This window comes from Diabrotica virgifera, chromosome 5, assembly GCF_917563875.1.
Source record: "Diabrotica virgifera virgifera chromosome 5, PGI_DIABVI_V3a".
NCBI classification, from domain to species: domain Eukaryota; kingdom Metazoa; phylum Arthropoda; class Insecta; order Coleoptera; family Chrysomelidae; genus Diabrotica; species Diabrotica virgifera.
This window is the reverse complement of record NC_065447.1, coordinates 112379295-112503810: the sequence shown is the minus strand read 5'-3', so window position 1 is coordinate 112503810 and position 124516 is coordinate 112379295. Positions and strand designations below refer to the sequence as shown.

At 32.4% G+C, this 124516-nt stretch overlaps 2 protein-coding genes and 1 long non-coding RNA gene across 3 annotated transcripts in view; 1 reads left to right on the top strand and 2 right to left on the bottom strand.

The window, feature by feature from the left end:
• Positions 1–12516: 12516 nt before the first annotated feature.
• Positions 12517–68704, top strand: LOC126884309 (zinc finger protein 883-like). Its single transcript, XM_050650246.1, has 6 exons — positions 12517–12972; positions 17467–17752; positions 40788–40996; positions 51259–51612; positions 53550–53766; positions 68106–68704. The coding sequence occupies exons 1-6, from the start codon at positions 12675–12677 to the stop codon at positions 68569–68571; spliced, it is 1830 nt and encodes a 609-aa protein (XP_050506203.1). The 5' UTR covers positions 12517–12674; the 3' UTR covers positions 68572–68704.
• Positions 68705–96713: 28009 nt separating this feature from the next.
• The window catches only part of LOC126884305 (zinc finger protein 664-like), a 109462-nt gene continuing 81659 nt past the window's right edge, over positions 96714–124516 (bottom strand). Inside the window, exon 3 of the mRNA XM_050650241.1 lies at positions 96714–98080. Coding sequence (XP_050506198.1) covers positions 96927–98080 — 1154 coding nt within the window. The 3' untranslated portion in view covers positions 96714–96926. The remainder of the gene's footprint in view (positions 98081–124516) is intronic.
• On the bottom strand, positions 103850–106092 carry LOC126884306 (uncharacterized). Its single transcript, XR_007697951.1, has 2 exons — positions 105759–106092; positions 103850–105629 (listed from the first exon to the last, which is right to left on the bottom strand). It is a non-coding gene; the product is annotated as an uncharacterized LOC126884306 (long non-coding RNA).

Below are 124516 nucleotides of genomic sequence, written 5' to 3'. Positions count from 1 at the left end.
ATGCACACCATAAAAAGGTGACCATACACAGGACGCATACTCAAGATGGGGACGGACAAGAAAGCAATAAAGCGTTTTTAAGGCAGTAATCCCAGTAAAATCCTGTGTGCTTCTTCTGATAAAGCCAAGCATCTGAAATGCCTTGTTGACTACATTATTTAAGTGATCAGAAAGTTGTAGAGTAGCATCCAAAGTAACACCAAGGTCCTTGATGAAAGGTACAAACAGTATCTAGGCAATGCTGTCCAATCTTGTATTCAAAATGGATTGGGGATCTAGATAGAGAAAACGTAATGGCTTTGCATTTAGATGGATTCAGACTCATCCCATTTCTTGTACACCAGTCCAACAAATTGATTAACTCATATTGAAGTTTATCACAGTCATTGGGAGATTTAATCAGACAGCTCAATTTTAAGTCATCGGCAAACAGCAAAAAAGGGAAGAAGAAAAACATTCGTGAATATCGTTTATAAAAATGTTAAACAGAAGAGGCCCAAGATGTGATCCTTGAGGAACTCCTGAAGGAACAAGAATTTATTTGGAAAGAAAATTACCAATTTTTACTATCTGTCTACGATTAGACAAATAGCTGCCAAACCAAGAAATCAATGGTTAATCAACACCAATCATTCTGAGCTTATGAACCAACATACCAACAATAGGACGATAATTATTGACAAGAGATTTATCCCCGTCTTTAAATATAGGCTTAAGAAAACTTTGTTTCCAGTAATCTGGAAAAACACCAGTTTGAAGGGAACAATTAAATATGCTTTTCATCATAAGCATCTTTCAGTGCGTCAGTTTTTCGATTTCATTCTAACGCATTAAATTGTATGTGACAGAAAAAAACGCACGTCGGTGATTGCATTTCATGGGTGACATTTACAACATTTATTCTTGTTGTGAATAGATGGTGTTATAATCGAAAAAAAATTATTTATGAACAATCATATAATATATCTACGAATATAATCTGTACAATTTATAAGACTATACAAATCAAAGAAAATACCATTTTATAAATGCAATAAACACAATTGATTTGATTTTATGCCAAATTGCAAATAAAATGTGACAACTGTCAGATTTAACTAAAATGTCATGTCACTAAAATGTATATTATCACGGACTTACCTTTTTTTCTATCATTTGTGACGCACTGAAAAATGCTCATGAAAAGAAGCATATGTAATACAATGACCTGGAAAGGTTAAAACTGCATTCCTTTAAGAACAAAGGAGGTATACTGTCTCATATATACTGTATCTCATTTTTAAACAAAACTGAACATTATTATGTAATAAAAAAAATGTGCAAGTTCCCTATTAAAACTGGCTATGTTTTGAAGATTGTAGATCAATATCTAGCCATAAGCTTTAACACTCTGAGCAACAATGTCCAAATACAGTAGACTCTCTCTATAACAAACACGGATATTACAAGGTTTCGCTTATAATGAGGTACACTAGATGTCCTATGAAATTCCTATTGAACTATAATACCTCTATAACGAGGCGTATTTGGTTATAACAAGGAAAAATAAAATCGAAATACAACTGCCTGTATACAGGAATACCCAACATCATAGGAAATACATGGGTAATTCTTATATAAGAGGTATCGAGTCCATAGAGGATACGGCCAGGTCGAAAAGTTGTTGTTTTGACATTAAACACTTATATTACGATTTTTGTCCTATTTAACTATCTTTCCACGTAAGGGCAAGTCACTTTATGCATATTTTATTACTTTTTACAAACCCAGGGTAAATATATTGGGCAGGGTAGAGACATCAAGATCAGGGTAGATACTTATTTGGCCAGGGGAGAGAATTTGTGGCAGTAAAAGTAACAAAACTAGTAATATCAACTTTAATTAAACATGGTATTTAACATGGAATCAGACTATCATTTTTACCAATCACATTCAACATTAATCAGATTTATTTCAGCCAAATTCTTTGTATTTGATTCCTTTATTTTTATAAGTTAAGCATTCTCGGGAAAGACACTGTTCGTTATACCTATTGCAACAAATTATATGAAGCAGATTTCGATGCTTTGATACAGAGATAATCTTAGCTTGAAATAGAGCTGTGAGCATCCGATCCATATTGGCGTGTTTAACATACAAACAAGTGTCACATTTGTCGCAATTTGATTATACTATCCAAAATGGCTTAGGCGACAGAAGATGATATTTTGATGTTGCAGGTCTTCATGAAAGATATGTGGAGATTTCTTAGAGTATTCACAATACCTCTCTTTTGTTTGCGATCTCCTTCCTTCATCACATAATCTCTTTTGCTGGCACATAACCTCGTATTCAACTCATTATGGAGAAAATTTATAATTTTTGTCTTAATTATTTCATAACTTGCTTTGGCTTTCCTTTTATTTTCCAGTAATTGTATGTATCCAACTTTTCTTAAATTTTCATATTTTAAATTTCATATTTTTTCATTCTGTAGTATCGCGTATTTTCTCACCAGTTTTCTGCTTATCATTCTTTAATTCTATTTTCTTTATTATTTGGAAGAGAGGAATAATTTTCTTTTAATTGTTGATTGAGCACCTCTGCAAACAATAAATTTTCTTTACTATTTCTCTGAAACTTAGAGAATTCAACACCTGTTCTACTTTGCTGTTAGGTGTCAGTTTTTCAGGATTTCGTAATCTTTGTAACCATTTTTTGTAACATACCAATTTAGTTTTAAGTTTATTAATTTATGGTCTGATCTTTTTTCTTATGAATTAAATATCTTTGTCTTCTGGCTTGGTCTGATTTAAGTTTGGGAGCTACAACCCTTCTATGAGAATTAAAACTTTGATCATTATTAACATCTGCCATCAATGGTGTTGCCGAAAGATTAGATATTTTGAAGCACAAGTCGCTGCCTTCGCTCTCTTGCTTTCTTTTTCCATATCTTGTGTGCCTTACGTTGCTCTGTAGGAGTCATTTGATCGAAAGTCTTTATAAGTCCTTTCTCCTTCTTATTTAAATATTTTTGCTTTTCTTTTTGCTTTTGCAATTCATATTTTTCTGGATAATTTTTAATCCTTTGATATCATAGTTTCTCTGCTTTACGTTTCTTCTGTAATCTTTCTTCACGTGTTAACTTTTTCCTTGGTGTCATGATCTGTAACAATATTAGACAATAATATAATAACAATATGAACTGAGAACCACCTTTATTTTTTAGTCTTTAACTATTTACCAGAATTGTTTACATTATGTATTTAAAACAGTAACATTGATGAAAATAAGCTATCTGAGTTAGTTTGCATTCACAGTATCTCCCCTGGTCAACAAGTCTCTCCCCTGGCAGTTATTTTGCCAGGGGAAATATGGCAGGGGAGAGACGTTTTCATGATAATTTTTTATGTTCTAATTGACATAAGAAATGTTTCGGTACATTATGTATCACATTTTAACTCTTACATTAGTATTAAATTAGAGCAGTAAATGCAAATAAATTAGATGAATATTATAACTTTTGTGACTTACCAGTGGAGAGACACAATCACCTCGCGAAGCCACCACACTGCTGGAACTTGTTGCAATAACTAACAAATGGCGGCTCTCTCATGACTCTTGTGTTTTGCATTGTTAACTTCGCATCGATAGATGACCCTGAGAACTATTTCGAATATATCTGTTTTATATTATGTGTTTGGTAGCTCAATGAAATTTGCCAGGGTAGATACACAAAACAAAGTGGGACAGACTTTAAAATTAAAAATTATTGGAAATAAATAAATATTGTTGAATTTTTTATTAATAATAATTAAATATATTTAATAAAGTTCTTGTTTAACATATTATAGTTTAGCAACTGATACAAAGAAGTTATGTATCGTCTTCAAATTAAACTGAAACCAGCAAGAGGACAGGCCAGGGTAGAGACATTTTTACACTTTATAAGGCATTTCAGAAAAATATACTTTAATTGGGCATTTAATCATAATGTTATTTAATAAAGTACATTATGGTGATGTGTTTCATAGCAAAAAATAACAACTTATAGTACAAGATTTCTATTTTAAACTGATTGCCACTGAAGTTACCTCTTATATAAGAATTACCCACATAGGAAATTTACAATTTACGATTGCCAAATTTCGTTGTTGAGAATTTGAGATCGACCATCGACACCTAATAAACTAAGTAAGAGGCATCAAAACGTTTCGGTGGTGGTGGTATGCACAATATTATTGTTGTCTGATATAACGAGATCTGCTTATAACGAGGTAATTAGTCCTCCATTTCAGTTATCGTTATAGAGGGAGTCTACTGTAATAACAAAACCACACAATGGTGGTCTATTAGAACCAAAAATAACTCTATATTGTTATTTTCTTTTGATTAATATTTTTGAAATCCTTTTTTTTGTATGTATAGGGTATTTTCATCCCCCTGATGGAAGGTGACATTTTGTTTGTTTATGCCTATCTTGTAATAAATTAAAATAGATAAAAAAAGGTAATATATTTTTCATAATAATTTTGACAGCTTACCACACTTACAAAAAATCAAATTATTCTTCAATTTTACAAAAACTGATCAAAATATCTTTTTACTGGGTCTACCCCTAATCTGTTAATAAATTGTCTTCAACATTTAGTATATACAGTATTAGGATTATTATATTTGGTATATGAAAAAACGGACATATATACGAACGATGGTGGTCTGTCAGGACAAAGTAATGATTTTGAAAAAACTAATATTTTTTTTCTAAAATATAATGTAAAATGTAGGTGTTCATTTTTATGAAAGGTACTGAGAATCCAGACAATGTAGATTATTTTTAAAAAAACTAACCTTTAGTGACCTAGCCTTGGTCTGACACACCACCATCGTTGAATGGATTGTTAAGTTTTATTTCAATATTTCGAAAAAATAATTAAGAAAAATTAAAAGACCCCTATGCCCTATGAAACTGTAATTTATATGAATATACAGTCGAACCTGCTTATTAGAATACCAGTTATAGGAATATCCTGCTTTAAGGAATAGAAGTTTGAGTTCTGAAATATTTCTACTAGCCCCTAGTGATCAGTTATTATAATATCCGTTATAGAAATACTTTTACTTGTCACGAAGGCTTTTCCATAAGCCGGTTCGACTGTATTATGCATAGGTACTTAAGAAATATAAATTTTTTTCAAATATTGGTCCATTTACTTAAGTATACTAAATAGGAAATGTACTTACGAGTATATAAGCTTGGAAAAACATTTATAAATATCAGTGCTATACTGATAAACAGGAGCAAAATCAACCATTGTCTAGTAAATTTGCAGAAAAAGGCATGTTGGCGTTTTAGTCGAATTTTTGAATTCTAAAAACACATTAATGCAACACAGAATATCTTTTAGTGTTACAACTCTTTGTTCATATAAAAATAAAGTTCAAGCTTATCCTTTGTGCCTTGTGTTGAAAGTAAATTAACGCCGAGTAAATTGAATTATTTGTTACACCATTATGTTAGGGTATTCTATTTAAATATTTTCTGTTGTAGATGAGTTGTTATTCCGTCACAACAATTATTGTATGAATGAATGTATAATTTAAAAGACACTACAGACTCTTCGTACTTCACACACTGCCTACTGACTTGGACTTGACTTATTCTAAATTCTAAATCTAAATGTGATTCTAAATGACAAGAAGGATATGATTAATTTAGACTAAAATAAAAAGTAAACTTCAAGTTAGAACAGCTGAGTTTGACAGTTGACAGCAGGGTTTTGACAGAAGACATTTTGCTTAAAATCTTTAAAAAGTTAAGCTGGATTTATAGTTTGACGTAGCGCAGACGCAACGTTGTACTTTGTACGCACGTAAGAAGTTATACTTCTATTATATAATTTATAACGAAATAAATATACTTAACAGGTTATTTATATTTTATTTAAATATTAAACTAACTTTCTTACCTACCACTTTCAAAAAATGTTATTAAAACAATACTAAAAATTACAAAAACAATATGAATCGTCCGGGATTTGAACACGGGACCTCTCGATCTCTGGTCCAATGCTCTACCAACCAAGCTATCAAGCCCCTTGTAAGTGACGTTTCGGATATAATTACACATCACGGTGACAAATACGTCAAGTGAAGTATAAAAATGTTATAATTGATATTTTATTATCTTACTCTCGAGGAAGACAAATCCAAAGACACAAAAATTATAATAAGTAATACATTTACTTAAAACACTAATATATTCTTTTAATGACTTATTTGCGCTGATACATATATAACTTGAAAGATAAGCAACGAACTACATACTGTCAGTGTGCGCATGCGCCCAGTATTAAAAAATTTCACTCTCGATCGTAAAGAAGTATAACTTCAACAAACAACCAACAACCGATTACATACTTTTGTTAATAATTCCAAAATTGTTAATAAGTTCTAAATTTTAATATTATTTTGAATTCCTGCAATTTATAAAGAGTATCTATATAAATGATAGTTTTTGCATAAAATAGGGTTGTTGTTATTATTTTTATTATTATTAAGGAATAAAACAAACGTCTTCACTCAACAATATATTAAATTAAGATTTGGCAGTGACAGGGTTGCCAGATGATATTTTTTTAATTCCCTAGAATTTTTACCAAAATTTCCCTAGATTTCCCTAACAACTTGACAATCATTTTTACCCTAGAATGGACAGCCTAAGTCTTGACGTCACAAAATTGGGAGGAGCTTATATTTGGCTCCAAACAATTCTGTTTATAATGTTAAACACTCATAAGGAATTTTTAATTTATTGTTTACGTGGTTTGTGTGACAAAATAAGACTTTTCATTTAGGTATTTAGTTAAAGAAACGTGCCAAAAAAGAGATTTTTATTCGTTTTTGCCCAGGTGAGTTAATTTAATGCAATGATTAAAATGTAAACAGTTTTGAGGTTATGTTTATTTTCAATCACTAAGGAATAAAAACCACCTGAGCAAAAACGAATAAAAATCTCTTAATTAACACGTTTCTTTAACGAAATACCTAAATGAAGTCTTATTTTGCCACACAAAGCACATAAATGAAAAATTCCTTATGACCATTTAAGGTTACAAACAAAATTGTTTGGAGCCAATATAAGCTCCTCCCAATTTTGTGACATTTGTGACGTCAGACTTAGGCTGTCCATTCCATATATATTTTCAATAGGTCTATTCGCGGAGCACATCCTAAACTTATCCAGAAAGTGAGCGCATGCGCATTACAAAATTGGGCGTTGGATAAGGTCGAATTTTTCCCTATGAACAGCTAATGCGCATGCGTTCTCCCTCTTGGTAAGTTCAGGATGTGCTCCGCGAGTAGATCTAGTATTTTTGTGTATATGTTAGGTTGTTACGAGCAATGCCAGAAATTTGACAATCCTAGCATTGTACGGAAAATATTGTAGACTTCTAGCATTGTACATACTCCCAAAGTGTACAATGCCCAAAATGGTAAAAATTAAAAATAATCGAATAATCGATTACATATTAGGGAGTTTTTGTTGCTACGTAACGTACGCATCTCCGTATACGTAAAGCCACTAACGTGTCGTAGAGGATGAACGTTAAAATAGGTAGTTTTTGTGACTGCCTTAACGTAACGTAAAGCAAATCGTAAAGTAATTTTTAAATTCCGTTGACATTAAAAAAATAAAACAATGTTCACACAATATACAATTAATATACAAATGTAAAAAAAGATAAATGAATGATGAAATTGTATGGTTTTTATTGCTTCTATTTAAATATAAAAACATTATTTTTCCTTAGGTTAAAATTTTTTTATTTTTGTTTATACCTACTTTTTAGTTGTAAATTATTGTACCTACATCAGAATTCCAGTATAATGTAAATAGTTTGTTCATATTTATTTGAAAATTTTACAGAAATTAGGTCATTTATTTATCAAGTTATTAATTGTGGTGATCACAGTATTTCTTAAATTAATACAAGATTTGTTTGTTTTGCTTTATTAATAGACAACTTGAAAACAATAAAATTTTAAATCTATTATGAAGTTCCAATTTCCAATTACAAACACAGAATAATTTTACTCAATTAGACTAAACCAATAACCAATATAACCTTAAATATTTATAAACGGGTAGTACGCTGATGAAATGTTCATTTGGTAGCCATTGGTAGGTAATCGCCAATCGGGCAAGATCCTCGTGTGCATTCGGTGACTTTCGTCTCGATAGGGATGCGTTCTCACGTACGTATCAGAGCGCTACTTTAGGTAATACGCATCGAGATACGGGAGTTCAACCATTAATGCGCAAGCGTATATGTCAAAAAGATGGGTTACGTTTACGTATTTGTGTGCACAAAAACTCCCTATTATTGACAAGCGACACACGACACACCAAATCAAAAATCGAACATTTATGGTTATCTAATATTTTTATATTTTCTATTTATGTATAGAGTCGTTCTTTTTCGACTCAGACTCAACAATGTGATAGAATGCTGTGTCCAACTAAAATATAAATAATAATAGTCCAACTATAGAAATTGATTCTAGCAGGTTTCTGTTTACTCTGATTGGAGTACGAAGAGAACCATTCTCGTTGGAACTTTACCGCGCTGAGTAGATGGGACGTGAATTATAAATTGTAAAATTCCCTCATCAATTCCTTAAGGCCGCGTCCCACCATCAAATAATTTGATCAAACTGGTTTGAGCAAACTATAATTGACAGTTATTTGATCAAACTTGACAGTCAAACTTGACTAGTGACACAAACTATACATACTAACTGTCACTTTGTGTCACTAACTGTCAAGTTTGATCAAATAACTGTCAATTATTTGATGGTGAGACGGGGCCTTGAAAGTGACAAGAAAGTGACAGTTAGTGACGTCACATCCTGAGTGTTCATTGTGGATAATAATGAAAAAATTTAATTTTAAATAAAGTACAAACAAGTTAGACAACTCAATACAAAAAATTTGATCAAACTAGACTGATAGTGAGAGCACAAATTTTTAGAATTTCAAAAAAACTGCAATTGTGACGTCACTTTGACGTACTTCCTCAAGTACGTCAAGTTTGCTCAAACTGTTTGATCAAATTATTTGATGGTGAGACGCGGCCTTTAGTCTCAGCATCCGTTATGGCTTGCAAATTCTAGAAGCCTCGGAGGTGTTACCAGAGAAGGTTCCCATTGTTTTCAATCTGATAGGATGTAGAGTAACATCGTTTGGTGTTGTTTTATATGCTATTAGATTGAAAACTTAGTTTTTGCTAGAAGTTGCCGCTAGGGCATCCCTGCCATTTCGTTCGTTGCAATCCGTAACTGCACGCCGGATTTTGTCCTGGTTGGGTCAGAGAGAGCAGCATATGTGCCTCCTGATGAGAGACTAATAAGTTTCGAAACCGGTAGAGGTGTTTGCTGCACTCTCTGATTGGACTAGAATAATAATGCGGCTGTAGTTTTGTGTTGCAACGAAATTGAAAATGGTTATTCATTTTTGATTTACATGTTTACTCTGATTGGAGTACGAAGGATACCATTATCGTTGGAACTTTACCGCGCTGAGCAGATGGGACGTGAATTATAAATTGTAAAATTCTCTCATCTTCCTTAGTCTCAGCATCCGTTATGGCTTGCAAATTGTAGAAGCCTCGGAGGTGTTACCAGAGAATAAGGTTCCCATTGTTTTCAATCTGGTAGGATGTAGAGTAATATCGTTTGGTGTTGTTTTATGTGCTATTAGATTAAAAACTTATTTTTTTAAACACTGTTTAGTTTCTACTCATGCGCAAAAATTATTTATAAATTGATATATTTTCTTACGTCTCCAGTTCCAGGTTCCAGCACGATACTATAAATAAAGAGATAGTATTTTCCCGTAGCGCAAATATGTCCGAGTTCGCGCATTGATAACGTAACTGGAGACCGGAAGTTGAATTTGAATTCTTGTTAAAGTTAAATGGGATTTGTATGCGTTATGTGATGAAATTATTCGATTAGCAAAATAACATTAAACTTCAATGTATTCGAAAAAAATTTAGTGTCGAGATTCCAGTCAAAATAACTGTCAAAGATAAAATATAGAATACACTTAGCTTACAACCGCGAACAATTCAAACTAATCGGACATTACGAATGATTCCGAACCATTACGATCTTGCGGGTCTCCACTTACGTCACGACTTCCGGATGTGCAATATATTATTATCTTGTTATCATAGGTTCCAGTCAAAGATCTTATACACATAGATTTGGCCAACTCGAAAAAATAGCATAACGCGGAGCAGTTCGGGTCGGTAGTCTATCTATCTCCCTCTACCGGCGCTTAGCTTTCTCTCTCTAGCATATGATGGCCGCCGCCTCTGTGTTTCTGTCGTTCCGTTACTTCCACCTCTTGGTAGATACGCTCACACTCGCACGACAGACAAAGATAGCTAGACCACCGTACTTGGTATCGACGTTACACCCCGATGCATTGAGTAGCATATTCCTAGCCAGATCTATTCTTGACATATCTCTGGTTCCAGTACTCCAGTCCGTTTCTTACGTCTATTAGTACGTTCTTTAACGGTAAAATATTGCAAAACCTCTAAATTTTAAAGAACCGCTTGGATTGACATGAAATTTGGCATACACATAGCTAACAAGTCAAAGAAAAAAAGTGATATTGTGCCGATATGTGCTTTTGCCCCGGGGGTGTTTTCACCCCCTCTTGGGGGGTGAAAAGTATTCGTCCAAAATAAGTCCGGAAATTGATAAAATGACTAATTTTAAGTAACTTTTGTTCTATAGAGTTTTTCACTAAGTCAATACTTTTCCAGTTATTTGCCAGTTAATATGTTCATTTTTTCAACAAAATAACCACGCTCTTAGACGGTTTTTTGCAAATAACTCAAATAGTAAGTATTTTGTCGAAAAAACGTTCGTAGCAAAAATATAGCCTGTAAAAAAATTTAAAAAATTATTTAAATATATGTCTCGTTTCTATACCTAGCAGAAGCAGAGTTATAGCTAATTAAAAATAGGTTCATATTCGTAAAATTCCAAATGGAATATTTTAACATGAAATAACTAAAAATGAAGCAAATTTCTGGGAAAACTCATTACAACTTATTTAAAGTGTTTAAAAAAAGCTTCATTTTTGTTTTCTAAAAAAAAAATTCTAGAATCAAAAGTAAACAAGTTACGCTCAAAATAAAGTTAGTCCCTTTTTTTTTGGTAAAAAATCGGGAAAATCACCCCCTAATTAATATCTTAAATGAACTTAATCGTTAGACTTCACAAGTTTCTTGACTCGTGTATGTATTGTTTATATGATCTGTAAGTTTCATCGGTTCAAAGTCCTTATTTTTGAAAGGGCTCTAGTTAAAAGTGGTTGAACGAGTCACTGATCACAATTGTATGCAAATTTAGAAACACCAAATCTTAATCAATTTTTGTCTAACAGAAAAACAAAAAAATACATGATATTCAGAAAAGCAATGCTGACTTTTTTTGTTTTTCGAGATTTTTGGTATCTCTAACAATTTTTAAGTTATTTTGAAAAAAAGCATATTTTTCAAAAATAAAATTTTTAAAAATTTTACTTTAAAACCAAATTTTTTCCAAAATAAGCACTTTGAATCGATGAAACGTACAGATCATATAAACACAACATAGGTAAAATAACTTGTGGAGCGCTAACGATTCATTTCATTTAAGTTGCTAATTAGGGGGTGGTCTTCCCGATTTTTTTGCCAAAACAAAAAGGGACTAACTTTTATGTTGAGCGTAACTTGCTATAATTTAATGCTAGAAACTTTTTATAAGAACAGAAATAAAGCTTTTTTGAACACTTTAAAAAAGTTATACATAACGGGTTTTCCCCAAAAAGTGCTTAATTTTTTGGATATTTCACTTCGAAGTATTCTATTTGAAATTTGGTGAATATGAATATATTTTTCATTGGCTATAACTCTGGTTTTACGAGGTCCAGAGACCTAACGCGTACACCATTTTTTTACTTTTTTACAGGCTATATTTTTGCTAGGAACATTTTTTTTTGACAAAATACTTACTTTTCGAGTTATTTGCGAAAAACCGTCTAAAAATGTAGTTATTTTGTTGAAAAATTAACATATTCACTCGCAAATAACTCGAAAAGTGTTGACTTGGCGAAAAAGCTCTATAGAACAAAGTTACTTAAAATTAGTCAGTTTATCCATTTCCGGACTTATTTTGGACTTATATTGTTTTACCCCCAAGAGGGGGTGAGAGTCACCCCCAGTGCCAAAGCACACATCGGCACAATATCACTTTTTTTCTTTGACATGTAAGCTATGCGTATGCCAAATTTCGTGTCAATCCAAGCAGTTCTTTAAAATTTATAGCAAAAACCGTGAAATAATGGACTATATGTTGCGTCTACGTTACGCGCTACGTCAAACTTTACAAACAAATCCAACTTTACAAAAGTGGAGTGGTTCTGACAGTGCTGTGACAGTTGTATAAAAACCACAGAATTAAAATAATTGTCAAAAAAAGTTGATGTATGGTTGATGTTATTTAGCTGTTATTATAATATATTTTTCATTTTTATTTGTTATTGTTAATATTGAATTGGTCAAAATGAGGAACACGAGTTATAAAATTATTTAAACTTTGAACTAAATAAAACATTGAAAATTAATTGTAAAATGGCTTTTAACATTTTAGCTGAACTCAAAGAAGAACCTCTAATAGAAGAAATCAACAAAACTGTAATATCCCATATTGCTATTAAAAATGAGGAAACTGATTATTTGTCTGACAATCCTGATTTTATAGAATTGGGAGGTGAAACTGAAAGTATTAATATAAAAAAGAATTGTTCAAAAACTAACCAAATTTCTGATCCTTTACAAAATCATGCCTCTAGTCAAGAAGGAGGATACAATGGATGTGAAAGTTCCTCTGCCAATATTGAGAATATTTCTCGTGAGATTACCAATCTAGGTGTGTTATATACATATTCCTTTAATTTTAAGAGAGAACTTTGGGTTGCAATGTAATATCGTAAACCTTTCAACTGAAATCCTGTGTGTTTTTATCATGATTCATGATACGGTTATATAGATGCTTAGAGTAAGTTGCTCATAAGCAGTAGTTAGCAAGTATGTACTTTTACTTGGTCTGCAGCCATTGAATATATTACATTATTACATATGACGCTATGCTATGAGATACAAAGTGGTGTAACCCACAATTTTACCAAAACGCTTGCATTACATTAAAGTTATCCCTTATTTAAGTATTTTCAGATGCAAAGCAGTTCAAGCAACCAATGCTTGAGCCACTCTGCATCACAATGCCTTTATAACCCCTGACTATGCTTTTTTCCACTACATAATATGTGACAGACAGACTGTATATTATATTGTCTGTCTTGCAGTATGTCTGTCTTTCTTCTCTTCCAGTAAAATTTATATTAGGTCCTGATAATATACCCAATATTTTATTAAAGCAGTGTGCTTACTCATTATCAAGGCCTCTGTTGGAAATCTTTTAATGTGTCATTGGCACAAGGGGTCTTTCCTACTATGTGAAAAGAAAGTTTTATCGTGCCAATTTTCAAGTGTGGGGGGAGGAAGGATATTATGAACTATAGAGGGTTTGTTTGCAATCTTCTATTGCTAAGATTTTTGACTAAAGATAATTGTAAAAGACCAGCATGGGTTTCAGCAAGGGAAATCGACTCTTACAAATCTGCTTATATCATCATCATCATTCAACCCTAATCTATCCACTGCTGGATATAGGTCTCCCTCAGTCTGTCCATGCATTTCTGTTTTGTGCTGTTTGCATCCAGTTTTTGTCGATCCGTTTTATGTCATCGGACCATCTGGTTGGCGGACAACCTCTACTTCAATATGCTTCTTGTCTTGGTGTCCAGTGTATTATTTGCTGTGTCCATCTGTTATCTGACATTCTAGGCATGTGTCCAGCCCAGTTCCACTCATAATTCTTTCTATGGCATCCGTCACCCCTGTTCTCCGTCTGATCTTCCTGTTCGTAATTCGATCCCGATGAGAAATGCCTAACATTGAGCGTTCCATGGCTCTTTGGGTAACACAAATTTTATTTCTTACTTTCTTGGTTATTGTTAATGTTTCTGCACCATAGGTAAGTACTGGCAACACACACTGATCAAAGACTTTTCTTTTGAGACACATAGGCAGTTCTGACTTAAGGCCATAGCTGAGCTTGCCGAATGCCACCCAAGTGAGTCCTATGCTGCGGCTTAGTTCGCAAGTTTGATTATCTCTTCCTATGCGTACCTCTTGCCCTAAGTACTTATAAGAGGTGGTTTCTTCAATAGGCATGCCATTTACTGAAATCTTTTCGCTTAACACCAAGATTTGTCATGATTTGTGTTTTTGTATGGTTGATTTTTAATCCAACTTGTAAGGAGGCTAGGTCTAGTTTCTCCAGTTGCGTTACTGCATCATTGATGCTGTCAACAAAAAGAACAATATCGTCAGCAAATCTCAAATGACTAAGTATTTCTCCGTTGATATTAATTCCTTTTTTACTCAGATTTGCGTTCTTAAACATATGCTCTAATAATGTTGTAAACAAAGTGACAGTAAAAGTGTATTTCCTCCTAGTTTTATGCTTTCAGCCATTATTTTGTGTTCACCTGGGGATTTATTGCTCTTCATCTTTTGAAGCACATTTTTAATTTCGCCAATAGTTATGTTTGGCATTAACTCTGAGCCTTGATTCTCTAATTTTGGTAAAGGGCTTCTTTCATCGGATTCACTTGTTTCATAAAGTTGTCTGTAGAAGTCTTCTACTGTTTTCACTATTTCTTCCTTATCAGTCACAATGTCGTCTTGTTTATTTCTTAACTTATATATGTTCTTTTTTCCTGTGGACATGTTGTGTCTTAGAACTTTCAGACTTCTATTTTCCTCTACCACTCTTGCCACCTCTCTCATATTATGTTGCCTTATGTCTTTTCGGATTTCTTTGTTTATTATTTTACTGAGTTGAGTAAGTTCTGCGTAGTTTGTGTTATACCTCTCCCTCAGCCTCCTTCTTTCTTCTATAAGATGTTTAGTGTTGAGACTTAATTTTTCATGTTTTTTGTTCATTTTAGGACAACACAACTTCTCCGCTTCATCTACTTATATGTCGAAGTAAAATTCTTAAGGCCTTTGAGGATCGATGTCAGGTAGAGGCTATATATACTGACTTCTCTAAAGCATTTGATAGCGTGAACCACATCATATTATTAAATAAACTAGACACTTTAGGGTTTTCACCCTTGATGATCAAATGGTTCAGGGATTTTTTGAGTGGACGTATTCAAAAAGTTAAAATTGGAAACTATTACTCTGATGTTATTGAGGTTACTTCTGGTGTGCCACAGGGGGCTCACTGCTCCCTCTTGTTCTTTTGTTTGTTTATTAATGACTTAACAGACAAATTAAAATACACAGATGCGTTAATGTTTGCAGATGATATTAAACTCTTTAGGAGAGTTAATACAATGTTAGACATTGATTTGATTCAGGAGGATTTGAATGCTCTATGATTGTGGTGCTCGGAAAATCATTTACAGCTAAACACTCAGAAGTGCCATAAAATAACATTTCATAAAGTTAAAAAGCCAATTGACTCCTTATACTACATTGGTGGAAAGGAGTTATCTGAAGTCAGTAATATAGAGACTTAGGTATAATTTTTGAAAGTCATCTCCAATTCATTAATCATATTAATACAATATCAGTGAAAGCAGCTAAATTGTTGGGATTTATCACTCATAATTCAAAAGGGCTATCATGCCCAGCAGGTAAAGTGTTATATTGTGCATTGGTAAGATTTCTCTTAGAGTATTCTTCAGTTGTGTGGTCTCCTTATTATGAAGTACATATAAAGGTAATTGAGAACATTCAGTACAGATTTCTTCGTTTTTGCTCATATAGATTTAATATACCTAGGCATGCACATGATTATCAGGAAATTTTAAGTCAATTGAAGTTGTCTACTTTAGAATCTCGAAGATTAATGTATGTTGCATAAACTTTTACATTCTGTCAATCTGTGTGTACCTTCCAGGCCACTTAGAAATACAAATACATTCTACACTAACTTTCACAATACAAAATATGGTAAAAATGTGCCAATGGACAGCATATTGCACTACCTCAATACAAATCCAAGCATTGACATCTTTAACATATAGCAAACTGAAAGAAACAATTTGTGAAATCAGATAGTAGATTTATTATTTATTGTTATTCTCTTTTGTTTTGATAATTGAATGGTGGGCTACAACAATGTTGTAAGCGACAGAATTGAGATTATGCAGGAGATGAAAAAAACATATTGAGAAGCTATGTATGAACATACGGATACCAACATTGCGGTATGAAAAACTCGGGGAAGGCAAAATGTTTTTAGCCAGATTGAAAGATGCTCGCATTGGTCTTTGGATATACAATAATATTGTATTAAAACCTCACTTTGACCCAATATGTCGCTTACAACATTGTTGTAGCCCACCATTCAATTATCAAATTGCATATTATCTTTTTTATTTTATAATCATTATTATACTTTTTTAAGTTTGTATCTACTTGTGTGAGCTCGTTAAATGCATGTAATATTTACTGTAATGGGGAGTTTCCTGTCAAAACAAATAAATAAGTATGGTAGCTTTATGAAGTCTTTAAGCCGGCCACTCATGATACTGCAGTGTCGTTTGACAAAATCGTTGATATCAATTCTGCAGTACTGCAGCATACAAGTCAGTTTCTCTGTGGTAAAATTGTAACGTTTTGTTGGATGCACGGTCACACACGATCAAAATTTTTGTCAATTATTCGAATTCGACAAAATTGAACAATGCAGCAGTATCGTGAGTGGCCAACTTTACATTTACCATTATTTGTGCGAACTCTATTGAGACATGTCAATGTTTTCTTGGTAGTGTAGGGATGATTTCTGCGACTATTTTGTCTGCCAGGAAGTGACATCATCAAACTTTGAATTGGATAATTCTTGTGCTGTTGTTTTCTGTGGGCATTTCCACACCAAGCGGATTGCATTGCTACCAGCCAATCTCTTTTTAATGATTTTACAATCAATTTGTAATAAATCTTTGTCATTGTTTTTCCTGCTTTAAGGCCTTTCTTAGGCATTGGTTATATATTCACATAACATTGATCTTGTCCTCCCAATTAAAAATGTTCGATCAGCACTTTGGCTTTCTTGTCTTTTAAATCCACCTAGGAATGTTATATTCGAGAAAAATAAAATATTAGTTGTCATTCAAAATAATTAAGATATATCCGAAATATATTCTTATCTGATCTCTTTAAATATGTTCGATATTTCTTTCTATATTTTTCAAGTCTTGGTCAAAATACAATTTAATTTTGTAAACAAAATAAGATAAACAACCCATAAATATTTCAACATTATTTAAATCAATGTTTTTAGATGAGTTAGAAGAAGACGAGAATGGAAGAAATAAAAACTGTGAATTACCAAAAGACATTGTAGAAAGTCGCCTTACCCATTTCATGTTAGATGATTCAGAAGACAGCACCCAAGATACAACCCGTACATATTCTGATCAAGACTGGAGTGAACATGAAAATGGTGTATATAAATGTAAGATATGCAGTGAACAATTCACAGAAGCTGTGTACTTGCAACAACACTTTAAAGATAGAAGAATTGGAGACAAAAGTTACAAGTGTTGTGGTTGCACTAAAGTCTTTAGGTAACAGATATTTTAATATAAAAATTTGCCACTATCCGTTTTCGAATCATAATGATTATCGCGTTGAGCCTAGTAGGCCCATGGCTTGATTGACCATTCTTCTCCATCCGTTCTTGTCCATTGCCTTCATCCTCCAATTTGTGACATTGAGTTTTCTTAGATCCTCTTCTATGTCCGTTTTCCATCTTGTTCTGGGTCATCCTCTTCTCTGACGTCCTCCAATTGTACTTTACAGTAGAATTTTCGGTAATCTACCCTCTAGCATCATCTGTATGTGTCCTAGCCATCATATTTGTTAGGCTCTTATTACTCCAAGTATGCTGGGCTCCCCATATAACATATAACTCTCTCGTATCTTCATTTGTCCTTTTGATCCAAACGCCGTTCTCTATTTTCCTTAGTACTTTTCGTTCCCATATCTTCACCATTTGTTGTTGCTTTTTATTTAATATCCATGTCTTTGCTGCATAAATTACTATATGCCTAATCATCATCATCATTCTCTTTGCCTTATCATTATGTGGGGTCGGCTTCCCTAATTGCATTTCTCCACACAATTCTATCTTGGGTCATATCAATGTTAATCCCCTTTACCAACATGTCCTGCCTTATCGCCTCCCCCCAGGTCTTCTTTGGTCTTCCTCTCCTACTCCTTCCAGGAATCTGCACTTCAGCTATTCTTCGTATTGGGTGATTAACGTCTCGACATTGAACATGACCAAACCATCTTAACCTATGCTCTCTCATTTTGGCATCAATTGGTGCCACACCTAGACTTCCCCTAATATACTCATTTCTAATTTTATCCTTCTTTGTCACTCCACTCATCCATCTAAGCATTCTCATTTCCGCCACATGCATTCGTTGTTCCTCTTTCTTTTTCACTGCCCAACATTCAGTTCCGTACAGCATAGCCGGTCTTTCCCTTCAGCATCATTGGAATTTTTCTGTCACACAACACACCACTTGCTTCTTTCCACTTCATCCATCCAGCCCTAATTCTACTGCATGCATCTCCATCTATTTCTCCATTACTCTGTAATACCGATCCTAGGTACTTAAAACTATTGCTTTTCACAATCATTTCACCATCCAAAGATACCGTTTTATTTGTAGTAGCTCTATCTTTAAATGAACATTCCAAATATTCTGTTTTTGTCCTACTAAGTTTTAAACCTTTTTCCTCCAGAGCTTGTCTCCACTGTTCCAGTTTTTGTTCTAAGTCTCTTTCACTATTTCCTACTAACACGACATCATCAGCATACATTAAGCACCATGGAATGTTACCCTGTAGTTTCACGTTATCTGGTCCAAAACTAATGAGAATAAATACTGACTAAGCACAGATCCTTGATGCAATCCTACTTTCACATGAAATTTATCAGTCTCTCCCACACCTGTCCTAACACTAGTCGTTACTCCCTCATACATATCCCTCACAATCTTTACATATTCACCAGGGACTCCTTTCTTATTGAGTGCCCACCACAGAATCTCTTGAGGAACTCTATCATATGCTTTCTCAAGATCAATGAATACCATATGAGTGTTTATTTCTTTACTCCTGTATTTTTCCAATCAACTGCCTTATAATGAAAATTGCATCGGTTGTTGATCTACCCTGCATAAAGCCAAATTGATTCTCGGATAGTTCGGTCTCTTCACGTATCCGTCTATCAATTACTCTTTCCCATATTTTCATGGTGTGACTAAGCAGTTTTATAGCCCTGTAGTTTGTACATTGTTGTATCCCTTGTTTTTGTAAACAGGTACCAGTATACTGCTTCTCCATTTGTCTGGCATTTGTCCGACTTCCATAATTCTATTTAATAGACCTGCTAGCCACCTTGTTCCTGTCTCTCCCAATGCTCTCTATACTTCCCCAGGAATATCATCTGGTCCTACCGCTTTTCCTTTCTTTATTTTTTGAAGCACTTGAGCCACTTCCTCGTTGGTTATTTTGGTGACCATTGCTGCTACTGTCTCCGTTGACTCTACAGACTGTCTGTCAAATTCTTCATTTAATAAGCTGTCAAAGTACTTTCTCCATCTCTTTTTGACATCCCTTTCGTGAACTAGTATTTTATTATTTTCATCTCGGATACATCTAATCTGATTAAAATCTTTTGCTTTCTTTGCTCTCTGTTTGGCTATTTTATATATCTTTATTTCGCCTTCCCTGGTATCAAGTTGATCGTATAGGTTTGAATACGCTTCTGCTTTGGCTTTTGCTACTATATGCCTAATAATTGCTTTAATCTTAATTTGGCACCTCTTGATATGGATTTATTTCTTGATAACCTATTTAACGCAAAAATACACTTATTCCCTTTCATTAGTCTACTTTGGATATCTTCTTCTATGTTTGGTTTTCGTGTTATAATAATTGTTCTTAGATATTCAAACTTCTTAACTTTCTCAAAATTATATGTATTATTATTTGCTTGTACTGTTAAACACTTTCCTCTTACATATTCTCCGTCTATGCATTTCATGTACAGTAGAGCGTCGATAATGCGAACCCTGGTAATCCGAACGTTCGCTAACCCGAACGCAAAAAAATTATAAAATTAAAAAATATGATCGCGGACCGAATTTTTGGATTAATATGACAATATGGACAAAATATGACCGCGGATTTTTGTTTTGTTTATGCAGAAATACATACAATATATTTGTTTATTATGCAGGCGTTTTATTCCTTGTACTAAAACGTATGTACATACGTACATAATATGTACTAAGTTTATGAGCTTTGTATGTATTTTGAACATATGTTCGATAATTTATGTTTTTTGTGATATTTAATTCCTTTTCTATTTATATTGTCTTCCTGCAACACGTTTTTTCAGAAGGAGACTAAAGAGAGTAGATGAAAGTGGGTCATCTTGCCTTACTCCTTCATTTACTAGGAAACTGTCTAATATTTAATTATTTACTTTTAGACGAAGTAGGACGAAGTAGTTTTCAATCCTAATAGTAAATTATTAATATTGAAAGTATTAAAAATATTACTAAAAGATTTTTAAATTGAAAACTTATTGGTACACTTTCCTGGTGACACCTCCAAGACTTCTACAACTTGCAAGTCAAATGGATGCTGCAGTGAAGACGAGAGGGAAGGAATTCTACACTATGCAATTCACGTCCCCCGTCTGCAGCTGGTAAAGTTCCAACGGAAAAATGCACTTAGTTACTCTACGGAGTAATACGACTATAAAATAAAAATGTATACCATTTTTATTCAGTTGCAATGCGAAGGCAAAACAATCTTACTTTTCAATTAGAATACGGAGTGCAGTCCAGTCCCTTGAATCGCGATTTTCGGCTCTTATTGGAGCCTCATCGGAAAGAACGTAGGCACTGTTCTCCATATTTTAACTGATTCGCATCGAGAGCTTTTCCCACCCATTGCAACCGAAGTGAATAAAATTGGTATACATCTTTATTTTATTTACTTTTACTTTGGTTTCAGTTCTTCTTAGTATTAGTTGTATAATGCTAATAATTTTTCTGCTTATTCCTAGTTCTTTAAGTGATTTATAAATTTCCTTTCTTTTTACTTTATAAAATGCTTGTTTAAAGTCTATAAATAATATCACAGTCGGTTTCTGTATTGATAGCTTTCCTCTAGTGTCTCTATCAGTAAGAAAATCTGTTCTATTGTGCTTCTTCCTTGCCCAAAGCTCGCCTGGTATTCGCCATAATTATATCTTCCATTCTTTTTTTATATAAGTATTATTTATATGCATTGACATTATTTTGTATGCGACGTTTAGCAACGCTATGCCCCTGTAATTTTTGTATTCGCTCTTATCTCCTTTTTTGTAAATGAGATATTGCTTCCGACCATTCTTTTGGTAATTGTTCTTCATTCCATATTTTTTCGATTAATATCTGCATTTTTCCATTTATGCAATTTACTTCATATTTGAACATCTCAGATATTATTTGGTTGTTTCCTCGACTTCTGCTATTTTTTAGACTCTATGATATTTTTAACTTCTTTCCTAGTGAGAGACATCTCGTCGATATGATTTGGATTCGTCTATGTACTTGGACAATCTTCCTCGTTATCTAAATTTACTTCCAGATTTTCTTGTCCATTCAGCAAATGTTCGAAATATTCCTTCCATCTGTTTAAAATGTCTTTTTCATTAGAATTTTTCCATTTTGTTCTCTCATAAATAGAGGTTTAACGAAATATCCTTTCTTTTCATTTTTTTGTCCCACGATATAGATTTCATATATCTTTATTTTTGTAATTTTCCTTTATTTCTTCCAATAGTTTTTCATTGTATCTTCGCTTCTTTTCTCTTAATATTTTTTTAGTTCGTTTTCGTTTTTTCAGTGCACTCACTTGCAACATCTTCTGATCTTAATTTCATCATTTTTAGTCGTAATTTACCTCGCTCCTCTAATTATTTTCTACATTCATCATCAAACTATAATTTCCTATTTTTTAAATTTCTACTCGACTGTGTTTTACCATACCTGCCTCTTTAATTATTACCCACATTTGTTCTGGATTCTCTTCTTCTTTGGTTTTGTTCATGCCCTCGTTAATTGCTTGTCCATAATTTCTTTTTCATCTTCTTTCAGTAACCTTATAGTCCTATTCATTCTTCGATTTTCTGTGTTTAAGTTCTTTAGAAATGGTATGATCTGTTTCATTCTCGCTACTACCATAAAGTGGTGAGAGTCTGCGCCCGGCCCTCTGTATGTCCTGATGTTAGTAATACACTTTTCGTCATCTCAACTGTTCGCCTTCTCTTTTGTAGATGACTCTGCGATTCAAAAACATATTCCGATGTGCATCACTTTACTATTTGACAGACAGATAAGATGAAGTTATTTGTTTTTATGGTTATGTTTTTAGAAATAATAAACATGTTGATTTTCACCCCTTTATTACAAATAATTTCGTTTTTTGACTTCCGAGGTGATACCAAGAACTCAAAAATCGTTAAAAATAAAAAACTCGACAGCGTTACCTCGAGAAACTCATAAGCCAATAAAATCTTTTTGAATCCTTTGTTTCACATAACCCAGTGACGAGTTTTGCACCGCAAAATGCATTTTTTTGAGGTGTCTGTAAAAATTTGCTGTTTGGCGTATTTTTCAATATTTTGCCGTGAATTTTTTTTTTGATATTCTGCGAATTGTACTTAAGAGTAAACAGTAGCGATCAACAGGTAGCAGCAAAATATAACTTCGGGAGATAGTATCATAAACTTTGGCAACAGTGGTAATCTTTGACATTATCTAAGATTAATATTCTGGCAATATCATAGTCGCGCTAAATGGAAGTAATAGAAAACGATTTTATTATTAATAAATAGATATTTATAAAAATAAACCAAAATGGGTGAAAATTTTATGTTAAGATAGGTATTTAGAAAGGTATTTGCATGCAATATCTAATAATAAAACAATAATAAATAATCATTTTTTGTTGTGAAACGAAACAAATTTCGATTTTCGCATAATTTTGGCACGGTTTTTAATGGACTTTTTCTTGGAAGGTTTCACTTTATTTTTCGTTTGTTTTACTTTTTTCATTTTGTTAAACTATTGTTAATATTTTTAGAATAAAAAATCCTCCTAAAACTTTATATACTCGCATTAGAATTCTAAATATATTTACGTAAAATATACTTACCTACCTACATATAACTAAAACTCACAATTAACAACAATCTATTTTTTCAAAGAGGCCAACAACTTATACAACAACAATAAATATATAATAAATTAACTATCAATAAACACTACTTTCCTATGAAACAACAAAAACGAATTCTTAAATTAACACACTACTGCACTGAATCGATATCGATAAAGATGACAGAACAGATTAGAGAAATTCTGACGCAGGTTTCTCTATGTTGCCTAATTAGTTATTTAGTTATAATATGTTCGATTTCTTGTTAGAAATAAAAAATTTTAGTAGTTCCAAGATTACACAAAATCTAGGCATGGGATAAAAAAGTTTATTTGAAGAAAGTTTATCCTTTTTTTCTTCTTAATGGCGGTACAGGCTCCTTTTTTCAATATTTTATTTAGTTATAGAGTAATTTCCACGTACACATTTCTGAAATTGGGCTCTGTACCGCCATTTTTTATTATATTACGAATATGTGTGCCAAATATCTCGACAAAATATTCAAAATTAGAGCCGCAATCTTGGAACGCGTTTGTTGCTACCTGTTGATTGCCTCTTAATATGCTTATTTCACTTAAAGTAAGATTATTATTTGATCGGGCTAAAAACGCATTTTCTATCCTATAAATACTGGATTTTGAGAGAATATTCCATTATTCTGGAACTTTATCATGACGTTAGGGCCCCCGCATACATACAACTTTTTAGTCGAACAACTATTTAGTCGAATCGTGAGAGTATTGCAATTTGTTCTCGACTAAACTATTTAGTTGTATAGGGTGCGCATACAATCGATAGTTGCAATGGAGATTTAAGTGTGTTAACATGTCGGAGTTAATTCGTTGACGACTGATGATTCCTTGTGGAATTTTTGTTGATACTTGAGATGGGCGGCACGTTGGACAATTGATTGTGGAATATCCGGAAGGTTGTGTAATTAAGTAGCTAGTGTAGTAGCTGTAAAGTCCTTAACTCTTCAATTTTTTTTGTTTGAAATACTTGTAAAATTTGAATTTTTGCGTCAAGTGTTTTGTTGTCTGTAAAGACTGTAATGGAGGAACTATTGAAAGTGCAAAGTTTTTGTCCTCATCTACATCTTCCTTTAAGATATTCAACAAAGATTGTTGTAATGTTGCATTTGCCATTCTTTTTATATCAATAGTTTGCTTAGCCAATCGAGGTGTTTCTATTTCATTCAATTCCGTGTATTATTTGGATAACTTTTTATAATTCGATTAAGAAATGTATATAATAAACAGTATATCAAAAAGTTCGACTCCAGAAGTGGGTGCTTAATTTTTTATTAGGTAAACAAATGAACTGCAAAGTTAGTTGTAGATAAATATAAAAGTAAACTTTAAACAATCATAAACCTACCTGTACCACACAAAATGATTCACTTTTCCGTGTTTCTATGTAGATATGCTTCCAACTGAACGATAGTCAAACAACTGTGGCTACCTCTGTACCTTGCGAAAGGTTTTTTTTTAAACGGGATCATTATATCCTATAGACGAACAAGACTTACCACAACAAAAGTGAAACAAATCACATTGTCAAATATGAATCTGAAATAAGTAACTTTCTACTGTTCAATTAAAACAATTATTTATTAGAAATGTCTGTAACATATTTAAAAACAATATATGTTTGAGTGTATTTTTTTAATAATTATTATAATTTAAACCACAAAGTTTATATTTTTCGTTATTTAAAATAATTAGATAAAAATAATGAATGCTTCCGGTAAAAAAGATCGGTATAGATCGTCCCAAACCCTTTTTTCAGTGCGTCACAGGTTATCTAATTCTCTCTAACGCATTACAGTTGAAAGTGACAGAAAAAACCGTACCTCTTGATTATTATACATTGAACTTAAAAAATTATGTATTACTTGACGGTTATTTGCATATTAAAATGACTTATACTTGGTCGGTTGGCGATTACAATAGTCTAAATAGATAACCAATCAATGAGGCGAGTAAAGATAATTGGTTGACGGCCTTCTTCAGCGACTATCGGAACAAGGTATGTATGCACAAGCCTACGCCGATGACGTAGTTTTACTGATGGAGGGGTTCTTCCCGGGAACAGTGCACGAGGTCGCTCAGGTGGCTCTCGAGCTCGTTAAAGAATGGTGTCGGGAGCAGTCACTCAAGGTTAGTCCTCAGAAGACTGCTGTGGTTCCGTTTACTCGGAGAAGGGTCATCGGATCTACTAAAAATCTTAGCTTTTATGGCAAAACATTATCGATTTCCAGGTCAGTGAAGTACCTAGGAGTGATCCTGTAATCTAAACTGTCATGGAAGGAACATCTGGACACTAAGCTGAAGAAGGCCGCTGCAGCTTACTGGGCGTGCAGAAGAGCTTTCGGAGCCAAATGGGGTCTGCAGCCGAAAATTTTACATTGGATATACCAATCCATGATAAAGCCTATACTGACGTATGCGGCAATCGTGTGGTGGCCACGGGCATGACTGTCTTCAGTCAAGGTCCAATTGGCTCATCTACAGCGGTTGGCATCTCAGGGGCCATGAGGACCACTCCTACAGCAGCTCTTGAGGTTCTGCTGACTTACCTCCTCTACATCCCATTGTAGAGCACGAAGCCATGATGGCAGCCTATCGTCTCAACTGCTCTGGATACTGGTTGGGAACGAATGGGCGGATGAGCCATTGTGACATTTGGAGACAGGCTATCGAGTGTTTTCCTGTGCTTTCTATGGTACAGGACAGCATGTCCCCTCAATTTGTTGGTTCAATTTCCTGACCGGGAGGAATGGGTAGAACGAGATCTGTCGGAGTGGGCTCACCTGGTTCACAGATGAGTCTAGAACAGACGAGCGGGCAGGTGCTGGAGTGTACGGTGGTGGAGTCGGATTTGAGTCTAGCCAGCCTCTCGGCTCTCATGCATCAGTCTTTCAGGCCGAGATCTTTGCGATCCTGGCATGTGCTCAAGAGATTACAGATAGGGCTTGCTCAGGCAGGACCATCTCTATCGGCTCTGACAGCCAGGCAGCGCTAAGGGCTTTGGAAGCGCCCAAGATCAGCTCTAAGCTGGTTCTTGAGTGCAAGAGAGCTCTGGATGACGTTGCTATAAACAACAGGTTTAGGTTGGTATGGGTACCGGGACACACAGCTGTGGAAGGTAACGAACGGGCTGACGCCCTAGTAAGGCGGGGCTCATCCTCAACTCTGCCGGTGGGACCCGAACCTGTGATTGGAGTGCCCTTCAGTACCGGTCAGGGTAGTCTCAGGGAGCTTCTTCTGCGGAAGTTCCAGGACTCCTGGGCTAGCTGTGGAGGTATGAGACAAGCCAGGCTCCACATAGTGGGGCCATCCAAAGGTCTTACAGCCCAACTGCTTCTTCTGGATCGTAGATGTTCCCTGGTGGTCAGTATGCTCACCGGCCACTGTAGACTCCGACGGTACCTTCATCTGCTTGGACTGGCGGATGGCTCACGGTGCCGTCTATGTAATGAGGAGGAGGAAACCTCCTCACATGTCCTCTGGGAGTGCCCGGAATTGGCCTATCGGAGGTGGCAGATCCTGGGATCGGCATCTATGCAGCCGAGCCAGGTGAGGGAGTTGTCTTTTAAGAGACGTGTGGCTTTCTGTAAGGCCATAAGGTTTCTGGGGGACTAGCATGGGAGCTCGGTGCAACCTGGGACCCATAAACGCTGGAGGACCAGGTTATCATGAACCTGGTCCGTAAGATAGGGGTGCTACAATGGACCCGCCGTAGGAGGCCTAAGTGTCTAAAGGGCTCACAAGCGGGCCCTGCCCCGATGTACCATAAAGATAATTTGACACAATAATAATCGATCATATGGTAAAATGACAATTGTAATTTCTAGGTTAGTATTTTTCAGCGACGTAAATATAAATATTTTATGTCATTGGTATATTCGGACATTGTATAGTGATTGTTGAGAAAAGATTGAATAATTGTTGCATGGGGGGTATCAAGCTTATTGTATTTAGAAAGAGTTAGATCACATATTGCAGGAGGAAAGGTCCAGGGGAAAGGAGTAACTGTATTTGTCTGATTAAAAAATTTTGGGAATTGAATATTATGGAGAGAGAGATATCTACTGATTCTCTCGTAAAAGGGGGGTTCGTTCTTTTTTTTTATTTACATAAGTTTCTTTGAAACGTTCTGCAATAGTGTGGTGGAAAGTGGGATGCGATTTTATTGCATATATGGATGATGCGTATGTTAATGAAAAGTACATTCTTCGGAAATTTAAAGGTGGTTCTCCGGTTAAACATTGTAAACTATTAATGGGGCTACTACAGAATGCTCCTGAGGCTATTCTTAATGCTGTATTTTGTATGACTTCTAGTTGAGCAAGAAGTGTCTTCTTTGCAGATGAGTATACAATTGATCCATAATCGAGTTTGGATCGTACTAGAGATTTGTAAATAAGAATCAAACTTTTACAATCTGAGCCCCAATTACGATTGCACAGTGTACGCATTAAACTGAGACCAGATTGACAGGATTGTTTAATGTGCATAATGTGGTACTTCCAAGATAGTTTTTTATCAAAGATCATTCCTAGAAATTTTAAGTGTTCCACATAAGTTAAATTGTTTCCATATAACTGAAGATCTGGAGTTGTAGACTGCCGTTTTTTTTGAAAATAAAATACATTTAGTTTTGGTTGTAGAGATTTGCAATCCTACAGCTTTCGACCAGGTTTCAAGGTGATTTAATGCACATTGTAAATTTTTCTGTATAGAAAGAATATTTTTTCCTCTTGAATATATAACTAAATCGTCAGCGTATAATCTCGCTTTAACAAGTTTTGGAAAGTTTTCTAAGATTTTGTTTATTGCTACTAAGAATAGTGTTGAACGAATAACAGATCCTTGAGGTGTTCCATTTGTTTGGTCTTTAGTGCTGGATAGTGTACCATTTATCTTAACCTTAAATTGTCTCTTACTAAGAAAATTTGAAAGAAATATAGCATGTTACCTTTGACGCCCCAATGACTTAGTGTGTTAAGAATGTCGTATCTCCAAGCCATGTCAAACGCTTTTGTTATATCGAAAAAAATCGCAAGACATTCCTGTCCAATTGCAAACTATTCATTTATCTCGGATTCTAGGTCAATTAAATTATCTATAGTGGATCTGTTCCTGCGAAAGCCGCTTTGTTCATTGATTGTTAATTTATTATTTTCCAAAAACCACCTTAGTCTATTATTCACCATTTTTTCCAAGATTTTACACATTGTGTTGGTAAGCGAAATTGGCCTATAGGATTCGGAATCAGTTCGTGGTTTATTTGGTTTTAGTAATGGAACTATTATCGCCTGCGTCCATTTTGTGGGGAAACTCATTATTAGTCCAAATTCTGTTGTATAGGTTAAGAAGATATTGTTTTCCATTATCTGGTAGATTTTGTAAGAAACTAACAGGAATATCGTCTGGTCCTGGCGCCGATTTTTTGCTGGTACTTAAAGAGTGATTAAGCTCTTCCATGTTAAATGTTATATTAACCTTCCGATGACCAACCTTTTTTTGTTACACGGATGACCAAGGGGGGGAATGACCCCAGGTCAAAAATGACAATTAACAAAAAAATGAATTTTTGAAGTGAAAACTTATTTAGGGACGTTGTGCACTTTCTTTGGATAGGGGAAAAGCATTGAATTCGCGACCTTCATCGCGACCGTCATTGCGACCGTCATCGCTCATGCTATATATTATGTGTATGTATATATACATGGTGTAGACGTATTTAAATTTATAATAAATGTAAAACCTATTTTACGATGGGGAAAAAAGATTAATTTCGCGACCATCATAGCGACCGTCATCTCTTCGGCGAAATAAATTTTGTATATATATATTAATTTATTATGTGTATGTATATATAAATTGTATAGAAGTATTAAATTTAAAATAAATATAAAACCTATTTTACGATGGGGAAAAAAGATTAATTTCGAGACCATCATAGCGACCGTCATCTCTCCGGCGAAATAAATTTTGTAGGTACAATATATATTTTATGTGTATGTATATATAAATTGTGTAGAAGTATTAAAATTTAAAATAAATGTGAAATCTATTTTTGGATGGTGAAAAAGGATTTATTTCGCGACCGTCATAGCGACCGTCATCTCTTCGGCGAAATAAATTTTGTACGTGTATTTATTATCTGTATGTATACATAAATTGTGTAGAAGTATTTAAATTTAAAATAAATATAAAATCTATTTTAGAATGGGGAAGAAGGATTGATTTCGCGATTGTCATCGCGACATCGCTTCGACGAAATAAATTTTGTACGTATATTATCATAATATATGTATAATAATAGTAATATTATCTATTTTCTGATTGAACTCACGAAATGTAAATTGCTTGTTGGAGTGAAAACTTCTTTAGGGACGTTGTGCGATTTTTGGATAGGGGAAAAGCATTGAATTCGCGACCGTCATCACTTATGCTATATATATTATTTGTATGTATATGTAAATTGTATAGAAGTATTTAAATTTAAAATAAATGTAAAACCTATTTTTCGATAGAGAAAAAGGATTTATTTCGCGACCGTCATCGCGACCGTCATCTCTTCGGCGAAATAAATATTTTGTACGTATATGTATTGAAGTTAAAACTTCTTTAGAGACGTTGTGCACTTTTTGGATGGGGAAAAAGTATTAAATTAGCGACCGTCATCGTTTCGGCGAAATAAATTTTTGAAGTGAAAAGTTCTTTAGGGACGTTGTGCACTTTTTGGATGTTGAATGGGGAGAAAGTAATAAATAAGCGGCCTTCATCGCTTCGACGAAATAAACATTTGCAGTGAAAACTTCTTTAGGGGCGTTGTGCTCTTTTTGGATGGAAAAAGTATTAATTATCGACCGTCATCGCTTCGATGAAATAAATTTGTAAAGTGAAAACTTCTTGAGGGACGTTGTACACTTTTTGGATGGGGAAAAATATTAAAATAGAGACCGTCATCGCTTCGACGAAATAAATATTTGAAGTGAAACTTCTTTAGGGACGTTGTGCACTTTTTCGATGGAAAAAGTATTAAATTAGCGATCGTCGTCGTTTCGATGACATCAATTTTTGAATTGGAAACTTCTTGAGGGACGTTGTGCACTTTTTGGATGGAGAAAAATATTAAATTAGCCACCTTTATCGCTTCGACGAAATAAATGTTTGAAGTCAAAAATTTCTTTAGGGACGTTATGCACTTTTTGGATGGGGATAAATTACTAAATTAGGGACCTTCATCGCTTCGACGAAATAAATATTTGAAGTGAAACTTCTTTAGGGACGTTGTGCACATTTTGGATGGGGGAAAAGTATTGAATTAGGGACTGTCATCCATCGCTTCGACGAAATAAATATTTGAAGTGAAACTTCTTTAGGGGCGTTGTGCACTTTTTCGATGGAAAAAAGTATTAAATTAGCGACCGTCATCGCTTCGATGAAATCAATTTTAGAAGTGGAAAGTTCTTGAGGTGCACTTTTTGGATGGGGAAAATATTATATTAGCGAACCTTCATCGCTTCGACGAAATAAATTTTTGAAATGAAAACTTCTTGAGGGACGTTGTGCACTTTTTGGATAAGAAAAAATTATTAAATTAGCGACCGTTATCGCTTCGACGAAATAAATTTTTTAAGTAAAAACTTTTTTAGGGACGTTGTGCACTTTTTTATGGAGGAAAGTATTGAATTAGGGCCGTAATCGCTTCGACGAAATAAATATTTAAAATGAAACTTATTTAGGGACGTTGTGTACTTTTTCGGTGTAAAAAAGTAATAAATTAACAACTATCATCGCTTCGACGAAATAAATATTTGAAGTGAAAACTTCTTGAGGGACGTTGTGCACTTTTTGGATGAGGAAAATTATTAAATTAGCGACCGTTATCGCTTCGACGAAATAAATTTTTGAATTGAAATTTTCTTTATGGTCATCACTTCGCTGAAATAAATTTTGTACATATATAAATTATGTGTATGTATACATAAATAGCACAGGGCATACGCATCGCGTATATCGTATATGATATAGGTACAGCACTTCTTTTAGGATGGGGTAAAAGCATTGAGCTCGTAATTTATATACTATAAGAAGTTTTCACTTCTGTCGGCACTCCCACGAGTGCCTTCAATTTTTTTTTTTTTTTTTGGCATGGACTTTATGTCATTTAGCCAGTCACAACATGAGTATTAGTGTCATGTGTAGTGTGTATGTTGAGTAAGTGTCTTGTTACTTTGCAAAGTCGACGCCATTAGCGTAAAACTACTTGGAATTACACATAATAGACGGTATTTTACTAAACATCAACTTCAGAATATATTTTTTATTCGTAAAATATAGGGATTTTTTTATTTCAAAATATGAGGATATCTAGAATGATATTAAAGTCAAATAAAAAAATAATGAGTTAAAAATTGAAAATACTTTTGAATTTATTAAAGAAAATCATACGCTGGGGTCACAATTTCCCCCACTTGGTCATCCGAAGGTTAAGAGGATTATCTTCAATGCAATTAAAATCTATTAATTTATTGTCCGAAATCATCTTGGTATTGATAAATTCTTTAGAAAAGTTTTTATTGCTCGAGTTCATTTCAAATTGTTTTGCTAATAAATCTGCTATTTCGTTATTAGATGTTACTATCTGTTTGTTATTGCATAGAAATGGAATCTTTTTATAGGTATTACTTCCAGATATTTTTCTAACTTTTTCCCATACGGTGCTTATAGGCATAGTGGAATTAATAGAAGACATAAATTCTTGCCAAGATTTTTTTCTGTTCTTTTTAGTTATATATCTAGCTTGAGCCCGTAACTTCTTATATTCTATAGTATTTTCAAGTGTTTTGTGACGTTTCAATTTGTTAAAGGATTTTTTATATTTCTTTATTATGTCAGTACACTCTGCGTTCCACCATGGTAATGAATTTCTTTTATGTAGAGTTTGTGTTTTACCTATATGATTTTCACCGGCAAGATGGATTAATGATATAAACGAATTCAAAAGTTCATCTATATGATGATTTTCGGTGACTTCTTTTAAGCTATGGCAGTTCTGTTGAATATACTTTTTGAATAAATACCAATCGGCTTTCTTTAGATTCCATTTTGGAATTGGGGTTGTATTAGTATCTTCATAATTACTGTTAAAAGAGACTTTAATAGGATAATGATCACTTCCAAATAAAAACGGAATTACATCCCATGAAAACTTTGCTGTAAGTACAGGATCACATAATGACAGGTCGATAGCTGATGAAGTACCTGTATGAATATTATATCTTGTTGATTGTTCATCATTCAGTACGTTTAGGTTTTTTGAGGTAATTATGTTTTCTAAAATTTTGCCCTTGGAATTTATTCCAAGAGATCCCCATATTGGATTATGGCTGTTAAAATCACCAACGATTATTCTGGGAGTGGGAATCTGTGATAGGTAAGTCAGGTGGAATATAAATATTACAGATATTCATTTTTTGTGGAAAGGACACTGATACTCCTACTACTTCTAAATTACTATTGATTACTAATGCTTCTGGACAATTCGACGCAGATCTCAGGATCGAATTGTTTTGTAATGCCCCTTTGTCCGCTTCTTCTCGATCGACGATGGTAAATAAATGTTTGAGTGTGGAGAAAAAATATGGTTTTATTGACAGCTACGTAATTACACTATAGATGATGTTCAGGTAAATTTCTATGATAGACTGCCTTTAATGACAGCTACTGATAATAATTACACTCGGCGTAACTTCTAACAACGACTTACGCACTTGTTAACAAGGTAACTATTTCAATTAGACTGCAACCCAAAATAGTCCCCTTGGTAAATTTATAATCTCGTCAAAATATGCAATTCATCAATAAGTTGCATGACAACCGAACTACGGACCTTGCGTTTTGAAAGGTTGCAACTACAGTTTAAAGGAAGCTATTGCAAAACTTAAAGTTCAATTGGAAAATACATTATTTGGCAATTTACTAAGTTTGCAGGTTGAATGGACTCTAATTATTAAAATATTACTCGATGTTTCCCAATGTTTCAATTATACATGGTGAAACTATAAAAGTTTAGGAAGTTAAGAAAAAATGTGAGATTACAAATTAAGGGATTACTTTGAGATTGAACAGCTTCTGATTCATATTTTTTGTTAACATACGTAACAACTCCTCCACTAGCGATATCTGCGTTGTCTCGGTTTTTATGGAAACAAGAATAATTCTTCATGTCTCAACTATGATATCCTTTAAAGTTTGTTTCTTGTAAACATATTATTGATGGTGAGATTATTGAACATAAATGTTTAAGCATTTCTAAACGGGGATAAAACCCGTTAACATTCCACTGTAGTATCGGATCGAAGATTTTAGTTTATTTCTGGAGCTGAATTTGTCGAACAATCACTATCTTGATAAGTGGGATCGTCTAGCAGTTTTTGGATTTTTTTTAATAATTTAGTGCATTTGGTTTTCATGCTTTTCTCTGTAAAGTATGGCTTAATTATTGTTATCATGTTTACAAAGTTAGATATATCCGTTGTGTATGTTTGTAGTAAACTCAGGGGGTTAGTCGAGCTAGTACAATTTTCAAAAAAGTCAACAGTTTGTTCATATGTTAAGTTAAAATTATTTGACGTATCGTGAAATACTATTTTTGTTGGCATCATTATTTCCTGAATTGATTCAGTTGGCTTTTTTTGTTTCTTTTTGGTTTGTGTTGGTATTTTAAATTCTTTATCTAATTCTTCAGTGGGAGATGGAGTAGAATTAATTTCCGAAATTGTTCTCTTATTGGTCGTTGACTGATCCTTAGATGTACAATTAGTTTCCATAATTAATACGGGGGGCATTAAATTAGTATCTGTTTGTTGGTTAAGTGAAGGTTCGGCACTAGAATTACTGACTGGATGATTTGGTTCCATTTCTAGGGGTGATGGAATAGACTGGGGGGATTCTTGTGGTTGTTGTTGTATTGGTTGTTGTTGTATTGGTTGTTGTTGTATTGGTTGTTGTTGTTGTATTGGTTGTTGTTGTATTGGTTGTTGTATTGGTTGTTGTTGTATTGGTTGTTGCGGTTGGTGTTGGATATGAGAGGAATCATTTTGTTGATTATGATTTGGACAATTTGCTGCAATGTGACCTGTGGTCCTACAGATAAAACATGAAGGTTTATCTAAACTTAAATATATGCGATACGAAGTTTGATCATATGACAATAAGAAAGAAGAAGGAAGGTCTATATCTACAAGTGGTTGAATATAAGTTTGTCTTCTAAAACTGAGGACGTGTTGAAATTCTGGAAGTTGACTACCGATTCTAAGGAAGGTTAAAGGTGACATTAATTTAAGACCGAATTTGGCTAACTCATTCTCTATTAGAATATGTGGAATAGAAGGGCAAACACCCGATAGTAACAGTCTTTCGTTCGGAGTTATCAATTTTCGTGCTTTTAGATTGTCGCCTTTGATTGTTATTTGTGCTGGACCGGACATAAATTTTTCCACCAGGGATTCGCTGGAGAGATAAATACATATTCTGTTATTTGATAGCCTTGATGAAAATAAAATATTCCGTGGATGAACAACTTCACCAAGTGCTATCAAGTACTCTTCTATTTTAGTATCAGGTAGCGAATTAAATAAAATTTCTTGAAGCTTTGAAGGAAACTGAATTGAAGAAGCATTGTTAAGCACAGCTGAATATGAGGTTTTGTTTTGTTGAGGTTGTTGATGATCTTCAGTCATGATTGTTAACAAATTAGTTAGGTCGGATCTGGTATCATTTGGTAAACTCATTAGTAATTATGAATCAGTTTCAGAACCAGAACTAGTTCCGAGAACTGGCCTTTCGGCCTTCACTTAACCTTACAAACGGTATGCTTTGTAATGTTTTGAATAAATAAATAATAAAAACTCACTGGTTTATTCCGTAAGGTAACTGCACTATATACTATTACTTTTTGCTTATTTTCAAGTTTATTTGGATATACACTACTATGAAAAAGATGATTTTTTGGGACTGAAATGTAAACACAGTTTGTGTTACTATGTTCAGGACCGGACCTATAGTGAAATTTGATTTTATTTTTATTTATTTTTACATTAATAATTATTTATGATATAAGTGTTAAAAGTACACGTTTAAGGCACGCATGTGAAAGTTTGCAGAATGAGCGATAGCGAGTTCTGCAATTCACATGAGTGCCTTAAAAATGTACTTTTTAACACGCGTATCATACAATATTTTTTCTACAAACGTAATTACAGGACAATATCTACAAAAACTTTTACTTGAACTTGACTGACATTCCATTTTTATATTTTTTTGACATTACATCAAAATTGTCTGTGCGGTCAATACGAACTGCAGTGCCTTAAAAATATTTTAAAGCACTAGTGCCTTAAAGTAGCATTTTTAACGCTCGTATGGAGTGCTAAAAATTGCATTTTTAACACGGTTGTAGAAAAAATAATTTAAATAATATTATTCAGACAAATATTTGTATAAATATTGATATTTATATAAATATAAATATTCTGACAACTGTCAGATTTAACTAAAATGTGATGTAATGATTTGCGACATTCTTAAAATCCTATATGACGTCAAAATTAAATGACTGACTGAAAAAAGGGTTTGGGAACCACTATACTGACTATACTGATTTTCCGTGTCTCTACTCCCAACTGAACAATGGTCAAATAACTGTTTAGTCGAATGTATGCGAGGGTCCATCTAACGCCATAGGAATTGACCTGCTTGTCGATAGTTTTGCGACTTTTCAGTCAAAAGGCGATCGAGGATGTCTTTTGTTTTTTTAGTCGAGCAACTATCGAGTTGACAGTATGCGCACTTCAATATATTGCTAGAGACTTATGATACACAACTAAATAGTTGTTCTACTAAAAATTATATGTATGCGGTGGGTCTTACATTTCACAGTGTTTATCATTAGTCCATGTGGTGAGACCGCTCCCGTCTGAAAAAATTTCTGATTCGGTTTCTTTGCGGATTCCTATTCAAAAATGTTCCCTTTAAACAAATCTGAAGGGTGCCGGGCGGAATTTTTGGGCAGAAATTGTTTAAACAATTTTTTTAAACAAATACAAAAGATCACCTTTTTTTGACCCGAAAAATATTTTCTTAGGTTTTTTGGTAATTCTAAACAAGAAAGGTATCTTGTGATTTTTCTCAAAAATTAATAGTTTTCGAGTTATAGGCGATTTAAAATCTGAAAAATGGGAAAATAAACATTTTCAAGGCTTAAAAACTCATTTTTAAATTAGTATTTTTGAGGTTGCCAAGTACTTAAATTGTAGTTTAAACATTCATTTTCAAGATTTTGAAGAGTGCTCGGGTCTAACCTTAAATTAGACCATCGTTTTTAAATATTAAATATGCCTGTCTATCCGATTTTTTTCATATTCTTTGGGATATTCTAAATAAAATAGGTTTCTTGTCATTTTTCTCAAAAGTTAATCGTTCTAAAGTTATAAGCGATTTAAAATCCGAAAATTCGTATTTTCGCATTTTGCGGATTTTAAATCGCTTATAACTTTAAAACTATTAACTTTTGCGAGAAATGACAAGAAACCTATTTTATGAAGAATGTCCCAAAGAATCTGAAAAAATATTTTTCGTAGAAAATAAGAGATTGTTGAAATAGAACGCGCCGCACCGGCAAAAAAATCGGATAGACACGTATATTTAACAATTAAAAAACGACGATCTAAATTAAGATTAGATCCGACCACTCTTCAGAATCTTGAAAATGAATGTTTAAACTACAATTTAAGTACTTGGCAACCTCAAAAATACTAACCTAAATATGGGTTTTGTAAGTCTTGAAAATGCTTATTTTCGCATTTTTCAGATTTTAAATCGCCTGTAACTCGAAAACTGTCAATTTTTGAGAAAAATCACAAGATACCTTCTTGTTTAGAATGGCCCAAAAAATCTAAAAAAATATTTTTCGTGTCAAAAAAAGGTGATCTTTTGTATTTGTTTAAAAAAATTGTTTAAACAATTTCTGCCCAAAAATTCCGCCCGGCACCTCAGATTTGTTTAAAGGGGACATTTTTGAATAGGAATCTACAAAGAAACCGAATCAGAAATTTTTTCAGACGGGAGCGGTCTAAGCACATGGACTACATGTCACATCATGTTTTGCAGGTTTTTGATTAATTCAATAGGGAACTTGCATACATTTTTAAATATTAAAATAATATTATAAACATAAGGTAACATGATCTTAAAACGCTTGCATGCAAAAAAACAAATATGGTTCTTTTCATGAGGATTTTTCAGTGCGTCACAAATGATAGAAAAAAGGTAAGACCGTGATAATATACATTTATAACATTTATTCTAACATGACATTTTAGTTAAATCTGACAGTTGTCAAATTTTATTTGCAATTGGGCATAAAAACAAATCAATTGTCTTTATTGCATTTATAAAATGGTATTTTCTTTGATTTGTATAGTCTTATAACTTGTACAGATTATATTCGTAGATATATTATATAATTACTAAATAATTTTTTTTCTATTATAGCGCCATCTATCGACAACTAGAATAATCACCGAACTAGAATAATTACCAAAGTAATCACCGACGTGCCTTTTTTTCTGTCATATACAATTTAATGCGTTAGAAAGAAATCGAAAAACTGTGACGCACTGAAAAATGCTCACGAGAAAAAGCATATTTAAACCCATACGGTTATTACGACGCTTTGAAAATGCTATGAAATTCAAATTTCTTAGGAGGCGCTTGAACGTTCTTCTATTGGTCTGACGTCACGGACCACGGTCAACCAGGCTAGGAGTCGAAAACAACGCGATTAGAGTATTACGGAAATTGTATATTACATTTTAATCGTATTTAATTGGAAAATACCAGGTAGTATTTATATTCTTGTATAGTTCTACAATCAGTTTATTTAGTTTCAATATAAAATTTATAAATCTTTAGAAATTGCTACTTTCTAACCCGTTGTCCTAGGTGAACGACAAACGCGACAACGCGACACGACGCGACGCGACGCGAAAATATCAAGTAATGGTTGTATTTGTGTATGGCCTACGTTTTCGGGTTAATCAGTCTACGACAAGACGCGACGAAGTGCGAACTTGATTTGTTCGCGACGAGACACGACACAGTGTGACGCCCCATTGCTTTTTTCAATTCAAATTATGCTACGCAATAGTTTATTAAATAAATAAAAACTAATAATAACTATATAGTACCAGTGTTTTTTCATTAACATACCTTAAAGTCAATAACAGCCTCTCCTCAATAGAATTTGGTTTTTGAAAATTACTTATTGATAGTTATTGATAGCTCAGTTATTAATACTGAGTTTAACAGCTGCAATGATATAATTGAAAGTGAATAAGCCACAATACTCTTTAAACCAACGTGGATTATTTCATTAATTTCCGATATAAATGATTAAACTCTCCAAATTTGCTCGTTCTAAATGTATGACATTTGTTGGCTTTCTTTTTCGTTTATGGAATTTTTTAGCTAAGTATTTAAAATATCAATTTTCTAGTAATACTGCCGTATACTTCCCCACACTTAAGAATAGGAATGAATAATTGACATCGTCACGTTTGTCCTGGTTTGAGTGATGGAAAGCGACGCGATGCGACGCTACATAAGCCACACGTCGCGTGAATTACTGGTCGCATCGCATCGCAACGCATCGCATCGCGTCGCGTCGTTTTCCGTCGCTCATCTAGGACAACGGGTAAAGGGTTTAAACGCATAAGTACTATTACTCATGAGGGTTTTTCAAAACAAATCGATTAGGTTAATCTGGGGATTGTAAGGGTAAGTTTAATTTAATTAAACTAACTTGGAGATTAAAAATACAGATGTTAAATATTTACTGATTAATGGAACAGATTTTGCAAATATTCTCGAAGCATTTCTTTCGCTTATGGCGAAATCCTCTCCAAGAGACATAAATGTGTGTCCTGTTATCTTTTTAGAGTTAAAAATAGATGCATTGTTTGTGTTTTACAATGTTTTTCCATTAACTAAAACGTATAAAATGAAACGTGTACAATCTAGGTCTGTATTGAAACTTCATCGCTGTACAATTCAGAGACAAACTTTTAAATTGTTTTGCTTCCTCTTCTTTCGCATCTTCATCGCAAGATACAGAAACACTTTCATTGTACCAATAGTCATCACTACCACTATTTTCACTATTATCTTAAAATACAAAACTTCCTGGTTCACTTTTTGTATCTTGAAATATTGTTTCAAGTCTTTTATAGGTGAAGTTCCTGCATCCTTATTATGTATTTGCAATGGCGGCAACCCGACTGTAACACTCCTTTGAAATTTACACTGAATACCTTTATTGAGATACCGTTTTGAAGTAAAGCTGGTTGGTTTAATTCAGGTCCTGATTGAACTAAGGTTGTGAAATTAGGATCACACTGTCTCTTATCATCATTGTCCTCTAGAACAGACTTAGATGTAGAAGCGACATCTTCAAGAAGCTGTCGTTTAACCCTTTAGAGGGCTGCTTCCCTCACAGGCTGAAAAAAGCTCATTTCCTGACTGGTTGACAATCAAATATGTGCGGGACAATACCTGACTTAATAATTTTGTGACCACCAATAATCTTGAATTATATATAGTTATCCATGTCTTGTTCCAACTGCAACCAATAAACAAGTTTAAGCAGGCACATTTCATGAAACGACAACTAATATTTTTTCTTGAAATAGAAAATATCTTATTAGGTACCTAACTAGATAAATACTCACATCGAAATAATCCTCACAGACATAAAGACCTTTGCTACTTTGTGAAATATCCTATTTATCTCGCAAGCATGCCTTTAGCCATTTTAATCGACGTTTTGATTCTACTAGTAGAGTAAAAAATTGTTTGTTGGATGTTCTGACAGTTGTGCTTTGGCATTCCGGTACTATATAGTACTTATATTACGCTACGCAGATTTGTTTTCAACTTTGATAAAGTATATTATACACTAAATACAATAATATTGTTACAATAAAATACAATACAATAATAACACAGTTATTCAACAGGCACAACTAAGAATGGCAGAATGCATTAAATGCAATAGCTCATCGAACGGGCGAACTAGAACGCAGTGGTTGGTGACGTCAGACCCCAGCTCGCGCTTTTGAAGTTGTTTGAAACGGAAATTTTGCGCGCGGAACTTTGATCAGTTGTTGTACGTACACCATTCATTGTTAAGACGTAATATTTTGAATATAACATTTTTAAACATAAATTAACAATTTTATACAAAAATATTTTTATGTGCAAGTTCCTTATTATTACATATTACATTTTTTAGGGATACTACACAACTAAATGTCCATTCTAGAAAGCACACCGGCGAAAAACCATACGCCTGCACAGTTTGCGATAAAAAGTTTTCGGTAAACGGTAACCTAAGTAAGCACATGAGAATCCATACTGGTGAAAGAAGGTTTGAATGTTTTACTTGCCAGAGAAAGTTTACCCAATTTGCTCATCTAGAGGATCATATTAAAACTCATTCAGGTAATAAAATTGACTCAGACAGGTTATAATCTTTATTTGTACTTACTTATACAGGGTGGACCAAAGAAAAGAGTCCACCTCGATATTTGGCAGTAGTTATTAATTTTAATCAGCGACCTTAGAAACTACCGACCCATTAGCTTGCTGTCACAAGTATACAGTGTGTTTGTTAAAGAATGGGCCATAGCTTAACCTTAGATTCCTGAGGTTAAAATAGGACGATTTAAGCTAACTTACCTTAGTACGAAAGGTGATAATAACCGCAATACAGGGTGTCAAAGTTAAACTTTTATTTTATTTTTTCTTTAATATTTCCTGACAGACATGGGATAATAACACGAATGTTGTTCTGAAGCTATTTTCTTGTGGCATTTTTATAATAAATTACTTTTAATGGGAAATAAGCCACAATTTTACCAAAAAAATGATTTTATTAACGTTTCGAAGCCCAAATCGGGTTTCGTTGTCAAAATCAAAATACTACTAAAATAAACAAAAATGTTGTTGCTAAGTAAAAAAATTCTTCTAATAATTTATTTAATCTGACTCATTTATATTGGCAATTCAGACGTATATTATACATTTTAAAGTAGAAGACTTTAAAATGATACCGCCAATATTTATGAGTTGCGTTCCTGGGACGACTTTACTAAAAGATAGTTCATTCGATTACATGAAATCAATCCCAACTCAAGAATATCCGTCACAAAAAAAATCATAGCATGTGATCTGTCTTTAAAAAGACAACCAAATGCAACGATGACAGTAAAATTCTCGCGTTAGAGATTCCATAGTAAATCACGAGGGAAAACCCAGGAAAAAAACCTCGTGATACTATCCCGACATCGTAAGTATTTATTCTTACATTTAATTTACTTTCAAAAAACTAATACCAAATTCTGACTTTAATATGTTTAAATTATAAATAATATTAATAATACATAGATATGCAATAAGTAATACTAAAATATAAAATTTGTACTAACTCGATATGTTATTGACTTACTAATCGTGGTATTTTCTTTCTATTTACTTCCTCTTTCAGTATGGGTAACCATCTTACTGCATTCTACTGAGGAATTTGCGACACAATTGGTTTCATTTAGCATAATTAGAGCCGCTTCTTTGATTTTTCTCTTTTTACTATCTGATTCTTTCAGGGCTATACTTGAATCTCTCCACTGAACTCTATGTTCATTATCCCATGCATGTTGACATATTTGAGATCTATCAAATTCTCTATTTTTAATATAAGACTGATGTTCACTTATTCTAACGTTTAATGGTCTTGATATTTCACCTAAATAAAATTGTTCGCATTCACAAGGTATGTTATAAATACAATTCTTTGTTCTTTCTTGTTCACTGTTAAGTTTAGTTTTAGATAGAATAGATCTCAATGTGTTTGTTGCTTTGAATGTTGTTGAAATGTTGAATTTATTTCCTATTGTTTTAAGTTTCTCGGATAGTCCTTTTATATATGGTATTGATATTTTTTCGAAATTCGGTAAGCGAGGGTTTTTTGGGATGAGAAATCTAAATTCGCCACCAAAAATGATGTATTACCCAGAGGGCGCCACATGCGCCTTTCAGTGCTTACTAATACGTTCAATTTTTTTTATTACCCACTCTACATACTTTTTGAATCAAAGCTTTTATTCTCTTAATATTTTTACTTAAAAAAGGGATGCTACATTCATCTCGCTAAACTCGACCGTTTTCAAAATAAACGCATTTTAAATCTGCGATTTAACATAATTTTTTGCATAATATCGTTGTTGTTACACCCGAAAAATAACTTAAAACCATAAAATTTTACAAAAATGTATCGCAAATTTCTTCAAATCGAATTTGCGATGCAATGACATGAATATGAGAACTGGCACAATTATTTTGGTTTTAAGTCATTTTTCGGGTGTAACTACAATGATATTATGCAAAAAATTATGCTGTATCGCAGATTTAAAATGCTTTTATCTCGAAAACATTTGAGTTTAGCAAGATGAATGTAGTATACCTTTTTTAAGTAGAAATATTAAGAGAATAATAGTTTTGATTCAAAAAGTATGTAGAGTGGGGGATAAAAAAAATTGAACGTATTAAATGAGCGCTGAAAGACGCATGTGGCGCCATCTAGGTAATACATCATTTTTGGTGGCGAATTTAGATTTCTCATCCCAAAAAACCCCCGCTTACCAAATTTCGTGTTGTTATCCCATGTCTTTCAGGAAATATTTAAGAAAAAATAAAATAAAAGTTTAATTTTGACACCCTGTATTTCGGTTATTATCAACTTTCGTACTAAGGCAAGTTAGCGTAAATCGGCCTATTTCAAGCTCAGGAATCTGAGGTTAAGCTATGGCCCATTCTTTACCAATCACCCTGTATAAGCTATTCACAAGAGTTATTACCAACCAGACTAGGAAGTAAGTTGGATTTCTATCAGCCAAAAGAGCAAGCAGGTTTTAGAGCAGGATATGGCACGAATGATCATTTACAAGTAATTAAGAACTTAATAGAAATACTGTTGAATATAACAAGCCATTAGTCCTGACATTTGTTGACTACGAAGCACAAAACAGTAATGCATGGAAAAAACTGAGGGAGACCTATATCCAGCAGTGGATATCTATCCGGGTTGAATGATAATGATGATTAATTTAAAGGAATCTAGGGCCTCGATTTTTGACCCTTCGCTTCGTTATCAAACGTATTCGCTTCGTATCTGTTTAGTATACGTAGCGAATACGTTCGATAACGAAGCGAAGGGTCAAAAATGGAGGCCCAGGCCGTAGAAGAATGTCATGGTTACGAAATTTGAGAGAGTGGTTTGGCTGCACCACTAATGAACTTTTTAGGTCAGCTGTAAACAAAGTCAGGAAAGCCTTGATGATTTCCAATCTCCGATAGGAGTAGCACAAGAAGACGTTTAATTTTAAGAAAATGCCGGAACAGGTCGATTTTTATTTTTAAATTACAATTTTTTGATATATATACAGTCGGAAAAATGAAAGAGTACCCATGAACGATCACATAAATCACTTATTTTATATTTGCTGTCTTTTCTATAAATAGCAAACGTTTGTTATAGAAAAGGATAGCAAATACAAAATAAGTGATTGATGTGATCGTTCATGGGTATTCTTTCATTTTTCCGACTGTATATATCATACTAGTGACGTCATCCATCTGTGCCTGATTAGGTAATCGATGATTTTTTTAAATGGAAAAGGGGTCGTGTGGTAGCTCATTTGAAAGGGTGTTTAATTGTCTATTCAGTAATATAAACAATAATATTATTTATACAGGGTGGCCAAAAAAATAATTTTTGAATTAAATTGACGCAAAAAGAAGAATGTATGTAATTTATTTAACTCAAAATACATTATATTGCTGTCAGAAAATAGAAAGAAAATGTTTTTTTGGCAAATAAACATTGCTTTTCGCTTAATTTAAATGTTCAAACTGTCAAGAGGTAAGTGGGAGGCTGTTTGTCATTTAATTTAAGTGAAAAGAAATGTTTATTTGTGAAATAAACATTTTTTTATTTTCTAACAGCCCTACAATGTATTTTGAATTAAATAAATTACATAAATTCTTCTTTTTGCGTCAATTAATTTAATTCAAAAATTATTTTTTTGGTCACCCTATACATATAAATAATGATAATAATGTTTATATTACTGAATATAGAATTGAACACCCTTTCAAATGAGCTACCGCATGACCGCTATTCCCGTTTAAGAAATCATCGATTACTTCATCACGCTCTGATAGATGACGTCACTAGTATGAAATAAATGCCAAAAAATTGCAATATAAAAATAAAAATCGACCTGCTTCGGCATTTCCTTAAAATCTAATAACTACTGCCAAATATCGAGGTGGACTCTTTTCTTTGGCCGACCCTCTATATTTTATAATTTAATTTCTAACTGCCTTACTTATAAAACGCTCTTATTCTAATGTTATTCCGTATTTATATCTAGAATAGTCATCCTAAGTATAAGGTAGATATAATACGAAAATAATTTACAAAATCCACAAGGAAAAGAAAAAGTTTTCCTGTAGTTGGCTGTATACCATCAATCACAAAATTGGAAAGAAATCCTTTGTAAAAGGTATAAAATTTTTTTATTAAAAATCCCTTAAAAGGGCTACATCACAACAAAACGTTTTCGATTTTTATAAAAAATCATCATCAGTGTTCGATAAACTGGATGCTAGCTGAGCCACAAAAGAAAAATATTTGGGTAAAAACCCTTTACATAAAATATAGATGCCTTAAAAGTGCATACTTCAAGAAAAAGGCCTGTGATGGTCACATGGCAAACAGGATAATGCCCTAAGGTAAGGTATACAGGTTTCCCAACACGTGGGATCCAAATTGAGTTGATCACATTTCAATGACTTAATGGCAACTTGCCATTAAGTCATTGAAATGTGATCAACTCAATTTGGATCCCACGTGTTGGGAAACCTGTATACCTTACCTTAGGGCATTATCCTGTTTGCCATGTGACCATCACAGGCCTTTTTCTTGAAGTATGCACTTTTAAGGCATCTATATTTTATGTAAAGGGTTTTTACCCAGATATTTTTCTTTTGTGGCTCAGCTAGCATCCAGTTTATCGAACACTGATGATGATTTTTTATAAAAATCGAAAACGTTTTGTTGTGATGTAGCCCTTTTAAGGGATTTTTAATAAAAAAATTTTATACCTTTTATAAAGGATTTCTTTCCAATTTTGAAAATAATTTGTTACCAATAAACTCGGTGTAAGTTAGTTATAAGAATTCCCACTTTATTCCGAAATAATAGTTTGCCAACGTCGCAATCTTCTGCGCAAATATTTAAAACAACGATATATTGGGTGAAATATGCATAGACATAATAAGGATAGACAGGGCATACTGAGCAAAATAGCGTAAGGCGCGGGCAGTCGATCGGTGGTCTATCTTTCTTTTTACAAAGCGATCCCGCTCACGTGACAGACAAAGATAGCTAGACCACTCAAAGTGAATATTGTCCATTGATATTGGCGTTACACCTCGATGCACAGAGCGGCCCATACCTTGCCTGCTACCCTGTCTACCCTTTATGTCTATGTAAATATGTTAATTTCGATTTTTGTCTACAAAGTCTGGTCTGTCAGTTACTGGCAAATCAAATATATTTTAATATATCGTTATTTTTTGTTATCTTGTATGTTGAGTTTGAGTATTTTATAAAAAGGCTTCAAATAAAAGAGAACGTTGCATTAAATAGGAAAGTGAAGAAAAAGTAAACATATTGATTTATTTTAATTATAAATGCAATATAAATATGTTAATTTCAGCATCTGTTAAAGAATATTGTGGGAGATTTTCTACATATCATAGAAAATAAAGACCTCATTATCCTTGTAGAGTGGAGGATAAGCCTCCTCCTCGCTTGTCCACAACAAGTGAATCATTTTTTCTAAAAACCTTACACCATCTTTAGAAAACCGATATTTTATTCTGAATTCTTTATCAGTGTAGTTTGAAAAGAGATTTATTATTTATTTGGAAGTTTTCCTTTTTCGTGTATTTTTCATCATGTTAATTAAATTATCAACTTCCTCGATAACCGCAATACCTCTCAAACACATTTTTTTCTTATATAGTGCTAGTTAAAAGTTCCTTTCCCGTTTCGTATCTTTTGAACGGATATACTTATAATAGTGAAATTTGGAGGGAGGAACTAAATGGACGTAGGCTTCTTAACTAGTCATAACAGGTGACTTAATAGTGACAGATGACTTTACAGCGCCACTGTGACAGATAATTTTAAATGGGACCTAGTTCGCGATGAAAAACAAAGTAGCTGACTGGTGGAATAAATTTAAACTAGGTACTATAAGTGGTATAAACAAACCAGAAAATTGTTGATTGAAATGGAATTTGGTCACTATTAAGAAATTTTTAGTAAATTTCAGCATTATGAGTACATTATATGTACTCATATAATGTTTATATAATGTACTTTATATAATGTTTGTTTATACCATTTATATCGGTAATTTTCTTGCATTCGACCTGCCCTCTATATTCCGTTTCAATCGAGAATAGCAAGTGATACCTCGTTTGAAAGGTATTAAAAATACCTATTCAGTCATACTAATTTTGTTTGAGTTTAAGCTCATTTTGATGAATAAATGAAATAAATATAAAATTGTAGTTTCGCATTTAGTTAATAAAAATTTAAACTTCCGCTATGGTTACTTGTCAAAAAGGTTGACGTAAAAACTACTAGAGAACTAAAAAACTTCAACTTTTTTGACAAAACAACCATAGGCGGACATTTGAATTTTTATTATGCGAAACTACAATGTTATATTTATTTAATTGATTCACCAAAATCAAAATCAACTTAAACCTAAAAAAATTAGTATGACTGAATAGGTATATTGAATACCTTTCAAACAAGGTATCACTTGCCATAAGGTCCCATTTAAAATTATCGGTCACAGTGGCTCTGTAAAGTCATCTGTCACTATTACGTCACCTGTTATGACTAGTTGAGAAGCCTACGTCCGTTTATTTCCTCCCTCTAAATTTCACTATTATAAGTAAGTATAACCGTTCAAAAGATACGAGGGAGGAACTGACTTTTGACTAGCACTGTACAGTGCCGGCAAAAAAAATCTTTACATTGCCAAATAAATCACCAAATTTGAAGACAATTTGCATGCGTCCTGTCCGCGCTTGGTGGGGAGGGTAGGGGAGGGTGATAGCCCAGCAAACAGACCGACGTGTTAATTACGTGAATTTTGGGTACATTTGTCACCAATATACGTAAATTGCTTACGTGAATTTCACGTGAAAATTTGGTTGGAATGTCACATTGAAAACACGTCTTTAAATTACATGAATAACTCGTCTTCAATAGACGTGTTATTTACCTTAAATAGCAATAAAATGTTTCGGGAAATTCACGTTGCAAATACGTGTTGATTAACGTATCTTTTAGGGAATGTATATATTAGTATTCACGTGAAAGGTACGTCCTCGGTTCACGTAAATAATTCGACCTTAATTAACTTATGAATCGCGTAATTATTATCCTCATATGATATAAATAAAACAAGCATAATATAAAGTATTAACAATGTATTTATTTAGTAGAATTTAGATAATTTAAAACATTTGTCTTGTAAAATTATTATACAAGATAATGAACCAAAAATGGTACCGACCTAAAGACACATTAAAAAATTTGCCAACACAAAACACAACACAGGTCACTTTTTATTTCTAGGAGGACACTTCGACACTTTCTTGTTTTTTCTAATTGCATAATCGGCGGCACTTCAACCCTCGAGCAGTGAGGTAAACGTTAATACGAATGACATTATTATAAATAAACCCGCCTAAAATAAAACGAAGGAAATAAAGCTCTTCACGTTTCACGGTTTCACGTTCACTTTCACTTTTTGTTGTGAGAAATGTGAGAAGAGAAGCTGATATTAGAAGTTATGATCATCGATTTTAAAAATCGATTATTTTTAAATTACAGTTAAACTATTCTACTTACTTTAAATTAGTATTACGTATTTTCTTTTTGTTTTTAAATTTCTTCTACTATTAACTAATTGGTCTTACTAAAAATCTATTTCAATACCAGAATAATATAAAAAAATAATCCTATCGAAACGTATCTATTATTCGACAAATCGATTAATTTAGTTGTAGAACCAACTATGTTAATCACGTACCGTGGTCACGTGATAGTATTTAAAGGAGGAGAAAGGCTTGGTAGTACGTCATCACCGCGCGCGATTTGAAAATTAGCTCCTGTGATATTTTTAAAGAAAGAAATAGCAAAAATAGCGTCAAATCAAGGTTGGATTGAAATAGTTATGCTAAATGATTTTAAAAGCGAAATCATAAACTTTTTGTTTAAATATTGGTATTATTTAGATTACTTTTACGTGAAATACATCTAATTTTTCTACGTCCATAAAATACAGTGAGTACAATTCAAGCGATACGTATTTAACCAACACCGTTGTAAAATTTTGTTTTCCAAAATATTTCTCAAAATTTAACCAAAGGAAGTTATTTCTGTTTCGTGATTATTACGTGAATTAAACGTACCTTTGCGATGTAACCGACATTCACACCTATTATAAAAACATGTACTATATTCGTCATTATGATTTTATATTATTCTAATGTCAAACATGTATAAAGGATGCACTAATATATAGGTGAATAATTTGGCAATGAAATACGTTTTTTTTTCCCGTCATAAATCACCGAGTTACGTATTCGTTGAAATTTGCCGTAAATTTAACGTAATCATCACGTAACTGGGCTCAAACCTGTTTGCTGGGAGCGTACTTGCGACGGCAATTATCTTATTTAGGGTATTCTGCGCGTTTGCACTGTAAACAGTTAGCTTTGTGCGGGTAGTCAGTGTTAAACTTCTTCTCATTTACCGCGTAAAGTTTGAGATCGTCAAATTCTAAATTGAACTGACAAATATGGGTCGAAAGAAACTCACAAAAGACGAGAAGGTTTGTGCTTTAATATTACTGTAGAAAGGAGACTCTGTAATTACTGTAGCACCTGATATTGGTGCTTCTAGAGAGGCTATTTATCAACTAAAACGTTCGGCTGCAAGGTTTCAGTTGATAAATAGCCCCTCTTAAAGCACCAATATCACGTGCTACGGTGATTACAGAGTCTCCTTTCTCCAGTAATGTTAAAACACGAACCTTCTCCTCTTTTGTGAGTTTCTTTCGACCCATATTTGTCAGTTTAATTTAGAATTTGACGATCTCAAACTTTACACGATAAATAGTCCTGTCGCCAGGGGGGGTACAACGGCCTCGTTAATTCAGATGGACTTACCCAAATTTTTTTTATGTATTTTGACCCGTAGAACACGAATTTTTTGGGTAACAGTTGATCCGGATGTCGATAAGATTGTTATAGACCAAGAACTTGAGGAATCAAATAACAGCGATTTTTGGCAAAACAAAACAATATTTTGTATTTTTTGGGTCATTTTAAGCAAAAAATATTTCTACAAGTTTTTTAGTAGGATGCACAGTTTTCGAGATAAACGCGGTTGAACTTTCAAAAAATCGAAAAACTGCAATTTTTAAACCCGAATAACTTTTGATTAAAAAATAAAATAGCAATTCTGCTTAGCGCCTTTGAAAGTTCAAGTCAAATTATGTCGGTTTTGATTATTTGCATTGCTAAAAATTTATTGTGTTATTGCTAAACAAAGCTACAAACAACTAGTGCGTGAGTGATGTTTCTATGATTTCTCATTTAAAATCGAACGAGTAGGTAGAATAGGTACTAGTGCAATCAAGACTATTTCTACGTTACATGCGTTAAAACGCATGTAAAAGCACTGGAAACCCTACGTGTTTATAGCTTTGTTAAACAATAAAAAAATAAATTTTTACCAATGCAAATAATCAAAACCGATATAATTTGACTTAAACTTTCAAATGCGGTAAGCAGACTTGCTATTTTATTTTTTAATCAAAAGTTATTCGGGTTCAAAAATTGCAATTTTTCGATTTTTTTAAAGTTCAACCGCGTTTATCTCGAAAACTGTGCATCCTACGAAAAAACTTGTAGAAATATTTTTTACTTAAAATGGCCCAAAAAATACAAAATATTGTTTTGTTTTGCCAAAAATCGCTGTTATTTGATTCCTCAAGTTCTTGGTCTATAACAATCTTATCGACATCCGGATCAACTGTTACCCAAAAAATTCGTGTTCTACGGGTCAAAATACATAAAAAAAACTTGAGTAAGTCCATCTGAATTAACGAGGCCGTTGTACCCCCCCTGGCGACAGGACTAAAATGAGAAGAAGTTTAACACTGACTACCCGCACAAAGCCAACTGTTTACAGTGCAAACGCGCAGAATACCCTAAATTAGCCAAGGGGTCCGTATAAACTACAGATAATTGCCGTCGCAAGTACGATATCCCCCTCCCCTACCCTCCCCTCCAAGCGCAGACAGAACGCATGCAAATTGTCTTCAAATTTGGTGATTTATTTGGCAGTGTAAAGATTTTTTTGCCGGCACTGTATACGTACTCACAAAACACATAAAATAATAATATATTATTTATTGTCTCTGATGACTTCGGTAGTAATAAAATAGGTTATACCAGACTTAAACAAGAGATTTTGCCTATACCTGATTTATTCTCAGTATAACTTTTATACTTGGTTTATTAGTAACAGTGTAATTGTTTTATAGGCGACCGACCTTATGTATGCGACTTCTGTAATAGTGCCTTTAAAACGCCTGCTAGGCTAAGAAAACACAAAAAATCACACGAAGAGCAACACGTTTCAAAAAGATCTGTTCCATGCCCGGTGTGTTCAAAGGTAATGAAGAGTACGAAGCAATTATTAACGCATATGAATACCCATGACGAAGGACCTCACAATCCATTTCCTTGTGATAAATGCAAGAAGAGTTACAAAAATTTATTTTCTCTAAATCTTCATTTAAAAATTCACGGAAATATCAGGGATTATCAATGTATGCTTTGCGATAAGGCGTTTACTAACGCTAGTCATTTGCGGAGGCATTCCAATTCGCACACAGGCAAGTATAGGATTTGAAAATTAATTTTATTCCGTGTTGACGTTATTAATGCTTTATTCCGTGTTGACGTAAAATAATGAAAATGTAAGGTTATAGTCCATCTGCTGGTTCATTCTACAAGATAAAATAAAAATACTGACAGTTCAAAATATTGTCAATATAATAATTTCATTGTGACCGAAGGCAACCTTATACACATTATTGCACTGTGTGTGGCCTAAATTTGGCAAATACTTTGATAAAATTTATTATATTTTACAAAATTTTGGAATGTGTTTAATTCTTAGAACAATTTTAACAATTGTTTTCAATAAAGATTTCAATCCTCTTCAAATAGTTTCTGATGTCTTTTGATGTAGAATAATTAGGGAAGCAGGAATTCAACAGTTTAGAATTTTACATTGAGTTTCCTATGGCTCGTTTTCCAATTCACCACCCTGTATAATAGCATGACATCAGTAATTCAATTTCTAAATATTTTATATTCTTCAATATATTTATTTTTCTCCGATATATATGCGAGTTTGTGTGTTATGAATAGGATATTCATAACACACCAACTTTTTTATTTCTATTTATTTACATTGAATATTAATTTGTTTTGTTGTACACTGCGCCTTAGAGAAAACGGGCGGCCCACAAAATGGGTCATTTATGATGTCTCGAATTTCCTCAAAGTTCATAATACCCTGTGGAATATTCTAGCATTTATAAAATACTGAAATTAAAAATCCAACTATAGCCTCAGGGTTTCTTAACATTCTATTTTTTAATTCATTCGCTTATGTTGGATAATAAAAAAGTTGGGTATTTTAACAACTAGTCATGTGCCTCATCAGTACAGGGTGTTTCTAAATAAGTGCGACAAACTTTAAGGGGTAATTCTGCATGAAAAATAATGACCGTTTGCTTTATAAACATATGTCCGCAAATGCTTCGTATCCGAGATACGGGATGTTGAATTTTTTCTTACAAACTGACGATTATTTTATTGCTTTAAAACCGGTTGAGATATGCAAATGAAATTTGGTAGGTTTTAAGAGATATTTATTGCGCATTTTTTGACATGCAATTAAGAATTTTATATTCTCCATTGGCGCGCATGCGAGTCACATTACCCGTCATATTACCCGTATGCACGCCAATTGTGAATATAATATTGTTAATTATATATCAAAAATGTCCAATAGCTACTTCTTAAAACCTACCAAATTTCACTTGCGTATCTGAATCTGTTTTAGAGCAATAAATAAATCATCAGTTTGTAAGAAAAAATTCAACATCCCGTATCTCGGAAACGAAGCATCTACGGACATGCTTATAAAGCGAACGGTCATTTTTTTTCATGCAGAATTGCCCCTTAAAGTTGAGTTTGTCGCACTTATTTAGAAACACCCTATACTGATGAAGAACATGACTGGTTGTTAAAGTATCTAACTTTTTTATTATCCACCATAAGCGAATGAATAAAAAGACGGAATGTTAAGAAAACCTGAGGCTATAGTTAGGTTTTAATGTCAGCATTTTATAAATGCTAGAATATTCCACAGAGTGTTGCGAACTTTGAGAAAAAAACACAGTTTGATTGGTCCACCCGGTATACAATGAACGTTTACCTGTTTAGCAACAATATTATTACAGCGATATTGTTAAAGAATAAGGCTATAACATATTAAAAAATCACTTAAATCGGACGACAGGATTAGAAAATTCTAGGCATCAAAAATTTCGAATTTTGTGGGCCGCCCGTTTTCTCTGGGCAGTGTATAATCTACTTCTTCAATAATTATGTGATATATTTGATTTAAAATGAATTCAGGATTTTTTTATATCTTGGCAACAATGTCGACTTAGGTCTGTGACGTAGATAATGACGTGCAACGGTATTTATAATGGACGGACTGTATTTTGTTATGAAAGTTTAATTCTATTTACAGGATTACGTCCATTTGTTTGTAATATCTGTATGAGAGGTTTTCCCTGCTCGCAAAATCTTAAGAGACATATGATGACACACACCGGCGAAAAACCATTTTGTTGTGAACTGTGTAACAGGAGATTCTTGACATTTGAGAATCTTAACAGGCACAAGAGGACGCATACAGGGGAGAAACCTTTCTCATGTAATATTTGTGGAAGACTTTTTGCTCACAGGTAAGATATTCAATATTACTGATTTTTGTTAAATGTTGCCATAGTGTTTGGTTGTAATTTATTTATTTATTTAAAAAGCTCAACAGGCCTTGAATACCTAGAACTAAAATAAAATTAATATAATGCATACAATAATATACTACGTACCTATACAGGGTGATTCATTAAGAATGTCCAATCTCTGAGTTGTAGATTCTAGACCTCAAAATATTATGATTTAACACACAAAGGGGACAGTGCATGATTTAACCCTTCCCAAATTCTACGCCACTGGCGAAATAGCTATTTTAGCACAAATCTTTCGATTTTCCAATACTTTCTATGTAAATAATATACTCTTCATTCGTAACGTTAAGGTCATTAGTTTTCGAGATATTTGAAGTTGAAAATGAAACTTTACAGTTATTTTGATTAATGTATTGTGCCCCTTCATATTTAACTTCAAATATCTCGAAAACTAATGATTTTATCGATACGAATGAAGGGTATATTATTTGCATAGAAAGTATTGGAGAATCTAAAAGTTATGCTGAAATGGCAATTCCATCAGTGGCGTAGAATTTGGGAAGGTTCAACCATTCATTTTCCCCTGTACGCCTCTTATAATAGCCAGAAACGTTTATTTAACATAAATTAGTAAGGTGTGCAGTACCTACACTTTTTGGCAAGTATGATACGGCAATTTCAAATACTTTTAAAGTACTGGGTACAAATAATTTTTATATTTTTGTAATCAAACATCCCTATTACATAAATATTAACTATTTGTATCCAGTCTTGTAAAAGTATTTGACATATCCTTATCATACTTAGCAGATAGTGTAGATACTGTACAACCTACTAAAATATGTTAAATAAAGCTTTCAGGGTAGTACTAGAGGCGTACGACAGGGGAAAGTGAATGGTTGACCCTCCCCAGATTCTACGCCACTGGCGGAATTACTATTTTATTGCAATTTTTTGATTCTCTAATACTTTCTATGCAAATAATATACTCTTTATCCGTACCGACAAAATCATTAGTTTTCGAGATATTTAAAGTTAAAAATGATGGAGCACAATACATTAATCAAAATAGCTATGCTGTTTCATTTTCAACTTTAAATATCTCGAAAACTAATTACTTTAACGTTACGAATGAAGAGTATATTACTTACATAGAAAATATTGGAAAATCGAAATATTGTACTAAAATATTCATTCACTTTCCCCTGTCGTACGCCTCTGGTAGTAGCCAGAAAAGTTTATTTATCATAATTTAGTAGGATGTACAGTACCTATATTTTCTGCCAAGTATGACAATAGTTTTAAAGCCCTGGGTAAAAATAGTTATTAAATTTTTAAATAAAACACCCTGTAACTCAGTAACGAGCCACATTTTATTTAAATGATTTGGGTTAAATCTTAATATTTTGAGGTCTAGAATCTACATCTCAAAGATTGGACATTCTTAATGAATTACCCTGTATATTATAACACTTATATTAAGTGGTGTGGCTTCTTGTCCAATCATGCTCATTGCCTACTTAATTGACTTACAATTCTCCTTCATTCGTCGCTGTTTGTTACTCTTTCTTCCCAACCAATAATTCCCTCATTTATGAGATCTTCGTGTACGCTATCAAACCATCTTTGCCTGGGTCATTATTTTCTCCTTTTCGTGATTGGGCCGTTTTAGGATCATCTTTGCCTTCCTCTTCCTTTCCATTCTCATCACGTGTCGCATGCATCTCACTCTCTGTGCTTTTATGAAGCGATTAATGCTGGGTTCGTTATACAGTTCCTCTAGTTTCCTATTTGTTCGTCGCACCCAACCTTCCACCGTGTTTTGCCTCCATATATGGCTCTGAGCATTTTCTTTCCAATCTTTCCAATTTCTCCGTATTTGCTTTCTTCATTGTCCATACATCGCTAAACATACGTCACTGTAGGCCTTATTACCGGTTTATATATCCTTATAGTCCGTTTACTGACGGTCAAATATTGCAAAACTTATATTAAAGAACCGCTTAGATTGACATGAAATTTGGAATACACATAGGTAACATATTAAAGAAGAAAATTATATCGTGCCGATGTGTGCTTTTGCCCTGGGGATCAGTTTCACTACTTCTCGGGGGTAAAAAAATATACGTTCCAAAAAAAATTCCAAGCAACTTTTGTTCTACAGCATTTTTTATTAAGTTAATACTTTTTGAGTTATTTGCGAGTAAATATGTTCATTTTCAACAAAAAAAAACACGTTTTTAAACGTTTTTCTGCAAATAACTCAAAATAAGTACTTTATGGAAAAAACATTCTTAGCAAAAATATAACCCATAAAATAGTGAAAAACATTGTCTATATATGAGATTCCTAGACCCAGTAAAAGAAGAGTTATAACTAATGAAAAATAGGTTCATACTCGCAAGTGTTTAAAGAATGGTTATCTTTGTTTTTTTTAAGTTTATAGCATCAAAAGTAAGTAAGTTACGCTCAAAATAAACTTGGTTTTTTGGCCAAAAAAACTCCGGAAAATCACCCCCTAATTAACATCTTAAATCAGATTAATCGATACCGCTTGACAGGTTTCTTTATTATGTATTATTTATATGATATTGTAAGTTTAATCGGTTTAAAGGGCTTATTTTTTTAAAAATTTGATTTTAAAGTAAATTTTTTGTAATTTTTAATTTTGGAAAAAATGCTTTTTTAAATAACTTAAAATTTATTAGTAATACCAAAAATCACAAAGAGTAAAAAAATGTTGGTTTGGCTTCTCTGAATATTTTGGATTTTTTGTTTTTCTGTAAAGCAAAAATTGGTTAAGATGTGGCTGTTCAAAATTTGCATACACTCATGATTATTGACTAGTTCAAGCCCTTTCAACTAAGCCCCTTCAAAAATATGCACTTTGAACCGATGAAACTCACAGATCATATTAAAAATGCATCGATTAATTCGAAAGTGGCAACGATTAATTTCGTTTGGGATGCTAATTAAGGGGTGATTTTTTTACCAAAAAAAAAGGACCAACTTTATTTTGAACGTTTTTCGTTCAATGATCGTCCTTACTTTTAATGCTAGAAACTTTTTTAAAACACAAAAACAAAGCTTTTTTTAAAACACTTTAAAAAAGTTGTAATGAGTTTTCCCAAAAAGTTGTTTCATTTTTTGGTTATTTCACGTTGAAATATTCTATTTGGAATTTGGTGGGTATGAACCTATTTTGAAACTTTGGCGGATATGAAAACTCTTCTTTTGCTGGATCTAGAGATCTCATACTTAGAGATCTCAAAACCGTCTAAAAACGTGTTTTTTTTGTTGTTGAAAAATTAACATGTTTACTCGCAAATAACTCAAAAAGTATTAACTTAGTGAAAAAAGGCTATGGAATAAAAGTTGCTTAGAATTAGTTAGTTTATCCATTTCCGGACTTATTTTGAACGTATATTTTTTCATCCCCCAGAAGGGTGAAACACACCCCCATGGCAAATGCACACATTGACACAATATCACTTTTCTTCTTTGACATGTTACCTATATGTATGCCAAATTTCATGTCAATATATCCGGCCTTTTAAAATTTATTAGACAAGGCGGAAACGGCGGGTTCGTTGGGAAAAATATTCCCATGAGATATTTTTGCATAATCACATTCGTGAGACATCCCAGAATAAGGTTCAAGAAGTCGCCCACGAGAAAAGTGGGCCAATTTTTTTGAACAATTTTTTTTAATCAAATTGCAAAAATCAATATTTTTGGCCGGGACTAATTTTTTTTAGGTTTTTTGGACCATTCTGGACAAAAAAGGTCTCTTATAATTTTTCTCTAAAGTTGATCTTTTTCGAGTTATAAGCAAGTTAAAATTTGAAAAACGCGAAAATGGCCATTTTTAAGATTTAATAACTCGGTCAAAAATTATTATTTTGAAAGTCAGAAAGTGACTAAATCAAAGCTTAAAGTCGCCGTTACATGATCCTAAAGAAATATGTGTCATTAATTTACTACTAAGCTGTTATTTTTAATTAATAACAATGAGTGGTTAGATCGTATTGACGGTGCTGTAAATGTGAGTGCGAGTAAGATGCACAATTGGACTACTGGAATGGCTTCTCTCTCGCACTCAGCATTTACAGCCCCGCACACGTGCATGGCGCTTATTATTATTACTTAAAAATAACAGCTTAGTAATAAAATAATGACAAAAATTTCTTCAGGATCTTGTAGGGGGGCTTTAAACTTTGATTTAGTCATATATTCACTTTCATAATAATAACTTTTAACCGAGTTATTAAGCCTTGAAAATCGCCATTTTTCGTTTTTTTCAATTTTAAATTGCTTATAAGTCGAAAACGATCAACTTTTGAGAAAAATTATAAGCGACTTTTTTTGTCCAGAATGGTCCAAAAGATTAAAGAAAAAATTGTTCGGGCCAAAATATTGATTCTTGCAATTTGATTAAAAAAAAATTGTTAAAAAAAATTGGCCCACTTTTCACGTGGGCGACTTCTTGAACCTTATTCTGGGATGTCTCACGAATGTGATTATGCAAAAAAATCTCATGGGAATATTTTTCCCTTCGAACCCGCCGTTTTCGCCTTGTCTATATAGGTATTGCAATATTTTACCGTCAGTGAACTGACTAAATTATATCGTTATACAATATACTGGGTAATGGCTTAAGGCCGTTACAGAATAAATTCCGCAACGTAGCATTAATAGTCCATGTGGTGAGACCGCTCCCGTCTGAAAAAAAATTCTGATTCGGTTTATTTGTGGATTCCTATTCAAAAATGTCCCCTTTAAACAAATCAGAAGGGTGCCGGGCGGAATGTTTGGACAGAAATTGTTTAAATAATTTTTTAAACAAATACAAAAGATCATGTTTTTTGCTGTGGAACATATATTTTTAGATTTTTTGGGTCAATCTGAACAAGAAAGGTATCTTGTAATTTTTCTCAGAAATTGATAGTTTTGGAGTTATAGGCGATTTAAAATCTGAAAACACATTTTCGTGGCTTAAAAACTCATATTTAAATTAGTATTTTTGAGGTTGCCAGATACTTAGATTGAGGACTGAACATTCAGCTTCAAGATTCTGAAGAGTGATCGCGTCTAACTTTAATTTATACCGTTGTTTTTTAATTGTTAAATATGCGTGTTTATCCGATTTTTTTGCCGGTGCGGCGCGTTCCATTTCAAAAATCTCCTATCTTCTTCCGAAAAATATTTTTTCTATATTCTTTGGGACATTCTAAATAAAATAAGTTTCTTGACATTTTTCTCAAAAGTTAATAGTTTTAAAGTTATAAGCGATTTAAAATCCGAAAAATGGCAAAAAAACGCATTTTCGTATTTTAAATCGCTTATAACTTTAAAACTATTAACTTTTGAGAAAAATGTCAAGAAACTTATTTTATTTAGAATGTCCCAGAGAATCTAGAAATAATATTTTTCGGATGAAAATAGGAGATTTTTGAAACGGAGCGCGCCGCACCGGCAAAAATATCGGATAAACACGCATATTTAACAATTAAAAAACAACGGTATAAATTAAAGTTAGACGCGATCACTCTTCAGAATCTTGAAGCTGAATATTTAGTCTTCAATTCAAGTATCTGGCAACCTCAAAAATACTAATTTGAATATGAGTTTTTAAGCCTCGAAAATGCGGATTTTCGCATTTTTCAGATTTTTAATCGCCTATAAGTCGAAAACTATCAATTTCTGAGAAAATTTACAAGATACCTTTCTTGTTTAGAAAATCCCAAACCCAAAAATACCCAAAAAATCTAAAAATATATGTTCCACAGCAAAAAAACATGATCTTTTGTATTTGTTTAAAAAAATTGTTTAAACAATTTCTGCCCAAAAATTCCGCCCGGTACCCTTCAAATTTGTTTAAAGGGGACATTTTTGAATAGGAATCCACAAAGAAACCGAATCAGAAATTTTTCCAGATGGGAGCGGTCTCACCACATGGACTATAAATATCAATTTAAATCATTAGGACCATACCACATAATGCGGGTTCTCCAAAAATTTTTTAGTACAATAATATGACATACTTTTAATTACTTACTTTTTAGTAGTACTCATAATAAACCCCCTATTTTAATGGTAGCAATATTTCTAAATACTTTTTTTGGCATCCATTTTATTGCAATCTATTTTATACAAAATAATAAACAATACATGAGTGTTAAGAAAGTGACACACTCAGTATTCACCCAGTTTTTATTTAGCGTATGGCTTAAGTACATCACAGAATATATTTAGATTTATGTCTTTTTACATCACAAACAGATGTCCAGTTTTTTTATATATTCGATTGACCCTTCGGTTGCCATTACAAAATCTATAGGGTCGCCTGTGTATGCTCTGCGTGGGCAGTCCTGAACAATGTGACTGATCGTCTGTCTTGCAGCGCCGCAGACACAAGAAGGCGAGGGGAGTTTACCCCATCTGTAGAGGGAGTCGGCGCATCTTCCACAGTTTGTTCGAATTCGATTAAAGGCTGTCCAAATCTTGCGGGGATTCGCCGTAAGATTTGGGCAGTAGGTTTCAAATTCGCCAGGTTTTCCTATGATGTCCGGTAGACTATGGTAATGCGGATCTGTCCTACTTTCCCAATCTTCTCTCCATCGAGTATTTAAGTCAAAGTTTGCTGCAGCGCTTGAGCAGATTGTAGAGGGGGTAACCTGGATCGGAGACGGTTTCCAAGAATATCGGGGATGTCGTTGTGGACTAGAAGCTGGCGACTGTCCATTATTTTGTTATATTCTTTAACCAATGCATGTTCGCGGCGTAGGTTGGGTGGTGCTATATTACTAAAGGTAGGTAGCCACATGGTAGGGGTGGGCTTAATTGTGCCTGTTATCATGCGCATAGCACGGTTTAGTTGGGAGTCAACCAGGTGGGTATGCCTGCTATTTAGCCACACTGGTTGTTACTCTTCGCCGATGTTACCGGTTTTTATTGAAGGTATGCGAAGGTAAATAACTAGTTTTATTTTCTACCAAACAAAAAAAATAATAATAAGAAATCAAAAAAATCGGAGAATTCACAAACTATTTATTCTTATTAACCAAAACTAAAAAAATTCATATTAATCTTAATTGAAAATATAAAAAAAACCCAAAAGGAAAAGGTAAAAAGCTCAACTAAAGTTTATATTTGCCTCTAAGAATATTCTTTTCAGCGTACACCCATATTATAATTCTTAAAACTATGTAATATTATATTTAGGTACTATTTACAAGAAAAAAATACAAAACCGAGATATTTGTCAGACTGCTGTATGGTGTGGTGGCTTAGACAGGCAAAACAACGTTCTTTTAAGAGAAGTATTGGTTTGATCCTACCTTATGTTTTTTTCGTCGATGTTATACACGTGGATGATGTCGTACTGCATTTATATACTTGGATACTTCACAGATATACAGGTTATATAAATATCGACCCTGGACAAGGGTGTTTCAAAAAAACTCACAACATCAAAATGAATTGGAGAGAAAGAAAAATTGTTGGCCTGAAATGAATAGATACATCAGCATGCAAGCAGAGCAAAAGGTATAAATTAAAATTACTAAAGGTTTCCCTTTAGACAACGAATCAGGTGTTAAAAAAACAAAGCTTACCTTAAAGATAGCGTATGGCCAAAAAGAAAGGTCTTGGGGACCTAAATATCCAGATATTTTAAATCCTTGCTGAGCAAGACAATCGTCAACTTCATCAAATTGAATATTTCTTAATTAGTTATCTGGATTACTTCTGATTAAATATCCTCAAGGAGTTTCATAGGACAATACTAACTTGTCCTCATGAAGTGTAAATCAAAAGTGAGCAAGATATGACACTAGACAGGTAAAGACAAAGAGATGACCCTTACTAGACAGGTAGCAATGTATACCTAAAGCCTACTTCATGCCTGATTTTCTATATGATTTCGGACTTAAAAATGGCTTGATAGCAGCTAATGTTCAAGACAATATAGAAGCCTGATTTTTATAATTGTTTAGGCCAGTACTTGTGACAATAAAGCAAAAATTATGACAATCTTATTTATAAGAATCGTTTCTAGTTGCTTAGCGACTTTTAACCCGTAACAACCCCACCCTTACTTGCAAAAAAGTTTCGAAGAAACTTTTAAGTCCTAACGGTACAAAACAAAATAAAAATAAAACAAAAATAAAAAAAAACAAACCAAAAAAAATAAAACAAAAACTTGTAAAGATAACAAAATCTTACAATAAAATTTTCAACACATTGTAACTCTATACTTCCACATCAGGAGGTTTAGACTTAATGTCCTTAACCTCACTGTCCTGAGTAACCGGTTTCAAATCTTTTGCATTCCAGGTTCCTGCATGAGAGCCATTTTCATCAACAAGTTCATAACTCCATGGGGAGACCACTTTCTTAATACTAAATGGTCCTACAAACTTTTGGGCCAATTTTGCGCTGAAATATCTTGTAGCATCAGACTGAACGAAATTTCTTCTCCAAACCATGTCCCCTACTTTATATGTTTCTGTCCTTCTTCGCAGGTTATATGGAACTTTACTTTTTTCATACGCTGACTTAAGTTTCTTCCGAACATCAGAAAACAGTTTATCCAGAGATTCCTTCCTTGTTGCGATATTATACTGACCTTGTTCAGACTCATGTCTATTTCTATTGCAATTCAGATTGATTTCCCTACCAAAATTAATAAGGTTCGGTGAGACTCCGGTGACTTCATGAACCGAACATCGCAAAGCACATGTAATCTTTGGCAAAAGAAGATCCCAGTGTCTTTGATTTTGAGAGACATAGGCCGTCAACATAGTTTTTATTACTCTATGAACTCTTTCCACGGGATTAGCTTGTGGATGGTATAGTGCTGTAAACTTTAATTCAATACCATAGTTTGAGACAAGTTGTTGGAATGTATGGCCACGAAATTGTGCTCCATTATCCAACAAAATTCTCTCTGGTACACCATAGACTAGAAACACCTCATTTTCTAGCAACTTAACTATGTTGGCTGATGTCGCTGCTCTAATTGGGAAAGCTAAAATAAATTTGGAAAAGCAATCTAACACGGTGAAAATATACGAAAATCCTGAAGTGGTCCTAGGTAAAGGTCCAACTAAGTCTATACTGATGAGAGTCCATGGATGAGTGGCAGTCGGCTGCTGAGATAACAATTGACCTCTAGGACGTTGCTGTTCTGGTTTTATCCGTTGACATGTTGTACAGTTCTTTATATAGCGTCCTATATCTGATCGCATCTTTGGCCAATAATATTTTTGACTAAGTCTTCCAAATGTTTTTGAAACGCCAAGGTGTCCATACGTTGGAGGATCATGATGATCTCTTATAAGGTTTAGTCTTTGTTCCCTTGGAACAACCGTTACCCACTCTGATAAAGCTAGTTCAGGGTATCGCGGTTTTATATTCTTCAAAAGTTTTCCTCCCTCTATCCTCCAAAGTGGATAGTTTCTAGGAAATTTGTTGACCTTGGAAATCATACCCAAGTACCATCGGTCTAGACTGACCTGTGTAGAAGTAGAACAGTCTACATCCAAAGCATTTATGCAAGGAACTGCACGAGATAGTGCGTCAGGCACTAGATGATCTTTTCCTTTCCGGTGTATGACTTCAAAGTCATATGCCTGCAAACGCAGAGCCCAACGAGCAATTCTGCCTATGGGGTCTTTAATGGAAAACAACCACTTTAAACTAAAATGGTCTGTAATAACTACAAATTTAGTAGCTTCTAAGTATGGTCTTAGTTTCTCTACAGCAAATAGAACGGCGAGACATTCTTTCTCTGTAGTAGAATACTTCCTTTCGGTTTTTGTCAGTGATCGACTCAAGTAAGCTATAACGTGTTCTTCATCTCCATGTTTTTGAGAAAGAACAGCCCCCAATCCATAGTCACTTGCATCTGTCTCTACTATAAATGGTAAAGAAAAATGGTAAATAAAACGTGAGTTAAATAGTGTATTAATTTCTGGAATCCAGGACTTTGATTCATTAAATAAAGAACAATGTGATCAATTACAAAAGATTGTAGATAAAGCGTTTTTAGGAATGACATCTCAAGAGACAGGATGTATAAAGGGCGTGGAGCATGTGATACATACCAATTCACCACCCATTAAACAAAGGTACTACCCATTGTCACCAGCTCTACAAAAGGTAGTTAATACCGAACTGGACCAAATGTTAGAAAAAGGCATAGTAGAACCTTCAACCTCACCGTGGTCGTCGCCCATAGTCATGGTACAAAAGAATGACAAATGGAGATTTTGTGTTAACTATAGAAAGTTAAATGCGGTAAGCGTTCCGGATGCATATCCAATTCCTTATGTGTCATCTATTCTAGATAAACTACGAGGATGAAGATGATAATTTGGAGGATGGGAAATTTTACATCGTGGGATAATCTGGTCCAGGAACTTAGGTCTGCTTTCCAGCCCCATGACTATGAGAATTCCTTATGGGAGGAAATCCGAAGAAGAACACAGGGCTCACAGGAACGAGTTATAAACTATATTTCAGTCATGGAAAATCTATTCAAGAAACTATTGATCCCCCCTAACGAAGAAGAAAGACTGAATATCATTCGTAGGAATATGCTTCCTTATATTCAGCAGGGCTTGGCTTTAACAAAAATTAGCAACATCAGTGATCTTTGTTCATTAGCCAAGGCTATGGAAGCAATGGAAACAAGGATTCGACAATTTTGCCCTCCTCCTTCAAGCACCAGACTTTTGGTAGAACCTGAATTAGCTTATAGAAAGCCGTCAACTCCTATTTTTACGAGTCCGGTTACAACACCTGTGTTTACAGAAGAAGTTGCAAATAGCGATAAATCTGAACATTTGAATAAGGGTACATGCTTTAATTGTGGATCTGAGGGACACAAGTTTAAAAATTGTAACCAGCCTAAGAAGTTCTTCTGTTATAAATGTGGATGCAACAATGTGACAACGAAAAACTGTCCCAGATGTTCAAAAAAACGCAGCTTCTCTCCCTCGGTAAGTCGGACGAGTGGAGTGGAATGTAAATCAACTCCGACAACTGATAATACAGCGGTCCTTGAATACATTTTAGCCCATGCTGAAGGTGATCAACGACCATACTTGAGTGTCTCAATTCTTGGAAAAGATATACTTGGATTATTGGATAGTGGAGCATCACGAACCATTCTTGGAAAATCTGGTTGGGATGTGTTTAAAGACATTTGCCCATTAAATGAAGATAACAAGAAATCATGTATAGTTGCTTCAGGTGATTCATGTGAAAGTATAGGATCTATTACTGTACCAGTACGGTTAAGAGATCGGGTTCGTGTTTTGAATATTCTAGTTATCCCATCCCTTGTTTCTTCGCTTATTTTAGGTATTGACTTTTGGTCAGCTATGGGGATAGTCCCAGACCTTTTTAAGGGAGAATGGTTTTTTAACCGTGAAGAAGAGTTAAATAGTGTATTAATTTCTGGAATCCAGGACTTTGATTCATTAAATAAAGAACAATGTGATCAATTACAAAAGATTGTAGATAAAGCGTTTTTAGGAATGACATCTCAAGAGACAGGATGTATAAAGGGCGTGGAGCATGTGATACATACCAATTCACCACCCATTAAACAAAGGTACTACCCATTGTCACCAGCTCTACAAAAGGTAGTTAATACCGAACTGGACCAAATGTTAGAAAAAGGCATAGTAGAACCTTCAACCTCACCGTGGTCGTCGCCCATAGTCATGGTACAAAAGAATGACAAATGGAGATTTTGTGTTAACTATAGAAAGTTAAATGCGGTAAGCGTTCCGGATGCATATCCAATTCCTTATGTGTCATCTATTCTAGATAAACTTCGAGATGCACGATATTTAACTACCTTGGATGTCAAATCAGCATATTGGCAAATAAATGTAGCTATGGAATCTAGACCTTTAACTGCTTTCACAGTGCCTAATAGAGGTTTATTTCAGTTTCGTCGTATGCCTTTTGGGCTACATTCAGCTCCTGCTACATGGCAGCGTGCAATTGACAATATTTTAGGTCCCGAATTAGACAGTTATGTTTTTGTATATCTTGATGATATAATTATTTGTACATCAACGTTTGAGCAGCATTTAAAAGTTTTAGAGACAGTATTTCAGCGTTTAACCGACGCTGGTGTTACTCTTAATAGGGAGAAGTGTTTAATATGTCGTTCAGAATTGAAGTATTTAGGCTACGTAGTAAATAAATCTGGATTACTTGTCGATCCAGAAAAGGTAGAAGCAATACTGGGAATACCGACACCGAGAACTGTTCAGGATGTTCGTCGGATTGTAGGTATGGCATCATGGTATAGGAGATTTATTCCATCATTTAGTACTGTTGTCTCACCGCTTACTCAACTTACTCGAAAAAATGTACAATTCGTTTGGAATAAGACATGCGAGGACGCCCTGAATAAGGTTAAAGAATATTTAGTTTCGGCACCCATTTTGGCGTGTCCTGATTTTTTATATGATTTCGGACTTAAAAATGGCTTGATAGCAGCTAATGTTCAAGACAATATAGAAGCCTGATTTTTATAATTGTTTAGGCCAGTACTTGTGACAATAAAGCAAAAATTATGACAATCTTATTTATAAGAATCGTTTCTAGTTGCTTAGCGACTTTTAACCCGTAACATGGTGCACAGTATTCTGCCACCGGATATATCAGGTCAAGAGCAGAGGATCTTAAAGTTGATGCTGTGGACCCCCATGTAGTGCCGCAGAGTTTCTATATTATATTGTTGCGTGTTTTCAATTTTGCTGCTGTTTTCGTCAGGTGTTCTCTGAATGCGAGCGTTCTGTCTAGAGTAACCCCAACGTATTTCGGGTATTTATTGTGTTTTAACAGCTTGTTATTAAAATACACTCGCAATTCTCTGTTTGCCAGCTTGTTGTTGAGATGAAAAGCTGATACTTCAGTTTGTGTAGTACTTGGTTGTAGTCTCCATTTCTTAAGGTATTCGCTGAGGATTGATAAGTCATTCGTGAGAGTGATTTCTGTAGTTTCTAAAGATTGGTGGCTTGTTGCAAGGGTCCAGTCGTCAGCATATCCAAACTTCCGAGATTCGGTTTCAGGCATGTCAGCAATATAGAGGCTGAAAAGTAAAGGGACAAGGACAGAACCCTGTGGAAGACCATTGTTAAGTTTCATCTGTCTACCCTTCACCCGTCTACATTCACCCAGTGGTGAATAATTAAATTAAAGAATACCTAAAAGAGTACAATAATAATTGAATTAATACAGTTGTTAATAATTAATTTTTTTTTTTTTTTGAAAAATGGCTTTGGCAGAGCCAATTAGCCAGACTTGTTTGTAATTGATTGCAGATTCATAGTCATAAATTTCTTATTTCATAACATAAGTACATACTACAATATTATTTTATTTTTGTTTCATTTTTTTATTATTATTATTTACTATGTGTTTTTTATATATTTTTTTTTCTTTTTTTTAATCTTTTCAAACCACATTAACAAATTATGCCTAGTTAGTAGGTATATATTACATTTACAACTTGTATTTGCATAATTTAACATGTTCATAAATGAGATGAAGAATTTCCATATCATTTGTAAATATTAAAGTATTAAGGTTTATTAGGAAAAAACATTTTAAATTTTTTAATTCCTTATAAAGGTCGTTTATATTATTTATTTGTAAATGACATTCTAATATGACATGTGTTAGATCTCCGATTTTGCCACAAGTACACTTAGGAGTATCTGATAAGCCGATTCTATGCATATAAGATGGCGTAAGAGCATGATTGGCTCTCAGCCGATTAATGGTCTTTCTAAAATGTCTATTATATTCTGTGTAAAACCATCTTCCTGAGAATATCCTAGGGTTACAATGAGCAAAATTTGAGCCAGTATTACATTCTCTGTAATACATTTGCCAATTATTTTTAAGTTTTTGTCTGCTAAAAGTATCGATATCTGAAGCTGGAATTAAATTTTTGTTTATTTTTTCTCCGATCATATAAGCTGATTTAGCAAAATTGTCAACTATTTCATTGCCTTTTATTCCAGAATGGCCCTTAATCCAAGCAATTGTTACATTTACTCCCAATTGTATAGTTTCAAACAGAGGTTTAAGAATATTCAATTCAATGTGGTTTATATGTTTGACTGTTTGAATGTTACTCAATCTGTTCACCACGCTTTTACTGTCTGTAAATGTAACATAATTACTAGTTGGATTCAGTAGTACATACTGAACAGCAAACTAATTTTAATAATTAATATTTTAATAATTAATTAAAAGTTCTAAATATAAACTGAAATATTTATTTGAATTTTTTTTAGCACCACGGCCAAAGAACACATTCGGATACACACAGGAGAAAAGCCATTTTCTTGTCCATTCTGTATAAAAAGTTTTGCTCTGAATAAAGCCTTGTACAAACACGTGCGTCAAAACCATCCATTTGATTTTGACGAGTTTAAGAGAGAAAATGACTTACCTTTAAATATGCGCAAAGCGAAAGAGAAATTAAGGCGAGAAGCGCGTGATAGATTAAAACGGGAAACAATGTCCATAGAAGAAACAGAGAGACTTAAGCAACTTATAACCAATGAACCGGTTATGATTAAATCTGAACCGGATGATGTAATAGTAGAAACAAAAACGAACGAAGGAGGTATACGACCGTTCATGGAGACTCTCCAACTGAAACCTGTTGATATTAAATTGGAAATTGATAGCGATATAGTAGAAGATTGTAGTTCACTAATTATTAAAACAGAAAATGATGAGAGTGATGATAGCTAACATTATTTTTGATTTTGTATGAATTAATTAAAAATGTTGTATATTTTGTTTGCTGCTTGGATAATTATTTATATTTTCATGATTGTTAATTGTTTCAACGTTATATTAATTAATAAATATATTTTGTTCTCAATACTTTGTTTTGTAAAAATTACATGCGCCGTTTATTCAAATTTCAGCCAAGCGCTATAATCGAAAAGCTTGACAAAAATTGATCAATAAGTCAAGCATGCCAAAATTTATACCGGGTGGCGAATTGGAAAACGGGCCATAGAAACTCAATGTAAAATTCTAAATTGTTGAATTCCTGCTTCCCTAATTATTTTACATCAAAAGTCATGAGAGAATACTTATAGAGAATTAAAATCTGTATTAAAAACAAAAGTTAAAATTGTTCTACGATCTAAACACATTCCAAAATTTTTAAAAATATAATACATTTGCCATAGTAAGTGCGTAAACGTAAGGCCACACGTTACTATTTCTGACAGTACGCAAACTATTGACTGAATTAAGCATCTTTACCATTACTACTTTCTCCTCAACTAAGGACATTCTTTCTATTTTATTGTTTTTTAAACAATAAATGATAAAATAAAAATACTGACAGTTAAAAATATTGTTAATAGAAAAATTTCATTGTGACCGAACGCAACCTTATACACATTCTTGCACTGTGTGTAACCTAAATTTGGCAAATACTTTGATAAAATTTGTTATATTTTACAAAATTTTGGAATGTGTTTAATTCATAGAACAATTTGAACAATGGTTTTCAATAAAGATTGCAATCCTCTACAAATAGTTTCTCATGTCTTTTGATGTAGAATAATTAAGGAAGCAGGAATTCAACAGTTTAGAATTTTACATTGAGTTTCCTATGGCCCATTTTCCAATTCACCACCCGGTATATTTTCCTTCTTTCCATCTACAACATAATAAAACATGTACCCGATATTATTTTGGATATTTTTCAATTAATCAACAAAAAATTTATAGAGAAAAGTTAATTAGTTTATTCTTGTTCTATAATAAAATAGTGTTTGATATTCATTAAGATAATTAATTTTGCTAATTAATGTGTTGCGGTCTTTATTTGACGAGTTGGCCTTAAAATTAACTTTTCCAAAACACAATGACCAACCTTGTACTGGCCAAAAACATCTCAAATAATGGCATGCAAATTGAACAAGTGTGTACCTATAAATATCTGCGACACGAGATTAAATTAAGGGATAATCAAACAACAAGGTTAAACAGGAGAATAACCCTAACGTGGACAGCTTACTAAAAACAGGGGGAAATCTTTAGATCAGATATTCACATGTACTTTTCAAGCACATATACAGGGTGTTTGGTAAGGAATGAGCCATAGCTTAACCTTAGTTTGCTAAACTTAAAATAGGTCGATTTAAGCTAACTTACCTTAGTACAAAAGGTGATAATAACCGAAATACAGGGTGTCTGAACTTTTATTCTATTTATTCTCGAATATTTCCTGAAAGACATGGGATAACAACACGAAATTTGGTAAGCGGGGATTTTTTTGGATGAGAAATCTAAATTCGCCACCAAAAATTATGTTTTATCCAGAAGGCGCCACATGCGTCTTTCAGCGCTCATTTAATACATTCAATTTTTTTATCCCCCACTCTACATACTTTTTGAATTAAAATTTTTATTCTCTTAATATTTTTTACTTAAAAAAGGTATACTACATTCATCTCTCTAAACTTAATTATTTTCGAGATAAACGCATTTTAAATCTGCGATACGACATAATTTTTTGCATAATATCATTGTAGTTAGACCCGAAAAATAAACTTGAAACCATAATAATTGTGCCAGTTCTCATATTTATGTCATTGCATCGCAAATTCCATTTGAAGAAATTTGCGATACATTTTTGTAAATTTTTATGGTTTTTTTTATAGTTTTTACAAAATTATTATTTTTATGGTTATTTTTCGGGTAAAACTACAATGATATGCAAAAAATGATGTCGTATCGCAGATTTAAAAAACAAGTAAAAATATTAAGAGAATAAAAGTTTTGATTCAAAAAGTATGTAGAGTGGCTAATAAAAAAATTGTACCAATTAAATGAGCGCTGCAAGGCGTATGTGGCGCACTCTGGGTAATACATCATTTTTGGTGGCGAATTTAGATTTCTCGTCCCAACAAAACCCCGCTTACCAAATTTTGTGTTATTATCGTATGCCTGTTAGGAAATGTTCAAGAATAAATAAAATAAAAATTTAACTTTCACACCCTGTATTTCGCTTATTATCAACTTTCGTACTAAGGTAAGTTAGCTTTAATCGATCTATTTTAACCTCAAGAATCTAAGGTTAAGATGTGGGCCATTATTTACCAAACACCATGTATATACCCTTTATAATAAGATATACAGTCGCAAAAATGAAAGATAGGGCTTTTCATCGATTATCATTTGTTTCGAGCTTCTGTCATATTTTGTATAATCTGTGTGTAATATTAATATACACGGATTGTATATTAATATTATACACAGATTATACAACATATGACACAAGCTCGAAACAAATGACAATCGATGAAAAGCCCTATTACTAGGGTTACCATTTATTAAGGCCAAATCCCTAGAGAGGTGTAGTCCAAGGGGTTGTAGAAAATGTAAAATGTGAATTTGACTATGTTGCTACCTCTATATTGTACATATATGCGAAATGCATATGGCACAATTAAAAACACAGCTGTTTCGCTACAATATGTAACTAACATCGAAAATCTCTGCCAGTTTAGAATACATATACACTATACACCTATGTTTTAACATACTTTACACCTAGAAAATAATCTACTTTTGACAAACTTAACTAGGTGCTGCGCAGAATGAAATTTCCCACCGTTGGTTGGGCCAAGTGTTTTCCATTTTTTTTTTTTTGTAAAGAAAAAAATCCGGATATGTCTGTCAAATCCGGACTGTCCGGACGTATGGTAACCCTACCTATAGGGCTTTTCATTCACAGTCGTTTGTTTCGAGCTTCTGTCATATGTCATATAATCCGTGTAAATTCATATTATGCACAGATTATACAACATATGACAGAAGCTCGAAACAAATGACAATCGATGAAAAACCCTTTTACCCATGAACGATCACATCAATGACTTATTTTGTATACACTGTCTTTTTCTATAAATAACAAACGTTTGTTATAGAAAAAGACAGCACATACAAAATAAGTGATTGATTTGATCGTTCATGGGTAATATTTCATTTGTCCGACTGTATATAATATATAATATATACACTCTTTGATCACGTAACCGGTCAATAGGGCTTGCCATCGATTGCCATTTGTTTCGAGCTTCTGTCATATGTTGTATAATCTGTGTATAATATTAATATACACGGATTATACGACATATGACAGAAGCTCGAAACAAATGACTGTGAATGAAAAGCCCTATTCATAGCCACCTTTACTTAACAAGCCATGAAGAGAAAAAGGCAACATCGCAATTGATGACGTGCGTAGTCCGACTTTCGGACTACCGCTTTTGAAAACACAATTTTAAAGTAGAAACTCTGGTAAAATTTATAGTATTATAGTCGAGTCGAACAAGAAAATATTATTAATTAGAAGTTTGTACAAAATAAAATTAAAAGTACTTCCTTGTAAGTAACGTTTATTATACAAAAAAAAACCAATAACAAGAATATACATGGGATTATTTTTTTTCGAATCCTAAGAAAACTAATGAGTATTTTTCAAAAATTTAAACGCAGAATGAAAGATTACGTTAGGACCGAGGGCCGAAAGTCCCTGAAAACTTCTATGTTTATTTTAATAAGTTACAGGGCGAAAAATTAAGAAAATTTAGTGTGATTTTTAGTTTCAAATATGTCATTCAAAAACAACTTTTCATTCATTCTAAGGGACTTTCGGCCATCGGTAATAAAGTAATCTTTCATTCAGCGTTTAAATTTTTCAAAAATACTTATTAGTTTTCTCAGGATTCGAAAAAAATGATTGCATTTAAAATACACTGAAAATTTTGTTCCTTTCCCTTTAAAGTTTTTCGCACTTATTTAGAAACACCCTGAATTGATAAAGAACAAAAATCTAGTTGTTAAAGTAGCTAACTTTTTTTATTATCCAACATAAGCGAATTAATCAAAACAAAACAGAATGTTATTAAGAAAACCAGAGTCTATAGTTGGGTTTTAATATATTATTATTATTATACAAAAAAAAACCAATAACAAGAATATGTGTAAAATACTTTATTTTAAATAAATAATATCTTATTTTAAATTATATACAAATATCGCTAGAAATAACTATAACAACAATTTCTCACATGGTTTGATGTGAAGTGTTGGGGTTTAGAGTCGATAACTTTATTCCCCTTAGCATTACTTTTCTTTTTATACTTTTTTGAAAATTCATCACTTTGATGGCTGCTATTTTTGTTTTTTGTATAATTATTTAAAACAATATTACACATAATTTTTACAATATCAGAATAAACTTTGAAGGCATTTTCAAAGTGATGAAAATTCATCACTTTGATGGCTGCTATTTTTGTTTTTTGTATAATTATTTAAAACAATATTACACATAATTTTTATAATAGCAGAATAAACTTTGAAGGCATTTTCCCCACATTCACACTCAAATTCAAAATTTAAATGAAAGCCTTCATGTTGTAAACTTTTCATTACCAAACATGATAACAGCTTCAGGTGACAATTGTGCTGCAAAAATAATTTTTCAAGATTGGGACTATTTATAGTCCCAATTTCAGGCTATAACATATTAAAAAAATCACTTGAATCGGCCAACAGGTTTAGTAAATATAAGACATCAAAAATGACAAAAATTTTAAGTGGAGGCATTTCTATATGCAAGTAAGTTTATATAAAATATATTATACTATAAAATATATTATATTGAACTAAAATCATCTTAATACATACCTTTTAATATTCTTTATAATTTGGAGCACGAAATATTGTAAAATGTTTGAGTTTTTCTGTAAATACAGTGAATATTATTTAAAGACATTTAAAAATAAATGAGAACTGTCAGAATTAACCGGTCTACGCTTAGATGTTGCCAAGTTTCAACTTCATGGCTTGTAAAGTAAAGGTGGCTATGCCCTATTGCTCGAATGCCATTGCTCGAAATCAATTGCTTGAAAACGAATTGCTAGAAATACAAATTGCTCGAATAAAAAAGAAAATTATATAATTTAAATATTTATTCATAATACAAAATATAGACATAAGAAACATATTTTAAATAGGACAAATTATGTGATATTCTACGTATATAATCGTTAATCGTATGTTATTAATTTATGCTGAAAAAATGTTTATTACAAATCTAAAATATCTTTGAACTTTGGAAATAAAAAGAAAAGTAACATTTTGATTTAGTCTCGTTATGATACATATAAGGATTATGATAATTTACAGGTACATATTAGGGAAGGATTAAAATTATTACCTTAATTTTATCGAAAATAGGCATCGCAGATTCCAAAATACCAATAAGTGCTGATAGGTTATTGCGTTTAATAAACAATTATGAGCAACAAAACATAATATTTGTGTGATTATGTACATAGGAGAATATCAATGTGGGCTCAGAAAAGGCAGAAGTACTGGGGTTCTTCACACTACGAGAAATACAGACTGAAAGTTACGAATATAATAAAGACACCATGGTTCTTTTCATTCATTTTAAACAGGCTTTCGATCGAGTCAAAAGAAGCAAATTATTCACAGCATTGCAAGATATGGACGTTTGTCCAAAGCTTATTAGAATTATAAAATTAACTCTCCAAAAAATAATAATGTCAAGATAAACAATAGTATAACCGAAAGCTTTGAGGTCAAACAAGAAGTTCGACAGGGTGATCCATTATCATCTATAATGTTTAGCATATTACTAGAAAAGGTTACTGGTATGTAGTAATAATAAATGTAAAAATAAAGAATAAGAACCTTTTACAAACAGAGACATGTAAGTAAAATATAGACTTGGCTAGGGATATGCCACTCAATGCATCGGGGTGTAACGTCGACATAGGATTGAGTGGTCTAGCCATCTTTGTTAGTCACATGCGCGGGATCGTTTGGTTAAGAGATAGATAGACCACCGATGAACTGTTTCCATGATGTTTCCGCGTTACGCTTTTTTGGTGAGTATGCCGAGTCTACGCTTAATATGTCAATGTTTACAAACATGTGGCGTGCATAGAGTTATATATTAGCATAGAGATATTATATATTAGCATAGCATAAGAGCGAAGTGACGACACCATCTTTTTTATTTGCGGAAGGTAGGCTCACTCTATGTTAAGCTTTTAAGCTAGGCTCACTATGTTAATATATACCTCTATGGTGGCGTGTACAAAGATTCTAACCAAAAAATTACTCGATAATTGACAACTGAAAATGACAACTACATTCTTCTTATTCCTAAACATACAACGTAACATTGATATCCTACAGTTATATAGGAAGCAAACATTAATAGAACAGGTCTGATCTACCACAAAAAACATCAGTGGTTGGCATTCGCGAACGATTTGGTAATATTGGCTAGGAGCAAAATAGAATTTATAGAAACAGTCATGAATCTCGAGGAGAGGGCAGCAACCAAAGGATTGTATATAAATGAATCAATAAACAAAGTATAATATGGAATGGACAAATAAGCAATTCGTTCGGGGTCAATACAATGACAACAGCGAAGGGAACACAGTATAAATTCGAAGGAGTTGAAAGATTTAAGTACTTAGGAACTGTCTTCACAAGAGATCCTAACTTTGAAGAAGAAATACAAGAAAGAATTATGTCGGGCAACCGCGCTATATATTCTCTTAATGGGTTGTTAAGAAGTAAAAATATATCACGAAGAGCAAAACTAAGAACTTACAAGACCGTAATAAGGCCGATAGTAACGTTTGCTTCTGAAATATGGGTCACAACAAAAAAACACCAAGAGTTATTAGTTTGGGAGAGGAAAATTAAATGGACAATGGATAAGAAGAACAAATAAGGAACTAACTGAGCTCTATCAATATCCTAACATATTAGCAGTAATTAAGGCGCAAAGAGTTAGATGGTTGGGCCATGTGCAGAGGATGATTCCATCTAGAATTCGTAGAATGGTATTATGTAGTAAATTGGTAGGGAAAAGGCGAAGAGGAATACCGAGGTCACGATGGAGTAATGGAGTTAGAGAAGATATGAGAAGACTTAAAGTAAGGAACTGGGAAAGAAAAGCGACTGACAAAACAGAGTGGAAAAGAATAGTACATCAAGCCATGGGCCTACTAGGTTCGTAGTGCTTACATTATATATTACATATTATTATTATTATTAAGACAACATTTCGGAATCCTCATAAAACAGAGTGGGAAACGTACCAAGCCAACCTGGAATACAGTCTAGGTGGGGTTTTCGTATGTTTATAAATTAGACATAGATGCCGAACAATTTCAAGAGGAAGTCATCCTTATTAAAAGATCAGGTGGGTGAGGCGAATTTCTCAAAGTTCTGACTGAATATAATAGATGCTGTCAAAGTCAAAACGAGAATTGTAAAGAAGGCAATGTGATGAGATAGAACCGCAAGTTCCTCAGATAAGTATCGAAAAGGAGTTAAGTTAAATGGAGATAAAGAAAAACCTTTTTGGAGTGCACTTTCCTTTGGGGAACTGGCAACCCATTGGGGAACAGTAAAGTTACAATAAAGGAAGAACTTTATCATTTTTTTTTCAGAGGCAGATTGAGCAGTATAATACATGAGAGAGGGACTCCATGGGGAAGGAACATGTAAATAAACATGCAAAAAGCAAACATTTTGGTTTAATAACTTGTAAATGAAATTGTGTATTTACATAATATATGTGATAATAGCAAATTATTTAGAACAAATTTCACACTTATAATTACCTATTTACTATTTTTGTTGGGAATAAGCCACAATTTTACTTTAAAAAAAGTTTATTTGACGTTACAATTTCCACAGTTATTCTGTGAAACAACTGTGGAAATTCGTTCCTTCGGAAGTCGTTCTCAAAATACAAAACATAAATAAATTAAATTAAACAAACACACTACTGTGTCTTTTCAAACGTGATTTCAAATTTACGTAAATTCATTATATAAAGGGTGTAACAAAAATGCAGGTCATAAATTACATCACATATTTCGGGACCAAAAAGACATAGTTCGATTTAACCTAACTTACCTTGGTACAAATGTGCACATAAAAAAAGTTACAGCCCTTTGAAGTTACAAAATGAAAATCGATTCTTCCCAATATATCGAAACCTATTATTGGAACCGTGCAAGTTCGAAAAAGCGACACCTGTTTTCATAGCTCAGCAACATTTTTCGCACTTTTAATTATATTGGCCAATTATATTAGTCCTGGTTGCTGGATAATTGTCAAGGCCATAGCCCAAAAATTATAAGAAGAAAAGTAAGACTGAGGTTATGTTATTAAAAGGTTAACAATTATATGTAGTAAATAAAATTAATTATTAAATGCAGTACTGCAAGCAAAATAAAATTAATTAAATTTACTTTTATATTAAAATAATTGCATGTTTTATCAATATTGTGGAACAACATATAATTTTTCTTCTTCAATGACAGTAGGTATGAAATATACGTCAATTTGACAATTTCAATTGACACTATGAATTATTTAAGAAAGTTTTCGTTTCTCGTATCCCCTCCAAGTACTTGCACACCGCAAATAGGTTTTCTGTTAAAATGGACATGTGGAATTCTTGTGGCAGAAAATATTTGTGTACGTTCCAATTAAATTATTTTTGCGGTACCATTACTTAAACATAATTTTTTTTAAAACTTTTTTGCTTCTTATGTAGTACTTTTTCGATAAGCCAATTTTTATCGAGATATTTTGAATATTTGTCAAATCCACCACATATATATTTGTAAATGGTTAAGTACGATTAATAGGGACCTGTTAATAATCGGAAAATTTATTTATAATTTACATTTTTAGGTATATTTTGAAACATATTAAAAAAGAAGCCACATCTCGATAAAAGGTGGTTTATCGAAGAAAATACTAAGAGGCAAAAAAGTTTTAAAAACACTCTGTTTATCTAATGGTACCACAATAAAAGTTTAATTGGAACATACACAAACATTTGGGAGGCTTAAAGGAATAAAACCCAATTTTATAAAACCCAAGGAGGCTTAAAAGAATAAAAATACAATTTTTATGTAAACATATTAAAAAGAAGCCGCATCTCGATAAAAACTGGCTTATCGAAAAAATACTAAGAGGCAAAAAAGTTTTAGAAACATTGTGTTTAACTAATGGTACCAAAATAATAATTTAATTGGAACGTACACAAAAGTTTGGTGGGGTTTAAGGGAACAAAACCCCATAAAATTTTTATGGGATGAACAAATGTCACTGTTATTTTTGTTTAAGATGTTCCTGCCATAAGAATGCCACATGTATATTTTCAATAAAAGTCTCAAATAGTTTTCGATATACCTATTGAAAAAAAAATCGATTTTCATTTATTAAATTCAAAGGGTTGTACCTTTTTTTTATGTGCACATTTGTACTAAGGTACGTTAGGTTTAATCGAACTATTTTTAGTCCCAGAATATGATTTAACTTATGATCTTTGTTACACCCTGTATATATCACACTTGTGAGACTTCTCCCCAGTGCGTGTTCTCAAATTTCTGGCATCAATAAACTCACACAGATTTCACATCTGTTAGGTTTTTTCCAGTGTGAGTCCTCATATGTGCTTTCAAATGACTGAATTTAGTAAACTGCTTAAAACAAATTTCGCACTTGTGTGGCCTTTCTCCAGTGTGAGTCATCATATGTAATTTCAAATTATTGGCTTCAGTAAACTGCTTCGAACACATTTCGCACTCATAAGGCTTTTCTCCAGTGTGAGTCATCATATGTAATTTCAGATTGCTTGGTGCAGTAAATTGTTTCAAACCAATTTTACATGTGTGAGGCTTTTCTCCAGTGTGAGTCATCATGTGTGTTTTCAAATTAATTGCTAATGTAAACTGCTTAAAACAAATTTCACATTTATGACGTTTTTCTCCAGTATGTATTAACGAATGTATTTTCAGATTAAACCGACGGAAAAATTGTTTTAAACAAATTGCACACGTGTAAGGTCCATTTCCGCTTGGAACTTTCATATTTTTACTTAATGGTTTTTCTTCATTATAACTGCCCAAATCTTCTTCTTCATGTGTTCGAAAATGCCCCTAACTCGATTCGAATTCCATATAGGCCACTTTTTAGCATATCTACATACGTGTCTACTTAAGTTGGAAACATATGGGAAACTTTTTTGTTATTCATTTTACGAAAAAAAGTTATTCTTTATAAAAAGTTCTGCATGCTCTAAACCTAAGATTCAATCATCAGATATCAAATTTTGTCAATATTATACGAGGTATGTCAAAAAATATGAACTTCGTTCAAGAGTAAAGTACCTTTATTTCTCTCAATATCGAAAATTCTTATTATGAAAAGTTGTTTGGAAATAAAAACTAAGATCAAATATGCAATTACATGCTTCTAATTGGAAAAAAAAATTCCAAATTTTTCTTATATTTATTGATACTTCGTTTTTATTTATTACACATACGATAACTCTTTTATTATTACTTTTACGAAAAAAAGGTATTCTTTATAAAAAGCTCTGTATATCCTAAGACCGAAGATACAACCATCAGATATCGCATTTTATTAATTTTATACGAGGTATGTCAAAAAATATGAATTTCACTCAGGAGTAAAGTACCTTTATTTTTCACAATATTGGAAATGGTTATTAAAAAAAGTTGTTTAGAATTAAAAACTATGTTTTAATATGCAATTACGTCCTTCCAATTGAAATATTGTGAAATATAAAGGTACTATAATCTTGATCGAATTTCATATTGTTTGACACAGCTCGTATAAAATTAATAAAAATTGATATATCATGGTTGTGTCTTAAATTTTAGACCATGCAAAGCTTTTTATGAAGAATAACTTTTTTTCGTAAAATGAATAATAAACGAGTTATCATATTTGTAATATGTAATTAAAAACGATGTTGGGTATCCATAAATTTGAGAAAAAACTTTATTTTTTTTTTCAATTAGAAGCAAGTAATTGCATATTTGATCTTAGTTTTTAAATCCAAACAACTTTTTATCATAAGAATTTTCGATATTAAGAGAAATAAAGGTACTTTTTCCTTGACCGAAATTCATATTTTTTGACATACCTCGTATAATATTGAGAAAATTTGATATCTGATGATTGAATCTTAGGTTTTGGGGCATGCAGAACTTTTTACAAAGAATAACTTTTTTCGTAAAATTAATAGTAAAAAAGTTTCCCATATGTTTCTAACTTAAGTAGACACGCTGTATATTATAGAGAATTAGAGAAACACACTTTCTGAAATTTTTTACCCCATAGGTGGTCACGTGACCCACCTACAGCCTCATTGGACTTTTTAGGTTTTTATTTTTTATCTCAGCCGGATCGAGAGCTAGAGAAAAATTTGGAACATAAAAAGTTTCTTTCAAAAAGGTCTCTCTGGACATTTTTTTAAATTTTTGTCGGGAAATTTGAATTTTTAGAACGAGTTTACAATTTCAACTTAATCAAAAAAAAACGAAGGCACTCGTTCTCACGAAAAAAATAAATAACGTTTATTTTTATACAATATTTCACCCTGAATTTTTCAAATTTTTAAAATTGGTGAAACGTTGTTTTAAAAATAAAAACCGCATATTTTCCCCCCTTTCGCGCTTTTTAGGTACAATTTTATACATGGTGTTTAAAAAAAGGTAATATCTCCTCTAGGATAGGTAAAAAGCTGAAAAATAATTGGGGTTTGTTTAGAAAAAAATTTTGCAACGTCCTCCATTTTCAAGATAGGGGGCTTTGAAAAAAACAAAATTTTACACTTTTTTATGATTTTGCTGAAACTACTGGCAACACTGTAATACAATTTGGTGGGTTTTAAGAGGTAGTTATTGTGCATTTTTTTGACATACAATTAAGAATTTTACATTCATCATTGGCGATAGGGTAATGGTCTAAAACTTTTTAAAGAAAGAAAGAAAAGTAGTACGCTACTGAGATATTTCAAATTAAAAATCATTTTTGAATTCCTCGTTCAATTCGCGATAAAAAAATCTATTTTTCATTTTTTATACGACGCGCCGTTTTCATGCAAAAAAAAATAAAAAATATCTGAACGCCTACAAAGTATTGGAATTAAGTTTTTATATTGATGTATTATACATACATAGAAACTTAGTTCGAATACTTTGTAAGGGTCAAGATATTTTATTTTTTGCATAAAGAGAAGCTAGATTTTTTGTCACTAATTGAACGAGAAATTTAAAAATTATTTTTAATTTGAAATATGTATTTCACTGGCGTACTATTTTTCTTTCTTTATAAATTCAGACCATTGCCCCTATGAGCGCCAATGATGATTATAAAATTCTTAATAATTGTATGTCAAAAAATACACAACTACCTCTTAAAACATGCTAAATTTTATTACAATGTTGCCAGTAGTTTAGGCAAAATCGTAAAAAATCTGTTAAATTTTGTTTTCTTCAACGCCCTGTATCTTGAAAATGGAAGGCGTTACAAAAATTTTTTACTAAGCAAACCACAACTTTTTCAATTTTTTACCTATCCTAGAAGCTGTGTTAGCTTTTTTGAAACATTCTGTATAAAAGTATCTAAAAATTAAAAAAAAGCGAAAATATGCGGTTTTTATTTTTAAAACTACGTTCCACCAATTTTAAAAATCTGAAAAAATTCAGGGTGAAATATTGTTATGTATCATTTTTATGAGAACGAGTGACTTAATTTATTTTTTAGACTCATATGAAATTTTCAAAAGGTTCAAAAATAAAAAAAAAAATCAGACAGAACTTTTTGAAAGCTACAACTTTTTTATTTGAAGTTTTTCGCTAGCACTCGATGAGGCTGAGATAAAAAATAAAAACCTAAAAAAACAATTAGTCTCTAGGTAGGTCACAACCTAGGGACCTAAAAATTTCAGAAAGTGGGTTTCTCTATATATGTGCTGAAAAGTGGCCTATATGAAATTCGAATCGAGTTGGGGGTATTTCATGATCTTACCCGGCTAGGTCCTTTAACAGAAACTATAAAACAATATTAAAAAGTAACAAAAGTGCAGAAGAAATAAATGTAATAAACAGACTACCGCTAGATTTCATAAAGTTTTTCTATTGTCATACTATAATATATACCCCAGGCTGTGGGTGAAAAAACGTGATATAATTCAGGCATTTTTGAAACCTATCAGGTGTTGTAAAGGACGATGCCAGGAATAGCTTCTACTAAAATGTAACCAAAAATATTGTGCGCTTTTTTTTAATTGCGATTTTCATTTGTTAAATTTGCAATTTTTATTGATTTTTAATTTTGTAGCTTAGGATATTGATTTTAGAGAAAAACTTTTTAATACAAAGTTGTAGTAAATTTTAAAACCTACAATTTGAGCTATGGTAAGTTTAATTTCGTTAATTGGTTATTGCAAAACAGCTTGCGAAAGGTCCAAAATGGCCGTTTTTACAATTGCATTATTTATTGTACAAACAATTTTTTATTTTTTAAAGCTTTAAAATGAAGATCTTTCAATTCCAAATTTAAAAAAAATTGTAAAGCCAGATTAACGAATTTGTTGCTTAGATATTATAAATTGTTTATCCCAAGAGGTCAAATTTCGAAGGCTATAACTTTTTGAAAAAAAAATCATACAAAGTTGGTGAAACCTCCAATCTCCTTCTAAAGAGTTATATTTTCATATTCTGATGTAAATAAATGCGTAAAACATTTTTAAACCTCTAATTTTTGGATTTGAAAATAAGGGGGCAAATTTCGTTATAAACATTTAGAGCTGAAACGGCCCTGTACATCCTATGAGTTTTTAACTTACATATTATTGTTGCTGAAGATGAAACGAAGATTTATAAAAAAAATAAAAAATTTCTGCGACCAACTGAAGCCGAGATAATTTTTGGGTTTGAAAATAAGGGGGCAAATTTCGTTATAAACATTTAGAGCTGAAGCGGCCCTGTACATCCTATGAGTTTCTAACTTACAGATTATTGTTGCTGAAGACAAAACGAAGATTTATAAAAAAATAAAAATTTTCTACAACCAACTGAAGCCGAGATAATTGTTTTTTTTTTCTTAAGTCGTAGTGCCTTTATTTATAACAATTAAGAAATTATTTTACAGTCATTGACTAAAGAAAGACTTATATTATCTTAAAATAAAAATTATTATAAAATATAATTACATTTAATTATTAAAAATTATATTTTAAATCGGTGCTTTTGCAAGCGGCCGAATTTTGCAAATCGCCCCCGCCCGGCTCGCTTCAAATTCTCTGGCTCGGAAAATTGTTACGTAACTTGTATTAAATTTTGGCAGAAAACAATTTAATAATATTACCATTATAATATACAGTCTATTTACCACTGTATTTGTTTTTCTTGATAAACTTTTATATGTGAAATCCAAAAAGATAGTCACTGCAAGAAGAAAAAGTTTTATATTGTATATTATAGTAAGAAGTAACATTATTATTATTATATTTATATAACAATGAAAAAATTAAAAATATAGTTATATATTTCATATATATGTATCATTTTTGAAATATTATTTCTTCAGAAATGAACTTTCACATATAAAAGTTTATCAAGAAAACCAAATACAGTGGTAAATAGACTGTATATTATAATGGTAATATTATTAAATTCTTTTCTTAGTCCAGGGCTCATCTGTTTTGAGATGGACGTTGAGAGGTGACTCAAATTTTTTTGCAGAAATTGCTTAAAAATAACTCAAATAATAATATTTGAGTTATCCTCCCACTCAAAATGGTCCGGAACATTATTTAAATAATCAAAATGTCAAAATATGAAGGAAAAATTCGATTTTTTTATTGGTTTTTTGAATATAACTTTAAAACTGTTCATTTTTGAGAAAAGTTGTACTGACATAAAAGTTGCGTAATTAAATTTACTATAATATAGAATTGATTAAAAATTTAAAAAGTAGTCACCCTTGTTGCAAAATAGCAATACTTGCGAAAAAAAACATACAAAAACAAGTATTCGCATTTTACGTTTTTCAACCATTTATGCTAAACTTTGGACCTTCATATTTTACCCAGAAAAACTTTATGATATAGTAAAACAACACTGTAAATTTCATTAAGATCGGTTGAATAGATTTTGCAAAATAAATTTTGCAATCCAGCTTTCGCAAAAAAAATTCATTTTTTAAAAATGTTGCAGGACTGAAAATAAAGCAGATAGTAAGTTGAATTTTTTTACGTATAGAAGTGTACTGTACCTTTTATTTGCAATTTGCAAAATTAAAATCGATTAACTGCCACGCCGTCAGGAATTTTTTTAAATAAACATTAATTTTTGGTGCTGCTTGCAGGACAGCGGTGTTCGATTCACACAAGTTGATTTCCATCAAAATTTCTTCTAATCTTTATTTAATATATTATTTTCTTACTCTATATTTTGTTGTATTTTAATATTTTAATTCTACAAAAATCAAAATAATTTTATTATTGTTTGTGAAATATTGTTTAAACAATTGCATATGTTTAAAAATAATAAACTTTTATTCTCTAAGTTAAAATATATGAACAAAGAAAGTTTTTGCTAAAAAAAGTGTTATTTCAAAGGATAGAGTATGTGTTTTTATTTTGCAATAAACAAATTTATTTATTTATATCGAAATGTAATAAAAATTAAAATGTATCAATCATTATCAAAGGTCATTGAAATGCCCAATCAGAGCAAACTATCCGCTGTCCTGCGCATAGCACCAATAATTAATGTTTATTTAAAAAAATTCCTGACGGCGTGGCAGTTAATCGATTTTAATTTTGCAAATTGCAAATAAAAGGTACAGTACACTTCTATACGTAAAAAATTTTTTAACTTGCTATCTGCTTAATTTTCAGTCCTGTAATAATTAAAAAAACGAATTTTTTTGCGAAAGCTGGATTGCAAAATTTATTTTGCAAAATCTATTGAACCTCTTTTAATGAAATTTACAGTATTGTTTTACTGTATCATAAAGTTTTTCTGGGTGAAATATGAAGGTCCTAAGTCTAGCATAAATGGTTGAAAAAACGTAAAATGAGAATACTTGTTTTTGTATAGTTTTTTCGCAATTATTGCTATTTTGCAACAAGGGTGACTATTTTTTAAATTTTTAACCAATTCTATATTGTAGGAAATTTAATTATGCAACTTTTATGTCAGTACAACTTTTCTCGGAAATGAATACTTTTAAAGTTATAATAAAAAAACGAAGACAAAAATCGAATTTTTCCTTCATTTTTTGACATTTTGATTATTTAAACAATGTTCCGGACCTTTTTGGGAGGGAGGATAACGCAAATATTATTATTTGAGTTATTTTCAAGCAATTTCTGCAAAAAAAATTGAGTCACCTCTCAACGTCCAAATGTACTAATATTTTTACAGATCCGCCCTGATCTATCTGTCAAAATACAAGTTACCTAAAAATTTTCCGATCGCGCGGATTTGAAGCGAGCCGGGCGATTTGCAAAATTCGGCCGCTCGCAAAAGCACCGATTTTAAAAATAATTTTTAATAATTAAATGTAATTATATTTTATAATAATTTTTATTTTAAGATAATATAAGTCTTTCTTTAGTCAATGACTGTAAAATAATTTCTTAATTGTTATAAATAAAGGCACTACGACTTAAGAAAAAAAAAACAATTATCTCGGCTTCAGTTGGTTGTAGAAAATTTTTATTTTTTTATAAATCTTCGTTTTGTCTTCAGCAACAATAATCTGTAAGTTAGAAACTCATAGGATGTACAGGGCCGCTTCAGCTCTAAATGTTTATAACGAAATTTGCCCCCTTATTTTCAAACCCAAAAATTAGAGGTTTAAAAATGTTTTACGCATTTATTTACATCAGAATATGAAAATATAACTCTTTAGAAGGAGATTAGATGTTTCACCAACTCTACGATTTTTTTCAAAAAGTTATAGCCTTTGACATTTGACCTCTTGGGATAAACAATTTATAATATCTAAGCAACAAATTCGCTAATCCGGCTTTACAATTTTTTTTAAGTTTGGAATTGAAAGATCTTCATTTTAAAGCTTTAAAAAATAAAAAAATATTTGTACAATAAATAATGCAATTGTAAAAAACGGCCATTTTGGACCTTTCGCAGGCTGTTTTGCAATAACCAATTAACCAAATTAAACTTACCGTACCTCAAATTGTAGGTTTTTTAATTTACTACAACTTTCTATTAAAAAGTTTTTCTCTAAAATCAATATCCTAAGCTGCAAAATTAAAAATCATTAAAAATTGCAAATTTAACAAATGAAAATCACAATAAAAAAAAGCGCACAATATTTTTGGTTACATTTTAGTAGAAGTTATTCCTGGCATCGTCCTTTACAACACCTGATAGGTTTCAAAAATTCCTGAATTATATCCTGAAATCGACCTATTTTTCACCCACAGCCTGGGGTAATATCAATTATGATGTCGCATCAGGCGGCATCACAAGAGGGGCGCTTTAATCAGTAAAATAAAAAAATTGTCAGATTATGTAAAAATGTTGTCAATAACTAAAGAAAAAATGAAAAGATACAGACAATATGGCTAATGACCAAATGAAAATTTAATGAAATTGCAGAAAATTTTGATATAATTTCCGAATTTCCAGCTGAAAATGAAATTCGTGCCAGGAGAAAAAAGCGTTTATTTGACTACCAAAAATCTGTGGACGAGCTCTTAACAGATGAAGCTAAATTTAAAATAAATTTGTTCATCTATATTTTAGACATTGCCGTTATAGACAAGGCGGAAACGGCGGGTTCGTTGGGAAAAATATTCCCATGAGATATTTTTGCATAATCACATTCGTGAGACATCCCAGAATAAGGTTCAAGAAGTCGCCCACGTGAAAAGTGGGCCAATTTTTTTTTAACAATTTTTTTTTAATAAAATTGTAAAAATCTATATTTTTGGCCAGGACTAATTTTTTTTTAGGTTTTTTGGACCATTATGGACAAAAAAGGTCTCTTATAATTTTTCTCTAAAGTTGATCTTTTTAGAGTTATAAGCAATTTAAAATTTGAAAAACGCGAAAATGGCCATTTTTAAGACTTAATAACTTGGTTAAAAATTATCATTACGAAAGTCAGAAAGTGACTAAATCAAAGTTTAAAGTCTCCGCTACATGTTCCTGAAGAAATCTGTGTCATTAATTTACTACTAAGCTGTTATTTTTAATAAATAACAATGAGCGGTTAGATCGTATTGACGCGGTTGTAAATGTGAGTGCGAGTAAGATGCACAATGGGACTGCTGGGATGGCTTCTCTCTCGCACTCAGCATTTACAGATGCCGCACACGTGCATGGCACTTATTATTATTACTTAAAAATAGCAGCTTAGTAATAAAATAATGACAAAAATTTCTTCAAGATCTTGTAGGGGGGCCTTTAAACTTTGATTTAGTCATATATTGACTTTCATAATAATAACTTTTAACCTAGTTATTAAGCCTTGAAAATCGCCATTTTTCGTTTTTTTCAATTTTAATTTGCTTATAAGTCGAAAACGATCAACTTTAGGGAAAAATTATAAGAGATCTTTTTTGTCCAGAATGGTCCAAGAAATTAAAGAAAAAATTGTTCGGGCCAATAATATTGATTCTTGCAATTTGATTTTAAAAAAAATTGTTAAAAAAAAATTGGTCCACTTTTCGTGTGGGCGACTTCTTGAACCTTATTCTGGGATGTCTCACGAATGTGATTATGGAAAAAAATCTCATGGGAATATTTTTCCCTTCGAACCCGCCGTTTTCGCCTTGTCTATTAATTCTTTGATTGTTCTATTTTCGCTTCTGGAAACTCATAATAAAAATTTTAAATTTTTATATATTTTTAACTTCAGGAAAATAGATGATGAAACATTAGAAAAATATTGTATGAATTTTCATTCAATACTTTCAATAGAAAAAGAAAAAAAATTGATGATATAATCATCTTCTAGAAGAATTACGTGATATATTTCAAAAGAAACCTTTAGAGGTTTTGTGCAAAATGACCTAATTTATTACACCCAAATGTAGTTGTAAACTAAGAATTTTATTAACGCTCCTTGTCTGGGTAGGAAAGAAGTTTTTCAAAATTGAAAACTATTTACGAACTCTCTAACTGCTACACCTGTCTATGCCAACTAGACTGCACCAATCTTATTGACGAGTTTGCCAAAATTAAAGTCAGAAAGATATAATGATAATTTTTGTAAATGTTACTTAAGAGCATAGGCGCAAAATTTGCTTGCAATGCTATTTAAATGCATTCACTTTTTTTCGATTCCTGAAAAACTAATAAATATTTTTGAAAAATTTAACCACAGATTGAAAGATTACATTATTACCGAGGGCCGCAAGCCCCTTACAATAAACAAAAGGTTTCTTTTTAATAAGATATTTGAAATAAAAAATTACACTCAATTTTCTCTTACTTTTCACCCTGTAACTTATTCAAATAAACATTATAAAGGTTTCAGGGACTTTCGGTCCTCGGTAACGTAATCTTTTATTCTGCATTTAAATTTTTCAAAAATGCTTTCAAAAAAAAATGCATTTAAAAAGAATTGCAAGCAAATTTTGCGCATGCTCATTGAATTTAGTGTTAATACATAATTTCATTTAATTTAAAGTATGTTTTGTTTTTAAAATAAAAGTTGTCGTACATTTTTGTGTAGTTTCTATATAAAAAATAAAACTTTCAATTATATTTAAGGGGCGGCATTTCGAAGACTTGCATCATATTGAAAAGATATACCGCACGGCTCTGACTACCTGTATCATAATGGACTTCATTATGATACAGATTTTCATTATATAAGATACAGATTTTTAACAAATAGAATCGCGATATGGCATTCGCGATAAAGGTGGTACACGCGCAGTGACCAATGGCGAGTCAAATACATACGCTTTGACAGTTCTCAATATGTAAACAAACCGTCAAACTGACAAACTACTGAATTTATTTGTGTTACAAAATTAATAAATTTGAATATATTTTTTGTTGTGAATGATCATAGAAAAAATAGTGTATACAACTTGCATTTAATTATCATTATGAAGCTCGTACTCTATACGAAACTCGCCGCATACGGCTCGTTTCGTAACCCTTATACTCGCTTCATAATGACCATCATTAAATGCTCGTTGCATAATATACTATGTGGACTTTAAAATTTATGTTGGTACCTTTACTATGTCCACTTTCTTTATTATGAGATCGGGCGTAAATCATTAAAACAGACTTCCACTTTGTGGTTATGTACATTTAAGCCTCAGTTTTTTAAAATAATCAATATTTGGTACCAAAATTTTTCTGTACAACTTTTCATAACATAATACATACATTATACATACAGTCGGAAAAATGAAAATACCCATGAACGATCACATCAATCACTTATTTTGTATTTGCTGTCTTTTTCTATTGGGACCGTGCAAGTTTGGCAAAGCGACCTCTATTTCTACGCTCTGTACTTTTATTCGCACTTTTAATTATATTGGCCAATTTATATTAGTCCTGGTTGCTAGATAATTGTCAAGGCCATAGTCCAAAAAAATAATAAGAAGAAAAAATAAGATGCAGGTTATGTTATGCAAACGTAAACAATTGTATGTAGTAAATAAAATTAGTTATTAAAATGCAGTACTGCAAGCAAAATACAATTAATTAAATTTACCTTTATGTAATAATTGCATGTCATATCAATATTGTGGAGCAATATATAATTTTTCTGGTTCAATGACAGAAGGTATGAAATATACGTCAATTTGACAATTTCAATTGACAATATGAATTATTTAAGATAGTTGCAATATTTCTCCGCGACTCGCGCACGGTCGTTTCTCGTTTCCTTTCCAAGTACTTGCACACCGCGAATACGCTCTGAGCTTCGCTGGTGTCGTTCCTAGCGGTTACTAATTCAACTTTTACCGGTAATTTTTAAATTTATTATTTAATTGTTATCGCTTAATATTTACAACGCAAAAAAGTAATTAAATTGTAATCGATTTTTTTTAAGATTTTTCCAATCATTTTGACGTTCTATTGATAAAATATCAATTTCTTACTTCGGATACTTTGACAATAATCGTGTAGATGGCGCTAAGATTATAATAGATTATTTATAATTAGATATTACGGAACATTAAAAAAACTTAAATTCAGTATTTAAAACGTAAGTATATTTAAGGTAAAAATATATACCACAGCTTTGACCAACTAATATTTTTTATAATTAATGTTTTTAATTTTAATTTTAAATTAATCACTTTGACATTTATGTCAAATTTCCGGTAAACGTTTACAGACTTGCCACTACTGGCGCTCGCGAATTTATAAATATCCCCTCTACGTACGAGCTCACAGCGTATAACAAACGTTTGTTATTTATAAAAAAGACAACAAATAGGGCTTTTCATAGATTGTCATTTGTTCCGAGCTTCTGTCATGTGTCACATAATATTAATATATCTATGTCATACGTCTTTGGTTTGTATCATGGTATATATACCAATAACGTATGACGTAGATATATTAATATTATGTGACACATGACAGAAGCTCGAAACAAATGACTGTGAATGAAAAGCCCAAAATAAGTGATTGATGTGATCGTTCATGGGTAATCTTTCATTTTTCCGACTGTACATGTTTTTATAACAATAACAATCTGCACAACTTTTCATAAAAATTTTTATTGGGGTGAAGGAAAATGTAAATACTAAAGAGGAATAAAGAAAACATTTTGATTTAATAACTTTAAAAACATTTTGATTAATTAACTTTAATGACATTTTATATTTAGTATGAGATAAACAGCCATTTTTTAGAACAAATTTCACACTTATAAAGGCTGTTTACTATTTTTGTTGGGAATAAGCCACACTTTTACTTTAAAATTAAGTTTAATTATTTGACGTTACAATTTCCACTTCGGAAATTGTTCTCAAAATACAAAAAAATTAATAAATTAAATTAAACAAACACATTACCGCAGTGGCGTAGCTGAAGATTGCCCCCCCCCGCGACCATTTTTGTGGGCCCCGTATTATAAACATAACGACAACTAATAACAATATAATTACTAAAATGTAAATGACAATACATATTTGGCCTGCCTCTTCGTCAGTTAGTGTTAACAGATTTTTTGGAAATAGACATGAAAACCTATTATACCTTCATGTCTCTTAATCCGACAAACCTAGTACAGTCGAACCCGCTTATTAGAGTACCGCTTATAGGAATATCCCGGTTTAAGGAATAGAATTTTGAGATCCCGGAACATTTCCATTTACTCCTTAATAAATTTAACCGTTTATAGTGATACGTTTTAGTAAAAGAATCCCGCTTTATCTAATAATCCTAAGTTACCAAAAACTTTTTAGGTACAATTTCCCACAAATTTCTGTTTTCTGGTTTTATAGGACCTGTCGATAATATTTTATTTCTTACTTTATTATGGGTACCAATTCTACCTTCCGCCAAACATTTACCGATCGTAAAGTAGGTACCTAATTTTTCAATTGTGTAAACATTCTCATTGCTCACTCACCGCCACGTCGTTGTCTGTTCAGATTTTTAACAGTTGGAAGTCATAAATAACCCCTTGTAATATAATAACCGCTGAAATTTTCTGGAGGGTAAAACCAATGTCAATTTTTTATTTATTATAATTTTAGAGCAACAAGTGACTAATATCGTTGATTGAGGTATTGGACCCATATTAATATTTCAATCAACGCTAATATCTTATGTAACAAAACAAATAGTCTCAGATTACCGATTATTTTTCCAGAAAAAAAGTAAGTCTGTTGGATATATGTTAATAAGAAAATATATATGTATACGTATATCTACATATTGCATACATTTTATACTTATTTGTGTAGGTATGCATGCACAAATAATGTAGTTTGGTGTTTTAATAAAATAAGTAATAGTTACACTAGGTACTGTATTATTGACATAAAAAGAAATAGAACCATATACATAATATATGTACCTACATGTAAATACATACTATGTACATGTACATACAGTATGTACCTCTACAAAGTGTGTTGTACTATTACGACGTATATTCGGTACATATATTTCTGCTAGCCACCACTGATCGGTTATTAGAATATCCCGGTTATAGGAATATTTTTGCTTGGCACGAAGTCTATTCTAATAAGCGGGTTCGACTGTAGTAAGTTGTTGCAATATTTTATCTAGATTTAAATTAAAAACATTAACTTCAAAACTTTTTTTGCTATAAGTCATTTTTTCGTCGCAGCTGAGCTCATCGTAAATATTTTTTTTGAGTTTTGTCCATTTATGTTTAAATTCCGGTAAAATCCCCACTATTCTGCTGCTCCTGTTGCTTCTGCTAAAATTTCAGAAAACGAATTTCTCAGTTCTCGAAGATTATCCACGAGTTTTTTCAAAAAGTTGAAGGACAACTCTCCTGTTTCAGATTGCAAAAGTTTTAATGTTAGATGAATAAAGTTAAGTATTTTAGATTGAATAGTAATGTGAACGGCAAATTCAAAACTATTCATAGTATGCTCTAATGATTAATCCATTAGCTTTTAATTTTTCATAGTTTTTTGATAGCAATGAAATTTTCGTTAACGATTTTATTACTTGTCGGAAAGCTTGACGCAAAGCCATAACAGCATCATGTCTGGATAACAACCGGCTTTCACATAACCTTTTCGTGTTGGCAACTGGCAAACGCGATGAATCCAAAGTCAAATAGTAAATCCCAGCTTTTAATACTTGCACTAAAAAAACATACAATCTCTTAATTAGATCGTAAAAAAAAACAGCTCATATACACCAGCAACGGCATCATTCAACACTAGGTTCAGGTTATAGAATGCACAATGAACATAGGAAACTATTTTTTCAATGTCAGTTATGCGCCTTTGTACACCTGAATATACACCACTCATAACGCTTGCCCCCCTTTCCTCTGCAGTTGTGTACGGAAAGGTGCTTTGATTGTATAAATTTTAAAATTTCATTTACAGTACCTTCTGCACTTAACTTCTGATTTGGAAGGTAAATTATTTTCATCGCAAGTTATTTTTACATACCGAAAAATAAAACTAAGCTGATCGTGTTTTGAAGTATCTTGAGTGGTATCAAGAATTATTGAATAAAATAATTTTTTTAATGAATTAATTGATTTGTTTTCAGTTTTTCAACAAGCCAGCAAATTTATAACTTCGTTTTGTATTTGGGGGCTCAAGTAATTTGTTTAAGTTATTGTTTTTATCGATTAATTTAGCTAAAAGAGGATCATATTTAGCTATAGTAAAAGAACCGCCGACAGAAATTATTAACTTTCTGGGATTCACTTTCATCTAAACTACCGCAACCTGTCAACGAAACTCATTGCACCCGGAAAGAGTAAGAGTTGCGTCAATTACCCGCTTCATTACTTCCTTCCAAATTCCCCATTTTGGTGCTTATTAAGAAAATATGTTTTGGTCCCCAATTTAAATAAAGTAGAAGTATTAAGCTTCATGGCTTTAAGGGGCTCGTCCTAACACCGGGCCCCCCGCCTTGCGGGCCTGTCCGTTTACGCCACTGCATTACCGTGTCTTTTCAAACGTGATTTCTTTACGTAAATTCATTAAAGGAAATATCACACTTGTAAGGCTTTTTCCTAGCGTGTGTTCTCAAATTTCTCGCATCAATTAGCTGATTCACACAAATTTCACATCTGGGAGATTTTTCCATCATATTATGTAGGTATGTAGAATTAGACCAGTAAGGATCTGTTTTTAGGTGGATGTGAGAGGTGGCATTCAGATTTTTGCGGATAAAGTTAGGTGATAACTTCGTTAATAATAATTGATTTATCCTCCTCAAATATGCCCGGAACATTAATAAAAAAAAATAAAATATTTAAAAATTTCGTTTTTTTCTACTTTTTTTGCTTATAACTTTAAAACGATTCATTTTGGAACAAAGTCGTATAGGAATAAAACAAAGATAACTAAATTTTCTATCAGATGCGATTGGTTAAAAATGTCTTAATTTATCACCCTTAAAAACAAGCCTGTCCTTATTTAATGATTTTCCATCACTTAAGTTACACTTGGTACCTTCCTAATTCGCTTAGAAAATTTTTGTAATGTGCTAAAACCGGACACCAAATTTCATTAAAATTGACTTACTAGATTTTGAATAATAATTTTGCAATCTAAACGTTTTTTAAAAAATTAAAATTTTTTAAAATCTTGCACAACAAAAACTAGAACATACAAAGATTTGTCAATTTTTTTACATATAAAGAAGCACTCCACCTATCTAATGCACTTTACAGAATCGGATTGTTTAAGCAGCCTCAGCAATGTTTTATTATAAACAATTTTTTGGCTTATAAACAAATTAGAGGGGGTGCTACGGGCTCCTTTATTTAGATGGACTTACCCAAGATTTTTATGTATTTTTGACCCGTAGAACACGATTTTTTTGGGTAACAGTTGATCCGGATGTCGATAAGATTGTAATAAACAAATAACTTGAGGAATTACATAACATCGATTTTTCACAGAATAAAACATTTTTTTGTATTTCTTGCGTAATTCTAAGCAAAAAATGTTCTTACAAGTTTTTTCGTAGGATGCATAGTTTTCGAGATAAACGCAGTGGAACTTTCAAAAATTCGAAAAATTGCAATTTTTGAACGCGAATAACTTTTGATTAAAAAATAAAATAGCAATTCTGCTGGCAGCATTTGAAAGTCAAATTATACCGGTTTTAATTACTTACATTGCTAAAAATTAATTTTTTTATTATTAAACAAAGCTATTTGTTTATAAGCCAAAAAATTGTTTATAAGTTTAAAACATTGCTGTGGCCCCTTAAATAATCCGATTTTAATTCTGTTAAGTGTATTAGATAGGTAGAGCACCTCTTTATATGTAAAAAAATTTGACAACTTCTAAATGGTCTACTTTTTGTTCATTAAGATTTTAAAAAATTTAAACTTTTTTAAAAACATTTACATTGCAAATTTATTATGCAAAATCTATTAGGTCGATTTTAATGAAATTTGGTACACGGTTTAAGTATGTTACAAAGAATTTCCTAAGCGAATTACTAATAGGTTCTAAGTGCCACCAAAGTGGTTAAAAACATTGAATAACAACAGGCGTATTTTGCCCCCTTATTTTGTATTTATTGCTATATTGCAGAAAAGGTAATACGTTAAGACATTTTTGATCAGTCATATATCATACAAAATTCAATTATCTTTATTTTATTTCTCTACGACTTTGTTCCAAAACGAATCGTTTTAAAGCTATAAGCAAAATCGACGTTTTTCGAAATTTTTAAAATATTTTAATTTTTTTATTAATGTTCCGGGCATATTTGAGAAGGAGCATAAGTCAATTATTATTACTGAAGGTGTCACCTAACTTTATCTGCAAAAATCCGAATGCCACCTTTCACATCCAAAAATAGACGTTTTTTCACAGATCCTTACTGGTCTAAATAGCATGTAATCTGTCAGATAAACTTCCCGATAACTAGTTCCGGAGATGAAAAGACCGGACCTTAGCAACTACTTCAGACTCTCATTTTTATCTTGTCGGTGTGCGCGTATTTCAGACTGTCGTTTTTATAAAAATTCACTCTCAACATTTTTCCCAATCGCGCCGAAAGAAGTATAACTTCTAAAATTGAAAAAAGAACAAGTAGGTGATAAAAAAATAAGCACAGCTGTTGCTCTCGTATTTTAATATTTCACTATAAAATACGATATAAAATATATTTCAGTTAAAATAAAGTTATTTTAAACTGAAATTTTACCCATATCATCTCAGGTTGTGCCTGTTCTTGTTTTCAAGCGTTGGCTATCGTCGTATTAACAAGCTGATTAAATATTTCTCGGTCGGCAACATACCAACCGGTACGTTTGGCTCACATGATGACGATGTGCAAATATACAGTGGAAGAACTTGTATCATTTTTTCGAGAGGCAGATTGAGCAGTAGGTACCTATACATGAGAACATGAGACAGGGACTACATGGGGAAGGAACATGTAAATAAACATGAAAAAACAAAAGATTTTGGTTTAAAAACTTTAATGAAATTTTTTACTTACATAGTATGTAATAATATAGGAAAAATCAAACAATAAGGAATGCACGCCCCTTGTTGCCATATTCTAAATTTAAAAAAAATATATATAAGGAATAATCAGATTTTTTTACATGCCATTCCTAGTACAGCGAGCATTTCATTGGGTAGAATTAGTGACAAGTTTATATGACGTCATTATTACATTTGGAGAGATTGTAAATGGTAACTGACGTCTAGAGGTTAAATATGTCAAATTATAGTTTTCAAATCATAATTTATTTATTTAGTTTATATTTTAACGACGCGACAGTTTATTTTTTAACCCATTCCCTTCCCTATCCTTGATTGGTCGATTAGGTTCATAATAGTTTTGTTGTATGGTAGGTTTAGTTAGGCGTTAATTTTAAGAAATGTTGCTGGCTAAATGGACACAGCTCCCGAAGACCATAAAAGAAGAAGAAAAAGTAAATCAAAAATCTTACATAACCTTCTATATTACAACATGACTTTGACACTTATATTACAGATAGTTATCTTTGTTTCAAACTCATTAAAGACAAAGAGAAACAGAGCCGGTAACTGTTTTGGTGAATAAAAATAAACATGTTTTTTATTCGGCAACCGCGCTTTTCTGCTAAACCTAACAGTAGCAAAAAAACTATTATATGAGGAAAAATATGTTGAATTTGTTTGTCACCAAGTTTGTACTGTTGGATTATGATGTCATTAAATCTATGACGTGCATTCCTAATTGTTTGACATTCAGTTTAGCAAATTGTTTAGAACAAGGTTCACACTGAAACTATTTACTATTTTTGTTGGGAATAAGTTACAATTTTACTGTAAAATGTTTATTTGACGTTACAATTTCGTCTTAGGAAATCGTTCTCAAAATACAAAACATTAAATTAAATTAAACACACACACTACTGTCTTTTCAAACGTGATTTTAAATTTACGTAAATTCATTAAAGGAAATATCACACTTGTAGGCTTTTTTCCCGTGTACTAAAATTTTCTGGCACCAGTAAACTGTTTCACACAAATTTCATATCTGTGAAGCTTTTCCAGTGTGAGCCACCATATGTGATTTCAAATGACTGGATTTAGTAAACTGCTTAAAACAAATTTCGCACTTGTATGGTCTTTCTCCAGTGTGAGTCATCATATGTATTTTCAGATCCCTTAGTGCAATAAACTGCCTACAACAAATTTTACATTTGTGAGGTTTTTCTCCAGTGTGAGTCATCATATGTAATTTCAAATTATCGGCTTTAGTAAACTGCTTCGAACACATTTCGCACTCATAAGGCTTTTCTCCAGTGTGAGTCATCATATGTGATTTCAAATTACTGGATTGAGTAAACTGTTTCGAACAAATATCACACTTGTAAGGCTTTTGCCCAGTGTGTGTTCTCAAATGTTTCTTCAAACTACTTGCCTCAGTAAACTTCTTCAAACAAATTTCACATTCATGACGTTTTTCTCCAGTGTGTATTCTCCAATGTAATTTCAAATGATCGGTTTTAGTAAACTGCTTAAGACAAATTTCGCACTTGTAAGGCTTTTCTCCAGTGTGAGTCATCATATGTGATTTCAAATTATTGCCTTGAGTAAACTGTTTCAAACACATATGACACTTATAAGGCTTTTCTCCAGTGTGTGTTCTCGAATGTGATTTCAAACTACTGACTTGCCTAAATTGCTTAAAACAAATTTCGCACTTGTAATGCTTTTCTCCAGTGTGAGTCATCATATGTAATTTCAGATTGCTTGGTGCAGTAAACTGTTTCAAACAAATTTCACATTTGTGAGGTTTTTCTCCAGTGTGAATTCTCATATGTGATTTCAGAGCACATGGTACAGTAAATTGTTTCAAACAAATTTCACATTTGTGAGGCTTTTCTCCAGTGTGAGTCATCATATGTGTTTTCAAATTAATTGCTAATGTAAACTGCTTCAAACAAATGTCACATTTATGAGGTTTTTGTCCAGTATGTATTAACGAATGTATTTTCAGATTAAATCGACGGGAAAATTGTTTTAAACAAATTGCACACGTGTAAGGTCCATTTCCAATTCGCGCTTTCATATTTTTAGTTAATATTTTTTCTTCACTATAACTACCCAAATCTTCTTCTCTATGCAATAAATGTTCAGGTGTTTTCATAATTTTCATTATGTTCTTATAGCGTAAACAACCTAAAATATAAAACAAATGTAGACATTGTAGTGTACAGACAAGAGACAGAATTATACTTTATTGATACTGTGTACCAAAAGTAGACAAACAAAGGCTATAGCGGGATAAGATAAGATGAATTGGAAAAGACTGCAAGACTTGTACACACTTCTAAATAGGTCAAAACGGCAAACAGGTGTATGTTTTCAAAAAACTTTTGATAGTGTGTAAAAAATATTTTATTATCAGCTAAGTACTTTCGACACATAACGTGTCATCATCAGAGCTTCCTAAAAGGACATATTTAAAATAAGATTTTTTTTATATAAAAAATAAGTGAAAAACTTACGTTCTCTTATAAAGGTTTTATAAGAGGACGTAAGTTTTTCACTTATTTTTTATATAAAAAAAATCTTATCTTAAATATGTCTTTTTAGGAAGCTCTGATGATGACACGTTTATGAGGTTTTTGTCCAGTATGTATTAACGAATGTATTTTCAGATTAAATTATGTGTCGAAAGTAATTAGCTGATAATAAAATATTTTTTACACACTATCAAAAGTTTTTTGAAAACATACACCTGTTTGCCGTTTTGACCTAAGATAAGATGATCAAAAATGCCCCCGCACCCATCAGCCCCGCTACTTAGGGTAAGAACAGAACAAGTGGGTCGAGGTGTAGGTCGCGGTGGATGCTACTAGTTAAGTCGCGGTCGATGTCGACAGCACATAGCAAGGAGGTCATCTGCGCTGTCAGTCGAGCTAGAACCACTATCAAGTGAAGTAGTTTAATGAAATTTGAATGACAAAAAGACTGTGCTTTTGCGATGTTGTATCAGTCAAGTGATGATAGTGATGAAATGTCAGCTGTAAATAATCAGATCCTCCTTCATATGTCAAAAATTTACTGAATTTAATTTAGAAATTCAAAAATAAACTGAATGCAAAAAAGGGATTATATAAAAAGTTTCAACTCAGATAGCGCAGGTAATGACAACTTGGCTTCGAACGGACTAATCACAGGGAAGCATCCTTGTAGGCCGCTGGGTAGACATATATGTAAAACAAACTCATTTTATTTTCAAAAGCATCGATGTAAACCTCCTGGATGGCATCGCGCTAAACCTCTACCGCGACTTACCTGCTCTGTTCTCTTCCATTCACTACAATGTGTTTGTTTTACATGGATATCGACCGCGACCTCCACAGCAACCCACTTGTTCTGTTCTTAGCCTAATGTTTTCGATAAAGGATATATAAAATTATGCCCTCATGCAAATTTTTAGCTTCCCATCGGTCCTAGAACCTCTTAAATCGAGAAAAGAAGAATTTTAGGTTTTATTTTTTTGTGAGCGCAATTTTACTTTAAAAAATCTGAAAAAATTCAAGACGATGTATCTTTTGTACAATCAGCCTGATTTTGTTCAGATTTTTGTAATAAAAAATGAGCCCAGGAAAAATTTTTGAAATTTTCAAAAAAATTTTAGGTTATGATATGATTTGGAAAGCTTATAAATAGTATTTTTTGTCGTTCTTTTGAATGACAGAGGCAAAATTTTTAATATCTGAGTGGAAAGAACGAAAAAATTGAAAAAAACCGTTTTTTGGCTGTCTCGAGATGCATCTTTGATCATTAAGATCATTTTTATTACAAAAATCTGAAAAAAAATCAGGCTGTTTTGTATTCAAGTCTTGAATTTTTTCAGATTTATTAAAGTAAAATTGCGCTCACAAAAAAATAAAACCTAAAAATTCTTCTTTTCTCGATTTAAGAGGTTCTAGGACCGATGGGAAGCTAAGAATTTGCATGAGGGCATAATTTTATATCCTTTATCGAAAAATAAGTAGCGGGGCTGATCGGTGAGGGGGCATTTTTGACCATTTTATCCCGCTATAGCCTTTATACAGAAACTATACAACAATATTTAAAAGTAACAAAAGTACAGAAGAAATAAATTTAATAAACAAACTCAATCATCAAAACAGACTTCCAGTTTGTGGTTATTTAGATTTGAGCCTCCGTTTTTTTAAATATCCAATATTTGGTACCAAAATTTTTCTGCACAACTTTTCATAACATAATACATACATACAGTGCCGGCAAAAAAATCTTTATAAAGTGAATAAAACGCATAAATCAGGAAAATTATTATTTTAATTTTACAAAATAATACTATACATATAAGAATATTTAATTTTGGGTTATGTTGCAGTTATGGAAGGGTTCAACATTACAATGCCTGATGATGGTGTCAGATCAGATGATGTCTTTTAAGAACTCGAGAACCAGGTTTTCTTTCCGGAACAGTGTCAGAAGGCTACGACGCATCCTACCATTGCAGTTGATAAATTGAATCTCTTGAAACACCAATACCACATGCTATGGTAATTACAGAGTCCCATTTCTCTTTTTCAAGTAACGTTGAAGCACGAACTTTCTGTTCATTTGTGAGTTTCTTTCGCCCCATAGTTTTTACTTCAGTTTTTCAAGAATTTTCATATTGACTACTTGTATAAAGCCAACTGGGCCTGTTCAGCGTTTGAGGGGAGAGGTGATAACGTAGTTGCGTCAGCAGGTTGTAATTTACTGACATCTTATTTTCTTTAGTTTATTCTGCGCGTTTGTACTGTACACACAGTTAGCTTTATTCAAGTAGTCAATGTAAAACTTCTTGAAGAACTGAAGTAAAAACTATGGGGCGAGAGAAACTCACAAATAAACAAAAAGTTCGTGCTTTAACATTACTTGAGAAAGGGGACTCTGTAATTACCATAACACGTGGTATTGGTGTTTCAAGAGATTCAATTTATCAATTTAAAGGGTCGTAGCCTTCTCAGACTTTTTCGGAAAGAAAACCTGGTTCTGGAGTTCTTACAAAATATCATCTAAGTCTGACACCATTATCAGGCATGCAGTAATGTTGAACCCTTCCATAACTGCCACAGAACTCAAAATTAAATATCCTTATAAAGTATTAATTTGTAAAATTAAAATAATTATCCTGATTTATGCGTTTTATTCACTTTGTAAACATTTTTTTTACGGCACTGTACAGGGTTATTCACTAGAGTTTGACCCCCCTGTAAACTGCTTTATTTTCAGAATAAAAAAAAATGTAAAATACAAAAGTTATTCGATTTTTAAATTATGCTTTTTTGACATATTATATCGCACCCTCAGTGCAAAACTGTTAAGTCAAAATAAGTAAGTTTCGAGATAACGGCGATTTTGTTTATTTTCGTGCGTATATCGGTGTGCTAATATCGATGTGATAGTTGTGATATTTGGCCGGTTGATCATTGGAAAGTTACTAAAGTTTTACACGGGATAGATATGCATGTTTACAAGCGAATGCCATGATTACTTCATTTTCGTAAAATATTTGACTTAAAACAGTTTTGCACTGAGGTATTAGTGACGTCATCCATCTGGGCGTGATGACGTAATCGACTATTTTTTAAATGAGAATAGGGGTCGTGAGCTTTTTTATTGCGATTTTCATTTGTCAAGTTTGCAATTTTTAAATATTTTTAATTTTGCAGCTTAGGATATTGATTCTAAATAAAAACTTTTTAATAGAAAGTTGTAGTAAATTAAAAAAACCCACAATTTGAGCTATGGTAAGTTTAATTTTGTTTATTGGTTATTGCAAAACAGCCGGCGAAAGGTGCAAAATGGCCGTTTTTTACAATTGCGTTATTTATTGTACAAATATTTTTTTTTATTTTTTAAAGCTTTAAAATGAAGATCTTTCAATTCCAAACATAAAAAAATTGTAAGGCCGGATTAACGAATTTGTTGCTTAGATATTATAAATTGTTTATCCCAAGAGGTCAAATGACGAAGGCTATAACCTTTTGAAAAAAAAAATCGTAGAGAGTTGGTTAAACATCCAATCTCCTTCTAAAGAGTTATATTTTCATATTCTGATGTAAATAAATGCGTAAAACATTTTTAAACCTCTAATTTTTGGGTTTGAAAATAACCCTAATAGCACAAGGACGTCCAATGGACGTCCATTGGACGTCCTTCACGGACTTTAGGGACGTCCTTTGGACGTCCGTTTTCGTCCGAGGAACGTCCTTTATACGTCCTATTTTGGTCCAAATGTCGCGCTACCGAACGTCCATTGGACGTCCATCTAAGGTCCGAGGGGACGTATATTGGAACTTAATCGGACGTAAATTGGACCTTAATCGGACGTCCTAGGGGACGTAAATTGGACCTTAATCGGACGTAAATTGGACCTTAATCGGACGTCAATTGGACCTTAATCGGACATAAATTGGACCTTAATCGGACGTCCTAGGGGACGTAAATTGGACCTTAATCGGACGTAAATTGGACCTTAATCGGAAGTAAAATGGACCTTAATCGGACATAAATTGGACCTTAATAGGACGTAAATTGGACCTTAATCGGACGTAAATTGGACCTTAATCGGACGTAAATTGGACCTTAATCGGACGTAAATGGGACCTTAAGCGGACGTAAATTGCACCTTAATCGGACGTAAATTGGACCTTAATCGGACGTAAATTGGACCTTAATCGGACGTCCTAGGGGACGTGAATTGGACCTTAACAGGACGTCCAATTTTGGTCCAAAGGCCAAGTTGCCAAACATCCAATGGAGGTCCACCTAACGTCGGAGGGGACGTTCGGTGGACGTCATTTGGGCATTCATAGGATGTCCCAGTTTGGTCCAATGTCTTGCTGCTGAACATCCATCTAACGTCCTGGAACGTCATTCGGTGGACGTCTAGCGACGATATTCAGACCTGTGGAGAATGTATTGTGGGAAATAAAAAATATATTTTTTAAGGAACTTATATTTCATCTTATATCAAATTACAATTATTGGATATTACATTATTTACATTAAATTACAATACACTTCTCCAAGAAATTAACGCACCACCTTAAATATGGGGTATATTTGATGTCTCGTATTTCCTAAACCTGTTGTCCCATCTAAGTGATGTTTTTATAATATTATAGCCTAGGCTATAGGTTACCTCCTTAAGCTTGTCATGCACAGGGAGCTATGCTGTAATATATGTATATTATATCATATCGCTCTCTATAGTAATGTGATATAATATATATTACAGTATAGCTCCCTGTGCATGACAAGCATAAGGAGGTAACATATTCTAGGGCCTACTGGGCCTAGGCTAGAATATTATAAAAAAATCACTTAGATGCAACAACAGGTTTAGGAAATTCGAGACATCAAAAATGCCCATTTTTTAAGGTGGTGCGTAATGGGCTGTATTTACAGGGTGTAACAAAAATACAGGTCATAAATTAAATCACATATTCTGGGACCAAAAATAGTTCAAATGAACCTAACTTACCTTGTACAAATATGCACATAAAAAAAAGTTACAGCCCTTTGAAATTACAAAATGAAAATCGATTTTTTCGATTATATCGAAAACTATTAGCGATTTTTTATTTAAAATGGACATGTGGCATTATTATGGCAGGAATATCTTAAAGAAAAATTATGGTGAAATTTGTGCACATAAAAATTTTATGGGGGTTTTGATCCCTTAAATCCTCCCAAACTTTTGTGTATGTTCCAATTCAATTTTATTATTGTGGTACCATTAGTTAAATTCAATATTTTTGTTTCTTAGTATTTTTCAGATAAGGCAGTTTTTATCGAGTTGCGACTTCTTTTTTAATATGTCCACGTAAAAATTTTATGGGGGTTTTGTTCCTTTAAACCCCCCAAATGTTTGTGTATGTTCCAATTAAACTATTACTGAGCTACCATTAGTTAAACAGAGTGTTTTCAAAACTTTTTTGCCTCTTTGTATTTTTTCGATAAGGCATGTTTTATCGAGTCTGGCTTCTTTTTTAATATGGTTCAAAATATACCTAAAAATGTAAAGCATAAATAAGTTTGCATATTATTACCAAGTCTCCATAATCGTACTTAACCATATACAAATATGTGGTGGATTTGACAAATATTCAAAATATTTCGATAAAAATTGACTTTTTGAAAAAGCAATAAGAGGCAAAAAAGTTTTTAAAATGTTGTTTAAATGGTAGGTACTACAATAATAATTAAATTGAAACGTGCACAAAAGCACATTGTTTTCGATACATTGGAAAAAATCACTTTTCATTTTGTAACTTCAAATGAGTGATAAAGGCACAGAGACTTAGATCACGAGGTCACATTGAAAGGATGCCAAAAACGAGGACTCCGAAAAGGGTACTAAACTACACTATAGCTTCAAGAAAGAGAAGAGGAAGACCGGAAAATAGATGGAAGCAAGAGGTCGAAAAAGATTTGGAAAGAATGGTGTTACAGGGTCAGAAAAGAAAAATGAATAAGAGGAAGGAATGGAGAAAAATCACATATCAAGCCAGAGAAGATCTCAGTACATAAAGAAACGTGAAAATGAAGAAAAAAACAAACTTTTCAAGCCATGGGCCTCTAAGGCCCTTGGTGCTATTAATATATAACTTCAAAGGGCTGTAACTTTTCTTTTGTGCACATTTGTACTAAGGTAAGTTAGGTCCAATCAAACTATTTTTGGTCCCAGGATATGTGATTAAATTTATGACCTGTATTTTTGTTACACCCTGTATATATATATAAAGGTTATATTTGGTTCTTGGGACATCAAAGTATATTTTTTAGACATTCCCTGGATATAGTCACTGATGTGACATACCTCCGATTTGTTTTTTCATGAGTTTTTTTAAGAGAGACTAAAAACTTTTTTTATGGTCACCTCCTGTTTTCATATATTTTTTGACATGTTTTGTAGTAAATTCAACTATTTATTTACTACAAGACATGTCAAAATTTACATGTGAAAGCAGGAGATGATCCTAAAAATGGTTTTTCGTCTCCTACAAAATTCATGAAAAATCAGATAGGAGAATTTGTACATTGCAATTCTCTGATGTTTGGGAAAAAGGGCTTAAGTCAGAAATGCACATCGATAATGTTTTGATGATTTCTGGACCAGAAAAATCGGCTCTTTTTATTGGTACATACAGTTTACGTCTACAATAGTTTTTTGCTGGTCCAGAAATCATCAAAACATTAGCAATGTGCAATTCTGACTTACGCCCTTTTTGTCAAACATAAAAAAAAGCAATCTGGTCATAACTGACCAATGAGCAATTTTAATTTAACCTAAATTACAACTGTTTCTTAAAATGAAGAGCTTACCCGATACCGTCTCTTATCTAATCTAACAAGATCGTGCACTATTCTAACATACACAGCCACATCACGCACTATGCTCTGCTTTTCACTATCACCTATCACTCAAACTAGTTCAAAAGGCTTTGTCCTCTTCAATCTTCTAGTTTGCCCAGTAGTATCGAGGAGCTGGATTTCCTGTTGTTTGTCGGGATTCCTGCTATCTTCTTGATGATTATATCCAGGTTCCATTCCTAGGTCTTAATATTTGTTTATAAAGTAATAACTTATTATGCATGGACAATGTTGAGTTTCTTCCAATTAGCCAATACACTTTTTATATCTTTATTTTGGTTATATCTGGTTTTTTGTAGACCACTTTCAGCTGATTCTAAAAAAAATTAAAATGAACGGTAATTTTTCTATTCTTTACAATTAAAAATCAAAATATTTACAGGTAATACATGCATAAATGATTCGTTTCATAAAGAAAATTGAAAACGGATTTTATAATACTTACATAATTGTTTAAGAGATCCAGCCATAGCCAAAACTAGCATAAATACTAAACAGTACAGTTGAGTACAGCAAAAAAAGCCACTAATTTCCATTTTTCACCCCCTTATCAATGCATTTTTTTCCAATCAAAATTTTTACTAAATTTTTAGGTTATCTTATGATGAAAATGAAATAAGATGACTTGATGACCAATGACCACGCGACGCTACATAGATACTCGCGCGGCAAATTTGAAAATGAACGCAAATTGAATAGTAAATGGCCTCTCTTTAGAGTATGGAAAATTTTACCCCTCCAGGAGGACATTGTACTCTTTTCATAGAATATCTTGTGGTAACTTTCCAGCCATAATTTAATCAGATGTTCACGGAATAGAACTTTGATAGTAGAATTCCTGGAATGTTTTGTTGTTAGGGGAAACTTTTATTTTATTTATTCTTGAATATTTCCTGTTGTTAAACATTGTAACCAATAATTTACAAATAAGATTTTCATTACATTACATGAAATCAAAACATGTTTTGGATATTAAACTATATAGTTTATAATTGTAATAATTTAATATACAATTTTGAATTAAGATTTAATCTTTTCGATTTAAACTACAGTAAAACTTGTGTTACCGGCCCCCTGCCAACACCGGCCACCTGTACTAACGGCCAGTTTAAAAATTCCCCACACTAATTACAGTAAAACCTGTCAGTAACGGCCGCTAAAAATGAAAAAGCTATTGGACGATATAGAAAGGTGACCAGTATTGCCAGTTTTTGTAGTCTAGATATAATTGGTTTGGGGAATTTTTAAACTGGCCGTTAGTACAGGTGGCCAGTAACACAGGTTGTACTGTATATCTAGGCTACAAAAACTGGCAATAACGACCACTTTTCTATATCGGCCAATAGTTCTTTCATTTTAGTGGCCGTTAGTGACAGGTTTGACTGTATTTCATTAACGTAAAGTTAACGCAAGTTAATATTTTATTGAATTATTTTGCTATTTGATCCCGTAATTGGTATAATGTGTCCAAGATAAGCGTTCATAAAACGTCCGTATTTCGTCCAGTATGGACGTCCAAAGGACGTTCAACGTCGTACGTCCAAAGGACGTCCATATTTATTCCGTCCGAAGGACGTCCAACGTCGGACGTCCAAAGGACGTCCATTTTTATTCCTTCCGAAGGACGTCCAACATGGGACGTTATAGTCCATGGACGTTAGGACCAAAAATGGACCTATTTTGGACGTCCAAAGGACGTCGTGTGCTATTAGGGAAACTAAAGCAAAACCTGTGTTTCCGGCCACTTGCCAACATAGGCCACCTGTACTAACAACGGCCAGTTTAAAAATTCCCCAAACCATTTACAGTAACGGCCACTAAAAATGAAAAAACTATTGGCCGATATAGAAAGGTGGCCGGTATTGCCAGTTTTTGTAGTCTAGATATGGTTTGGGGAATTTTTAAACTGGCCGTTAGTACATGTGACCAATTTTGGCAGGTGTCCGTTACTGACAGGTTTTACTGTATTTCATTAACGTAAATAAGTTAATATTTTATTGAATTATTTTGCTATTTGATCCCGTAATTGGTATAATGTGTCCAATAGAAGCGTTCATAAATTGTCCGTATTTCGTCCAGTATATATACGTCCATATTTATTCCATCCGAAGGACGTCCATTTTTATTCCGTCCGAAGAATGTCCAACGTCGGACGTCCAAAGGACGTCCATATTTATTCCTTCCGAAGGACGTCCAACGTCGGACGTCCATATTTATTCCTTCCGAAGGACGTCCAACGTCGGACGTCCAAAGGACGTCCATTTTTATTCCGTCCGAAGGACGTCCAACGTCGGACGTCCAAAGGACGTCCATATTTATTCCTTCCGAAGGACGTCCAACGTCGGACGTCCAAAGGACGTCCATTTTTATTCCGTCCGAAGGACGTCCAACGTCGGACGTCCAAAGGACGTCCATATTTATTCCTTCCGAAGGACGTCCAACATGGGACGTCCAAAGGACGTCCATTTATAGTCCATGGACGTTAGGACCAAAAATGGACCTATTTTGGACGTCCATTGGACGTCGTGTGCTATTAGGGAAGGGGGCAAATGTCGTTATAAACATTTAGAGCTGAAGCGGCCCTGTACATCCTATGAGTTTTTAACTTACAGATTATTGTTGCTGAAGACGACACGAAGATTTATAAAAAAATAAAAATTTTCTACAACCAATTGAAGCCGAGATAATTGTTTCTTTTTTCTTAAATCGTAGTGTCTTTATTTATAACAATTAAGAATTTATTTTACAGTCATTGACTAAAGAAAGACTTATATTATCTTAAAATAAAAATTATTATAAAATATAGTTACATTTAATTATTAAAAAGTATTTTTAAAATCGGTGCTTTTGCGAGCGGCCGAATTTTTGCAAATCGCAATTTGTAAAACTTGTATTAAATTTTGACCGAAAACAATTTAATAATATTACCATTATAATATACAGTCTATTTACCACTGTATTTGTTTTTCTTGATAAACTTATAATATGTGAAATCTCATTTCTGAAGAAATAATATTTCAAAAATGATACATAGGTATATATGAAATATATAACTATATTTTTAATTTTTTCATTGTTATATAAATATAATAATAATAATGTTACTTCTTATTATGCAATATAAAACTTTTTCTTCTTGTAGTGACTATCCGTTTTGCATGTTGGCGACCATCATGGCAATTTGGCAAACCCCATTTGGAAACTGAGAACCAGGAAGGCGAAGGATTACCTTGCTAGAAAATTTACGTACGTCGTTCAACACAACAACTACAAATCTTTTTAGAGCAGCAGTACCGATTTAGTGTGCAAGTACAGATTGCCATGATGGTCGCCAACATCCAAAACGGATAGTCACTACAAGAAGAAAAAGTTTTATATTGTATAATAAGAAGTAACATTATTATTATTATTTTTATATAACAATGAAAAAATTAAAAATATAGTTATATATTTCATATATATGTATCATTTTTGTAATATTATTTCTTCAGAAATGAGATTTCACATATAAAAGTTTATCAAGAAAAACAAATACAGTGGTAAATAGACTGTATATTATAATGGTAATATGGTAATATTATTAAATTGTTTTCGGTCAAAATTTAATACAAGTTACGTAAAAATTTTCCGAGCGCGCGGATTTGAAGCCAGCCGTGCGATTTGCAAAATTCGGCCGCTCGCAAAAGCACCGATTTTAAAAATAATTTTTAATAATTAAATGTAACCATATTTTATAATAATTTTTATTTTAAGATAATATAAGTCTTTCTTTAGTCAACAACTGTAAAATAGTTTCTTAATTGTTATAAATAAAGGCACTACGATTTAAGAAAAAAAAAAACAATTATCTCGGCTTCAGTTGGTTGTAGAAAATTTTTATTTTTTTTTTAAATCTTCGTTTCGTCTTCAGAAACAATAATCTGTAAGTTATAAACTCATAGGATGTACAGGGCCGCTTCAGCTCTAAATGTTAATAACGAAATTTGCCCCCTTATTTTCAAACCCAACATTTAGCTCGGCTTCAGTTGGTCGTAGAAATTTTTAATTTATTTATAAAACTTCGTTTCGTCTTTAGCAACAATAATCTGTAAGTTAAAAATTCATAGGATGTACAGGGTCGCTTCAGCTCTAAATGTTTATAACGAAATTTGCCCTCTTATTTTCAAACCCAAAAATTAGAGTTTTAAAAATGTTTTACGCATTTAGATTTGGATTCAAATTGGATGTTTCACCAACTCTCTACGATTTTTTTTTTAAAAGTTATAGCCTTCGACATTTGACCTCTTGGGATAAACAATTTATAATATCTAAGCAACAAATTCGTTAATCCGGCCTTACAATTTTTTTTATGTTTGGAATTGAAAGATCTTCATTTTAAAGCTTTAAAAAATAAAAAAAAAATTATTTGTACAATAAATAACGCAATTGTAAAAACGGCCATTTTGGACCTTTCGCAGGCTGTTTTGCAATAACCAATAAACGAAATTAAACTTATCATAGCTCAAATAGTCGGTTTTTTAATTTACTACAACTTTCTATTAAAAAGTTTTTCTCTAGAATCTATATCCTAAGCTGCAAAATTAAAAATCTTTAAAAATTGCAAATTTAACAAATGAAAATCGCAATAAAAAAAAGCTCACAATATTTTTTGTCACATTTTAGTATAAGTTATTCCTGACATCATCCTTTACAACACCTGATAGGTTTCAAAAATTCCTGAATTATATCCTGAAATCGACCTATTTTTCACCCACAGCCTGGAGTAACAAGTTACAGACGAATTTATTTTACAGACTAACCACTCCTAAAAATTCCATCCTTATTTATATTGAATACAAAAATACAAGCCATGTTCTTGAACGTTCCTGAAAAACGGAACCGCCCAACTTTAGTAATGCGTAGGCGATTCCAGAGATGTCTCCATACGTAACGAGCTGTCGAGACGGAACCTGTTATTTGCTGTCGGTAATTCGTCACAATATTAACAATTTAGACATAATATTATACATTTTAAAGAAGATGACTTTAAAATGATATTGCTAATATGTTTGAGCTGCGTTCCTGAGACAACTTTACTGGAAGAATATCCGTCAGAAAAATCATACCATGTGATTTTTCTTTAAAAAGAAAACCCATAGTAAATCATGAGGGAAAAACCTGCCATAGTATTTGGTCTTACATTTACTTTACTCGCAAAATTAATCAAATATCGGCAATATTATTTTGAAGTCATCTACTTTGAAATTTAGCTCACCTAAAAACGAAATACATGGAATGCATAGACCAAGAATATGTAATAGGAAAGTATTTATTCGAGAGGATTCGATGAATTTGAGAGGTTCGAATATCTAGGAACAATAATTATAACACGAAAGCCAAATATACACTCACCGGCACAAAATTCCGCCATCCAAAATTTTTGATTAAGTTTGACAATTTATAACTTTATTATTTGTGCTCCGATTTTCAAGACTCTTGCACCAGTTTGTAGGTACATGTATTGATATCATTTGGTATTATTCCGGTAACAAAAAAATTTTGCTTGCATGGCTTTATACAGGGGTGAATGAAAGCGTTGTATTTTCTCTTAACTATAAAAAATTCTGTGGAAAAATGGAATAGCTGATTTGGTCTCATAGTCCTGTCGTATTATCCCGGAAGCATCACTAAAATTTTGTTTTTAGAATTATCCGAATATCTCTTTTCTTGTAAGAGCTGTACCATTTTTTGTAAATAAAAACACTGATTGACTCATAAAATAGAGGTAGGATTGATAAGATTAGAATGTCCCGCATGCAGTCCATATCTCAATCCTATTGAGCATTTATGGGATGAATTAAAAAAAGCTATTTGCCGTCATCCTAGACCTCCAAAAAATTCGGTACCACTATGGCCATGGTAGAGGAATATCGGGCTATTCCCCAGGCAAGGATATCACATCTTTATTTTTTTTTTTTTAACTAAGTTAATGGCACTGGCGTAGCCAAAAGGCCAGTCATGTTTTCTTATAGTTTTATCAACCATTGCTTACTTATACTTACATTTATATACGTGGTACATTGAGTGACAATAATTTGTATACAATACAATATTGGTATGTTAGTAAATGCCTAATGATTTTGTTTGCATATTTTTATTATTTTTTTATGTATTTTTTTTTGTTTTTTTTTTTGGTTTTTTTTTTAATTTTTTTATTTCTCTTCGTTTTATTAGGATTTATGTATTTTTTTATTGTTTTGTTTTTTTATATTATTATTATTTTTTTATTTTTTAGTACATATTTTATTTTGTTGTTTGTCTTTTTTATTTATTTTTTTAATTATTTTTTCGGTTTAGGCTTACAATGAAAAAATTTTTTTTTGTCTGTCGCAATACTGCTTACAATGTAATGTTAGTAGATTTTACATACTGATATATAATACTATAAATACTATTATCCTCTAATGTCAATAGATTTGAAACATTTATTGGAAATTTCATATTGTAAGATATTAAATTTTGATAAAGCTTGTCAATTTCTAATTTTTTTAAAGGACATTCTAAAATAATATGTTGTAAATCGGCAATTTCATCACAAAGACATTTATTATTATCTAACAAACCTATTTTACATTTATACACGGGAAATAAGGCATGATTACAGCGCATTCGACTTATAATCCGAATAATTGAACGATTACATATATTCTCAAACCATGGTTTGTCCCTTATTTTTGGTTGTATATTCTTAAAAAACTGTCCCTTCTCTCCTAATTCATATTTTAGCTGCCAATTTTCCTTTAGTTCCTTTCGAAAAATTGGAATAAAGTCAGACTCTGGTATTTTTGATCCGAGTATTCTTCCATTTTTCGCACCATTTTTTGCTAAAGAATCCACTTCTTCATTTTCTTCTATACCTGAATGGGCTTTGATCCATGAAATATAAATTTGTTTTCCCATACTTAATACATTGTGATACAATTCCAAAATATCAAGAAGTATATAATTTAAATTAGGATTTAAACAAAGGTTTTTAAGTTTTTCTACAGAACTTTTAGAGTCTGTGAATATAACAAATTTATCATCTTCTTGTTCTAAACACATACTAATTGCTAGTTTTATGGCAATAAGCTCTGCACTGAAAATTGACAACATTTCTGGTAGTTTGTATATTAACTTAATATTTTTAGAAGGGTAATAAACGGCACAACCAACTCCATGTTCCGATTTCGATCCATCAGTATAAATTTTTCCATACTCCTTCCACTTAACTGTACATTCCCGATAATGTTCTTTTTGTATAATATCACTGTTTTGACACAAGTATCTAACATTAATATGAGTCTTTACTGGATATAGAAACATTTCATAGGGATAATTCCATAAAGGGATACCATTGGATTGATAAAGTTGTTCATATCTGTGTACATTGGTAATAAAACTTTCAACTAATAACGGTGTTTTTTTCTTCTCCCAATATTTGGATGTCAAAACCATACTGGCTAAACTGGATATTTTAGCCAACACCTTAGATTTCTGAGAACTTAACTTTAATACGAATTTGTCAGACAAAAATCTTCTACGCAGGTTCAGTGGTGGTTCACATGTTTCAGCTTCCATGACGTCTATAGGCGTGCTTCCCAAGTATCCAATACTGAGTCGAAGACATTTGTTTTTTATTTGATCTATTTTTTTAAGATTTGATTCCGCTGCTGAATGGTAAAATAAAGAACCATAATCTAAAATAGATCTGACAAGTGTTTTATAAAACAGTAACATTATTTTTGGATCTCCTCCCCAGGAGGAATGACTGAAAGTTTTTAATAAATTTACACTATTTTCTGTTCTTTTGATTACATAATTTATGTGTTCTTTCCAATTTAATTTACAATCTAAAATTACTCCTAAAAATTTAATAGAAGATTTGTAAGGAAATACATATTTTGATAACTTTATTTGAGAAGGACAACGAAATCTTTTTCTTGTAAAAGTAACTAATACTGATTTTTCTTCGGAAATTGATAAGCCATTATTGAAAGTCCAATTGTCTAAATTTTTTACTGCATAATTAAGTTGCTTATGGCCTATCTCAATGGATTTGTGACGAGTGTAAATAACAATATCATCGGCATATTGCAAAATAGATACATTTTGTGGGATGTCAACAATTAAATCACTTGAGTAAATTAAATATAATATAGGACTTAATATACCACCTTGTGGCAGCCCCATAGATGTTTGTCTGCATTCAGAGAATGAGTTATTTTCTCTGAAAAATAGATTTCTGTTGTTGTATAGAATATATACGTGTTTAGCTAGACTTTGAGGAATTCCCATTTGACACATTTTTAAATATAATATATCTAATTTTACGTTGTCATATGCCCCTTTTATGTCTAAAAATAAAGCTGATGTTGACTGGTCATTGGAAAGTGATAGTTGAATATCTGTAACAATATTGGCCAGGTTTTCATATGCCGATTTTTTTTTTCGAAACCCAAATTGAGAAATATGAATAAGGTTATTAGATTCTAAAAAAAATTCTAGTCGTGATTTTATCATTCTTTCATAGGTTTTTAAAACACATGATGATAAAGAAATGGCCCTATATGACGATGCTTGATTTTTTGGTTTTCCTGGCTTAAGTATGGGAACTAAAATATAGTTTTTCCATTGTGAAGGTGTGTCGATTTTATTTAACCAAATATCGTTTAGTAGATTTAGAAGCAAAATTTTTCCTGGTTTAGAAAGATTAAACAACATAGAATAATGCATATTATCAAAACCTGGGGCTGTATTGGCAGACTTTTTAAATGCCATATCTAATTCTTGTTTTGAAAACTGATTGGTGAGATAATTGACACTACTATGATGTTCTGTCACCCCTGGACAGTCAAGAAATATTGGATCAGGTGATACATATGGAGGAGTTAAAATGCTATGAAATTCCGCTCGCCATTCTTCTTGATCTGATTGAGTTTGATTAGAGATTTTGCGATTTTTAAAGTTATTTACCTTTTTCCATATAGTCTTAAGGGGTACTGATCTATTGAGAGATTTACAATAATTTATCCAGCTATCTTTTTTAGTTTGCTTAAAAGTTTTTTTTGCTATAGCATCAGTTCTTTTATATTCTAACAAATTATCTAATGTGGGATTATTCATATATTTATGAAAACTATTTTTTCGTTTCTGTACTAAATACTGGCATTTTTCATTCCACCATTGTTTATTTTTATTTGAACATTGATTGGATTTAAATTTAGGTATAGAAAGGTTTGCTGTGGTTTCTACAATTTGTATAAAAGAATTGTAATCACCAACTTCTGTTTTACTAAACTGTTCATGGGACTCCATATAATATAGATCCCAGTTAGCCTTTTTAATATTCCATTTTCTACAAGATAATGATTTATTAATTTTGGGAGACATATATATTTGTGTAATGCATGGAATATGATCAGACCCGTAAAGATCCTTCAATGTTTGCCAATGTAGTAAATGTTTTATACAAGGAGAACAAATTGTCAAATCGATAGCTGACTGAGTTTGTAAATAATTTCCTATAAATGTAGCTGTTCCATCGTTTAGATAGACAAGATTATTTCGATCTAGGGCTTTCATAAGTGTTATGCCGTAGCAGTCTGTGTTTGGCCCACCCTAAGCAATATTATGCGAATTAAAATCTCCTGTAAAGATTACAGGTGGCTTAAAAGAACTGAAGAATTTATCCCAAATATGCAAAGAAATTTTAGTTTTTGGTGGAACGTATAGCGATACAATAGTAATATTTTTTTTATCATTACATTTTACAATAATGGATGTTTGATTACAATTAGGTAGGAGAACAGAGATCGGTAGTTCCGTATACAAAAGTTTCGACTTAATAAGGATGGCCGTTCCACCACCACTGCGGTCCAAACGGTCATCCCTCACAATATTGTAGCCTGGAAGATTAAAATATTTATTGGATGTAAATCTAGTTTCTGACAAGCAAGCTATATCAATGTTTTTCTCATTTAACAAATATTGTAAGTTTTCTTTATTTGAATTTGCCGATTTAAGATTCCATTGACAAAGAGTTATCTGATCCATGTTCAAAAAGGTTATTTAAACTAGCTTTAATAATATTTGTAATTTCGTTTTCTTGTATATCGAATTTATTTTTGCTCTTTATTATATTTATGGTTGATAAAACTATCTGAAAAATTAAGTTTGAAATTTCATTACCTTCGTTTTCTGAATTATTTTCTTTTTGGATATTGGAAAGATATTGTTCTGTGCTCAAAATTCCTCCTTTTTTAAACGGAAGGTTAACTGAACTAACAATGGACTGGTGCTCTGACAATGTAGGATCGGGAGATAAAGGATACGATCTTTTACTTTTTTTTGGAAAGCTATTTAATTGTGCTTGAGAATATGAATGTGGATTTGATCGTTGAGAAATGGGTCGCGTATTAGACTGGTACGATATTGGTGGAAATGACTTGGACGATGTAGACGGTACATGAACATTAACTGAATTTAATAATGAATTTTGTTCTAGATTAGAATTAACTATTTTATTATCAATTGTGGTTGTAGTTAAATGCTTAGATACTATATCAGCGTAACTTTTTTTAGGAACACTACTATTTGCATCCTTGAAGGAACAATTTGACTGTGACATAATTTGTTTAATTTTTTCTTGTCTATTGTATTCTGGACATCTACTAAAATCGTTTGTAAAATGGTTTCCATTGCAAGAAAAACACTTTACTGTAACTTCTTCTGATGAGCAGGTTACTGTGTCATGATTCTGAGAGCATTTCAAGCATCTTATTTTAGAACGACATTGCTTACCAATATGTCCGTAACGATAACAATTATTACACATTACAACCCTTTGTTTATAAACTTCTACTTCGTAAAGAACCTTATTTATTTCTACATACTTAGGTAGAGTTTGACTTTTGAAAGAAACCAAAATGGTACTTGTGGGTATTAATTCTATTTCGTTATTTGAATTTTTTATTTTTCGATTCATTCTTTTAACAAATTCAACTTCAAATTTACGATGAAAATCATAGGCCCTAATTTTATTTTTCAAATAATCAACTGGTAAATCTTTATCAATGTGTCTAATAATTCCCAAACGAAATATTAAAAATTTAGGAATGTATGCAGACAAATTTTTATTTTTTAAAATGTGTGATTTTATTAATATATTAGCACTTAAATAATCTTTCAACAATACCCGAATACGATTTTTCCCTATAGACTGTATTTGTTTTATTTTATTATCTAATTGCGGATATGATGTTAATATTATTTCTCCAATTTTTATTGCATTTAACTGCCCTGTATAATTATCCGTATTGTTTTCAATATAAATTTGAAAAGGAGCCGTGTCCGTAGACTGATAAAAGAATGTTGTTTTATCTTTTTTATCGTTGTCATTAGAAACCGATAAACTCGGTGTTGGATTTAAATTAGAATCTACAAACTTTTCTTTCGATACAAACTGATTTTTGTTGTTTTGTTCATTTGCATGTTTATTTATTAAAGGAGAATCTATAACTAAATTTAAATTATTTGAACCACTTATCTGATTTACAGGATCTATATTTTCTCCAGGATCTGGTTGAGGAGGGGGTTTCCCCTCAGTATCCACCTCCATATAAATGCACTAGGAACTCACAATATCTTTATAACTCTAACTATATTTATTAAATAATAATTAATATTACTACTACACTATTAATAATTGTTCTATACTTTAACGATGTTCTCACCTACGCTGTTGAAGTACGACTGATCACATCTTTATTCGATGCTAAACAGATAGCGAGCAGTCGTTGCTGCAAGAGGTGGACGTACCCGCTATTGAATTGTTTTGTTGTTAATTTTGTTTTGTTTTGTTAAGTTTAGTGCGTTTGATATTTTTAATTAAACAAACCTTCAAAGCAGTGTTTTTATTACAGTTCTTACAAGAAAAGAGATATTTGGATAATTCAAAAAACAAAACCTTAGTAATACCATCAGGATAATACAAAAGGAGTATGAAACAAAATCAGCCCTCCAATTTTTCCACAGAATTTTTGTTAAATTAGGAGAAAAAACAACGTTTCCATTCACCCCCGTATAATGCCATCTAAGCAAAAAAAATTTGTTACCGGAATAATAACTAACGACATCAATAGATGTACCTACGAACTGATGCAAGAATCTTGAAAATCGGAGTACAAATAATAAAGTTATAGATTGTCAAACTTAAACAAAAATTTTGGGTGGCGAAATTTTGTGCCGGTGAGTGTAGAAGAAGAAATCCAAAATAGACTAATGAAAGCGAACTAATGAAGTGTGTTTATGCATTAAATAGGTTATTAAGAAATAAATCCATATCAAGAGGTACCAAATTAAGAATATATAGAACAGTTATTAAGCCTATGCCGACTTATGCAGCAGAGACTTGGACATTAAATAAAATGCAACAAGAAATGGTGCAGATATGGGAATCCAAAGTACTAAGGAAAATATTTGGAGGAAAAACGGACAACGTCGTTTGGATTAGAAGGATAAATCTAGATCTGAGAGGTGATATGGGGAGTCCAATATATTAGGCTAGGATGAGTGATAAGAACCCAACGACTAAGATGGCTAGCACACATACAGAGGATGCCAGAGAGTAGACTACCGAAAATTCTACTGTCAAGTACAATTGGAGGACATCAGAGAAGAGGTCGGTCCAGAACAAGGTGGAAAATGGATGTAAAAGAAGATCTAAAAAGACTCAACGTCACAAATGAAAGCAATGGACAAGAATGGATGGAGGAGAATGGTTAATCAAGCCATAGGCCTACTAGGCTCGACGCGCTAATTATTATTATTAGTAGTTTGAAATGTATAATATGTCTGAAGTGTCAATATGAATGAGTCAGATAAAATTAAATTATGTATTAGAACATTTTTTAGCAAGCAACAAAAACAAAATTTGTTTAATTTATTAATGTTTTGTACAGAGATTGGCGTAAGTCAGGCAACAAATTTGCGTTAAAAAACTAAATGTAGACTCAAAATGAAATTTTCAAAGAAATTACAAAAGGGATTCGAAAAAGGATTACTGCGAGTGGTAAATTGATGCTTATCTTGATTAATGTATTTATTCCAACTTTTCGCAACAGAGAGGCAGGTTCGGCGAAGTACCTCAAGCTGTCCGCGGAGACTTTCAAATTCTTCTTCAATGGCAGCTATGTACGCATTTGATCCCGCTTGGCGGCGCTAGTGTAGTTGGAGGTCAACGTTTTGACATATCGTGAAGTTTTTATATGGTGTTTTTGATTACGATTTAACAAATAATAAACTTATGGCCGAAAAATACCGATCTTGGGCTGTTTGTGCGTTGAAAAACGAATTGAGGAGAAGGAATGCGAGAGTTACTGGAAAAAAGGAAGCCCTTATCGAATGATAAACTATATTAATCATCGTCTCAATGTTTTATTTCTATATCTCGGAGGGTATAGATCTGAGGGTATTTATTTGGTATTGACTCACTCCCCCACGAGTTTAGTGAGTATATGATATCTGCCTTACTTTTTTTATCAATTTAAAATTCCCAAATAAGTGCTCTCAGCATTAATTTTTGTGTTTATCTCATTTAAAAATGTGATATTTTGTAATTGGTCCAACCTTAGGCAAGTTTACTCAACTGTTATCAAATTTTGACACTAATGACATTTGCAAAATTTTGACACTTCTGGCAGCGATTTTTTGTATTTTCTGGGTTATTCCCTTAATTTTTAGATTTTTAGTCTGTTTTTATATAAAAAACAGTTGCTTTTATAACTCTTTAGCGACGTATTAGTATAATATAATATTTATGAATTACCATAAAAGGCCTTAGTTCTAAACCAAGGCCAGAATCAGAGAGAAAAAAAAAAGAAAAAAAAACACATAAAAGGCCGATATGATCAACCAAAAAAGAAGATGTATTTGGTGATATTTCTAGTGACTTTCTTTGGTGTGAATCTGTCTTTTTAGTTTACTCCTCTTGGTTTAAAAATAAAGATTAGGTCACTTTAATTTTTTCAGTTATTAACTTGTTTATATTATTAGTAATTTTAAAGCATACTTTAAAGGTAATAATATGTCACCTAAATTTTCAGTTATTAACTTGCTTATATTGTTTTCGATGACGCTAGGTTAGGTTTGAGTCAGGTTATGTTTTAGTCACTAAAAAATATTGAGAACTTGAGAATTATTTCAAATTATTATTTCACATTTTTCTATATTATTATTTCAAATATAATTTATTTTATATTTTCACTTCATAAAAAGCGATTGTAGATGTGGCAACAGTGTGAATTTATATAAAATTGCATATCTTAATCCGTGCGTTTATAATAAATTTTGTTCTGAATTTTATGGATAAGTATTCTATTTTTTACAGTCGAATCTAGGGGCAATACATAATCTGTTTCAACAAATTTTTTATTGCAGATACGTGCATTTATTGTCAGCACATATTTATCCCTTTTTATTGCTACAATCCACTTTTTTCTCATCAGAATATCTTTGGGAAACCTGTGTTCTGATGTTCTCGATGAGCACAAATGCACAGTACAACATTGAGAGATTTTATGCTCTTAAGTTTAATTCACACAGCAAAACAAATATGCAATATTTACTTAGAAATATATTGATTTGAAGTGTTGACGTAAGTTGAGGTGACCTCCAACTACACGAGCGCCACCTACGTTGAGCTTTCCAGATTAGCTGCCATTGCAGTCGGGAGATCGGAAAGGGTGCGTAGTCCTCTTGCAAAAATGTGGTTCTTGAGAAATCCCCACAGAAAGATATCATAGGGTGTCAGATCACATGATCGTGTGGGCCACTCAACGATTCCTCGTCTGCCTATCCATTCTCCAAAATGAACATCAAGGTACTCCCGCACACATCATGACACCGACACAACTATCTGAAGCACGAACATGCTTCATTTTAATCTTTTTCGACAGCTTTGACAGATTTATGAACGTTGCCTGACTTGTGCCCACCCCCGGTGAGTCACGATGTGACCACCCTACCGATTTACGAAGTGGAAATCGAAACGTCAAATAAACTTAATTTTAAAGTAAAATTGTTGCTTATTCCCTTAATCCAAAATAGTAAATTGCATTAAGATGCCACAAAAGAAAATAATTTCAGAACAATATTTATAAAGCTGTATCTCCAGTTTGTCTTTTCAAATGAATTATGTACTTGCGTAAATTGATTAAAAGAAATATCACACTTGTAAGACTTTTCTTCAGTGTGTGTTCTCAAATTGGATTTTAAATTCCTTGCATCAATAAACTGTTTTACACAAATTTCACATCTGTGAGGTTTTCTCCAGTGTGAGTCATCATGTGTGATTTCAAATTACTGGATTGAGTAAACTGTTTCAAACAAATATCACACTTGTAAGGCTTTTGCCCAGTGTGTGTTCTCAAATGTGTTTTCAAATTACTTGACTGAGTAAATTGCTGAAAACAAATATCACACTTGTAAAGTTTTATTCCAGCGTGAGTCATCATATGTGATTTCAAATTATTGGATTGTGTAAACTGTTTCAAACAAATATCACATTTGTAAGGCTTTTGTCCAGTGTGTGTTCTCAAATGTTTTTTTAAATCACTTGTTGCAGTAGACTGTTTCAAACAAATTTCACATTTACGAGGATTTACTCCAGTGTGAGTCATGATATGTAATTTCAAAAAAGAGGCCTTAGTAAACTGCTTAAACAAATTTCGCACTTATAAGACTTTGATCCAGTGTGAGTCATCATATGTGATTTTATATTACTGGATGGAGTAAACGGTTTCAAACAAATATCACACTTGTAAGGCTTTTGTCCAGTGTGTTCTCAAATGTCTTTTCAAATTACTTGCCTCAGTAAATTGCTTCAAACAAATTTCACATTTATGAGGATTTACTCCAGTGTGAGCCATGATATGTAATTTCAAACGATAGGCCCTAGTAAACTGCATAAAACAAATTTCGCACTTATAAGACTTTGATCCAGTGTGAGTCATCATATGTTATTTTATATTACTGGATGGAGTAAACGGTTTCAAACAAATATCACACTTGTAAGGCTTTTGTCCAGTGTGTTCTCAAATGTCTTTTCAAATTACTTGCCTCAGTAAATTGCTTCAAACAAATTTCACATTTATGAGGATTTACTCCAGTGTGAGTCATGATATGTAATTTCAAACGATAGGCCCTAGTAAACTGCTTAAAACAAATTTCGCACTTATAAGACTTTGATCCAGTGTGAGTCATCATATGTGATTTTATATTACTGGATGGAGTAAACGGTTTCAAACAAATATCACACTTATAAGGCTTTTGTCCAGTGTGTGTTTTCAAATGTCTTTTCAAATTACTTGCCTCAGTAAATTGCTTCAAACAAAGTTCACATTTATGAGGATTTACTCCAGTGTGAGTCATGATATGTAATTTCAAACGATAGGCCCTAGTAAACTGCTTAAAACAAATTTCGCACTTTTGGGGTCCAGTTCCAGCTTGAACGTTCATATTTCTACTTAATGTTCTTTTTTTAATGTATCTATCCAATACTTCTTCCTGAGATGAATGTTCAGGTGTTTTCATCATTTGTATTATGTTCTTATTGCCTAAGCAACCTAAAATATAAACCAATTTTATAATAAATACACATTTTAGTATACAGCCAAAATGAAAAAACTACACTAATCCAAGAAATTAACGCACCACCTTTAGTCCAGGGCACATCTGTTTTGAGATGGACGTTGAGAGGTGACTCAATATTTTTTTGCAGAAATTGCTTGAAAATAACTCAAATAATAATATTTGAGTTATCCTCCCACTCCAAATGGTCCGGAACATTGTTTAAATAATCAAAATGTCAAAATATGAAGGAAAAATTCGATTTTTTTATTGGTTTTTTGATTATAACGTTAAAACTATTCATTTAAAATTTAAAAAATAGCCACCCTTGTTGCAAAATAGCAATAATTGCGAAAAAATCATACAAAAACAAGTATTCGCATTTTACGTTTTTCAACCATTTATGCTACACTTAGGACCTTCATATTTTACCCAGAAAAACTTTATGATATAGTAAAACAACACTGTAAATTTAATTAAGATCGGTTAAATAGATTTTGCAAAATAAATTTTGCAATCCAACTTTCGCAAAAAAAATTCATTTTTTTTTAAATGTTGAAGGACTGAAAATAAAGCAGATAGCAAGTTGAATTGTTTTTGCTTATAGAAGTGTACTGTACCTTTCATTTGCAACTTGCAAAATTAAAATCGATTAATTACCACGGCGTCACGAAATTTTTTAAATAAACATTAATTTTTGGTGCTACGCGCAGGACAGCGGTGTTCGATTCACACAAGTTGATTTCCACCAAAATTTCTTCCAATCTTTATCTAATATATTATTTTCTTACTCTATATTTTGTTGTATTTTAATATTTTAATTCCACAAAAATCAAACTAATTTTACTATTGTTTGTGAAATATTGTTTAAACAATTGCATATGTTTAAAAATAATAAACTTTTATTCTCTAAGTTAAAATATATAAACAAAGAAAGTTTTTGCTAAAAAAGTGTTATTTCAAAGGATAGAGTATGTGTTTTTATTTTGCAATAAACAAATTTATTTATTTATATCGAAATGTAATAAAAATTAAAATGTATCAATAATTATCAAAGGTCATTGGAATGCCCAATCAGAGCACCAATAATTAATGTTTATTTAAAAAATTCCTGACCCCGCGGTAGTTAATCGATTTTAATTTTGCAAATTGCAAATGAAAGGTACAGTATACTTCTATACGCAAAAAAATTTCAACTTGCTATCTGCTTTATTTTCAGTCCTGTAACATTTTGAAAAAATGAATTTTTTTTGCGAAAGCTGAATTACAAAATTTATTTTGCAAAATCTATTGAACCTATCTTAATGAAATTTACAGTATTGTTTTACTGTATCATAAAGTTTTTCTGGGTAAAATATGAAGGTCCTAAGTGTAGCATAAATGCTTGAAAAACGTAAAATGCGAATACTTGTTTTTGTATGGTTTTTTCGCAATTATTCCTATTTTGTAACAAGGGTGACTCATTTTTTAAATTATTAACCAATTCTATATTGTAGGAAATTTAATTACGCAACTTTTACATTAGTACAACTTTTCTCGGAAATGAACACTTTTAAAGTTATAATTAAAAAACGAAGAGATAAATCGAATTTTTCCTTCATTTTTTGACATTTTGATTATTTAAACAATGTTCCGGACCATTTTGAGAGGGAGGATAACTCAAATATTATTATTTGAGTTATTGTCAAGCAACTTCTGCAAAAAAATTTGAGTCACCTCTCAACGTCCAAATGTAGTAATATTTTTACAGATGCGACCTGGTCTACTTAAAAATGGGTAATTTTGATGTCTCGAATTTCCTAAACCTCTTGTCCGATTTAAGTGATTTTTTAATATGTTATAGCTTTATTCTTTAACAATATCGCTGTAATAGTATTGTTGCTAGAGAGGTAAATTGTCATTGTATACCGGGTGTACCAATTAAACTGTGATTTTTTCTCAAAGTTCGCGACACCCTAAATTAAAACCCAACTATAGCCTCATGCTTTCTTAACATTCTGGCTTTTGATTCATTCGCAGAGGTTGTATAAAAAAAAGTTAGGCTCTTTAACAAGTAGCCAAGTTTTTCATCAATACAGGGTGTGCGACAAACTTTAAGGGGTAATTTTGCATGAAAAAGAAATGACAGGTTGCTTTATAGATGTATGCCAAACAAAGGCTTCGTTTCCGAGATACAGGTGTTACAAACTGACAATTTATTTATTGCTCTAAAACCGGTTGAGATATGCAAATTAAATTTGGTGGATTTTAAGAGGTAGTTATTGCGCCTTTTTTTGACATACAATTAAGAATTTTATATTTACCATTGACGCGCATACGGGTAATTTGACCTGTATGCGAGAATATAAAATTCTTAATTGTATGTCAAAAAATGCGCAATAATTACCTCTTAAAACCTAATAAATTTCATTTGCATATCTCAACCGGTTTAGAGCAATAAATAAATGGTCAGTTTGTAAGAAAAATTTCAACATTCTGTATCTCGGAAACGAAGCATTTGCGGGCGTATGTTTATAAAGGAAAGTGTCATTATTTTTTATGTAAAATTACCCCTTA

What these genes read in the sequence shown, in the direction of transcription:
- LOC126884309 (XM_050650246.1), top strand. Translation starts at nt 12,675, where the DNA reads ATGGCTTTTAACATTTTAGCTGAACTCAAAGAAGAACCTCTAATAGAA. An exon ending in GGTTGCACTAAAGTCTTTAG is followed by an intron (nt 17,753 to 40,787) that starts GTAACAGATATT and finishes TACATTTTTTAG; the next exon opens with GGATACTACACAACTAAATG. An exon ending in TCATATTAAAACTCATTCAG is followed by an intron (nt 40,997 to 51,258) that starts GTAATAAAATTG and finishes ATTGTTTTATAG; the next exon opens with GCGACCGACCTTATGTATGC.